The sequence below is a fragment of the Daucus carota genome, chromosome 6, assembly GCF_001625215.2.
Source record: "Daucus carota subsp. sativus chromosome 6, DH1 v3.0, whole genome shotgun sequence".
In the NCBI taxonomy this organism is placed as follows: domain Eukaryota; kingdom Viridiplantae; phylum Streptophyta; class Magnoliopsida; order Apiales; family Apiaceae; genus Daucus; species Daucus carota.
In genome coordinates, this window is record NC_030386.2 from 30,755,196 (window position 1) to 30,874,673 (window position 119,478).

Sequence of the window (119,478 nt, forward strand, 5' to 3'; positions counted from 1 at the left end):
ATGAACGGGTTGAGATTTTTATGCATGCAAATGATATTGTTATTAATGAGGCTGGAGTTAAAAAAAAAATTTGGCTGCTATAGATCTAATACTATAAGAGCATCTTCAAACATTGAAAAACACTTGGCTAAAATGTGAGTTGGCATACTTAAAATAAAAAAAATTAGCCAACAGCTCGAAAAACACAACTCCAACCATATAAATTTAGCCAACCTCATATGGATGGCTAAATTTGTTGAAACTCTACAGGTCTGTAAGAAATCTGTAGGAAGATTGCACATCATTTATTACTATATTGAACTGATATATTCTATTTTAACAATCTAAAATACTAATAACATACTATTTTTAAATTATAGCCAACCAATATAGCCAACATCATTTAAGGAAAATATCTTACAAGTTCAGCAAATTTTACATAATGCCTTAAAGGTCTTATTTAGAGCATCTCCAACCATGAAAAACTCTTAGCTAAAAGTCTAGGTGGCTTACCAAATTTAAGTATTACAGCCAAGGCTCACAAAAAACACCACTCCAACCATAGCAAACCCTTGTTTATAATTATAGCCATCCCCTATGGATGACTATATTTGTCGAACCACTACAGATTTGTAGTGAATTCCACGCCATCTCCCACAGTTTATTTTCCTCCTTCCCGCTGATTACGTATTATTTATTTTCATATTAAACTGATATATTCTATTTAAAACAATCTGAATATTAATAACATACTATTTTTAAATTATAGCCAACCAATATAATCAATACCATTGAAGCATAATATCTTACAGGTTCAGCAAATTTTACAATGGGCTTACAGGTTCAATTTACCCAACGATTATAGCCAACATCTTGGAGATGCTCTTATCCAACGATTATAACCAACTCCGAATGCTCTTTGAAAAGGTGTGAAAGAGTGTTAACTTTGTTATTAATTGAAGATTTGATCCCATCCCCATTATTTGCAGGGGCACTAACACCACATTTATTATAGTAAGTTACTCCCTCCGTCCCATTTTATGTGACTCTTATTCCTTTTTGGGACGTCCCAAAAAGAATGAACCTACCATACTTACTATTTTTGAACACTACTTTTCACTATTACACCCACTACTTTCTTCCACTATCTCCATTCTATAATAATATAAACACTATTACACCCACTATCTTCCTCCACTATCTCAAATCTATTATTAAATATTGGTAGGTCCCACCACTTTACCCACTTTTCAACTAAACTTACTACATTTTCTTAATCTCCATGAAAGTCAAACCAGCTCACTCTTTTTGGGACGGAGGGAGTAATAATTCGTGCTGTCGCTGACTCTCAGTGCTGTGAATCGACTTCATGTCCTGCCCCACACCCCATCACCTATCAGTTGTGGCATCTAACCCCGGGTTCACTTCAGAAGTTCACTTCCATTAAAAATTAAGATTATCACCTGGAAAAAGTCAAAAAACTATTCGGATACTGATAGATTATCTGATCACTGCTTGTTAGTTGTTGCAATAAACTATGATTACGTGTATCTTTAGAGATACTTGTTTGTTTAGTTGTTTTAAATTACGTTTATCTTTGTCTCTGTGCAGTTATGCAAGGCATATTACATTACATATATGCAAAGAAGCAAACACAAATCCCACCTATAACGGCAATCACAAGGAAACAAAATACTTTCCTTAATTATTTCCTCAAAAGCCCAAACAAACTTTCCCTTTCATTTTCTTTATATTCTTTGTTAAACATGAATTCTTGGATCTACCCCATAAGCTGAAACTAGCAGAGATACCAACTTTAGAGCTGTAAAGATTCCACCTTTTCACTTAAGAATTCATATTCCAATAGTTGAGGTTTAAAGGGTTTTCTTGTTTCTTGATCACTTAGTTTTGGAATCATATATGTGCAGGTTAAGATATTTGCTCTGATCATTGCTCTCATATTTGTTACTGTGCATTTGTATTGAAGTTGTGATCTTTAGTGTGTTTGTCATGGGATCATATACCTTTTTCCTTGTTTGTATACTCCATTCTGTGGTTGCCATAACTTGTGGAATTCTCATGATGTTCTATACTAATGAGGTGTTTGTGTTTAGTCATGGAAGAGAAACTGCTGTTAAGTTGATGGGGTCAACACCTCATGATCAGCTGCTGATTCAAACGTCTGATTCGTTTTCGGGCTTGCTTTTGTTTGCGATTGGATTTCTTTTGTTCATGGTGGCATTTGTTAAAGATAGGAATTTTCAGGGTGCTTTTGCAAGAGGGTGTGTGTTTTTACATGTTGCTACGGCTGTTTGGAGAATTTCGTTTGATAGGAAGCTTCTTGAGGATCTTGGTGGGGATTGGGTGAGGCTGGTGGTTGGGGACATGGCCTTGGCGCTTTCGTGGGTGTTTTTTCTTCTTTACACTTGGAGAGAAAAGTATGATTAGTTGTATTTGGAAATAGATGATGGTAATCTAATACTTGAGTGATCCTTCGGCATCAGAATCCGTTTTGATGAGGAAATGAATATTGTGTTTTTTTAATTCTTACAGAAGTGTTATTACAACTATGAGGCAAACCATGTCCTGTGAGCACGCTGCAGTATCGCTTGTTTGGTGTGAATTGAGAGGTAACGAAGCAGAACACAGGTATGATATGTTACTGAGTTACTTTGTTTCCAGGAAGATGGTATTTCCGTTACTGCAAAAAATTATCTTCCATGTAATTTGTTCTTGGAAAACAATGAAATTTGCTATTATTTTTCTGCCTGTCGTACAAGCTCGCATTAGAAAGATTTAGAGAGCGTTTGGAATAAGGTTGGAAACGGGAATAGGGAATGGAGAGTATGAGGATGTGGGTTAACATGAATGGGAATGGTACGGAAACCCCCGGGACGGAAAGGGTTTGATTTAACTATAACCACAATTGGGATTTTCATTCCATACAATCAAATAACTAATCCAAACACTTAGACATAAGATTAAGATTTCGATTCCGCTTAACTGAGCTCGTTAACCATGAACCAAACACTTCCTTAGAACTATAAAACTGGGACAAGATTTGGTCTTGTGATTTGGTAGCCTTGAATATGAACATGTACTGCAATCCCTTTGAAGACCAAATAATTTAAAGACCAAATAATGTTGAGGATTATTGGGAGCTACCTATGTTGTCAACAAAGTCCATGTGAAACTACATATATTAAGGGCAGGTTCATGAACCAATATGATTATATGAGGGCCTCTTTAGACTGTGGTTGATCCAAAAGTTCGGCGAAAAACAGGGCACTTGGAAAATCACAATTTCAAGATATAAATTTTAACAATTGTACAATATTGTCTAAAACAATTTTTTAAGAAAAAATTTGTGTAATACGTGGTGGATCAAAGACCTACTTTAACCATCATAAAACTCGATTTTACTACTTGTAACTCGAGGCCCACCAATCTTTATCCATCATAAAAGTTAATATCACAACTTCTCAGTTGAGTAACACATAAATGTCGCATGTGAGAGTACACTGAAAATATTGGTGTGGGTCTGGCTTATTATTTTTCTTTACAATTTTTCTGATTTAAAAGTTTTTAAACTAATGTATATATTTTCACAGCATAGTGGCCTGCACCATATCTTTTCACTCTTCTCCAGGCAGCAAATGGGTTTGCTCTGGGATGCTCTATAGCCCTTTTAGATTCAGCCTTTCACTTTCCAAAAGACTCTGTTGTTGATCCGGATCAAAGTCTACAATTTCCATCTTTTCTGTTGGTATTGTTTAATTGTGGTTTGCAACAAAATATCAAAGAGCAGTGCTGTGTACAGCTACTTCATAAACTGATGTACTTGTAACATTTCATTAACTGATCACAAATTACAAACACAGATCATATACAGTCACAGTGTTTGTGACTACATATTACACTGCTAATTAGGAGGACAATAGCATAGGCTAGGACACATAGCACACACAAATGAGTTACATGAGAACTCTTTATTGCACTTTTTAGATAGCGTCGAAACACAGGAACTCATCAACCAGACCCATGCAGTCCATGCACAGGTTATTAGTCGACTAGTTCATATCAGGGAATGGGCTTAATGGCAACCGCAAGTGCAGTTGGTGCAGCTTGTCCCGCACTTGCAGTCGTTCTCTGACATGTTCATCACCATGGTCTCCGCGGAGCTGCACCCAAATTAATTTTGCTTCATTAATATATCTAATTCAACCAAGAATACCAATTCAACCAATTGAAGAAGAGCTTACATTTTCTCAGTTACCACGATGTCCATGCCATAGCTGTTTCCCTTCTTCCTGCAATTCATATAACCATACATGTCACCAGATTTTTCTTAAAAACCAAGCAAAAAGATAAATAAATCATTTATCGCGAGTTATTAATCGATATGTACTTACACACACTGGGTCTTGTCAGCGCAGTCACAGTTGCCGCAGGTGCTAGACATGTTGAGTGAAAAAAACTGGAAGCTGGTATGAAAAAAGATTGCTATGTGAGTTAACTCAGAGCTTTGTAATTTGCTATGTGATTTTCCTCTGCTATTTATAGAGGAAGGAAGCGAGTTCACAGGGGTTCAATTGGGACCATAGACAAGTACAGTAGAGTAATGCAAGGCCTCTCTCGAGGCAATAAGGGGCACACCACTCTATGAACAAAATCTCGAGGAATCTTTTACTATTATGCAAATTTTGGGCCTATCCTCTTAATATCTGACAAATTTCAAGTTGATGGTTTGCATTTTTTGTGTATTTAATAATTCATTTCTGGTATAATATCTTCTTTAAGAACAGAAGTAACGTACGTTTCAGCTTTGGAGCATTGATTCCCTTTGTCTTTAATTTCCAATAAATAAAGTGAGCAAATAATACATTCCAATTTTATCAGAGAAGTTACATCTTTGTGTCAAAAAAGTCATAGCATTATTATATTCATAATTTCGATTTTGTTTATTGATAAGGGAAGGATGTGCACGTTACAGCTAACAAAGCCATGCTCAGTCATATTCTAACTTTCTCCTCCATACATGTCTCATTCTATACTTTTGTTCATGCCATAATCTAGAAAGGAAGTTCTGAATTTGATTGCGGTCCACAAAATTTTCAGTCCAGAAAAGATTACTTATCCCATCTGCTTAAAAAGTTATGCTAATGTCGATGAAATTTGAGGTTAAATTGCAAAGAATAGTATTGTTAAAAATCATGTTTGACGATGAAAAACACGTTAAACAATCATCTTTCCAAACATAACTGCAAATGCAAGGTGAATAAAGAAATATGTTGTATCCAAAAACTTTCTCAAATTTCACACAGACGGATTCATGATTTAGTGGGTGTTTGGCAAACTCAATCTATTGCTTATTTGAAATGAGAAGTTGCTTCAACTTATTTATGTAGTGTTTGACAACTTAAAAGAAATACTTAAAATGGCGCCCGGGAAAAAAAAGTTAGGAAATCTAGCTTTTTTTGGGTTTGAAACTTATTATAACAAAATAAGTCACGAGTATCCAAACACTTTTAATAACTTATAAGTTCAAACCAATTTTTCACTTATAAACAACTTCTTTATTTTAAGTAATAAATCACTTCTTTTAAGCTCATGCAAAAGGCCCCTTAATTTTTGCTTGGAGCAAATTTATTTTACATAAATTCAATTAATATGTAAAATAAGTTAAAAATATATTACGGATCGTTTGGTTGGAGTGGGTATATGGGTCTGCCCCGGATATGAAAATCTCGTAGCTCATGCGTTCGATGAAATAAATTTCAACCAAACACTAAACATGATGAGTTTGGATTGGAATCAACAAAACTCATACGTGAAGCCCGAATCAAACTATCCCTAAATTTTATCACGCTGGGCTTAAACACATATACATGTGGACTGGGCTAACTACTGCTCCTGAGTTCCATCTGGGCTGAACTCTACAAAACATATATTCGAATATTGAATAGATTTTATTATTTATATAATAAAAATACTAAATTTACTTAAATTTGATATCAAATGGAGTTTTTTTCGGATTATTCAAATATCGAATATATTGGGTTTTAAAATTTTCAAAACGTATTAAATTTAGAATAATTCAAAAACCGGATCAAATAAAACAAGGCAAATCCCACCGATTACCTAAAATCTCTACCCACCAACAATAAATAAGAGGAGTCCACAGAAAGATTACAATTAGGAGCAGAAACATCGAAGGCCAAAACATCCACGCAGATGTTCGGAACCATCAGATTGACGCATATGACACCGCTCTATTCCTTCGATTAATCCGCTCAAACCCGTTTTTAATGCTCAAAAGCTGCTAATGATTTATAAATAATTTTTTTGAATATCATCAATTTCTTAAGTATAATTTAAATCCCGACTGACTATAATTATTTTTCTAACATAATTTAAGATTTCTATACATTATGTTGGGTTTACGTTAGGAAACTCAAAAATATTTTCAAATATTGCGTCACGACATGATATATGATAGATTTTGATTACATACATGCATGTCATCATGTTGCAAAATTTTTGGGATAAATTTTGATTTCTCTAACAATTTTGTGATCTAAATTAAATTATTATCTTAATATATTCCCTGAAATCTATTTGATTTTTGAAAAATCAATGATAGATTCGATTAAAATGTATTAGACTGTGCATCGATTCTAAAACAAGTAGACAATTCTCTAACTTTCATAAACATATCTTCATCATATGAATCTCATAGAGTTTGAATTACATTTTCCATTTTTTCTCCAATGTGTGCCACTTATGTAATTCGTAACTTTATAAATAATATGATGAATCTTCACAAATTAAATTATGTCATATACAATATTCATGACAAATTTTCATTATCATTACTTTAAATATTTAGTATTATCCTCTATAAAAATATTTTAATAAATTCTTCAAAAAATACCTAATTCACATTAAATACCTTCTACTTTTTTAAAATCTTGACAACATTTCGGATATCTTCTATTAAAGATATTTATATTGAATATATTGAGATTGTAATGGATATCTTTTGTTGAGCGCATCGAGACTATAATAAAATTCTATAATCAAATCAAATATTCCAAATATTCCAATATTGAACCAAAAATCCATCGGATACAAAATAACACTCGCACAAACCATTTTCCACAATTTAATATTCAACAGGAAACGAATCGGTTGACTACGGTGTATATCTGGCGAGATATATTTGCATATTTTGAGTAGCAGCCTAGCAAGCAAAGCAGTCATTTGGGAATTACGATCGGCTGAAGCAAAACCCTAGATTTTTTTTCGTCGTAACATGGACTCGGCATCGACAGCAATTTCCGTGCCAGGGAAGACCAAGTACTCCTCGTTATCTATCGATAAATTTTCATGTGTTATGTGTATCAGTGTATGCGATGTCGAATTATTTCTTTTTAATTATTTGATACGAGTTGATAAGGATTGTTTTTTTTGTAGAAAAAGAGCGTTTTCGGAAGCAAGTTCGGTGGACCTGGATGTAGTCGAAATATCTCCGCCGCCGGTTAATAGGAGTGCAAAGTCGAAAGATCTTAAAATGAAGGGGGTAAAATTTTTGATTTTAAGAAATTATGTTATTAACGCTGATTGTTATGTAGTGAATTGAGCGAAAAATGATATTGCGTATTGAATTAGAGTTGGTTTACAACTTGCATGTAATGATGATAGATGATAGCTTGATCAGTTAGTTTTTCTGTGATATTAACGATTGACTTGAAAATATAGTTGGCCTGAATCCTGATGTTTAGTGGCTTAACTTTGCAATTTGGGATAGCGGAAATGTGCAATTTAATTACTTTTAAATACATGATTCTGTGATGCGCATAGCGCGAGGTTTTGACGCATAATGGGAAGCTAACACATATTACAAAAAATTGTGTGACGTGTGAAAATTTCTCTGATGCGAGGACATCTTCACGATGCATTACCCCTCTCGCGCATTGCGTGGTGGTTTATAAAAGATTTTTAAGCTAACACAATTTGAACATGTGTAGCGTGTATTTGGAGGTCCATAAATTGTGCGCCTAATTTGGTACGAAAAAAGGCCAATATATTTTTAATGGGTTTTTTGAGTACTGATGCTGTTACCATTAGCTCTGAACTAATAACTGATTATTTTAAAAAAATTGCTTGCTCATACCTATCTTCAGTTACATGGAAACATAAGGATATTGTGATAGGGATTTATTTAGAACTTGTTTGATGTGTGTGTGGAATTTTTATTTTTATAAGGTGAAGTTAATTAAGAATGCTGAGTGGTACAGAAAGCATTGATTTTTTGAAAATTACATCGATACAGTGACTCATGCATAATGGAAGCAGTAACAAAAGCACGTTCTTTATGAGTTTATAGCAAGACATGGGTCTTATGCTGTTTAAAGTTAGCTGTACATCTATCTTCTGCTGTTTATATATATATATATATATATCTCAAATGCATGTTTCTGCTAAGTTAGTTAGTTCATGTTTTGGTTAGTGCTGAAATTTGGATTATCTATCTGGAGGTTTATATACTGATATTGTAGTTGTCACTTGTCCCAAGCCCTTTTTCAATTATTATTGAGTTGTATTAATCGTAATATTGTTATGTAGCAAGTTGAATTACTTTTAGATTCTTTACTACTTCTCACCATATAATATTTAGTTTCACAGGTTCGTGATTGTTTTAATTATGTAAGTTCTTATATTAGAAGTACTAATTGATTCTTAAGAGTCAGTAATTACATATTTTTCTATATCCGTGTATACATCATTACTATGCATAACAAGTCCCATTAATCTGATTGACCGCAGGTTCAAAATCAGGAAATAATTGATGTTGATATGGATGAAAATTATGGCAATATATATCCTGAAGGGAAAACTGGTAACAAATACAAAGGAAAGGTAGTTGAGTTTATATCTAAAATGTTTTCTGTGACTCTCTGAAGCATATGTTACTTATTACTAATTAGGCTGCTTGGGTTCAGTTTATTACTCATTCTTCCATTTCTCATAGGGACAGTTTGATGCAATTAGCTAACTCATTCTTCCTGTTGTGGATTTTAGAGAGCTGCAAGGATAAATACTGTGGGGGCTCATAGTACATCAAACAGCGGATCAGTGTATGGCGATTTGTATTCAGTAAAGAGCTCTGCTCCAGGATCACAGAATATTGTTAATTTAGATGATTTTGAGTCAGATCTATCTTATCTCGATGATAATCATCCGGGTATGTACCATTAATGCATGTAGGCATTTGATAGCAGTCAGATGTAAAATGACTAGTACGCGATTTTGCAATCCCATAATAATTATATTATATTTCTATTAGGTGTCGAGGCTCCCGTTTCTTGGTTCCCTGGCCCTACCCAACATAGAAGTACTCTTGCATTTGCAGAGAATTCCAACGAATCAATGTTAAGAATAAAACCCAGCGATAAGGAGTTCCTGCCAATTTTGGAATCATCACATTCCTTGTGGTCTGTAGATCCCCAGCGAAGAAAATCCACTACAAGTAGTTCATTTATGGAAACCCTAGTTCATGGCGTCAGTCAGCCCCACAAGAAAGGTCCATCTTCACTGTGGTCTGCTGCTGAGAATGGTCAAACGAATGGCTGGCCCTTTCATAATGAAGCGATTTTTGGCGATGCAAGTATTCAGGGTCCACACAACCCTCCGGATTTCACAGGGCAGTACTACACGGCAACCTATGGCGGTACTTACTTTCATAGCAATACTAATAAGACAGTTGGTGATGAAGGTTTTGCATCAGGTCCTCATATGCACACTTCTAATGAAGCATACTCCATTAATGCAAACGGGTTTAATCTTAACAGCAGTGTGTTCCCAGAGAATTCCTTGAAAGCAGGATATGAACCATATGTGCAGAGCTTTACAATCCAAAACAGTACCTCCGCTTTAGAATCTCCATTTGGTTCATCTTTCAGAAGCCATAAAATTGCTGCAGATTTAGGGACTCGATCCGGGTCATCCTCCAAAAGGAAAGAGAGTGCTACACCGAAGCAGGTCGATGAAGATAATATTCTCAAGAAGTTCCGAGAATTTAAAAAATTTGACATTGTCGAAGACCCTTCTGATAATCATTATGTAAATAAGAAAACTCCAGTGAAGCAGGTAACGGTTTTTTATATAATCTATTACTTTAATCTCAAAGCCACTCTCCCATAGAATAAATATATATAATCTTTATCACAGCCATCAAGTTGGTCAAAGAAAATACAGCAGGAATGGAAGATTCTAGAGAAGGATTTACCAGGTTAGTTTTTTATTTTGGATTTTGACGCTTTTCTTGTATCTTTCTAATAAAGACATGTTACAGTAATTTGGACCATGTAATTTACGATTATTATGTGTTGTGTGCTTTCTCTTAGATACCATATTCGTCAGGGCCTATGAATCCAGAATGGATTTGTTGAGAGCAGTAATTGTCGGAGCAGAGGGGACTCCTTATCATGATGGCCTCTTCTTCTTTGATGTGTTCTTCCCTCACAATTATCCTAATGTGCCACCGGTATGATTTGTTACTTGTATGTCCTACACTTGAATTAATAAGTTGATGTTCGTAAAATTGAGCTGATCACCAAGAAATTAACTTTTGCCAGCATGTTTACTACAATTCACGTGGTCTTAGACTCAATCCAAATTTGTACGCTAATGGGAAAGTATGCCTGAGTCTTCTCAACACTTGGAGGGGTGGCCAGAAAGAGAGGTGGATCCCTAAGTCATCAACTATGCTCCAAGTTCTGGTTTCCATACAAGGTCTAATATTGAATGCGAAACCCTACTTTAATGAACCTGGGTGGGAACATCAAAGCGGCACACCAGGCGGGGAAGTGAAGTCGCAGCATTATAATGAGACAACTTTTATCTTATCTCTGAAAACTATGGTGTTTACTTTGCGGAAGCAACCAAAGGTAATAATAAGAAGTCTCATTCTTATGAACTAATACAGTAGTGAATACTTTTAACCATTTTATGGTTATGACCTGTGGATGATCAATCCGCAAGCTTCTACTAGTGGTCATGTTTCATAAATTCTCATTTGACTTACAAATTTTTACTTGTCTCTGCATAGGTTCTTTTGATTTACAAATATTTTTGCGCTTCTTTTGAATACGTGGTACTTTGGCTTGCTAACGTCTCATATTGCTTATTGCTTTAGTATTTTGAGGATTTCATTTTGGGGCACTTCTTCAAGCATGCTCGAAAGATTTTGGTGTCTTGTAAAGCATACTTGGAAGGAGCTCAGGTTGGGTGTCTTGTCAGTGGTGTTCAGGATGTTGACGAAGGTGACAAGAGTTGCTCCAGTGACTTTAGGTCAAGTTTGAGGCAGTACATTTATCAGGTTGTAGATGCATTTACTCGAATTGGTGTGAAGGACTGCGCAGATCTTATCCCTCCTGCAAAGTCGGGAAACAGGAAGACATAAACCCAGCAAGTGGGTAATCTGCAAGAATGTCAATATATTTTCATGAAGCAGAAGAAAAGCTGTGATATTTCATGCAATCTGCAAGTCAAAACTTTGTTTCAGTTGTCTTACTGGATAGCAAAAGTCCAAAACCATAAAGTTGGTTAATTGTTAATCAAACATTAGGGAATCGGTAGGTTCACCATCTTGGGATGCTTAATGTTATATTTGAAAATAGGGTTTGGCTAGTGTCTGTTTATGAGCACATGCTAACCGTTAAGCTTGATGTATTAAGTTTGATGTATTTAGCTTGTTATGATTGGTGGAGCCTTTGTATACACAGAGGAAGTAGTAAACCATTCAAAATGAGTCAAATACATGAAATTTGATGCTTAGCCTCGTGGAAAGATAAGCATATCATAGAAAACCCGTTTAAATTATATGATATACAATCCTTATTTACAAATGTGTGTTTTGAAAATTTTCAAATAATATCTTAGAACACAATTTTTGATATTTAGCTAATACATATACACATAGTTTAACTTAATATGATATAATTATTAGAAATAAATATGAAAATTAAAAAAAATTGACATTTCTTAAAATACGTGATTTTTGAAAACGACATGTAAAAAGGGAAGGATCAATTATATTTTTTTAACTATAATATATATATATATATATATATATATATATAATAAATTACAAATCATCACGAGTTATAAATTACTTTAATACAATTTATATTTTCTATTGATAAAAAGAGATACACACTAAAAATTTAGGGAAAAAAATATTAATTTACTTAATAATCTCTCAAAATTTAATTTTTACGGAGATAATCTCAAAAATATAAAAAAAATAAAAAGATAATTTGATAAAATAGCAGAGTATTTTCTTTATAAATCCTTATTATCGACCCTTTAATTAGAAGTCTATAAACCCTAAACCTCTCCGGCCTCCCCCATTCCAAAATCTGTAGTTTCTGAAGCCTTTAAGCCAGAAAGAAATGGGCACAACAATTTCCACCATAAAACCAAGCTGCAACACAAACAATCTCATCAAAACTAAGTCTTTGCTTTCGCTGTCAAGATACAGCACTGCTACTCAATCAAAACCCAGTAACAGCAGCAGGCTATTTCAAAGAATCAATCCTTTAAGAGACCCCAAAGTTAGCATTCTTCCGGTGCTTGATCAATGGATTACAGAAGGGAACAAGTTTAAAGAACCTGATTTTCAACGTTTTGTTCGCGAACTTCGAGCTAGTAAAAGATACTCTCACGCCCTCCAGGTTCCATTTCTAGATTTTATTTCTTTATATTTTGTAATTTGTGCTAGTACAAGAGGCTAATTGATGTGTTTTAACTATGATTGTGAAAATTGAGAATGGGAACTAATCGGTTGACCTATAGATTAGGATTTATCAGGCATTTATTGGAGATTTTTTCGATAAATGGGGGATTTTTAGTAAAATCGTAATCGGTGAATGTGTAAAATATTTTTTAAGGAGTAATCGGTGATTTTTAGAACACTGTTTTTAACTAACAGTGTAGTCATTAGTGAATCTCGATAATAGGATTAAATATCAAAGTGGTCATTGAAGTGGAGGTCATATATCTCACTGATCACTGATCTTAACGGGATATCATTTCAGTCACTAAAGTCATAATAAATAGCAATCAAGTACCTCAAAATTTTAGTTTAAGGAGTAAAAATATTATTTATAGAGTTTGGCACATTATTTTTGAATACTACCATAACCAGGTATAAGGTTATGACTTCTAGTATTTATGATAATATATTTAGATTTTATAAAGTTTATTTACTATTTATTTTTTATTATATATTTATTATTTTTGTTTTAATTAAAAATAAATAGTAAACAAAATTGATAAAATCTAAATATATTGTCATAAATATTAGAAGTCATAACCTTTTACTTGGTTGTTATAGCATTCAAGAACAATGTGTAAAACTCTATAAATAATATTTTAACTCCTTGAACTAAAATTTGAAGGTACTTGATTGATATTTATTGTGACTTTAATGATTGAAATGATACCCCGTTAAAATCAGTGAGTGAAGTAATATATGACCTCCACTTCAGTGACCACTTTGATATTTAACCCCTCGATAATATAGTACTACATTTTGTCATCCATATGTTTGTCACATTAATAAGTTCCAATTGGTGTTAGTTAACTCTGCGTCTGCGGTCACAAGGGTATTTAGAGCATCTCCGAGCTCACTTTATAAAAAGTATAAACATTTGGCTCTAAAAGATTTTGTCTGTGTTCATTGCCAGAATGACTATTAAACTCACTCCTTATTTATTGTTTTGTTGTTGAAAGTGATTTGAAGTTCGAATCCATATATATACAAAAGAAATTGGAGAGAGAAGAGAATGAATGCGGCTTTGTTATTCTCTCTCCTGGAATTCCAAGTTAAGAGCCAACATAGAGAGGCTCTTGAAGATGCTTTTAGTTAATAGTGGTTTTCTGGTACTTGGTATGAGTATGACACTACATGATTGTTCCGGCCTCAAGAAATTATTGTCCTTCAGAAAAATAATTAATTATCTCCTTCAAATGTTTTCTCTTGATACAAAATGATTGTAGTCTATCCATAATTTCTCAAGGCCTGCATATATTCTGAATAAATTAGCTTCTCATTCTTCAATTAATCTCTGCTTGTATAACCTTGTCTGGAACAGCTTTGTGAGTGGGTCAACATCAACAATTTTTACCCAGTTTCTTCTGGGCATCTTGCTTTGCAGTTGGATCTCATTGGTGTAGCCAGGGGACTTGATGCTGCAGAGTGCTTCTTCGATAAATTGAGTGAAAAAGAAAAAGATGAGAGGACATATGGAGCTCTACTTAACTGTTATGTTCGAGAAGGACTTGTTGATAAATCCCTTTTGCATATGCAGAAAATGAAGGAGATTGGCTATGCATCTTCTCCTCTTGTTTACAACAATCTCATGTGTCTCTATTCCCGCACTGGTCAACTAGAAAAGATCCCAGATGTGCTGACACAGATGAAAGAAAATGGCATCTCACCTAATAACTTCAGCTACAGAATCTGCATCAACTCGTATGGAGAAAGATCTGATTTTGACAGTATGCAAAAGACTCTAGAAGAAATGGAGTGCCAACCTCATGTCACTATGGACTGGACCACATATTCTACAGCAGTCAATCATTACATTAGAGCGGAACAAAAGGAGAAAGCACTCGTTGTCTTGAAAAAATTGGAAGCAAAGCTGAATAAAGATGCTCTTGGTTACAATCACTTAATATCGCATTATGCGAATCTTGGTAACAAGAATGAGGTGATGAGATTGTGGGGCCTTCAGAAAGTTGTCTGCAAGAAGCAAGTTAACAGAGATTATATAACAATGCTAGGTATGTTGGGGAAACTTGGGGAAATCGAGGAAAGCGAAATAGTGCTTAAGGAATGGGCATCATCGTGCCAGACTTTTGATTTCCGTGTACCAAATGTTTTCCTTATCGGGTTATGTTCTAAGGGGTTGGTAGAAAAAGCTGAAACTACACTGAAGAACATAATTAACACAGGTAAGACTCCAATACCAAACTCTTGGGCTATCATTTCGTTAGGATACAAGGAGGTGGAGAATATGGAAAAGGCTTTTGAGTGCATGAAGGAAGCTCTGGCTGTTGCGGAAGGAAGTCCAGGTTGGAGACCAAAACCTGCACTGATTTCAAGCATATTGCATTGGCTTGGTGAAAAGGGTGAAATCGCAGAAGTAGAAGCTTTTGTACGTTCACTGAGGTCTGTAATCGCTGTTAACAAAGAAATGTACCATGCTCTAATTAAAGCAAATGTAAGAGGTGGTATAGGAGTGGATGAAATTATAGAAAGCATGCAGTTTGATAATATAGACATCGATGAAGGAACAGAGGAAATCCTTGGCTTGAGAAAGGAGGTCACTGAATGATTCCAACCACTATGTTTTCTTAATTTTGGCCATTTAAGCCATGGTCATATTGGGCACCTGAAGTAGTTAAGTCAGTCTACTGTTACCAGTTGACCAGTTAGCTGAATCTTGTTGCAGCATGAATCCCTGACTGCATAGTCTACTTTAGATTATGGGTCCAAATTAATTTATGTTTCTTCCATAAGTCTATTGTAAGAAAGAGTGCTTCGCAAGTCTGCAAGATTTAGGATCCAAGAAGTTGCACTTTCACGCAAGTAAGCAGACATCTCTGTGCTTGATTTGGAAGATGGTTTTATACTTAGATATTTATAGTTGTCTTATTTGAAGGAAGTACATTACAAGTCTCTCCCTCTAATAAATTATCTTCGGTATAGAAGTCAACTATGATTGAAACGGGAAAATTATTTTATACAATTCTTTTAAATCGTCACCTATATTTAATTTTTTGCACCCATCAAAATACATGAATGGGGAGAGAGGAGATGCCTCTCCTTTATGATAAATTTTTTTAATGTGCGTAGATATTTACAAAATAAGTTGCAAAATAGAATTCCATGTTGAAGTTTATTTGAAAATAAAGTTCTTGTCTCTGAAGTTGTGTGCATTTGTTAGTGTTTGTGTGTGTGTGTGTATTGTGGAGTTGTCTTTCTTGTCCTCTTCATTGCCTTCTGTGCTAGGTTGCTGTTACTAAAGAGGTTGTTATTTGTGCGGTGACAAACTTGCGTGTTGTAACTATCTTGAATTGGAACCACATTACTGGCATGTCCTAACCAGGTTTACCATTAGTCAATCCAAGTGTATCTGTTTATTGGATTGCCCTGTTCCATCAGACTGTGATATTTGTTTTCTGTAGATAGTTAAATCGAACGATACTATCTAATTGTCCTTCCAGGTATGTCAGGCAACTTAACAGCTATCTTGTTCACTTAGTTGTGAAGATATCCTAAATTTCAGTAGCCATCAGAGTGTGACCTGTGGTATTTCAGCTATCCTATATTTCAATTTGTTCTGGCCAGCAGAGTAATACATATTTGTTGCCAATAATGCCAACTTTGATGTAATACCCTCCCTTCATTTAGTCTTTTGGAGCTGCAAGTTTATTGCCCATGCTTCAGATGTACCCTTGCGGTTTTATGGGAGCCCCGTGGCATGAGCATTTTGAAGGATGTTTTAATTGATGGAAGTAGGAAACCAATGACAGGTCTATGAACTCACATTCACCGGTCATAAGTCTGGTAATATTCTTTCTTTATCTTTCATCATGCTTAAAAAAATCATTAGATGCCTGTCGAGAGAACTAATTGGGTTTATTCTTACAGTAGCAAGGATTGGTATCTACTACAGATATCTGATTTAAACCTCCAGGGCATGGTAAATTTTTGAAGCCTTGAGGAAGACCCTGAAGGTGTTATAAGATATAATATTCTTTGTTCATTATCAAATTTTATATCTGTTATCAATGTTATCAAACTAATAGCGCAGTCTGTGCAGAGCAATGAGACAATCTTCCCATTTACGGTGAAGGGGACATGGCGATATTTATCATGATAAAGAAAATGATGCAGGCCAAAACAGGTAGATCAGAGGCAGCTGGTATTTGCCAACTTGGACGAATGAGGCAGTTAGTTAATCTCTTACTATTATCTATGGGCTCAAAACTTGTTTCTCATCTGCTGCCTCATCACCTACTATTTACAAATGCCTCATTCTCTTTGTTTCTTTCCCACCCCTATTTACTTTAGATATATATATATATATATATATATATATATATATATATATATATATATATATGCATGCATCTATATATATATATATATATGCATGCATCTTGTTTTTCCTGAACACTGGCCACGGGATATGGTTTCGCGTCATTTTTAATAATAATATATGCTGAGTAGTTTTTAATTCCGAGAGAATACACTATTTAACTTGAAAAATATTACCTACAGGCTACAACTGTGGGCATGTAATGTTAAGAAGCACATTATAATATTTTTGAAAAATTACGAGACACAGGAGTACTGTCACCACCATCAAACAATAGAGGCTTAGAGGAGGCATTTTGGACTATTATTATTTGGAGGAAAGAGGCTACCCAGCCTTTGTCAGAATGTGACGCCTTAGCTTATCTATATAGTGTATATGTAATATAAAATATTAAAATTACTGTATTGTTTTAATTCTTATAAATAATAAGAATATAGAAAGAAAGAAAATTATGGATCTGAGACGGAACAAAGAGAATAAATAATAATGTAAGATTGTTTAAGATAAAGACGTAATTTATCGAAGTACGAGAAATAAAGAAACCTTATCCACTACACCATTTTCATCAACGTCACGTGCTCTGAATAAAGATAAAATTGCCATCCCACCCAGCACCAGAATTCTCAGTCCAGGGGCCCTCATACTTCCATGCTTGCTAATATAAGTATGAATCCCCCTCACCTCATTCCTACATTATTATTCATTCATTCACTCTGAATCTCCTCAATTATTCACACACACACAGAGAAAAAGAGTACAATGTTGGCTATATTCCACAAGGCGTTTGCTCATCCACCGGAGGAGCTCAACAGTCCGGCATCTCACAAGCAAAAGCCTAAGCTCCCTGAGGAGACCCTCCAGCAATTCCTCTCTGTTCATCCTACCAACACTTTTTCCATGACCTTCGCGCAATCTGCTGTTCTTGCTTATGTTAAACCTGATCATGTCACCATGCTTCGCCATCAGAGGTCTTTTTTTGTATACATATCAAACCACGTTAACATAATTATATGCAGTCTATATCGATATAATCATGTGTTCCTGTGTTTTCCAGGTTGTTTTGCGGGTTTGATGATATATACTGTCTCTTTCTGGGGAGTTTGAACAACCTCTGCTCCCAGATTAAGCAGTATGGGTTGTCCAAAGGGACCAATGAGGCCATGTTTGTGATTGAGGCTTACCGGACGCTTCGCGACCGGGGTCCTTACCCGGCAGATCAAGTTATCAAAGATATGGAAGGGAGTTTCGCTTTTGTTGTCTATGACAGCAAAGCTGGCAAAGTTTTTACTGCGCTGGTAAGTTGAACAGTAGTACTACTAACTTGGACACTTATTGATGGAATTACAGAATGTTGTATGTGTAGTATAGTGGATGAACAATTTTATCATCTTAACTTCAGGGCTCGGATGGGGGAGTGAAGCTATACTGGGGAATTGCTGCGGATGGATCTGTTGTGATATCTGATGATTTGGAGGTGATAAAAGCAGGATGTGCGAAATCATTTGCACCCTTTCCTAAAGGGTGTATGTTCCACAGTGAGGGAGGGCTGATGAATTTTGAGCACCCAATGAACAAGATGAGAGCAATGCCAAGGGTGGATAGTGAAGGGGTAATGTGTGGTGCTAACTTCAAGCTAGATGTCTACTCCAGGGTTAACAGCATTCCTCGAGTCGGAAGTCAGAGCAACTGGACTGAATGGGATACTTCCTACTGAAGGACTCATCAATATTTCTCATCTCGGTCGCCCTAAATGTTTAACAGCATTCCAGTGGTTTTTTTTTCTTTGTTTAGTTGAGAATTTGTGCCCTTGTGGTTGTACTTCTGCAACAGAGTTTGTTGTACCTAAATAATATAGATTAACTTGAATAATTACATGTTGGTTACTTTGGTTACAACTTACAAGCTATTTGATTCAGTTCTTAAAAAAGTTTTGGAGATTAGGGGCACAGAAGCAGTTGAGCAAAAGTGAAGTGATTCATATACCAGCCATTCTAGAGTAACTTGAAAGAGTATTTATCCATCACCAGACATAGTAAATACAAATAAGAGTAAAGAGAACCAGCACTAGTTAAATCTTAAAATTCAGACCAATCAGCTCTACTGATCCTGCCATGTGTCTGCAAATTCATCTTCCTCCATTGGCTTTGACAACTCTTGCATCTTCCTCCTTATCTTAGCTTTCACTTTCTTTGCATATTTGCCTGCCTTTTTCTTTTTATCCAAAGAACGAATCTGAGACAGAAGAAGATAATTCAGATGTACTGGTGTAAATATATGAATTATCAAGGAAACTAGGATAATCTTAGCTTCAGAAACACGTTAGTTAGAGATTTTGGTTTTAGTTATATTCAGTCAAATGAATCAAATTAATCTTTGAAAGATGTAAGTATGTAACAAATTAGTAAAGCTAAATAATTTAGTTCCCAAAGCCTTCTAAACCTTTCCAAGTACGAGAGGCAAATAACTTGAAAAATTAAAACATACTCTAACCTGGTTCGGTGAAACATAAAATGGATTCTCGTATAGTGTCTGGCCTCCAAAACTTCCACCAAACACCTTAATTGGATTTAAACAAAATCTTGGACCAACCTGTCCTTGGATACAATTAAAAAATTACTATGGTATAAATTTGAATATTGACTGGCAACAATATGAACATGTGCACATATGTAGTGCATTACCTCAACGAGGGTCATCTTGTCAAGCCCCTCTCGGTCTATCTTATCTGCTTCGGTATGAGAACAGGAAATCTGATTCAATTAAAGAAACATGCATATAATGAAACCGTATATTAAACTAGTGATAATATACTCCAAGCATCAAGTTAACAATCCACTATGCACCACTTTGTGCAGCCTAATAATATATATTATAGAAATTGTCAAGTACTGCTTCCTTTGTGATTTATTAGAAAAATAGATTTGTGAAAGTAGTTGCTATACACAATTTTTTTCTCACAATCTATTATGAATGAAAATTTAGTTTCATAGTTGTTACTAAATTAATACTAAAAAGTTGTGTGTGTATTTTCCTTAGATCATAGAAAGACTGAAATATGCTAGCAAACTCAAAGTTATATCAAATAAAGGTATTAAAAAGGAGTATAACTTATTAGACAAGAACCTACTCATCTCACTTGTAGCATAAAAAAAGTCATGTCAACTACCGACAACCAGCAGCAATATACTCAATATCATATCTTGTTTGCCTAAAATTATTAGTCAAGTGCACAGCCTCACCCCGCCACTGCCAGGACCCTAACAATTACAATTACAATTTTTTTTAGAAATATTAGTGTTGTATAACATCTTTAACTAGTACTCGTTAGCTCGATACATGCCCACTTCAGAATCTAGTGAAGGATCCACTGCAAGATGGCTACTATCTAATTTTCCAGCTTTTAAATAACTGAAGTATTATACTTCATGAAGTATCATTTACGATACTTTATAAAGTATTTTATTTACGGTTTCAGTAATATACTTCATTAAGTATCGTTTATAATGTTTCACAGACCAAGAACAAATTTCTCATTTAGCAGGAAAAAGACAAACTTCTCCTCTCACTCAGTAGAGCCAAAATAAGTCATATCGAGTATCAATAATATACTCATTGTAATATCTTGTTTGCCTTAAAATCATCATAGTCAAGTACACAGCCTCACCCCACCACCACAGCTAGGACCCTAACATTAAGAGTACGACAAGATATAGGAAATGCCATATGGATTTAGATCGGTTAGTGTTGTATAACACCTTTAAATAAGACCTGTGTGCTCGATACATGCACACTTTAGAATCTAGTGATGGATACCTTCATACTTGAAATTGCGCAGTTGAAACTGCAAATGTGCCTTCAAAACTCAGTAGATGCATGCTCGGATAAGTAATTCATCAATCATTTAAAAAAGAGAGTCTACTCACTTGACCAATACAGATGAACTTGTGAATTCATCCAGTTCTTATTATTTTTTGGGTCATGCAGAAGATAAGAATACTTCCAGTTTGTACATTGTATCAGATATGAGATGACAAATATGTTTGTTTCACACCAACCTGATAATTTCGGAACCAGATGTGGTCATCAACAATTGAGAAAGCAAATACATGGTCATAGTATGGCTTGGTTCTTCTGTAATCCTTGGGAGTTCCAAATATCTGGAAAAAGTAAGGGAAACAAAATAAAAACTTTAGCATAGCTTAGTAAAGAATTCCATATCCAGGTAAAATAAATATTACACCAAGCAAATTAGTTGATGGTCTAATTAGTTTTAGATTCATAGATTATTCATTCTGAAATCACAAATAACAGCAAAAATCAAATAATTGTAACAGCCAGATATTTTGTTCATTTTGTACTTGAGAGCACAGATTAGGCAATGCCTCACATATGCATTTTTTTACAGTATACCTCAATACTTAATGGCCATAGGCATTTTCCTCTCAACCATGAACCATCAACTATTAGTGTTTGTATGAACAATAAAACTCATTTCTGTATCCACACCATGACCTTTAAATTTTAAAATAGTAAGATCCAATTCTTTCCATTATGTACAGTATTCTGTACACACACACGCGCGTCCAAATTTGCAAGGAACTCAAAATTTATAAGGATGGATGAGACCAGAAAACAGGGTTCTGAGCCACTATACAACATCAACTAGAGTATAATAAACTTGAATTTCACTAAAACCTCCGTGCATCACTCTAAAATAATATTGCGGTGTGTACTAGAATAACTAACCCTGCCTATTTTCTAAAGTAAAAACTCTGTAATAAGACAGAAGGCATATTAACTCAGGGAAAGAGATTATGCACTACCTGTGTGATCATCTCTTTTAACAGTCTCCAGTGAGCATCTTTACCAAAACTTGTGGAAAAGGTCAAAAGAGGGCGTGAATTAGTGAGATGATTTCCAGTAAGTTTCAATTCTTCCATAGTATGAACTAGAGAAAAACATAAGATTTCAACAGTCAGATAAAGAATCAGATAACCAAAAATAAAGTCAATAAGCAAACATATAACAAAATGTAAAACGAATTACAAAATACTATCAAACATTTGCAAAAAATAAAAGAATCACCTGCATTAACTATGAACTTGACAGACGGACCAGTAGGACACTTTGCCATCCATAAATAAAGGTCTGTTTCTTTACGTGACTGAAATCAACAAAACAAAACATAAGTACCCCCAAAATAAGAGAACCCCGAGTCCTAATTCAGTTTTTAGTACCCCTTTCTCCGTCAAATATAAATCGCATTCAATAAACTGTAAACCTAACCTCAAAAAAGAGACAAGACGAGCAGCTTCTAAGTTCAACAAGCTCATTAAGAGCCGCCTTGGATTCAACTTTATTTTCTTTCTTACAATGCGGCAACAGCGACACTAAATTCAACATCAAGTGCCTATACCTAAACAGAACAAAAATCATAACCGAACCAATGTAATCAAACAACTAAAATTAAAAAAAATTAAAAAAAAATTATCACCAAACACAAGAATCACATATATATCAAAATTGGGTACCTAAAATTAATGCGACGAGAACAAGTGACCAAGACTTTCTCTTTGTTTCTAAATATGGGCCCAGAATGAGTTTCATTGTTATGCTTGGCTTCTTCTTCTACTACTACTTCTTTGTCTTCTTGTTTAGGTATCTCTGTTACGGTCTCAACGTGCTTTCGCTTCTTCCCCATTTCAATTACGAATTGTACGTATGTATGTGTGTATACAGTATACGCGTCTAGGGTTTTAGATGTTAGGGTTTAAAAGTGACAGAAACTCAGAAAGGAAAAGGAGACGTAAAAAGAGGCCCATTTGCTATCTTGGTCCTGGGGTGCGTAAATGGGTCGGGTTGATCGGGTTTAATTTTTTTTCTTTTTTGTCCATTTAAAAGTTAATTCACCGAGACTTGGGTTTGAACTTTGAAGGAGCTCTGGGAGCGCCATTCAGAATTGAAATATAACTATTTGATTATATTTTTAATATATCAAATATAAATTATTAAGTCCGAAAAATATTGCATGTGTTACCATTTTATGGTTTTCATAATATATATAAAATTAATTGTTTATATTTCATTTCTGAGATAAACATCACCTCGCCTACAGCGACTAAAATTGTATAAGAAATCTTTTAAATAAGAATTACAAACAATATGTAAAAATTTATACCATGATTACATATAATTTATTAACACATTATAATATTATTCTATATTTAACTTATTAAATTTAAAATAATAAAAACATATATATTTAGAATATAATCAAATCATTAGTACTCCCTCTGTTTCTTTATTCTTTTCCCATATGAGATGTCGGCACTGTTCATAACATGAGACAAATTATTAATTTACGCATAATTTATAGGACCAAATATAGTCATGAGTGATCTTGTTAGATTCGTATTTATGAGTACTTTAATACGGTGAAATTTTTATATGTAATAGTAATACGAAATTAAAAATATTAATGATTAAAAATGTGTGTTGGCAAACGTGTCGAAAACAAACTAAGAAAAGTATCGAGAGACAGAGGAAGTACTAATCAACAAATTTACATAATCATTGTGTTACATCAATCTAACCGCGACCATATTGACCATTTCAAATACTCATCCTATATATGCACATTGCACTGAAGATCCGCAATTTTTTTTAATACTAATCTTTAAATTGATCACTTTTCCGGCAAATTCTTATACCAATCTTTAAATTGATCACTTTTTATACTAATCTTTAAATTGATCACTTTCAACAAGTGATAACAATATCGCCTGCATCGGTGCAAATTGTTCAGTATATATGCCATGTTAGGACGTTAGCTAGCTTTCTTCCTTTCCAAGCTATGCAAAAGAAAAAGTGAGTACCTTTCAATAACTCTTTTTACATCGTATTGATATATGATACTAGACAATACACTGTACTATATCAGGCAGGTGTGAGGTGTCTAGACCGAAAGGATAAAAGTTTTATGTATAACCGAAAACTGGATATTAATACAACTGAAAAAATTTATATCTGACCGGTGCATTTACACAGATAGAAAGAAAGCTATAGTGTATATATATGTAATTCCTAACAAATCTACTCTTTTTTTTCTCAATGCCTAGTCAGACTACCTATCATCAATTCGACTGGCAAGAAACACAAATCAAAAAAGAAATGGAACTCACCATTAATAACAAATCTTGTGAAATATTGCTGTACAAATTTGCCAACTTGGATTAATTGGGGTGATGACCTGCGATAGCTATTGCCTCTCCAACAACATATTCGGGACCCTAAATACACACTGGCATTCCAAAATTCTGAAAAGTTCGGATTTCACCTCGAAGACCAGCAGTTACGATCACCATGCCCCAGGCTGATCGTCTCTGGTTAACGCCATTTGAGAAGTCCACACTCACATGTGGGCTACGTTTCTTAGCAGCTAAAAGAAGTTTTTCTTCTGGCCATGTCGCTATTCTATCAAAGAAATAACTGTTTGTTGCACTAGAGATGGTTCCATGGAATGGGCTACTTGTACATCCAGTTGCCAAAGGTGAGCTCTCAATAACGTTAGCATCTTCTACTGGTGTAGGAGGGTTATTCGCTAAGGAGGCTTCTTCAGGATGATCATCAAGTCCGTTGAGTTCTCCAGAACAACCATCTTGAAGTCCCCAAATGTCCCCCATACCTGGCCAAGGGATGGCTGCAGATACATCTTGGCAGTGGAAGTGTTCATATGATCGTGTGACATTCACACCTTTGCTTTTGCTAGGTCGAGAATCAGCTTCATGTTTCCAGATATAGACATGAGAATCCTCACTTGCACACACCACATACTTCCCATTAGCAGTAAGGGAGGCAGATATTTGGCTGTTTGTGTTGCGGAACCCTGTAACGAAAATCATACAATTCACCAACCAAAAATATTGAGGAAAAAACCCCGAAAATGTAATAGCTAATGAATAAAAAAAAATCCAATTCGGATTTGTAATATAGAATTGTAAGCATAACGATTATCATCATCATTTTATTTTTTTTGGTGTGGGTGGGGGGTAGGGAATTGATCCCGTAACAATGGTCATGGGGGAGGACCATGGTGTGTCATGTGTGTTTACCACTAGGCCACAACCTCAAATGTCAAACTATTGTGAATATAGAAACAGTGTCGCCCACAAAATAAAACCCGGCGCACATCACTAATCAAAAGTCAAGTTCTTATTGTCAACCTTTTGGCTGCTGCCTCAATATACACATGCTAAACATAATTTAAGCGGGCCAACTGCAAATTCCAACTACAAACACATACTGTTAGACCTGGCCAATTAAAGGCTAAAGAAAATGGTCCAACTCGAGGAATCAATACAGATAACAACAAATGATGAAAATTAATATATCCGTTATTTGCAATCACATTGAGTTCGAACATTTTACTCTTGACCGAGAGGAAAGTTCTAATAATCTATAAAAGTCTACTTGAAAATGTTTCACTTTCAAGAGGCCATGAATGTGAATGTTGGTTACCTTTGAACTTGTGAACTAGATCAACTCCATCTACTACTCGGATTCGTGAATCTGCAGACGTTATAAGTACTTCTGATTTGCTTCCTGGTGCAAACTGAGCAACTGGATTAATTAGAGACATTATCGAGCAAAAATTTGACCAGCATTAATGTACAAGTATAATCTGCATTTGCGAATGGCTCTTGACAGAAAATACATACAAGTAATACAAATTAAAGACACTTTTACAAAGTTCATAGGTTTCATATCCATAAAACCTAGATAAAAATATGTCCAACAACAGAACTTACCTGAAATCCAGTAATTTTTCTGTGACGCCCTTTTTTCTTTTTGTTGTGCAAATTGATTTGAGTCTTTTGCTGCAATTTATTGTCTGAAACATACACGCATTTCTTTCTTAATTAGAGGGGAGAACAAAATCGATTCAAGGACTAAAGAGAGCTACGACCCATACCAGATGTGTTGTACAAGCGACAGCTTCCCTTGTATGAACCAACTAGTGCAGCCTTCATAATCAACAAAATATCTTGAGGTACAATTGAATATAGGCATATAACAGAATGGCAGCTACTCGCTGTGGCACTTCAAATAATGAGAAGATAGCAGTACATTCAATTAAAACCAACCTGACCATCTGGCGTATAGCATGCAGCAGTGACCATCTCATGCAGATCACTCCAATCAACAACTTGCCGATCAGAAATATTCCATATGCGAACCTTAGCATCTAGTGATCCACTGATGAAGAAATTATCATCAACAGGATTAAACTGGATGCAAGTAACTGTGTTGAGAAAAATGCAGAAGAATCAGAACAATAAGGTTTTAGCCAGTTACTAAAGGAAGAAGGGAGTAAGACGAACAGCATAAAAAGGTAACAAACTAAAGGGGTATAAGCACACAGCTTATACCATGAGTATAAAAATTAAGCTTTTATAAGAAATGCTGAAATGGAAACTTACCATAATCACTGTGTGAGAAAGTCTTTAGACAAGATTTGCTGGTCAGGTGCCAGAGCCGCACAGTTTTATCCATTGAAGAGGAAAGCAAATGCTGAAAACAGTGATCATGACCTTTTAAGATAACAGTCTGAAAAAGAATCGTATTTATGGGAATATGGTAATTACAGAATTTAAGTACAGCAGACTCGATTAAAGTCTAAAAACACACGCATTCTATCAGCTTTGTCAAGGGTATATCTTACAGTATCTAACATAACTTTCTTAGAAAATTTAGGTCATTGTTTCTACAAAATCCCGTGGGACAATTAGATGCATAAAACACCCTTAAACCTCTTTTTGAAAACAAAGACACAGCCAGCTGAATTACGAATATATAAAACATAACAGTCATTTCGTTACGATCAAACCAAGCATAGAGTCAGCACCCAAATAGCTAGTAGCCCGGTACATGTTTTAGATAATAACGTAATCCTTCTGAACCAACTATTTCACCTAAATTACTCCCATCTGCCTTTGCAAATAATCACTATTGTTAAGTCCTCGACAGCTGATCATCAACTAGTCGACAAGTAGACAAATTGCCCGCTTTATTTTAAAGGCAAGTCGGTCGACTGGCCAGTTGATATATTTAATTTATACATTATTCTATTAAATAATATATGTATATTTAACCTCGATTTACGCTCCCTGTTGGCTGATTTTGTCATAATTGTATATATCTATCACTTAATTATACAAGTATTAGTATAAATATAACAGTGCATTAATATAAATAATTTATCTCTGTACAATTAATGTGCAGCCTTGAGAATTTGATTTGATATGTTGATTTTGGGACCAATTAGTTATGTTACCTCAAAATCAAGTGTTTTACATTGTATTGTTTTACGTAAATATTTAATTATTTATTATTCTTAACTTTCAAATAGTGCACACAAATAGTCAACCAGTAGCTCAGTAAGGACCCCATCAACTAACCTTGACAACCGAGGTAACACCCTTGCTAATGCATCTACTTCTAAAGTATGCATATAAAAATCAATCAAACTTAAGTTGATTTATATTCCTTGGGGCTTAGTAGATCAAGCTTAAAGCCTTAAACTAGAGAATCACATGGTTTACTGAGCTAAGAAGCATGGGTGTGGGTGCAGGTGCGGGATCAAAAAATATGGGAATTTGGGTGCGAGGCAATACACCATATATATTAATATTATATTTATATATTTGATGTTATGAATGATAAAATCCAACAATATTAATAACTTCAGAATTGAGTCGAATATGTGATACAAGCATCTAAAATACAAGAATTTAAGTCATATAATTATTTATCGTTGTAAAAATTGTAAAGAATGAAAACTTTAGTTGAGATATTATGCATTTAATTATTTTAACTATCCCAAAGAATCCGAGGGCCCGAAACAGGGGTTTGTGGGGATACAGGGATTTGTCGGTTGCCCAAGAATCGATGCTTCCTAGCTACCGAGTCTCCTTGATCTCCACTATCATCTTAGCATCAATTAGGTACTAAATTTTATGCTGCACCAGTAAATATATAATTTATTACGAATACCGACAGTACCTAGAAGATGAACCCTGGGCTGAGTCGTAGTACAAGTGTATCAAATCACTAGCTACTAATACCAATCAAGCACATCATTTCTAATTAATTCTTAAAATCTAAAAGCAAAAAAACTTGTAAAATGATCAATTTGAAGAGAAAATTTTTCCAATCAATTAGGTTCCACGGGAATCTAATATACTTTCCCAGGAAAAAGAAACCAAGAGGACAGAAACAGATTACTTACTTATTTTCATATTTACAAATTATTTGTGCTTTATAATAAAAATGCATTTATTTCTTCAAGGATATTTGAAACTGCATTACTAAGCATTGCTAAAGGTTAGCATACTATTCGAGAAAACTGCTCTGAAGCATCAACACCATTCCCACATATCACATTATCACTATCAGCTAACAGTATATATCCACATATTATGTTATCTATGTTCAACTAATAATATATATCAATAATCACTGTGCACGTAAACACATTATAATAATATTTAAGCCGACACTTGACAAGATACAAACAAGACCAGCAAAAAATATGCATGTGATGCATAAAAGTATTTAATGATTTTTCTTAATTAGTAACACTAGAATATATTCCACGCGTTGCAACTTCCTACTTTTGGAATCCAAGCCACCGTATCAATGAATGCATACAGATTCACTGGTGACCATACAAGAGATCACTGTTCCTGTCAGGAAGGAGTTCAATGCATATAGTATTTTAAAGATACATACTACTACTAGTTCAGAGACATTTAGCGCCACTTGTCTTGCTACAATTTATCAAGACATATCTCTCTCTACAACCACAAACCTGCTAAAAAAATCTAATAAATTTGTCTCGACTGAAAATGTAAGTTTCCTAACATAGTGCATGATTAAACATATACTGAACAGACATAGCTTTAAAAATTTGAAGCCTCTAATTAACATGAAGAGATGGAAGCAATGTAATAGATATTGGCTGTCACAGGTTGAGCATAAAGCCAGCAAAATGCACACACAAATATATTTTCTAAAGGAATTCATTACTACCTGAGACTTGGACCATGAAAGATCAAGTACATCATCTAAATGTCCTTCAAATGAACAGAAAGGTTTTTCTGAAAGTGCAAATACCGTCTCTGGAACAAAAACATGATCAAGGCTGACAGACTTTCTGCTTATAGATGACCGTCCTCTTCGTTTCTTTTCAAGCTGGCTCCCAAAATTTGGTGATCCTGAATTTGGCTCAGGCGAGTCATTAGTTAAAAGTAGAAGGCTCAGATTCCCATCTTCGCTCTTATCTAACAAAAGATCGCCTTTTCTTTCGGATTCCCCAACCTTCCATATATGAATAACACAGTCCTCACCAGCACTGGCAAGATATTTACCATTTAAACTAAACTTAATTGTCCAAATAGATCCGGTATGAGCCAGAATTTCCTGACTCTTGTAAAGCCCTGTCACCTCTTTACATGACTTGCCATATTGTCTGACCCGTATTCTCTCTGGACCATGAAATGAAACTTCCTGGCTATCATCTGTTGCAGAACTTGACCTCCGCCCACCTCTCTCTGAAGCAGTATCTCTATCATCACTACTCCGTCTCTCCTTACGGCCTGTCACAGAGCTAGCAACGTTCTTTATACTTTTCAACCAACTACCTTTCTTTTTCAGTTTTGCCCCATCACCATTCCCATTATAATCCGAATTGTTCTTATCATTACCATCCTCTACATTCTGTCTCCTCATCAATTCCTGAACAATGGGCGAATGCCCAACACACATCTCAAATTCCTCCATAGTCAACTGCCTTCCCGTAGCAACCTCCTTAACTTTTTCCCACGATCCATCACCTCTGACCTCATTCACCACAAACTCCTTCCCCGTATCAAGATTCTTTATCGTGCAAGCAGGATCGCTAACACTACCAATCAAATCACAATCCAAATCCCCCTCCCCTTCCATTACCCTTGCCCTTTCCCCGCCCCCACTCTCCCTAACAACAAACGAGATACAGTTACCACTCAAACTCTTTCTTGTAGAATCCACTCGACTATGTTTCCCAAGAGGCGGCTTATTAGGCGAAACAGTACTACCATTACCACCCGGCAATGCTACTGATCCACTACAAGACCGATTATGATGTTTATTTACAACCGTCCCATGACAACACCCTAAATCATTACCTACCACCACAGAGGAATCAATACAAAGAATTTCGGGCAAACAACAAACAGAATCATTACAAAAACCATTACCATTACTACTACATTTCCCCGTGTCACCATCGGATTTAGATCGCAACATTTCGGCATTACAACTAGCAGCTACACGAACATCATTTTGATTATCATTATGAATATCATCATTGTTTAATTGAATCTCACCGTGATCCAAAGCGAGCGATCTACTAAACTTAGAATCACGGGCGAGACCTAAGTTACGGAGAAGACGAGAGCGGCGTTCCTGGACAGAAGAAGGCTGGGAGATCCAAACGTCGTAGTTGTGCAAAACGCCCATGGGGAATTTCGATTTTTGAGCATAATTAGGGTTGAAATTAGGGGAATGCGCAACGTCGTGTTCGTCTTCTTCTTCTTCGGAAGAAGAGGGAGAGCAAGAGGAGTTAGTTGAGGAGAGAATGCGATCGAGAGAATCGTGGAAACACTCTTCGTCTTGTTGTTGTTGTTGTTGGATGCTGGCTTTGCTCATCGTTCGGGCATTCCCATCGAAAATGCCCCCACGCTACTACTCTCTCTCTCTATTTACTTGTTTGGATCTGTTTAAGTGTAGGAAAGAACAGTGGAAACAGAGAGAGAGAGAGAGAGAGAGAGAGGGGACGAGAGAGACAGAGAGAGGAGGGAGAGAGAGAGAGAGAGAGAGAGAATTGGGGATCGGATAAGAATGGATCGTGAAACTAGGTGGGAGAGAGTGAGTCGCAGATCGAGTGGAAAATGAATAGGTGATTTGTATGTTTTTTAGAGAGAGAGTAGAAGGGGGAGGAGCGAAGCCCTATGAGAGTTGTGGGAAGAGAAGAGACAGACGGAGAGAGAACGGTGCCGTGTTGGTGTGTCGAGTTGCTCATGTGATATTACGGGTTCTATTATTTACCTCATCAGCCCCTTCGCTACCCTCACTAATTTTCTATTTTTTCACCTTATAAATGTTTTTTTATGTCCAGAGATAATATGCATTTTACACGATTTGATTAACACCTAACTTATGCATAAATGTGTATGCAAAATGAATGTTCCGTCCAGACCCCCTGTTAAAATGCCTGCACGAGGCAACCAAATTTGCCAATAACAATGTACTAGGCTCTCACATTTTGTGCACATTAGTTCCAAACTATCAACGGAGAAGTATGGAAGAAAAGGTAAAATCAATGTACTTGTATAAGAAGCTATGGGCGGTGAGGTGCCACTCTTAAATAGTTCTAGTTCGTTTTTCTAATTTTCTTGATCTTTATAATCTTAAATATAAAAATAAAATGTATATTTTTAAGTTTCAAATATTTTGGAATGAAGTTTGTCATGAATTAAAGAAAGTATTGGAAAATCATAATTATCCTTTTTTGAGTTTCAAATTTATAAGAACAAAATTTTCTAAAATAGTGAGGTATACGATATTGAGATATAAAATTGAAAGAAAATTTTCAAATGATAAGAATAATAATATAAAAAGAGGTCAGAAAAAGTTTCTGCTTCTTCATCCCAAACAGTTCTAAAATACATAATTTTGTTTTAAACCTTCTTCTATTTGGTTTTTCGATTTTACTATAACCAGAGACGCGACAGGTTAAAAGCAGAGCATCATGCCAAGGAGGCCCTCAAAATAAAAATAACACTAGCGCTGTAGCGCATACTTGCTGATAAACTCAAAATCTTACGTATCGATTTCACACTTTGTAGTCATTTTTGGCTTGGCTATGTTGTGGAACACAACATACCATGCTGGTGTTTAAGATAAAACATATCATCGGATGAAATTATCTTTTATCATCCTTATCTGAAACGAAAAATATCTGATATGCATCAAAATTGATAGTCTGCCATCAGCCATGCCAAATTGCCAATCCTGTAATCTATTACTTGTTCCAACTCCTGACGAAAGATATTATATTATAATGTTTATAGGTGTCGATATCGAATTTATTTTATAAAATTATAAACTTTTGTAATTATTAGTAAAATTTAATTTTGAGACTTAGACATGTCCCTGCTATTTTAGTCCCGGTTAAAAAATAAGTATTCCGTCACATTATATGATTTTAGTATCTTTTCCAAAATTCTGCATTTTATTATATTTAGAGATCAAATACGAACCAAACTCGAGTCTTATACAACTATAGTACAAGATATTTAATTCTGGTATTTATATTTTATATACGGTAGCTTGAAGTGAGCACAACATTACAGTCTGTATAGTCATACAGATGGCAAAACTGCTTTAAAAATTGTACTCATTCACTAAATGGCCAAAATATTGAATACTTGCAAATTGCAATGCTAAAAGAGCTGAAACATGCAACCAAGATTACCAAGTACTTGTGCTGCAAAGAGTCCCCCACGCCTTGATTAGAATAAATTCGATGTTTCGTTAACATTCTACAAATTAGTTCCATTTCTGTTTAGTGACAGAAGAAAGTGTAATTAGAAGACATAATTACAATTCGACAAACTGGTTTAAAGCTTGGCATTAATAGAAAAATCGATGTGGTTAGGTACTGGATGGGGGCTTAAATTTAAAGCTGTACGTACACTACACTGGAGACTCCTCTTTCTTTCCACATGCTGTCCATAATGCAAATGGTAGCTCCAGCTACTTGAATTCCAAGCTGACAAACTCTACGAGACAGCCCACAGCCCACAAGCCTCCCCGAGGACCCCAACTTACCTAAGCTCTCATTGCTTATCTATGTACCCTTCATCCTTTGAACAGTAAAAACTAAACTCGTCAGTTGCCGTAGAAATCGGTGATCGAAACTAATTGATTGGTTTATTCATGTAGGATTTATATGAAATTTATCAAAAAAACACTGGATAAATCAGAAATTTTTAATCAGTAAATAAGTGATCTTTAATAATATAAATTCTTAGTTCCGTCACGGACTTACAAGACTTATGTAGTAATAAATCCCGCGAGCATGGTGTTTGCTCGGGAGCAATGCAATGTCTGTATGTAGTTGGAGTACGGTGAATGCGTGGAATTAAATTGACGTGGTCCAGAAAAGGCCAATATTTTTGTTATAACTTACTATTAATTATTATTTCGATCTTCATCTGCTATCACTATAATGAACAAGTGCTGTTAATTCACCACAGTGCAGACATTCCTCTTGGCGTTATGGTAACATAGGAATAACTGTTACAACCCTGCATATATAACCTAGGCCGTCTCATGAAACAAAAAAGCACATTTTTGCTAGTGAATTATCTGGATTTGTAAATCGAAAGATCTGAAATTGAAGAGAAATGGCCAGATTGGATGCTCAAGTTGCACGTACATACAACTCACAACACCAAAATATATTCCTCGGGGACACTAACAAAAGTAATAATGACGGTGGTGCCGGTGGCACATCCGACTGGAAACACATCATAAGCCATTTTTACACTCTAACCGGGCAATTCATACGCATATTTATATAGGATATTTACACGCGCACGCGTACAATATAGAGAGAGACAAAAAAAGAGCATAAGTGTTAAGTTGGATTCATGTTCTTACAGATATATAACTACCCATGCGCCAGCAATCTAAAATGCCTCAATTTTGTTTAATTTAATTTCTCGTCGTTTATATGGGTTACACTCTTCGGAGTTTCTATTTTTTACAGACACGGGATTAGAATTTTGAAATAAAAATCGCTAAAACAGTTTTGAAGGTTAGAGCATTTCCAAGGGTGATTTCTAAACTTGTTAGCTATAGTGATCATGTAAATTGATTATACAAGTTTTTTGCTAACAGTAGAGGAAAACACTCCAATGGGATTATGTATAATTATGTCAAGCTAAAATTATACATAACTGCTTTCCTTGTTCAACAAATTTATTGAATCAAACATGATTATCTATATTTTTTTTGCTAAAAGATGATGGTTGGAGAGTATTTCTTTTTACATGACACATGGGATGACACATAGATATTTTAGCTAACATGTCTCAACCCTTGGAGATGCTCTTCATATCAAGATGTCGCACTTACAATTTTTCAACTAGAATTTATAATTCTTAAACAAATTTTTTATTAATTTTAAAAGTCAACTTTCACTGTAACCTCGCCCGGCCTATCTCAATTCAAATTTCAACATGCATTTGTCAACTTGGTGGTCATCGAATTAATAGAAAATAATGGAGTGAGGACTAATGAGCAGGATAAAAGAATACAAGTTGAAATCGTGTTGCTTGCCGGACCATGATTTAAGATATTCATGCCCGAACGAATAAGAATCAGGTTTATTAAAATTCTGTTATACCTCCGATTGACGGCCTCAAACATACGAGGCTAAATTTATAATGTCACCAGGAGGCAGTAGTAATAATTGTTGCTAATCTGCGTTCTACAATACACGGAACCCTCTTGCCCATTGTCTACTAGAGTGATTCGATTTGCTTTTCCATAATTTGTACCTTATTGATTTAATACTGGTGATTAATGGAGAAAATGCATTTACAAATGCCAAATCCTATCTCTGTAACGTGCTTATCATATAATTGAACAAACAAACCACGTGTCTTGATTCCGCAACAGCTTGTCTCACCACTAACCTCTTGAATTACTTACAAGTAGGATTACACATACGGTTTTGGTAAATATGTTTGTGAGGATTCAATTCCACTTTATAAACTACGCTAATACAATTTCCTTTGCGGGAAAATATTATACTAATATGATATTTTTTTTATTATAATATAATAAACTGTAATCATCAATATACTTATATAAAGGAGAAGCGAGGGGCGTGTAGGTGGCGCCTCTCACGTCGCTCCGTTTTATTTTTCTAATTTTCTGAAATTTTTGGATGAAAAATATCAAAAATTAGAACTACCTTTTTTAGTTTCGGGTATATTAGAAGCAAGTTTCAGAATCTGATTTTGTTTCAGATTATTTATGAAATATAGTAGCTTGAAAATTTTAATCTGATTTTGTTTCAGATTATTCAACTATGGGAAAGACAGATTATTTATGGAATATAGTAGCTTGAAAATTTTAATCTGATTTTGTTCAGATTATTTAATTATGGAAAAGAGTAGCAAACAAGTCTCTCTCCACCTATAAATACCCGTATAGATCGTAGGATTTTGGATCATCTAAACACAACCTCCTCTCTCAATACCACAAACCTACCTAATAGTTCTCTGACTCGATTTTTAAAGGACAAGCGAGGGGCGTGTATGTGGCGCCTCTCACATCGCTCCGTTCTATTTTTTAATTTTCTGAAATTTTTGGATGAAAAATATCAAAAATTAGAAATAACTTTCTCTTGCTCGATTTTTAATTCGGAGGTGTTGTTCTTATGCAACGATAAGTGAAGGCTGTTACAGTAAAGGTTTTGCAAGCAAATGTAGTTATAGACCGTTATATTGGAGGCGACAAATCCAAACACGGGAGAAGAATATAATCTTGACAGGATATTGATGGTTGATGTCAATAAATTAACTATTAATGATGTATGTTTGTTGGTTATTCTTTTATAATATTTGTTTTGTTCATCGGACATGTTTGTTGTTGTTAATTTTTATATTATTTACTTTATATACATGAAAAAATTATTCATGCATTATCTGTTTGCTCCGTTCAAGCAACTTTTAAGAGGGTAGTTATATTTAAGTTAAATGTTTTTGTGCACAATCAATCTAAAAAAATTGGAGAAAGGTGACAATGTAAGAATATGATTACTTTTCTAAAAAAACAAATAAAATTAAGATTCGTCATGTTTTAAATTGTTAATTACGTGTATAAATTTATTTTTATTTTTTCACCATGAATTATAGTCCAATTTTGCAATTTTATATATTAGTATTTGTATTACATCAAGATTTTTATAATATAAATTTATTTTATCCTACAAATATTAACTTGAAACATTAATATATTTTTTATAGACAGTCATAAAATTATTTTATTCTACAAATATTAATATTGGATCATTAATATAATTTTTATAGGCCGCCGCAACGCGCGGATTCTCAACTAGTTTTGTAAATGAGATAAACAATATTACAATTCGTAATCGTTTTTAGTATAATATGGGAAAAACTCAAAATTACAAGATTCTGATTTCTAATTATAATAAAATTTATCATTACTATATTACAAATATATCTGAGAATTTTTTAATAAATAACTGATATTTTTATGACATGTGTCCAAAAAGTATCTGCTATTATTTATCAACAATCACTAATTAAAATTAATATTTCACTCGACGAATATTTGTCATTTTGTCTTGGAATTGTGACTAATAATCCTATTTCCCGTTTAAAAAAAAAAAAAAAGAAGTTGAGCTATTCCGGTCCATACATGCATTTGCATCGTCAACCAATAAAAAGCCAAATAACTGGTTAGGATCCTGTAGAATAGAGGCAGAGGAGATAACTAAGCAGTAAAAATAATAAAGAGAATGAAATTGTCAATGAAACATGTGCTTCGTACTTGCTAACCGAACATGTTAGATCAGTATCTTATAAATTCTGTAAATATAAATATGTTTATATTTATAGGTTTTGACATATTCCATAGATCGCAACTAACATCGCACAATCATGCCTGACATGTTTGCCCCATTTGGTATCATGCACTTCCTGTGCTTTACTATTATATAACCGTCTTGTATCTCAGCTTCCATCTTCTTGTACAATGTACATAAGAAGCTCGTCAAGCTGGGAGATCATGTTTAACAAAAAGAAATTTGTGACAATTTTATATTATTTACACTGGCACGCGATGATATTATAAATGAAAGAGGAGTGGAGTGAATTAATCATCTTTGATTTTTCTGCATCTCAATCATGCAAAAAATAGCAAAAGAATGAACATCATGTTTCAAACTCGAACATCTAAACATGAGATTCAAAAATCTCAAAATAACAATTATATGATACATTTTTTATTATCTCGGGGAACAGATTCAAAGGTATCAAAATAATAATTATATGATATATTTTTTATTATCTCGGAGAAAGAAGAACTGATATATCCGATGATTAAATTGATTGTTTTTATTTAAAATTTGTATTATCGTTAAATTATTTATGTTATATTATTTTGTTTCATATTCGTATAATCATGTTTGCTTTGTATTATTATTTTTCGATATTTATAATTTATTAGATATGAAAATTATTAATATAATAATTAAATATTATAAATATCTTTGAAATGATCAATATAATTTTATAAAATCAAATTTTTATTAATTAATGTAATAATGAAGTATTATAAATTATACTCCATTAATATATTTTTACAAAATCAAATTTCAGAATTAAAGGCAAGTCACTCAGAAATTTGGATTTTCCTTGCATCTTCTTTGCACTGAATCGTCAGAAGCTGTACCAGTAATGGGCCGGCCTAGTTCTTGCAAACAGGAAGCGAGCAACTTTCTCTGTTTCTCTCGATGGTACTCTGACTGACGTGATTATTAGCCCGAAAAGCCTTTTTTCCAAAATTTAAGGAACTTTTTTTTAAATATGTATATGTTATTATATTTTTTTGATATAAATGTTAAGAAAGTGTTATATGAGTATTCGTTATTTAACAAAATTTAAAATCTTATTTAGAAAAATAAAATTTTATGTAGATTTGTCCCTAATCTCTTATTTCAAAAATAAGATTAACTAAACCGCTAGTACTTTCACAAAAAAACTAAACCGCTAGTATTGTCTCATTTTCTTGCCACTTCACACCAAATTCATTTTCATAAATTAACAAATTCAGTTACGCACAACATATTTGTATATATCAGACACATAGTAAAAAAATCCCATTAGTTCACTTCACATGTACGAGCACCCTCAATCAAAATTCATATTTTTGGACATCCTAAATGCATAACTGATTGAACACGTAGGTTTGAATGCTTAATTCTCAAGTACACTTTGTTCGTCCGATTACATATTTAGGATGCTAAAAAATGTGAACTTCTATGTTCGTCCACCTATGTATTTAGGATGCCCAAAAATGTGAACTCAGTTGAGGAAAGTGAACTGATAGGACAGCCAGAAATGAGAACGAGCATGTGTTGTTTCTACTCGCAGGCAGTTGCAGAAGATCGGAATTTGTTAGCACAGAATCTGAATCTCAACATCATAGTACCAATTCAACGTTCATGGATGCTGTTACTTTATCGTTGCACTTTTTCCTTAGCTCTTTACGAGTGTTTTAGTTAGAATTTACAAATATCTTTCACCTTTACTTGAGCACACTAAATTTTGAACGTCAAAAATCCTAATTCAGCAGACTGAGAACATAACAAGGCAATGTTATTGACACAAAACAAAAATCCAGTCATATCCTTATATCTTGACATTATTTTTTCCCAGAAGCATCAAGGACCAAAGATTTGTGACACATCCATAAAAAATAAAAGCTATTTTAACTACGAAATTTCACTTCCAAAAGTTAACTAATCAATGAATCAGCAGTGAAAGGCCTCACTTGTAGCTTCCAAGTCCCACACCAGCTTCCCCAGCGCCATAGGGTGCAAAGCTTCCTCGGGACTTGGAATAGGAAATGTAGTAGAACGGAGTTAGTATGCCAGTGAAGAAAGTGAAGGCTGCGCCAGCTGCAAAGACACCCTTCCTTACTGTCTGGCAAGACGGTGGATTTTCACTGAAAATTGTGGTATACTTGGTGTGATAAGCATTCCTCACTGAACCAGCTAACAGGCATGCCTCAGCAATCAAGAATGTCACCCTATTTAATAAATTAACACGTAAAAATGGTTAAAAGTCAGGCGTGACAGCTCACTTGCCAAGAAAAGAAAAATACTGAACATCAAATGTGATTTTTACTACTCATAGTGTTGATGACAGCATTTTAAAGCATACCAGCAGAATACAAAAAGAAGAAGTGCACAAGCCCTGGAGCCCCCAGGACTCAAAGCCTTTCCACAACAGAAACAACGACTCGCTACCATTATGATTGCCTGACTGGCCATGAGAAACAAGAAAGCTCCAACACCATACCCAGTTGAGATGTCAGAGTCATAGACACAATAATTGTAGTTCTGTTCTGAATCTTTGGTTGTCGTGGCCTGCGGAGAAAGAATATTTGGTATCATTACTTGTTAGTTTCTGTTGATAATGAACTGGGAACTTCAAAGTGTTCTACTATGAATACGGTATTATAAATCCAGGATTTTACAGTTTTCAACTGATAATTAACAGATGAGCACAGTCACTGTCAGTATAGAAATGATTTTGAACACCAAGGACTAATGTTGTGTTTGGTTGGTGAGAATGGAATGGAATGGAATGAAAGGAGTAAAATTACTTGAAACTAATAGAGATAGAAAGAAAGTTTTGAAAATTGAGATAGTGCAAAATTGCTATGATGAGATTTGAGAAGAAATTGAGGATAGAAGAGAATGGAGCATTCCATCTCAAATTGAAGGTGTGATATCTAACACATGATGTAAGGAATGGAATGGAGGAAGGAATGAAATTTCTCAAAAATTGTCCATAAGATAGTTCATTTTTCATTCCATTCCTTCCGGAATCATTCACCCCAACCAAACACAACATAAGAGTTGCACGTTATACAAATATACACTGCAATCAAAACTTCAGCCTGCTTAAAGTGTAAAACGAAGAATATTGATTATTGATATTTGTTTGCAAGGATCCGCAAAACCAACGGAAGTACATTGGGAAAAAAATAATTCAAAACTAGCCAAAGTTTATAATCAGGGAGGGCCAACTATGGTGATTTTTTTTTGCCATAGCTGAAAAAAAAATTCAGCCAGGGAGGGCCAAAATATGTTGAAAAAATATGGGAAAAAATAACTACATAAAGAATCAAACATAATCTTTTAAGAAATTATACTATGACTAGTACCACTTGATCTACCTATCACATGTGATTATATATTATACAACAATACTTATAAAATTTCAAGGGGGTCAGGCAGGTCATGGGCCCAATGTAGCTCCGCCACTGGTTATAGAAAATCATGCGCGATTAACATATCACAAGCCCCTAAAAGGGCGAATAACGTGAAATTACTCGACGATCTAGTACCTAGCTACATCTCTTCTCAAATTTTAAGAACTTGAGAATTTGGTGTATGCAGTAGTATTTTCTTTAATGTGAGGATTCTGCTGATATTGGTTATGGTAGCTACTATGTTTATTCTGATTCCGGATTTAAACCTGGTAAAATCAAAAGAAATTTAATACTAATAGCAAGACCAAAACTATAAACTACAATGCCTCCTGCTAATAGTCCTGCAGAATCAAAAAATCCTCTCTAACTAAACAGAGGAAAATCAAGGGGTTTCGTTCATGAAGCATTGGGACAAATATACATTCACACACATAACAGATATTCACAGCACCTAATAAAAGAGAGAAATGCAAAGACATACAGTGCTTCTACGCTGCTCAGCAGCAACCGCCAAGCCAAAAGCAATAATGTCGAAAACGACGACGACGATCATCACCAATTTGGACGCCATGGATTCGATGTGCTTCAAAAACTAAACACGAATGCAAATTAATTCCGATCTATGATGCTTCTACCTTTTAAACACTACAAGTAATAATTTGTACAAGAAGAAAAGAGAAGAGAAGTAACTCCTAAGCAGACAGAGAAAAACAATAAATGTTCCACCTGCTAGTTATTACTAAGACCTCACCAGCAAGGTGATAAAGACACGGGAACTATTAAAGTTAGTAGAAACGGAAGGTGCATGGATACTTATATATCGATATGGAGTCGTTTGGCTTAGTTTATCCGAAAAATAGGTATTTATTTATCTAGCACTCAAAGACGGTTGCGGTTCGTACGTTAAAAAAAAAATGTAACAATTCTTTTTTTTTTTTTGAGAGAAAATGTAACAATTCTTAAATACATTTTTGAGTAAACACTTATTTTTTCGAATACGCACTGCATAGCATTGTATAACAGCTAATAATTCTATAAATCTCCCTCCTTTTCGATACAATCGTGTCGGTGAAGAATAAATACAATATTTTTTAAGTGTCACGCAGGGAATTACATTCTACGCAAACCCCGTGCAGCGGGATATGGTTCTGTTCTCCTCATCATCTTTATGGTGGGAAGTCTTTTTCTTCCACCTAAAAGTGTAAGACCAAGTATGTAACTGACCCGTCTAACAGGTTGAGGCCCGTTTGTCAGCTTAATTGACAAGGAGCCTTCCTTGCAACAAGAACCGCTATTTAATTAAAAAAAATAAAATTGTATAGCCATTTTTCATAACATGGGACTAAAGGAAGCTTTTTAAGCTGGGTGATTGGTGAAGTTCAATTAAAATCGATGGAGGTTCAATATACAAAATGGTGGTGTTTGGCAGGCAAATATAAGCCGACTTCTGGGCTTATAAGTTATTAGCACTTATTTGTACCGTTTGTGTAAAAAGTAGAGAAGCACTTAAAAAAAGTTAGGATTACTAACTTTTGTTTCAGGACTTCTGCTTATTTGCCAAACAGTTTAATCACTTATAAGTCTCAACTTGCTTCTGACTTCTACTTCACTTTTTTATTTTAAGCAAAAAGCACTTATTTTAAGCTAACCCAAACGACCCCAATATATAGTATAAACTTATAAGTATGAAGTTATCTTTAAAAAATCGAGTGCTTATTGCACTTTGTAACCTCACACTTTGGCTGATTAGCAAATCAGACCCCACACTTTGAAACGTGACAGTTTGTAACCCTAAGTTTCATTTAGCTTTCGATTTGTAACTCTGGCCCACACATCCGTTAAAAACAATCGTTAACTTTAACTGTTTGAGAGGTAACAATGTATATATTAGTTTCTAACATCTACTTTACCCCTTGTGACCTCTCAAAATTTATGTATGATATTCTAAAATTATTTCTGAACACACAAAACAATATATATCAAACTACAAATTTTAGAAATATTTTCCAAATATGATACATAAATTTTGAGGAGTCGCGTGGAGTAAAGTAGCTGTTAGAAATTAATATACACATGGTTACTTTTCAAACAGTTAATGTAATGACTATTTTTAACGGATGTGTGGGCCAGGGTTACAAATCGAAAGCTAAATGAAACTTAGGGTTACAAACTGTCACGTTTCAAAGTGTGGAGTCTGATTTACTAATCAGCCAAAGTGTGGGGTTACAAAATGTAATAAGCTCAAAAATCGATTTATCTTTGCTTAATAATCTTATACTGATAAGACCATCTCCAACCCATAACACCATTTTGGTGTGAAAAATACACCAATTTGGTGTGAAAACTACACCAAATCAAAATTTCACTCCAACCCATCAACACCATATCTTACACCAAAAAGAATCTTTTACACATTAAATGGAATATTCTCTCTTTTTAAGTTATTTATATCATTATTGAATTTGTACTTAAATTTTAACATGTTCAATAAACAAGGACCTAAAATAATTATAAATTTATTAATAAATTCAAGAGGACAACTTAAATATATGAATTCCCATGCTCTTCCCATATGTGCTCGATCAAGGCGTTGCGAAGTTCAAAATGAGCTTCCTTATATTTAATTTGTCGATATCTACTAAGAAAATCTTGAAATTCGTCATCTCCATTTCTTTCCATTTCGACAGCAGCAGAAGATGTTTCCACATAATCATGTACATGCAAATTCAAGTCTCGTTCATCCTCAACTATCAAGTTGTGCATGATAATACATATGTGAGGTAAATTTAATCACTTTGTATTTTATTTTTAATCAAATCTATTTAAAAAACATATCTTCTATATAAGAATATAAATTTATTGATATTTGGAAATAAATAAAAAATTGAGTAAAATAGTAAAGAAGGAAAATTTAAAACAATTATGATTAAAGAATAAATAATAAAACATAAGACAACTTTAATGGGACATAGATAGAATAATTTTGTTTTCATTAACATATGTGAGGGTATAGTAGGTATTTTTGAAAACTCCAAATTTGGTGTAAAAGTTGCACCAAATCAATACTTGACACCAAATTTGGTGTCAACCAATTCATTTGGTGTCAACTTTACACCAATTTGATGTTGGGTTGGAGTGAATTTGACACCAAATTTGACATCAAAATGGTGATTTGGTGTTGGGTTGGAGTTGCCCTAATGCAAAATATAATTGACGTTTTCAACAAGCACAAGATCATCGAGTTATAAAAACTTCATTTTCCTCCCAAATTGTCCCGAGCCATCCTTGTAGCCCTCGAGCATCTCCACCCAACTCCTAGATCAATTTTTTTTAAAATAATATAATAAATATATTAAATATTAAATATCATAATCATTTTGATATTTCTTTCATTTTTACTGTGTATTTATAATTTTATTATTATTTAAGGAAAATTTTAAAATATTAATAAAATTATCCCTTTCCCTCCCAGAGGCTTGGAAGAGTCCATTTCACTCCCATAAAAAGATAAATAGTATATTTAATAATAATAAATTAATATACGTGAATACTTAGGTTATTAAATTTTAAAAAAAAATCACTTGAGGCCGTTGGAGAGGCGGGAGCTTGTCTGAAGAGTGCACCGCTTTTCAACATTGAGCTCCTTAAAAACAGTAACTGGTCGAATAACATGGCGCAACCCCTCTACCAGAGCGAATATGTGTTTTAAGGTATGCTATTTGCAAACAGGTTTCTATCTATAGTTGTAGTTTTTTATTTTGCTGTGCACGCTGTTGAGCAGCTCAGAGGATGGCTGATAAGCAGCTAAGGTATTTGACATATGGTCTGCGAGAACGCAAAGTTTCTCTTAGCTAGTTTATTAAGTTGTATATATATCAACGACCCAAGCCCTCTACTTTATATCCCATTGAGTAATTCACACTCGTAGAACCAACATGAATTTATCAACTAATTAAAACGAGTAAGCCCGTTAAATTGCACTCAAGTCTGTTCCGTTTTGTTATTAGTCTCCTTCTTGCTTTTGTGCTTGCTGTCATCTGTCTTTGACCTAGCCTTGTCACAGTGCACATTGGTTCCCTTTTGTATCCAGTTCTGTACAATAGTTGTACGAACAACCAATTGGACCTCAACGTCAAAGCAAGCATAACAATCATCAACAGAACTATATATATGTTCACCTTTTTATGAAGCTACTCGAATGAGAGTCATTGGTCGAACACAACTTTGTAACCCACGAAAAGGGATGTGGTCGGAGGGAAAAGGATCACTAAGAAAATATTCATTATTCTAGTGCAGTAATGCAACCTTATGGTAGAAACCAATAGCCATTTGAAACCATTCAAATTTAAAACAAGCATAACTAGATATACCTCCCAGTGCAGAAAACAAACTTGCGCTTCTGTTACCCGAAATTGCCACCCCTACTTCTGTATATAGATGATCAGGATTTCAGTTTTTTTGTGAGAAATGACATATTAGTTTGACTTAATTTGTTGATAAAACTGGAATTATTTTTGTTCGCTTTGAATGAAAATTTTAATATGTTCATGTTCAGTTGTCTAAAATTAATTTGATTTCATTTTTAAGAATAATAAGTACCAGATACTTTAATATTTAGAGAGTCCCGAAGGGCTTAAGCCATACGTGAGAATGATACAGCGGTTTGTTATGATTAAGTTATGAGGTCAAACTCAAACCTACATGGTACATTCCTTTAGCAAGTTATTGCAAAAGAAAGCAGTGGATATAACAATCTATCAGAATAACAGTGGCTTCTCTTCTCTAATTATATTCTGAATACTCACCACTAATTTCTTAGCAACCCCGGAACTCTCCGCATACTCATACACCAGAAGTTGAGCTTTCTCTTTGATGGACTCCAAGTAATATAAGGACTTTTGAGAACTACTACTTCTGTTCAATATATTCCCTTATTTTGCAGCAATAAAGAGTTAAAGACCCTGTACTCATACAAATTATTATTTAGTTTGTAAAAATACATTTATACATTAACACACACAATACAATTTTAACAAACTACATGCCGTGCTTACTGCAAGAAACTCCAACTAGCATACTACGACTATTACAACTCTCCAGTACTAAGCTCTAGACAGGTTTATGTGTGCACCAATGCATATATAAACTTATTTATATTCACTAACGGTGTAACATTACTAGATTATGAGATGCTACTGCTGGTGCAAGCATGTTGAACTTGGAGGCATCCATATCATCCACTAACAAACTTCTTATGCTGACGTGTCACTCCTTCCGCCAGTGGAGCTAGTACTGGTGGCTCGTTCAGGAATGCTGAGTTACTTCTCATCCACCTGAAACCATCAATCACCACAAGCATAAAGGTTTTTCAGATACAGGTTCACTTTGTGTCAATATTATTTTAAATTTATGGGTTTTATTTTTTGACTTTAAATAATACTAGTACCTAATTTATAAACTATGTCCTTGCAGAGAAATCATATGAAAATAAATTTTTTAGAAAAATTATATACCAGCCGGACCAATGACTGCTTGCTTAAATATAAAATTAGCTACAATGATATGTACTTAAACATAAACTATGTTTTTGCAAAGAAATTATATGAGAATGATTTCTTCGATATGTTCCAACTATACCAATGACGGTTCATTTAAATATGAAAGTTAGCTACAATGATAAGCACTTACCACTCCGTTTTGAGGATTAGTTTCTCTAAGCTACCTTCTCTATTATCACTTGCTTTGGTGACAGAGAGTGGGACTGAACTTGATAGTTGATAAATTTTCTCAACTCTATCAGTTTCCTGTGAAGAGAGGGTAGAAAAGTAAGTACTTCATTATGATTCAAATTAATATCAAGTTGCAGTTTTAAAATGAAATTAATTGAGTACTTCAGTTTAAAACAATATATATGCGTCATGCAGCATAAAAATTAAGCTTGAATCCATGAATCGGCTTGTTAAATTTAATATAGATAGCTTTGAACACATATATAATCACCTCAGAAACAATTTCATTATGTTCCTCCTCTTTTTGCTTCTTGGACTTCCAGTAAGTATCAATTTCGTCCCTTGTCAGTGAATGATTCCTTTGGTATTTTACTGTATATAGTTTCATAAAGTTTCATGGCAAATCGAATATATATTGATACCAAACGAACAGGAGATTAAATTTGCAAATTACATGTATATATATTATCCAAAAATAGTACCAATATGCTTACCTGCCGCGGGATCTTGAACATTAGAGCCCCAACCAGCCATTAGAGAACCCATGATGTGAATATCCTTGTTTTGGCTTAACTCAAGTGTGTGCTAGTGTAAAAATTAGACATTAATACTGTTTCCTATTTATAAGGTGAAAGGCTTAGTAAATTTGGTCGGTGGGCCTAAGCTATTGCCAATCTTATCTGATGTAGATAGTTGTGAAAGATAGGCTTGAATATTTGATGTCATACATATGGCATACTTCATATTTTAGCTGTAATACTAACTGATTATTGTCATTTTATACTTCTTTTGTATTGTCTGTGTAAGCCATGCCAAGCCAAGACAAATTCTCCTAACAACCTGCTGTGTTACATGAAATTATGCATGCTATAAAGATAATTATGGTCACAGGTACTTCCCTCCTCCTCTCTCTCTCTCTATATATATATGTGGTCAGTATTAAATGAGCAGTGAAGGAGAATAGTGAGAACTAAAAAAATTGTTTTAAAGTTGAACACAGTGTAGAACTAAACATAAAAATATAAAGAAAAAGTGCGAAATATTTGGTTCACCGCTTATCATTTTGAACATAGTTTATTTTGTGTGAGGTCCTGTATGTGTGTGTGTACTACTCTTTTTTCTAAAGACTTGTTCCTCTTGTAATGTGACTGAAATTGTGGAAGCGGGCATGGAGAATAGAGATAGCAATAAAACTTTGAAGTTTCTTACATTGACAAATGATTGTATGTTACTTATGTAGGTATCTACGTTCAAGTCTGAGTCTGCAATGAGCAGCCCATCTCAAATTGTTAGGAGTAAAGATTATTTCTAGTTTAAGTAGAAGAAAGGAAAGCCTGTTTAGAGCAAGTCCAATGGTGCTCAACAAATTCACTTTCACTCTTTTAGTCAGAATATCAGCTAATTGCAACTCCGATGGTACTCGGTATATGGTATAGCTATTTTCTACAACTGGCTACTTGATCATTTAATTGTTATCTCTCCTCTCCACCAATTGCTATGCATGCTCACATGTGTTAATTTGATTCTTTTTCTTTATTATATCTTGTATTTTACGATAAAATAATTATACAACTAGTCAATTTGGCTAGCATAATGGAGCAAAACATGAAATTTGACTAGTCAAGTTTTAGCGACTTAGTATTTTACAATTATTTAGCTTGCACAAATGGATAGGAGCATCGGAGTTGCTCTAATAGCTAGTCATATTGCATTTCTTTTCCTCCAACAGGCTAAGGTGGCTCGTAAAAAATGTGCTAAGCCCAAGAATCATCAACAGACTTGGCGACATTTTCTCATTGGCTATCTGTTTATTTTATCATATTTATACAGTTTTTCTCTTTACCTATATCTATGTGCATGTATATCCAGTAGTCTATCTATGCAGTCTAATTAAAATTTATTGAATAAATAGCCAACATAACTGGTATGGTTGGAGTAAAACAAATAACTGGCCAGCCTGGTTTTAACTAATACATATTTATAGTAATTTAACAGTATTTTAGCTATTTATATGAATAGCAAGGTCGGAGATGTTCTAACATCAAATGGCTTTCTTAACAAAACCACCTGGCTGATCATAGGCAGGGTCAGAGCTACCGTGCGGGCAACGAGGGTATTTGCCCCCACTTATTTCTATATATCTTCTATCATTTTGAACATATTAGCTTTTGCCTCTATGGTGAATGACCCGGGGATTGTCACCAGAGAGCATGGGCATTCTTGTTCTTTAAAATACTTATCATTTTGCTTTGTACAGTCATTTCTTCCCTATAATATGTTCAAACTGGTTTAAAATCCCATCACTTGTATGTTTAAATTCTTTTTGCCCTCACAACCACCAATTTCTCTGTCCCTGATTTATAGATAGAAATGTACTTGAAGCTAGCATGAAGTTTGTCCCTGAGACCCTGACTACCAAAGTAGTCAATCATGATCTATGTGGTACGCTTAGTCCCTTATGCATCATTAGAATCTGAACAATTCGTAAATTTGGTGTGACTCAAAGAAAAATCTGAGAGAAGTAAATTTCTAATTAGCACATAATAACAAAAATGATATCCTGATCACAGAGCAATTTTCAAATCTGCATCACAGCAGACTTTAATCTTATGAATTAAACAGAAACATTGTCTTCTTGCAGGTTTATTATACTCACACAAGTTTCAAAGTTGCAGTCCTGTAGATACTAGTAGGATTGATCAATAATTGATGCAGGGATATAAACTATAGTACTAATAAATCATGTCTGGTGAAAGGGGGTGTTTGGATGTGGAAGGAATGATTTACTAACCAAGAGGAAATGAGGTCCCATTCCAAACAACAAAATTTTCAATCCACACACAAGTAGTACACGGTTATGAGTATGAGGTTCCGAATCCCATTAACAAGGCTCGTTAGTTATTAACCAAGTGCCCCCAAAGTCTTTATTAGAACTTGCCATTAGGTAAGGATTAGCCATAACCAGTGGCATCTTACAAGTGATGCTGATGTCCTGCACAACTTAATCATCCTGCACATTTTACAAGATATTCATATTATACTTTCTATTTGGTGGATGTAGATACAGAGTAAATGTAGCCAGCTTTCTCAAATCTTAGGAAATAATCATGAAGTCCATATTATTCAGGTTAAGATACATGCTAGAATGAAGATTGGCTTTAGTTCCATAAATATATACATTGCAAGAGAGCAGTACATGTAGAAGTAGAGTCCACAAGTTTAATGCAGAAAACCCATAGGACTCTTATTTCCATAAATAACTCATAGGACTCTTATGCTGCTGTTTTGGTATTTGATTGTTTCTTCTTCTTTTTCAGATAGGTAGTGTCATATTTGATAATTGATGGTTGGCATTTGTAGATGCAAGAGCAGTAATTTGTTTTTAACCTTGTGTATATAATATCTTCTAGAAATACAGCTTATAAAATTACAAAGTACATGTCATTTTGTAAATATGAAACTTTAAAATGTATAAAGATAGATAAATTAATGATAGAAAAAAGTCAATTAAATGAGTTTGTGTGTATGTATGATATAATATATATTTGAAGGAGGTGAATAACAATATTATTATTAAAAATTGCAATGAATGAAAAGGAAGATTTTATTAGGAGGTGAAGAGTGAGCAGTGAGTCACACTCAGAAGAATAACGCGATGTTAACAAGTGCCAGGTGGGTAGTGAGCCGCACTCGACGAACAATGATATTATGATATAAACATCATTTTGATAATATGGATTAAGCAGAAGGAGAAAACAAACATACTGGTAAATGACAGAGGAAAGAATCATCAAGAACGAGTCATGAAATCATAAAATCACTGTATATGGTATGCTATCCCTACAAGAAAATTATAATTCTGCAGTTTGTCTTCATTGTTTTGTATTCTTTCATTTTGCCGACTAGCACTCTTAAGTTATCTATCATATTCATCAGCTATGCTCTGGATAGCCCATTTAACTTTTTGATAATATTCAAAATAGTCATGACTACAACACAGATCTTTGAAACTAGTCCAGATACTTGCTCGGAACATTGTATTCACCATTACCACTTACCAGTTTTATATTTAAGAGAGAAGCATCTTCCTTTTAAATTTATAGAAACTATCTAAATTCCAAGTTTGAAATATACGGGCTTTACGATAATTATAGACACTTTCATTTCCAAAATGCCAAGTTTCGTGTAGAAGTGATTACTTTTTCAGCTTGGCGACCGAAACTGAAAAAATAACTTAAAATCGGATTTTGTTTTTCTTAACTGAATTAGACCGAATATATTCCATGAACCGAGTCAGACTGAACTTTACTTCATGAAAACCAAAAATTATTTATATACATGTATTAAAATATATTGTTGGTATATATCAATAATAACATAATTAATTAATATATATAACATAATATAATATCAATTAGTTATTTGAGTATGAATCGATCTCTGAACCCGCTAACTATAAAACATCAAAATTATACTCCCTCCATCCCAAAATGTATTAGCCAGTCCCAAAATGTATGAGCCAGTATGACTAGCACGATTTTTAAGAAATGAATGTTTGACTTAATCTTAGGCACATAAAAAGAGGCCGTGGGTATTTAAATGACGGTAGTTTATGAATATCTGGTTGTAATAATCTTAAATAGATGCCATAAATTGAAGATTTATTCTTTTTGGGACATCCAAAAAAGAAAAATAGCTCACATAAAATGGGAAGAGGGAGTATAATTAGTCAAACCTTTTAACAGGACTCTGGAACTTCCGAATAGGTTAATATTAAATCATAAAAAGGCGGGGCAGGTGTGTTGTTGCCTATTAATGGAGCCGTAGAGGTGATCCATTACATTTTAATCGTAATTACCTAGAACTATTAAGCATGCATGTTTTTTCATAATATAACATGATAGCTCATGCATTTTTTAATTTAGTGGAGGAAAAATTCTTGATTAAGTTTGTAGGCTGTGGAAACTATAATTGTCAATTGAGTAGTGTCACAACAGATCGACTCCATCTCAAGTTTACTCAAATCTAATGTTAAAATCTCAAACAAATATTACAGACCCTTCAATATTTCTCTCTTTGAGCCCGAAAATATCCGGCAAGTATGCATGAGTATTTAAATTTTGAAAATTTAAAATTTGTCCTCCTTTCCGCTTAAAATCCTAAACTTGTCAAGAACATTATGCAGGAATAACACTCTAGTTGAAGCAAATAATTGTAGCATGCAACTAGTGTCTAAGAAATACTAGATTTGTATAGATATGTCACGGGCGCGGCGGTGTTCCACGGTGGTTGTAACAGCTAGGATGGTGGTTGGTGCAGCAGCCACGCCAATGTTCACCTAGTGTTTGGTAATGCTCAAAACAAAACAAATTTTGTTTCTGAAGAGTCACCACCCTACCCTCTTTTGTTTTATCCAACACATTGGAACAAACTCTTCTCATTACCTGCAATATACAATTAGCTCTTTTTGTTTAGGGAGGAGGCTACATTGAATATGTCGAAGTGAGTTGGGCTTATAAGTTTGATTGCGAGACATCAAAATCCTGTAAGCTTCCTGAATAAATAAGTTTCTGTCTATTTCGAGTTGTTTGTTAATACATCTTGTAATACATTAATCTCAGGTTGAGCACCAAGGTTTCCTAAAAATGCCGTATAGATGTTTATTGCGCAGTTTTCAGAGGATCCATGGGGATTCAGAGAGAAGTTCAAGGAGGCTAGCTGAGCGTAAGTGTGGGACTGGGCGTGGGAGGTCTTATGTAGCCCCTGAAAGGTCTTTATCTCCATCTACGACAGTTGATGAGAGCAGATGGGCAAATTTACCCCCTGAGTTGCTTTTAGACATTATGCGTAAAATAGAAGTGCACTCAACATGGCCTGCACGGAGAGATGTAGTTTGTTGTGCTGCAGTTTGCAAATCTTGGAGGAGTATCACGAAAGAGATTGTTAAGACACCAGAGCAATGTGGGTTGCTAACGTTCCCAATTTCATTGAAGCAGGTACCTTCATTCATCCTTTTAACCCTTTCTGTTTTTTCATATTTCAATGTTTAAAATTTTAGCTTATTTGGTATTTGTAATTGATTTATTTTAACAGCCTGGACCAAGGGACTTGCCGCTTCAATGCTTTATAAAGAGGGATAGAGCAGCATCAACATATCGGTTATATCTTGGTCTCAGTCCAGGTAATCAGCTCCATTGGTTTGCCAGCAACTTGATTAGAACTGTAGCGACATAATCTTTGACATAAAAGTAACTATTGTATATTTGCAAGTGATCTCATTTGTTTTCAATATTTAGAATCACTACTGCTTTAATGATTTAGAATCCAATCACAGCTCTGGCAGGGGACGCTAGTAAATTGTTGTTGACAGCAAAAAAGATTAGAAGGTCCATGAAAAACGAATTTATAATATCCTTGCTTGCTAATGATTTTTCTCAAGCCAGTGATGCTTATGCTGGGAAGTTAAGGTTAGCTTATGTTGCATCACATCTTTGGTTTAATAGCTCTTGAATCAAGAGGGAATTTATAACTTCGTCTACATACTATGTGGTAGTAATGAAATTATGCTAAAATTTATAAACAGGTCCAATTTTCTTGGCACCAAGTTTATGGTTTACAACTGTCAGCCTCGATGTGCATATCCACTTGAATCTGATCTCTGTTTGTATCAGAAAGTATTTAAAACGAAGGTTTCTCCAACTGTAGCAGTTGATGATCTTAAATTGGCCACCATCATATACGAGCTTAATGTTCTGCGCACAAGAGGACCTAGAAGAATGCAATGTACTATGCATGCAATACCGTTTGCTTCAATTCAGGATGGCGGGACTGCTCCTACTCCATCAACTTTTGGGAATGGTATTGATGACAGATCTTGTTCCTCTTCAGCCATGCGAGATGAGTACCCAGATTCTATCTCCACAGGCCTCTGTGAAAAAACAGAACTGACTCGCAGTACACAAGTTCCATTAAATTTGAAAAACAAGTCTCCTAGATGGCATGAGCAATTGCAGTGTTGGTGTCTCAATTTCAAAGGTCGTGTCACTGTTGCTTCTGTCAAGAACTTCCAGCTTGTGGCAGCTGTTGATCCATCACAGAGTATTCCATCTGCAGAACAAGAGAAAGTGATACTACAATTTGGAAAAATTTCTAAGGACATCTTTACTATGGACTATCGCTACCCTCTTTCTGCCTTTCAAGCCTTTGCTATCTGTTTAAGCAGTTTTAAACCAGCCTGTGAATAAGCATACTGTATACGGTCTCCAGGAATTGATGTCCAAATCACCGCCAAAATCTCTCTAAGCCCTATCCTTCTAATTAGTGAGAAAGTTAAAGAGCATCCATTGTTGTATGAGATGTTATTTTCGATGATCAGATGATCATATCTAACTGTCAGATTGTATATGATCCTTCAGTCAGAAAGGTTTGTAATGTCCACTGTATTGTATTATCTTTCATGTTTTTAAGTTAGAGCAGATTCCTTATAAGTTGTGCATATGTAAATTTTATTTAGTCATCAAATTTGAATGAACTTTACTTTACATGACATAAAATGACATTGTTATCAATTAATAAGCAAATCCGAAAGCCATGTAACTCCAAAATACAATAAAAATGCATTTTACAGTATGTCATGTGGATCATGTAGATCCTTATTACTACTGATTGCTTATGATATAAGCTCTGGCCCTGTTAGAGACTTGTTAAGTTTTGTTCTAATCACTGTCACCATAACTGCATGAAGCTGAAGCACTGCATGATCTTTAAATGATCCAGCATGATTTCCGCAAGGGACTGCTCTCTCAGCCTCAGGGATCTCCCTCTGGTGGTAGGCTCATAGGGCTTTTGGGAAGTGGTAGAGTTGACGTTCCCTTACGTGCCTCGGGGGACCCTTCTTTATCATAAGACGTGATGAGCTCTGTTGCATCGTAATGGAGAGCTAGGTGAACACCAGGACTCCTTTCAGCGATGAAACTGTTCATCAGAATCGAGTTATTGATATCTTGGACATTGTTATTAATAACTGCTTCTGTCATTTGGTCTTCTTTGCTGTTTCCATCGTCTATTTTGAGCTCCTTTCCTCTTCTTACCAAATCAAAACCTAGTTTCATGGATGCTCCTTTGTTTTTACCAACCAAGGTTACAAGGCTTCCCTTTTCATCTTTAAAATTCTCTGGATTAGCTGTAGCCATCTTATCAACTAGCTTAGAAATGTCACTTCTGATCTCTTCTTGGAAGGAAGCTCGATCTCCACTTGACAATTGCATGGATGCTCCTTTGTTGTTTGTTGGTTTCATGCTTTTAGTTTGTTTTCCAACCAGGTTGCCATGTTTTGAAGTTGTTGCCTCATTCATTGTCTTCTGCTTAGGTTCTTCATGTGCCATTAAAGTTTCGTCTGATCTGATTTTATGCGGAGGCATCTCTTTAACTATTCCGGGAGGTCCTGCATTAGCTGCTAAAGGACCTGATGATTCCGGAGGCTTTGCAGCATTGCTAGTCTGTTGAGCGGTTGCTTCCATCGAGGATTTTGATGTTACACTTGGTGTAATTTCTTTGTTGGACAGATCCTCTGGTAATTGTGGCTTCGAGATATGTACATTTGGGAGACGAGTTTCTGAACTTGCTGTTGGTTGTACATTTGTGGATGTTAATGAGGTTTGAGAGGGTTCTCTCACTTGAGTAGACGACGGCTCAGGGGAGGAGATAGGTGATGAGGGCTGAGGGGAGGACATCGGTGGTGAGTGCTGAGGGGAAGATATAGGTGATGAGGGCCGAGGGGCGGATTTAGGTGATGGGAGCTGGGAATTATCTTGTTCTTGAGAAGTGGCAGTACTGCTCTGAGGTGATGGGAGTTGAGAAGCAGAACTGAAGAGAGGTGTAGTGAATGATGGTGATGGGAGCTGAGAAGTGGCGCTATACTGAGGCGATGACAAGGCCGGTGAAGGGAGCTGAGAATCAATTTGTGTATGCATTTTAGAGGGCCATGTTGGCTGATAAGAATATTGGGATTGAGTCTTGGTTTCTGGTGCTGCAGATATCTTTGGTGGCGCCTGAGGAGATGGTTGTGCCGGGGCTACACTTTGAAGCCTGAAAGGTCTTTGGGCAGGCTCCATGGGCTTGACATTTGGCTCTGTGGTTGAAGGGGCTTCATTGTGGGGAGGGCTAGGAGTTGCGCCTGCAGTAGGAGGGGCTGAAGCAATCATCCAAGGGAGGCGAAATCGGAACATTGGCCTTTGTTCCGCCATTCATAGAATTGGTGCAGAAATAAAAGAAAGGTTTTGATGTTGTTGATATACATATACAACTGAATCAACTGATACTGGATGAATAAGCAATAGGATTGCTTTTGGTACCTAGCTTCACACTTTTGTATTAGTATATTTCTTTCATTTATTTGCACGCTTGTTGAAACAAGTATTGTGATCCAGACACAGATTCTTTTGTTCTTGCTTCAGGATTAACTTTGTGATCCACACAGCGATCTTTCTTTCAATTGGTCTCTTGATTAAGAACAGAACTAGATTAATGACTACTTCTTCTACTCGAACAATCATGAATTAGTTTCCTGAAAGATCGCTAATTGTTGCTCACCCTACTTGGTGCGAAGGGAAATCTCTTCCAGTAAATAAACTCGTTATTGTACAAATTCCATCAGTAATAGCCATGACAAATTAACATGGACATAGTTGTTTTAAATTAAAAAATTATTATATTTGATGTTAATTAAAAATAAAATAAAATAATTTGATTAATCTGTTGCAATGTTGGATATTGATGACTAACGGTAGGTATCTCAAAATTTTCATATATATTATTTTGATACGTGGATGAATGTGTATATAATATCATATTATTATCAACGAGGGTAGAACCAATTGTATATTAGTAATTACTAATTACGATTTATTTTTTCATCGTATCTAACATTTTAATTTATTTAAAACTGCATAAAATCGTATGTTTCCAAAAATAAAATAAAAAAATCTTACTAACATATATTCTCCTATATACAGCACAGACCGTGGGAACTAAAAACAACTCGGCGAGATCTGTGTACGCGTGGCGTACTGTGGCGTGTACATCTGAGTAACGTGTCAGTTCATCCAGCTGAGTTGTGCTATAGACCAAGGGTCCGTTTGGGTTAGCTTAAAAGAAGTGACTTCTGGCTTATAATAAAGAAGTGGAGTAGAAGTGAGAAGTAAATAAGTTAATAAAGTGTTTGGAAAAGAAGCAGAAGCTGTGAGACAGAAGCTAGCATTCTCAGCTTCTTAAAAGTGCTTCTACTTCTTTACACAAACGGGTCAAGAGAAGCAGAAGACAGAAGCACCTTCTGCTTCTCTTGGCCAAACAGGCCCCAAGTTTACCTGTTTCTTTGAGTTCACACGTTTGGTGGAAATAAGATTTATTTTTTATTTAATATTTTTCAAGTTATAATTTAGAAGAAAGGCTACCACTTGTGCATAGAGCAAATCACTTTAAATACGTTATGAGATTGATCATTGATATATAAATTCAATAATAAAAGGAATAATACAACAAAATATGATATGTATCAGTTTTATTTATTATTTACTCATTTCACCCCCCTCATCCTTATATCATCCAAAAACAAACAGTTTCTTTTTTTGGATAAACCTGACTTATTACAAATGAACATGTCCCTTAAGATATTCGACATAAGTTAAGTTGGAACCAAAATCTGGAATGGATAAGCTCTTAATCAGTTTCTTGAAATCAAATTTAATCGGATATTTTCCAAAACCGATAGGAACGGATTCTCAAAAAAAAAGTTGTTTTTCTAAACATCTCTCGTTCAGACCATATCCACAAGCCGAGATGTTGAAGTATATAAATCTTAAAACAACATATGTCTGAAACTGACAGACTGTTGTCCTGATACTGACAAAAAACTATAATTGCCAACCTTGAGTCTTCCAGTTTCAAAAAATCCTCACCTTCTTCTTAATCCTTGCTCATTTTAATCTCAATCATTTCGATTATCAAGCAAAACCACAAATTGGCCTCACCAGTTAATTGTCTGAATTCAAGAAAATGAGTTTTCGAGACGAGAGTGATGATGGGCATCTGCGAAAGCCGCTTTTACACACAGGGAGTTGGTATCGTATGGGGTCCAGACAATCAAGCATGATGGGCTCTTCTCAGGCGATTCGAGATAGCTCTATCTCTGTTCTTGCTTGTGTTTTGATCGTTGCTCTTGGTCCTATTCAATTTGGCTTCACTGTATGTTTAGTTAAAGTTTAACCCCACTGTTTTATTGTGTGTGTTTTCTGTTAGATGTGCAATCAATGATTTGTGCTGCTGTATTGTGTTAGAATAACAAGAAGCTGAGCTGTTGTATTGAAAATTGGTTTAAAGATACTATTGAAACTGTATTGTGTTATTTATCTACTGCAGTGTGGTTATTCTTCTCCTACTCAAGCTGCTATTTCCAATGATCTCCAGCTTACTGTATCGGAGGTTCGATACATATAATATTTGTTGCCTTGTTAATATGTTGTTAATTGTTTGGAAATGCCTACTGACTAGAAGTATTGGGTTAGTTTTCTTTGTTTGGTTCATTGTCGAATGTAGGTGCTATGGTTGGGGCAATAGCAAGCGGTCAGATTGCTGAGTACATTGGACGAAAAGGGGTAAACTTGTTGTATATTTTTGTTCTAGAGAACATATGTTTGCTTAATTGTTGTCCTGTCTCTGTAGTTGGAGTGTATTGGTTTTGTTAAGAGTTGTTTTTATCCTTTTTCCTGCAGTCTTTGATGATAGCAGCCATTCCTAATATTATCGGGTGGCTTGCTATATCGTTTGCGAAAGTAAGACTCCTACTGGCCCATGATCCACTATTCCACTACCTTAATTTGTCTGTACTACTTCTGTAAGAAAATTACCTGATAGTTGTGTTCTTGTCCCTTCAGGATTCTTCATTTTTGTATATGGGAAGGTTGCTGGAGGGATTCGGTGTTGGAATTATTTCCTACACGGTAACTTATCTAAATATTATGAGTGTGTTTTGCAGCATACGGGACTTAGTACAATTTATAATTTTTTTAATCATAGGTTCCTGTATATATAGCTGAGATATCTCCTCAAAATATGCGAGGAGGACTGGGGTCAGTGAATCAGGTACCCTAAATTTTAGCACAAATTCAGTCAAACATTTAATCTGTGCTTGCTTATGAACTTGTTTCATGGTTATTCTTTTTATTTCTTTTTCTTTGTCATGTAGCTCGCAGTCACAATTGGAATAATGCTGTCCTATTTGCTCGGACTGTTTGTTAATTGGAGGGTACTAGCAGTTTTAGGTATTTTTTTGGAGTCTCTTTTGTGTTTGTTGTCCTCGTATATGTATTAGTATATATGTATTTTGTCATATGCACCATAGTTGCTAGCTATTAATCACCCCAGGGAGAATGCATGTGAACAAAGTAGTAATATTCTATCTTAAAAACTTATTGTTTTATAGTTACTAGGACTGCATGTTCATAATCTTTGCTATGCCAAATTCTTGTTCAGTTGTTTGAGTAGAAGGCACCTGCAGAGTTAAGTAGAAATGATTTGTTTGAGAGAAAAACTTTGAAGTAATAAAAAACTGGAAGTGCACAGGTGCACGTGAGTACGTGTCAAGTACAAGTCGAACCACAGAGAACGCAAATCAAGTTTTTCAATTCTAAGAATCAAGCTGAACTTAAACTGAAAACTGAAAACTGATAAATTAATAATTAAACAAGCCCAAGGAACAGATTTCATCGGCTAAAGAAGAAAATCATGGTGTGACATATATTAGTCTTCACTAACAACTAAAGACATAAGCATTCGAAATAAAGACAACCAGTGGGTTCAAATCAAATATTATTTGAAACTTGCAAATATTATTTTGTATAAATTTTACGGCTCAAGTCGGTTCTCAACATATTATGGACACTAACTATACAAAATCCCAACTCTACTTGTGAGACTCATTTGAAAATACTCACATAATTATGATATTGAAAATAAATAGCAAAAGCAAAACACAACATTATGCACATACACCTTGACACTGGTGTGAGGTCTCTTTAGTTGTCTACATCCGCCCCTTGGAAAGTGCTTTTATCTGTGCATCATCGAGACCGTCATGGCAGTAATATAAGAAAAAACATACTAAGGGCTTTTATCTGTGCATCATTGAGACCTTCATGATAGGTATATAAGAAATATACATACTAAGAGTCAACGATGCACATACACTATGACACTTGGGTCTCTTTAGTTGACTACATCCACCCCTTAAGAAGGGCTTTTATTCGTGCATCATTGAGACCATCATGGTAGTAATATAAGAAACATACTTGAAGATGAAGATGACTTTTATTGATAAATAGATCTCGAGTACATGGGAGAAAATATTGTGCATTAAGCCGGGGTCTTCACGAAAACGGCCTCTCTACTTTAAGGGTAGGGGCATGGTCTGCGTGCATCTTACCCTCCTCAGACCCTGGTTTAAGCGGGATATACTGGGTATGTTTGGTTTCGTTTGGTAATCATTGTGACTAACTGCATGACTATTTCTTGCTTGTTTGATAAATCACTACAAACACAAAAAAGGAAAATAGACTACTAATTAATTAATCATTACTCTAAGTTATATGAATAAAATAGCCTATCATAGCTCTTCACCCTCCAATTTGGGTCCAAACTTGTCTAACCAAGACCTGGTTTAATGTTGCTAGTATATATAATGTAGTGTTATCACATATTCTAGTGTTCTTGAAGAGGCGAGTGAAAGTGAAACTAGGGGTGTACAGGGTTCGGGTTGGGCGGGTTGACGGAATTTATTAACCCAACCGAATTAAATCGGGATTTCAAAATTTCAACCCAACCCGAACCGTATAAATTTGTAACCCAAACCAATTTGTAGTACTTCGGTTTGGATCGGTTTCACTCTAAAAAAACACATGAGGAAGGAAACATTGAAAAAACAATTCAGAAGAATATTCAAAATTTGCATCAATAGGAGGTCCATGGCCCTCAATTAGGCCAAAACAGAATCGTAAACAATAGAGATAACCCTGCCTAGTAAGAACCACTGGACTCCTTGAGTATCCCTACCCAGCAAGAACATTGGACTAAATGTATTGGACAACTGGCTGTCTAACTAGCTATACTAGTTACCATTTACATATACATTCCAGACGTAATTTTTCTCACGTAGTGAGTCAGTCTATTTATCTACTATTTCTTCTGCTGGCAGGGACATTGCCTTGTCTTGTGTTGATTCCAGGCCTTTTTTTCATCCCAGAATCACCTCGTTGGTTGGTAAGTTTTGTAAAGGGTCTCTGTTTGCCATGCTTTTATATCTGATCACATTGATTAAAGTAGTTCTTTGTTGAACATAGGCAAAAATGGGCATGACAGAAGATTTTGAAGTTTCCTTGCAAGTTCTTCGGGGATTTGAGACTGATATCTCAGTTGAAGTAAATGATATCAAGGTAGAATGCACTTTGCATTAAACTAGGCTGTGGTTTCTTATGGTAGATGAAACAAAACAATCGTTGCAATAGTTTTCAATATTTGACACACTTACGTAACTAAAAATTTAGAATTAGCAAACTAAACTATCGAACATATATTTTATTTTATTGAAATAATCATTATCTATTGCTATCTACTGTTTAGAGGTCCGTGGCATCAACAAGTAGAACGACGGCCATTCGTTTTCGGGATTTGAAACACCGAAGATATTGGTTTCCTTTGATGGTAAGATCAGAGACTTTTTAGTGCTCTTTTATACAGTTACTTTTATAGCTCTATGTGGGGGGGGTTTTGTGGGGGGGGGAGGTTCCTACTGCATAATACCTGAGAAATGATACAAATAAATCATGCACCGCCTCTTATAATACATTTAATCTGCAGATAGGAATTGGATTGCTTGTCCTTCAACAGCTGTCCGGAACTAATGGTGTCCTCTTCTATTCGAGTACCATTTTTGAATCTGCTGGTGAGTTGTTGTGTCGATGTTGGTAATCATCTTAGTAGAATGACTTAAATATTGAATCTTCTTCACAGAAAATTCAGTTGGTTTATATTTAAGTAGTATGCCTAAATATAGTGTTGATATTATATTTCTATATGGTTAGGATGGGGTATTTAATTCTATTAGATACTTTGGGAAATAATTAATTAATCAAACCTTTCTGAATTTTTTGAAGCTATATTGTTCCCATGCTTATGTGTGTGTGATTCCCCTGTCACCTCTTCTAAAAGTGATTGTGGTTACACAAAAGTTATTTTTATTAACTATCAGTTACAGAGTTTTCCCTCTATTGTATAGGCATTTCATCAAGTAATGCTGCAACTTTTGGACTCGGGGCTGTTCAGGTACACAAAAGGACTGACTGGAAGATAGTTTTCATATATTCATGTGTCAATTTCATTTCTATACAGATTCATGACATCCATGATGGATTTTCTACTTGTAGGTGATAGCCACTGCAGTTTCTACATGGTTGGTGGACAAAACTGGTCGAAGGATTCTACTCATAGTAAGTTGAAATATATTACGTAGTTATTTACTACACAATCTGTTACTTGGTATAACAGTCAATTCAATGAAGCATGGTTGTTTGTTGCAGATCTCCTCCACAGGGATGACTTTCAGTCTTTTTGTTGTTGCAGTTTCTTTCTTTGTAAAGGTAGTGAATTTATGTTTTTTCTTTGTTTTAGACTTAATTCTTTCGAGGCTATGAAACATAAAAATCAACATCACTTGTGTATGTTTTTTGCACTTAGCTATGCAGCTCCTTCCATTTTTGTTTATTACATTTGCAAGTAATTACAGGGTTTTGTGGCTGATGATTCTACTCTCTATAGCATTTCGGGCATCCTGTCATTAGTTGGAGTTGTGGTATGTTTGCGGACTGTTTTGCACTAACGAGCTTAGTTTTGTGTACATATTTATTTTTTTAAAATACATTCCTTTTTAGGGAATGATCATTGCCTTTTCTCTTGGAATGGGGCCCATACCGTGGATTATAATGTCAGAGGTAACAATCTGTATGACCATTATTCTGTGTTTTTTGTTACTTATTTTATTCGACTTCATTGAATTTATTTACTGGGATATGAACTCATATAATCATATTCACAAGTTTTCATATATTTTAGAGCTATGTAAGAATTGTTTTTGTCATCTAATTCTTATCTTGCTTGCCGATGCCATGCGGCAACATTTTGTCAATATCTATGTTTACTAGCTCGTTATTATTAAATTGTGTTCTCTATTTCCCTTTCTATATATGCAGCTTATAATGTATATACTTCTCAACAGATTCTGCCGATCAAAATCAAAGGCCTTGCTGGAAGTGTTGCAACACTGGCAAACTGGTTCATTGCCTGGGTGGTCACCATGACTGCACCTTTGTTGTTGTCTTGGAGTAGTGGAGGTTCCCACTATCCCTTCTCTTTCTATGTACACATAAATATATGTTTAGATATGCATGCACAAGCTTATGTGCTTGCTTGTACACAGCACATAGCTATATATCCAATTTCATGCAGTTTCCTATTGGCAGGCTTTCTAACATAAGTATGTGCTGCTTGCGATATTATCTGTGTTTGTATTCCACTAACCGCTTTCTTTATTTTGCTTATTGTACAGGAACCTTTACTCTGTACATGCTTATGTGCGCTCTCACCTTGGCATTTGCAGCAATTTTAGTCCCCGAAACCAAAGGGAAAACTCTTGAGGAGATTCAGTTGTCTTTCAGATGATTTCGTTTTTATGTTCCTAGTTAATGTCTCCCTCCTGGTCCAGCATGCTTGTTTTAGTAAATTGCCTCTGAGCAAAACATACATGTTGAGTTCATGCTAGCAAGAAGAGGACAATGCACAGCTCTTTAGAACTCCCCGTCAGAATGTTAAGCATATCTACCTTGACAAGGGATTTCTTGAAAACATTAAGAAACTTATATAAAAGCAATTTATTTATCAGTTTTTGTTTATTATTTATATGTTTGGTAATGTACGTACTATTACATAGGAGTATACAAATATGGCTACTATCAGGCCAAAATCACTTTGTTTTTATTATACTCCACATGTAAACAGTAAACACCATCACACCCGAATGTGATTAAAGCAAAATAGATTCTACATTTTTGGTTAACGTAATTTTCTTTTCACAGTACTTTGAACTAGGCTGCTTCTCGCCGGAGAAGTTTTGCTGCAGAATGGTGTATATTTAAACCAAAAATGCATTTCCCACCGTTCTCCAAATCCGCCAGTGTCCTATGAACAGTTAGACAAAAATAATTAGTTAGTAATTTCTTTCTTTCCCTTTTAATCCTTTTTCTTTAATTAAGAAAAAGAAGATAACAAAAATGTACTCTTCAAAATTCCAAATTTCTGGCCCTCAATGTTTTGAAGGCTGCCCCCTCCCTTACCCTGGCAACACATTCTTAAGGTAGTGTTGGAGAAGCTAAAGAATGTAACAGCTTAATAAAACAGATCATTAGTCCATAAAAGCTGAAGGGATTATGAGAATTCTGATTGTTTAATCAGATGTATTTCATTCCTTCAAATCAGAAGATTAATCACTTCATGATATCCCCCATAATATTTCAGATGTATACATGAAAATGTCAAAATTCAAAAAAAATAAGTCGTCTTTTGCACAAATCATCAATCCCCCAGGAAAGCCAACAAGAATGTCTGTCAGAAAATAGAGGAAACAGATCAAACACCAAGATTCGTTATAGAAAATATAAAAATACAACACCTCAGACATACAAGTTCAATAAACCAATCTGGTTAAATTAACATGAACTGCCAAGGCCATTATTAGCCAGTAGCCAAGCCATCGCAATCACTTATTGAGAGGCAATAGTGTGGGAGATATGGCACATTCTTCAGTGCACTGTAATCAATGGACAAAGTAAACATACTTGTATTCTTCAGCTACATCTACAAGGTAAATATACATATATGTACCATACACTAGAAATTTTCACCCCAGCATGCAGCATTATAATCAGTAGCGTCGGGACTCTTACTTCTAGCTTCTAGGATTAACTACTTGGACATGGTATTTATCAAGAATCCATCGTACGCATAAAGGAATCTAAACTACAAATACTCCCCAGTAACATCATTAAAAATGTACTGTGATTAGCATGATTTGCATCATAAGTTTGCCAAATCAAGAAAATGGGTAACTTGCTCCTAAGGCCATGTATGTTTCCCGGCATTAACATCCCGGGACCAGACTTAAGTTATCTCTATCAATATTCATTTCATTTCGGGGTTAATGGTTTCCTAAAATGAGCTAGAAAGTGACTAAAATATTAGTAGGGACTCTGATGCTTGAAAACAAAGACAGCATAGATGTCAGGAGACTTACTATGAATAACGAGAACCTTTAAGCGTGTCTTCCACCCGTTCATACAGGAAGGTCACCAAAAAAATATGCAATCTTTTTTTATTGGTCATTTTCCTGGATCAGAACAATTGCTTGTATCTGATATTAGTTACCTGATCATCACAAATCTAAAGTATCTGTATTATGCAAGAACCAACAATTAAATAACATAGCAACTTGATCTACTTGAAATAATCACTGAAGTACCAAAAATTTATTAGTAAAAAGTAAAAACAAGGACATCCAGCTTTATAATTATCTCAGCTTATGCAGCATAAAAATTCTGTAAATTACAACACGAGCAGTCACAAAGATATAGAAAATTTAGAGTACATGAAACACAAATTAGCCAATTATCAAAACAAGCTAAGAATTTCACATTAAACCAAAATAGACTAGTAGGAAATAAAATTTAGAGACAAGAAAATGTCTACAATACAGATTGTTAATATCATATGAAGAGTCCACTGTCTTCTTACAATGCTAGGAGACTACTGTCACCGGGTACTTATCAATGCAATCATCCCAGGGACTATTACTGGATGCTTTGACATGTCGCAGAGCTTGCCATACTGCACTATTACATTTGAAACCACTTCCAAAAGCAATCTGCCAGACCCTATGACCCTTGCGTATTCTTCCCTTCGCCTCAGTATATGCCAGTTCATACCAGATAGAGCTTGCTGAAGTGTTCCCAAACCGGTGGAGAGCCATTCTAGAAGCCTCCACATGTATTGGTAGCAACTGCAGATTCTTCTCCAGCTCGTCAATCACTGCCCTTCCCCCAGCATGTATGCAAAAATGATCAAATGCCAGCTTAAAATCTGGGATATAAGGCTTCACATGAGGATTAAAAAACTTTTTAACCAGCAGAGTAGCAAAAAAGAGAAGCTGCTCGCTGATTGGGAGAACAATAGGACCTAATGTGGTGATATTAGTTTTAAGAGCCCCGCCAGCAATTGCCATGAGATCTTTCGACAAAGACACACCAATTTTCCCAGCACCATCCTCCTCTTGATAAACGCAACGGAATGCCTTGTCATCCGCCCCACGATGTGTCCTCACAACATGAACAAGCTTATACTTTGCTCGCCTCTTATCTGCAGACTTATTAGATAACAAAACAGCCGCACCACCAACCCTAAACAAACAATTAGGTATCAACATAGCTTTATTATTCCCAAAATACCAATTCTGCGTAATGTTCTCTGTACTCACCACAACAGCGTACGTATTCCTATGCACTTGCAACAAATCCTTCGCCATATCAATGGCAATAACCCCCGCACTACACCCCATCCCTCCCAAATTAAAACTCCTAACATTCCCCCTCAACTTATACTTATTAATAATCATCGCGGACAACGATGGCGTTGGATTAAACAAACTACAATTTACAACCAAAATCCCAATATCCTTCGCCTTGATCCCCGTATTCGCAAACAAATTATCCAACGCGCCGTACATAACCTCCTCGGCCTCCGCCCTGGCAGCAGCCATCGACGGCTGAGGAGGAATAACATGCATTGCTTCCGGAACATAGGTCTCCTCCCCTAACCCCGATCTCTCCAAAATTCTCCTCTGAAACTCCAACGACGAGTCATCAAAATCCCCAGTCAACCTAGAATGCCTCATAAACCGCTCATTCGACGCCTTTAAATGATCAGGCGCACGATAACACGCGTAATCAACCAAATAAACAGACCTAGGTCTAGTCATAATATACGCAGTAAATCCGAAAACCAGAACAGCAAAACAAACAACAACAAACACGAGATTATACTGAAGATGCAGCCACAATTGACGAATATCATCGAAATTCATTTGCGAAGCTTCGATTAGAATGATGATAATAACAGGAATCAAACAAAGAGTGAAAAGATTAGAGATGAGATAGTGATAACCTAATTTGACGTACTTGAGTTTAACGGTTTGGAGGAAATCAGGGAGACGGCGGGAGTGGATCTGAATTCCGATGGCCGGAAGTCCATCGCCACCACCACGAGCGGTGGCGCCAGAGTTGACTCGTGCATTCCCGCCTCCGTCCATGGTGGTGGCCGCCCTCAATTATTAGATTATTATTAAGCTGGAGTGAGCGAGTTAGTGGAGAGGATGAGATAAATTATTTTTTCTAGTGATTTGGATTTAATGTGTGCTGTGTTATTCAAAAATAGGCCATGTGAAAATTTTATTATTTGCATTACCGGGAGGAGGAATCTTCAATATTTTACTTCATACATGAGCTGTATTGAAGTTTTCTTTTAGTTTCATGAGATTTGAAATATGGACGTGGAAGATAAATTAATCAATAAAAATTACTAATGTGTAATAAACATTTCTTTTAAATTAAGCAAAAGGTCTCAATATACTCCCTCCGTCTTATTCACGGTGTATATAAAATGTTGTTTTATATATTATTACAAAATTTTAAATATTAATTTTTTTTATTCACAACAGAAAAACAAAAAAAAATTATGAAATTATACTTTAAAAGAGTATGATAATCCTTGTAAAAAACAGAACTTATGACTTATTGCAAAAAATATAATTTATTTGAATGAATATAAAATAATTATTCACACCATCATTGTTGCAGTAAATAAAAATTAGAAACCAATTCAGTTTAATGATATTCTCAGTACAATTTAGTGATATTCTTTTTAGTGATATGTGTTGCAGAAATTAGTGAAAACTTGCCGAAACTGCCCAGAATCTCCAGATTTGTCCAAAAACTGCTCAGAATCTTCAGACCTGTTCTAGTTGCCGATTCAGGTGGCGGTTTGCAGTGGTGGAGATAGTGGAGATGAAGGTGTTGGGCATGGAAGGAGCCTTTAGCTCTATCTGACAGTTTTTGTCAAAGAATTGAAATTGAAATCGGCATAAGCTGGGCAGACGGTATTAGAGGTGACGAAGATCAAGGTGGAGGTGAGGACGAAAGTGCAGGCGGAGATGGAGGTGGGGGTGCAATCGAATGGGCGGTAGAGTGGGTTGGATTTGGTGGTGATGTATACAATGGAGGCCGACATGGAGATGGTGGTTATGGAGGTTCGGACAGGACGGAGGTGGAGATAGCAGTAGAGACTTGGCGGGGGTGGCTGGGTGAAGCTGCTGGAGGTGGGTGGAGGCACATGCTGGGTTGGAGAAGAAGAAAGAGAAAGTGGGGTTGTTTAAGAATTTAGTGATATTTTCTTTGGAATTTAGTGATAGTTTCTAGTTTGTAGAATGAGGAGGTTTGTATTGGAGTAAGACTCTGTATAATAAACCGTTTTCAAATAATAATAAATTTGAAAGATTTATTTGGATGATGATGCTTTTATCGTATGAAATGAGAAAAATTAAATAATTTGTTGGTAAAGATATCTCATACTAATTTCTTGCGTTTTTGATTTATCATTAACTTTAAATTAATTTATAATTTATCATACAAAAATATATATATTTATAATTTAGAGTCCAAAATAACTTTAAGCTAGAGGCTTAAAGTGAAGGCAAACATGATTACATGATCATAATGACGGTGGATGATTAACCATGCATGATACCAGGCTAACCAGCATACATTCATTTTCCGCAGTTTCCTCATTATTCTCATTTCAAATGTGATAATTGATATGCACCAAGTGAACAATACTCTTGCCCTCAAAGTCTTGTTAATTCTGACTGATGGAGCTTGTTTATATTCCTAAGACAAGAAATTTATATAAAATATTAAATCTGATATTGGAATAACTTTGAAGACAAAACAAAAGGTATCTAAAAAGGCGCAGATGAAAATTCTGGCCAAAGATCAGAGGGTGGCTATGAATCCATGTTTTGAGTGAACCAGTGAAGTTTCTGTGGAATATGCTAGCTGCTACGCGTAACATGAGAAAGGCATACACGGTTTTTCATTTCCACATGGAAAACGATTCTATGGATTGTGAAGTGATGGACTATTTATATGACAGATGAATTACTTTCAAAATAATTGGGCTGAAACAATTAAATTTCATATGTGTGACTGTGTCAGTTCATGATACTAATAAAGTTGGAGGAGATTAGATGATGATTTAGTTATATTCATGCCACAACTTTTGATTTCGGTTGCCGATTAAAATCAAATCTCTCTTAGTAACTTCTATAAAGTAAAATGCAGATAAAAATAAAATTTTGGTTACAAATATCGAGTTATAAAATTCGAGTATCCATCCTAACTCGATATATATCAGACAACTGATCGAAAACATACAGAAAACATACGGATGATGATATACGCCCAACAAAAATTAAGGCAAAAAATTGAAGAGGAGATCATTTTTCGCTAAATGATATTATGACACTCTTGTATAGACACATTGTGTGGGATTTAAGTTTATAAGAGTAACTCCAATGCAATGCTATATTTGGTTCTATTGCTATATTATAACATCAAAAGTAAAAAAACTCAACTTCAAAAGGGTGCTATATTTGGATGCATCCATGCATAGATGCATCCTTGGTTCTATATTTGAAACCAAAGATGGATCCATCCATGTTGCCACATCAACTTCAAATGGAAGAATTTGTTGAGATATTTAATAAAATTTATAGAAGGTAGGTAAAAGTTAATGAGTTGGTTAAATTTGAAACTAGTTATAAAACTTAGCATTGGAGTGAAGTTTTATTTTAACACCAAAAAACACATTTTGATATTATATTATAGCAATAGCAATAGATATATAGCATTTAGCATTGGACTTGGTGTGTGTATATCTTATGTAGACAGAATCCAAACTTCTTAAACTCGTTATAAGAACAGCTACGTTCATGAATGTGTTTTCACGGTGCGAGACCGAGTTAATTGACATGACCTACTGTTTTTCTTTGTTCCCACCTCTTTTCTCTCGCAACTCTGTTTCTTTCCCTCTCCCTCTACACAGGCACACAAAACACACTAAAACAACTATAATTGTCTTACTAATGTGAAGAAAAAATGATCCACATTCCTTTGAATAAACACGACAGGCTTAAACGTGAAGAAGACTAACCACGCTCTAATAATAATCAACACGTTAATAGGGTACTTAGTATATTCTGTCTATGAACAAGCTATTATGCATCCTTATTTTTCTAAAACTTATGTATTGATATCATATACCTCTGATTTTATAAATGAAAAAAATTCTTTAAAATTCTAATTGTAAAAATCAAAACAAAAAACATTAGCATTCTACTTATTCATTGTGAAGTTATAATTTTTAGTTTAAACTTCAATAATATGCAGGTTTTTGGCAAAATGATCGATTAAATTATGACGTGGCAAAATCGGAGCAGATGCCCATACCTATGTGGCAAGCAGGGTCTGGCAGTATGAGGAGGCAGAGGATGCCCATAACTAGCTGACAGGTAGGAACTATCAAATGGTCCATGCTCACTCTCACACTCTCACTCTGTTTATTTCTACATTTATGAAAAACTCAGGGGAGGGGCTATGATCTTGGTATCAACTCGAGCCTTTACTGAGTCCACCCAGCTCAATTATTGGTCCAGCTTATTACTCTAACAAAATTCAAGTGTCTCACTGTTTACTCACCCTGTGGCAGTTGAAATTCAGCTCAGCTCATTAATTCTTTTCCAAAACTCGACAGCATTCATAACATTGTAGAAAGACACACACAAGCCCTTTCATTTCACAGTCAATGCTCGTGACACTGGTAATGGCCTCTACACCATCTCGTACGGTTGTAAAAATCGGAACTCGGAGTATTTCATTTTATTTTAGAATTCCAATACTCGTCCAACTGAGTTAACCGATTTTTAGAACGTTGCTCCACGTACATTTATTATTCACATTATTTATTGTTCACTAACATACGTAAAATACTTGTTGCAGGAACGTGAAATTTGGAGTAATGGAATGCACGGGGATCATCATAATATTTCAGCGTTATAAACAACTACTGTAACAATAGAACAGAGTATCATCTTTTTAATATGAAGAAAAGAAGTACAGCTCTGTTTCACTCTCTTTTAGTTATGGAACTCAATGTACTTCTTTTATTGTTCTTCTTTAACTCGGTGATGACTCAGTCACTGAGTTCCCACTCAGAGCACTCTGCATTGTTCCAGCTCAGGTCATCTTTAGGTATCAAAGCCAAGTATTGGCCTAGAAAAACTGACCCATGTTCCCGTTGGGTTGGAATTCACTGCCAAAATGGCCGAGTCACTGGAATTAACTTGTCCGAGTTGAAGCGAACTCGGGCGAGTCAACTCAGTCCTCAATTTGCTGTTGATGCTTTGTCAAGTTTTAGTCATCTGGTGTTGTTAAATACTACAGGGTTTAAGTTACCTGGGTCAATACCTGAATGGTTTGGGTTTAATCTTACTACAATTGAAGTTCTTGATCTTAGGTTTAGTTCAATTGTTGGGAGTATTCCACAGTCATTTGGTAGTTTGTATAGGCTTAGTTTTATCTGTTTGTCTGGAAATTCTTTGACCGGAAATATACCTGCTTCATTAGGCCAATTGTCGGAATTGTTAGTGATGGATCTTTCGGATAATTTGTTGACAGGAACAATTCCTTTTGGTGCACCATCTTTTAATAAGATTACTAAGATAGATCTTTCTTCGAATTTCTTATCCGGGCCTATTCCGCCTGGTTTTGGTTCTCTCTCGGGTCTAGAATCCTTGAAATTGTCTAATAATAGTTTTACTGGTTCTATTCCTGCCCAGTTGGGCAATTTGTCCAAGTTGGTTGAACTTGATCTTGGGTTCAATTTTTTGTCCGGGTTGTTACCGAGGAGTTTTGGGAGGTTAGAAAGTTTGCGGAAGTTGGTGATTGCGAATAATGGACTGGATGGTCAGTTGCCTGGTAATCTGTTTGCTAATCTTACTCAACTGCAGTATGTGGTTCTGAGTCAGAATCATTTTGATGGCATTGTTCCCAGATTTTCCATGCCTAGTCAGTTGCGTCATTTTGATGTATCAGGCAATAATTTCACTGGTTATTTGGTAAATGTTACAGCAATCTTCGGCATCCCTGATCGTTTGTTCAACTTATCTAACAATCATATATATGGAAATCTTACTTCTTCAATTGGAAAGTTTGGAATACTAGATCTTTCCAATAATTATCTTCAGGGTGCAGCTCCAAATGAGTCTGGAAGCAACATTATAGTTTCCGGGAATTGCTTTTTGAGTTTGCCAGGCCAGAGAAGTTCAAAGGATTGTAAAATGTTTTATGCACACAGGGGTCTATATGCTAGTAATGATATTGGCTTGCATCCAGTTGGACTTTCATTGCACAGAACTCCAAGAAGGAAACATCGGCTGACATATGTATTGGTGGGAGTTTTTGGTGGACTTGGTTTCATCGTAGTCTTAGCGTTGGTGTTGGTTGTGCTTCTAAAAGTATGTGGCAAAAGAAATATTGAACAGAGAGGCACTTCTAATGTTAGTCCAGCTCCTGAAGTTGGCAACGTTCAACCTCCTAAAGCTTCTACGTTTTCTTGTCCTGGGGAATTATTTACGTACAAGCAGATCCTCCAAGCCACAAAAGACTTCAGTGATACAAATTTTATTAAGCACGGCCACTCAGGAGACCTGTTCCGAGGAACATTAGAAGGCGGTTTTGCTGTAGTAATTAAGAAAGTTGATGTGTGTTCCTTTCCTAAAGAATCTTATACACTGGAGTTGGAATTTTTTAATAAATTCTCCCACACAAGATTGGTCCCTCTTTTAGGGTACTGCTTGGAGCAAGAGGATGAAAAATTCTTTGTTTACAAACATATGCCAAATGGAGATCTGTCTAAGTGCTTGTATAGACCAATAGGTTTAAAAGATGCAAGTATCCATTCTTTAGATTGGATCACTAGATTGAAAATTGCGATAGGAGCTGCTGAAGGTTTATCTTACCTACATCATGAGTGTAACCCTCCTCTGGTTCACAGGTATTCAACTTTCTTATAATTTCTAGTTCTTCGGATAGTGATAAAACTGTTTTCTTTTGTCATCTGAAGTAATTATAAGGCTACGCTCCTATAATGCATGATCTATGCAGTGGTCATTGCAGCTCAAGTAGCGTTTTTGGACTTATGAGAAACAAAGAAAATTTCAAGCCAGAAGTATAATTAAGATGGATAATAGATTCATCATAGAAAACACATCATTATACAAGTATTTTTGTTATCATGCATTTTATAATTTTACCAAGCAAAATTTCTTTATTTCAAAGTATATGATCACATTACACACATCAAGATGCCTAAAAAAGTACAATCCTTCATTTATGTTCAAGGTGCTCTTAGTATTTGCAGTATATTGTTGTAATCTTTAAGCTCTGAGTGCAATATAGGGTATATGAAGGTGTAAAACTTACTGGAAAACTGTATGTAAACTAAAAGAGGCTACATTATATAGGTTTATGCCTGAGAAAAGTTCTTGTAAGGTTCACTATAAATCTTTCTTAATACAGTGCATAATGTGATATCATGTTTCTGTGGTCGTAGGAATGTCAAAGCAACCAGTATCCTTCTTGATGACAAATATGAAGTTCGACTTGGTAGCTTGAGTGAAGTTCGTTCTCAAGGAGGGGAGAATCATCATAACATGATCACACGATTGCTGCGGATACAGTAAGTATTTATCATTAAGTTGATCGTGCATATTAATCCATGCATTTCTGCCACCATGCTGATTATAATATAGTATCTGATATTCTGATGTATGTAATCTAGCAACAGAAATATTATAGGGGTTAATTTTAGATTAAAAAATTTCTCTACTAGAGTTTCAATTTTGTTTATATTTTTCTGGGCGTTTGTAAACCTTATTCTCCTTTTGGCTTGCAGGAGCGGTGAGCAAGGAGCTTCTGGTATGAATAATGCTCTTAATTACAGAACATTGTTTTCACTGTTATTTATTTTATATAAAAAAAAATTAAATTCGGTGGAATTTAGTTTCTTACAAAGTTGGAAGTATATCATTTTCACTGTAGTTTGTACTAATGTTCTTAAAGTAGTTTAGTACAGAGCTGGAAGGTTGCCTTTTCTGATAACATAGAAAATTCGCAAGTTTTGAGCTCTAATGTAGCCATGTAGGCAACAGGGACATACTGCTTGCAGCAGCTATCAAATGTTTAGCTCAGGAGAATTTATTAGTTTCTTAAATCATTTTGTTACTGTCTATAGCCCTTTTTACCATGAGTACTCAATGTCCTGGCAGAAGTTTAGAAAACATAACTGATTTTCAAAAGAAAGACTATAAACTTAGCTTATCAAGTGAATATATGTTCTGATTAACTCTATAATCCGCTAGATTCAGAGATGAATAATTAAATATAAATATGTGCAGGGCCCTGTACTACCAGTGCTTGTGATGTATACTGTTTTGGAAAGGTCTTGCTTGAGCTGGTGACGGGTAAACATGGCATCAGTGAGACAGATGATGCCTCAACAAAGGAATGGTTAGAGCACAATCTGTCATATATCAGCATATACGACAAGGACCAGGTGGCTAAGATCATTGATCCCTCACTGATCATAGACGACGACCTCCTGGAAGAAGTATGGGCAGTGGCAATAGTAGCCAAGTCATGCCTCAATCCCAAAGCTTCCAGACGGCCTCTGATGCGACATATCCTCAGAGCACTGGAAAACCCTTTCAAGGTGGTACGGGAAGAACATTTCAGCTCTGCAAGAACGACTTCGTCAAGGAGGTCCTGGAGTGCCACTTTCTTTGGTAGTTGGCGCCACAGCTCATCAGGAAGTAACCAAGCAAATAGAGATATTATATCTGCACTCAAACAGTCCGGAAGAGTAGGGTCTCAGAGTAGTGGTATGCATGAGTCATCGTCTTCTCGTAAAAGATTATCTAGTGAAATCTTTCCTGAACCAATGGAAATGCAAGATGTAGAGAGGCAAGACAATGTTCATCGATAATTATGGTCACTTGTATGAAACTTATTAGATGCAATTAGACAGACAATATTTATTAAATCTGTGTATAGCATTTGTTGTTTCTCAGAAGTTCTGGAAGGAGTTTTATGAAACTGTGTGATGGCTATATATCTATATATACATGTTTCAGGTGCCACTTTTAAATTAACTCAGGAGCCTAGTTTTGTTTCTTTGTTGATTGTGTGATGCAACATCTGTCACTTTGCTCCTAGAGTACTTGTTGGTTGTCATCTAAATTCAGGACAAAGGTCTTTAATTTGTTCAGATTTATTGGGATATACTATGAATATTTTGTTACTTATCAACAAATCAGAGTGGCGCAGCGGAAGCGTGGTGGGCCCATAACCCACAGGTCCGAGGATAGAAACCTCGCTCTGATAAAACTTTTTCTTATTATATTTTTAATAATATATGTACGGTGAAATAGCTTCTTGTCAATGAGTGGGGATGTAGCTCAAATGGTAGAGCGCTCGCTTTGCATGCGAGAGGCACGGGGTTCGATCCCCCGCATCTCCAGTTTTTTTCTCCCCTCCAGAACGGCAGAACCCCGCTTTGATCTATTATTTCCGTCTCTTCATCAAGTCAATCTGTAACCTTACTCTCTTCTGAAACATAACAAATCTCCTCCCAAACTCTTTTTATTCCACAAAAGGGCAAAGCCCAGAAAATTAAATTCCAACCATGTCCCCTCCATCAACACTCACCATCACAACACACCTCACTCTCCTCACACTCCTCACCGCCGCCACCTCGTACCTGTTCTACAAGTCTCGCCGCCTTAAACTCCTCAAACTCCAATCCTTAAACCCTAATTTCTCGCCTCGAAAACCCAAACTCATCTACGTCTCCCAAACAGGCACTTGTAAAACCCTAGCTCACCGTCTCCACGCTCTATTAGCTTCCAGTAATCTGTTATTTGATTTAGTTGATTCGAAAGATTACGAGCCGGAGGAGTTGCATAAGGAGAGTGTTGTTTTGGTTGTTGTGTCTACTTGGGAGAATGGGAGTGCTCCTAGTAGTGGGAGGTTTTTGGCTGATTGGCTTTCGGAGAGTGTGAGTGATTTTCGGGTGGGGAATTTGTTGCTTAGTGGTGTTAAGTTTGCGGTTTTTGGCGTTGGGAGTAGAATGTATGATGAGACGTATAATGTGGTTGGGAGGGAGTTTTCCAAGGGGATGAGGGCGTTGGGAGGGGCCGAGGTTTTGGGGTTTTGTGAAGGGGATGTGGATGGGGAGTTGGATGAGGTTTTTGATGCGTGGAGTAGGGATGTGGTTGGGGTTTTGAAAGGGGGTGTTGAGGGGAATGGGGGGTTTGTTTGTGATGCGAGTGATGACGAGGTAGTTGATGAGGATGAGGATGATTATGACGAGGAGGAGGATGTGGAGGGGGGTGAGGAGGGGATTGTGGATTTGGAAGATCTTGCGGGAAGAGGACCTTCGCGGAACTTTGTTGTAGAGGTCAAGAAAGTTAATGGCAAAGTGAACGGGGAAAAAGAGATGGTAACACCGGTGATTAGAGCAAGCTTGGTGAAGCAGGTAATCTTTACAAAAATTACGTCATTTTTTTAGTATTTGTCCTATTGCATTTCTCAGTACAGTACAGTTAAGTTATTGTGTTGTTATTTATTAATTCCATAGGTATCGTCGCCTTCTACTACTCGAAAGCGCATTCATTTAATCAGTAATCGTAGACGAAGCAAAATTTTGAATTTAAGTTAGCTTAGCAATGTAGAACCATAGTTAACACTTTCCACATTCATTTACTTTACATTGCTACCATATTTGAGTCTAGTAAGGGGTTTCTATTCTGCCTTTGCTCTAGTTAAGTTCTGAATACAGTACTTTGATGATACTATATATATTATTTATCTTTGCAACAGTTTCATTTGTTAACTTTTCCATATAAAGTTTTTATATTTGGTTTCCTTTTAATTTCATGCATATCCATTATATCTCATCAGGAAGACTAAGAAACGATGGGTGAGGTTATGAAAAGATTTGCTTAGGAAATTAGGATGTTAAACTGTATCAGTAACTGCTTTAATGGATGCAGCCATCTCATGGTTAATTCAATAAGAGCAAGTCCAATGGTAATGCCATAATATTTATAGCTCTTTTATTTATATTTGATATTTAATGCAGTTAATTTTTTTTCAACTTAACTGATTTTTACATGATGCACATGATCTTATTTTGAAAGAGCCCAATTTTTTAAGCTAATATGACATGTTAACTCCAGTAATTTTAAGTTGCTCATATTTGCAGAGTATCTCTTTTGACGTAATTATCTCTTTTACACATTAAAGGACCCTATTTTACAGTCTTTTGTAATCTTATTATATATAGCCAGAGACATAATACCTCATTTTGGTTCAATAATTTTTTAATTTTCACAACACAATTGGTTTTTTGTGTACTATTAAATAGCCTGTTTTTGACAATTTTAAACCTTCTTTTAACCTAATTATATATTTTAAATTAATTAGCACTATAAAAACTCATGGGTGAACTTATAAAGGTCTTCGTTAATAGTATAGTATCCCAAATTAGGTGTAGTTATTGTTACATTTAATTGTAGCTGATGTACCAAGTACAGGTATGCATTGGACTTGTTCGTACCTTGTGCGAACATGGTTTATTATTTTGAAGTGCAGAGTATGAATTGGATCTGTATTAGAATTAAGTGTATTGTACACGATTATTTTTATTAAAAATATAATTGATTCTTTATGTGGACATCATTCCTACTTAGTCAGAGACTCTATTGCATATAGTTTGCGAGGGGTTAGCTTAGCACTTTTAGTTCATTGTAAGACGATTTTGTTCAAGAGATCGTAACTCTGAAAATTGACATTTTGACAGACTTATGAGTGTGTTATCCTCTGATTATTTTTTTTTGACAAATCTTCCAGGGGTATAAAATCATCGGTTCGCATAGTGGTGTTAAACTTTGTAGATGGACTAAATCACAACTGAGAGGACGTGGAGGTTGCTACAAACATTCATTTTATGGCATCGAGAGTCACAGGTATGTGTCCATCATTTCCTTTTTGTTGACGGGAACAACTGCAAGTAGCTTAAATCACTTGTTTTATTCACTCTGTTTAATGGGTTTCACCATGCGTGTATTGTTACTCTCTTTTGATGCTGGTTCATGTTACAGCTACCTTCTCCGGATATATATAACTTTCATTATGATGTTCTTATTTTTATTTGATTTTCTAGTTTGTCGAATAGATTTACCATACCAAAATGTCCAGATTTAGCTATCCAATTAAGTATTACAGTATATTTTATTGACAGACTAAATATTTGTGTGTATATTGGTAGCAGCTTAGTTTTTTGGGTTTTTGTTACACACTGAATCAGTTTGATAATTTAAATTGTCTAGGGGCCTAGTTCACCCGTGCTTATGATTGTGGCTCACTTTTATGGGTTAATTGAATTATAATTTTACTTCAACCCTAGCACACCTTTTTCATATGTAATTTACAATTTTACATGCCCTTTCTTCAACACAAGATTTTTCTGCAAAAAATATCAGGTTTGGGATTTCCATTTTATCTTTTAAATTCTTTGAAAATTTTTGTTGTGCTCATGTAATGCTTTATGTGTATTAATTTTCCATAATGGTAAGGATTGAAATTAAAAAGGAACTTTGATATATAGTATTTCATACTTACATGATACTAGTGTAGTGAAATTAGTTTAGTGGGGGGTCTAGCTACAAATGTATCTATTATAATGTTTATTTGAATTATATGTCTCAGGACACTTTTATGGGCTCTTGTCCAGCACGTTCTCTTTTTTTTTTTTGTTATATTTTACTTCATGAGAGATGATTATTTTAATAGCTTCTTTCTTCTGCGGCTGGGAACTGTAGGGGTAGTGGTTCTTCTTGGTTAATTCACCCTAGTTCTTATCTTGGAAAAGCAGATTTTGTGTTATATTCACCAAATAGTCTGTTTTCTACTGTGTTTATTCTGAAACTGCTTCTTTCACCATTATGTCCTGCATCAGTAATGAACTTGAAAGTACTTGTGAAATTATACAGATGTATGGAGGCAACCCCGAGTTTGGCATGCGCCAACAAATGTGTGTTCTGCTGGAGACACCATACAAACCCTGTAGGAAAGAGTTGGCAGTGGAAGATGGACGATCCATTAGATATTGTAAATACTGCAATTGATCTGCATACAAAAATGATTAAGCAAATGAAAGGAGTGCCAGGTAGGCATTATGTTATCATAGTTTTATACTTATATGGTAGTTTGATGATCCTTTTATTAGATTGTATTGGTGATGGCTTCATTCCCACAAATGGTCTGGTAGGATAATATAGAACAAATAATCATTCTAATTAGCCTCATGTATATCCCTCCTGTGTTCTTCATTAATTTAGGGAAATGTAAATACTCTACAATTTACTAATTAAGCTCCAATGCACAATAATATGGGAATGATATACTCATATACAGCATTATTTATGAGTTATATTGTACAACATAATAATGATTGATTCACTTCTTCAGTATGCACAAATGGAGCTTATGTGTCAATTACCTTAGATTATTTTAAATTCTAGAATGGTCTTATTAATTTAATCGTTCAAACAAACTCCAAGTAAAATTTCTCAAAGCGACGGTCGTTGATGATTGTGAATTTTGACATTTTTAGCTAAAATTTGTTAAATTTTTGTAGGTGTCAAGGCTGAGCGCTTATTAGAAGGCCTTTCCCCTAGGCACTGTGCCTTGTCACTTGTTGGGGAACCTATAATGTATCCTGAGATCAACTCGCTTGTGGATGAACTGCATCAACGGCGAATATCTACTTTTCTTGTAACAAATGCACAATTCCCTGAAAAAATTAAAGCACTGCGACCAATAACTCAGGTAATTGCTTTATTCACATTTTCAAGTGATTATGTTATTAATAGAGTCTGATGTCTCTAGACATTTATGTTGTGACTCACCAGTTTGGCTCCTTGAATGATGCAGTTATATGTAAGCGTAGATGCTGCAACGAAGGAGAGCCTGAAAGCAGTTGATAGGCCGCTCTTTGGAGACTTTTGGGAGCGTTTCCTTGTATGTATCTTTCATTACCATACTAGTTCTGATACGGGTTTTCTCCTTTCGAAAATTTTGTTCGACTTTCTTCTAAAAAAATGTGTCCTAAGGTTATAAATAAATCCCAAACCATTATATATTAAGGTGTAATGACAGTACTCTTGAAGCAATATTTTTATGGGTACCCTGCTGTCACTTATTGTGGACTTTCTGTTGTTACATTTACACTATAGGCCTATAGGTTGCTTGAAGGAATTCGCGTCCTAAAAGAAGTGTAAATGTTCCCACTTAGTTACTTCCCAGCAATTTGCCTGATCTTATATTTTTGTTGAGCTACTTATCCAGTTACCTGGATAGAAGTTAATTATATCCCTAATCTGGTGCTCCATGGGCACATTTCAAAATAATATACATCTATAATATGAGAGTATTTAACATATAAGATATTGCTAATGGTCTCTCTTAAAGAAGCATTGCAAAGAATTAAACTGAACAATTGGCTCTGGATCGTATCACGGCAGCAAATATATCTTTTCATGTTAACAGGATTGGAACGTTCAGTTTCCTCAAAGAGGGTGATACCACTGGGTCACGCTACCCACTTGGTCACAGCAGCAACTTTTATGTGATTAAACCAAAAAAAAAAAAAAAAAAACTATTGGAAACTTACAAGAGTAGCTTTCACGGAAGAGGTCATATCTTTTGTAGAATTATAATTTGCCTCTTGCCTTTCATCACCTGGGATACTTGTGTTTTCTAGTTATTACAACTATGCATGCACAGTTATTTTGAAATCAATATTTTTATTGGATATATGCCAGGATTCCCTTAAATCTTTGAGGGAGAAGAAACAGCGAACCGTGTACCGCTTAACGCTAGTAAAAGGATGGAATACTGAGGAGATAGATGCATATTACAGCCTCTTCGATGTTGGCGATCCTGACTTCATCGAAATCAAAGGCGTCACCTACTGTGGATCGTAAGTTTTCCTTGTAGATTAATTGTTTTCTGTTCATTATTTGTATAATTAAGTCTGATCCAAATCTGGTACCAGGTCTGCTACATCAAAGTTGACTATGGAGAATGTTCCATGGCACGCTGATGTAAAATCTTTTTCAGAGGCCTTAGCTGAAAAGAGCAAAGGAGTTTATGAGGTTGCTTGTGAGCATGTACACTCATGTTGTGTTCTTCTGGCAAAAGTAGACAAGTTTAAGATCAATGGCCAATGGTATACATGGATAGACTATGAGAAGTTCCACGACCTGGTAAGTTATTTATAGCATCTTTGGTACTAAAAGTAATTTGGAGCTTTGTTTATATCAAATATTTATCCTGCTGATCAAAAATTCAGGTGGCTGCGGGAAAACCTTTTGACAGCAAGGATTATATGGCCCCCACACCTTCTTGGGCTGCATATGGAGCTGAGGAAGGAGGATTTGATCCGAAGCAAATCAGATTCAAGAAGGAACGGCATCACAAGGCAAAATAAATTAACTCCGGTAGTTTTGTAAGAAACAAGATCAAATGGTTATACGATGTTAGTATCGGTTGCTAGATAGTTTCTATTTTCTATTTTCCGTCAGATATAGCCATATAGGCTTTGTAGTTTGTACCTTACAAGAGTATCTTGGTTAATTCGAAAGAAACAATTTTGCATATTTTGTCTCTGTCAAGTTAACTCCCAAAACTGTATTTCAATTCTCTATACCTTTGCCATTCTGTGGAGAGTCTAGTCTTGCTATAAGTTATCCAGATTCTGGAATGGGTTAAATGGCTAATTCATAATTGAACTCAGCTCTAACATGGAACTGGTACTTGAACTCAAAAACCTTGCCGTTATTGTTAAAAGCTTGCGAGTCATTTAGAATAGAATACGAAAAACTTACACAGTCGTTAACCTCTGTTTTGACTTTTAATGGAATCAAAATTCAAAGTCCATCCTTTCATTTTTCTCATTCTCAGGAAGAAAAGTGAACACGATCCAATATATCATTATATCAATATAAACTTTTCATATATACGATCAAGACAAACTAAAGCTTTCAGAGCAGCTGAGATTTTGAGATTCAAGTAACAAAGACACAAACCTAAACCATAAGATATCAAAACTCCAACACCAAATAAATCTAACATTGAACATATGTTCCAACCGACAAAGCAAACCCATTTCACAAATAAAATACAACTCAAGATCGAACAAGCAAATCACTTCCAAGATCATTTCTAAATATGTAGTTTGTCTAAATGCAAATTTTATATAGTTCACTGAGATGCAAAATTTTTGAAGTTGATGACTCAAATTACAAAACCGGATCGCGAGTTTAATTATATTTTAGCCCATTATCCCGAAATTAATTCCAAAATTAATCGGTACAATGATATATACGTGTACATTATCCGTTTGCAAGTATAATACACATAGATTTGAGTGACTTGACCTGTGAGAGGCGGCCTGGCCAGGACTATTACAAGTTTGCAACACTTTGAACCTTGAACAGTATAGAGTTTGAAGCAGTCGGGGTATATGCAGACATGTTACCACAAACCACGGGTCAAGCTTCTCTTGGGTCGTTTGGGTGAACTTAAAATAAGTGCTTCTTGTTTAAAATAAATAAGTTGAGTAGAAGTTAGAACCAAGATGAAACTTATAAGTGATTAAAGTGTTTGGGATATAAGTAGAAGCCCTGAAACAAAAGCTAGCATTCCTAAATTTTTATAAGTGCTTCTTGACTTATTACACCAACGGTACGAATAAGTGCTCATAACTTATAATTCAGAAGCTGGACTTATAATTACGAAACAAACACCCACTCTATAAACAAACTTAAAATAGATGAAATTTTTAATCTTAAAATGAAACTTGTAATTCAATCCTAATGCTAATAAGTAGCTATAGTAGACTAGTAGTAGTGTTTCTTTAAGTTGATTAATTTGAAGTGTAGTGGAGTATGTTTTGTCAAACTATACAAGCAATAGGAGGGCTCCCTTACAAAACTAACAAGTTTGAACGCAAAATTTTCAAAACTAATCAGCCTACGTTCAATTTTTCAAAACTAAACAGCCTAAATATAAGAACTCGGGCGACCCAAGTTAATTTCTTTTGACAGTAAAGGTCGCCCCTGCCAAAGACGACCTCCATTGTAACATTTCCTTGAATACAGATCGCCCCTACCAAGGGCGACCCATGTCCCAGGCCCCAGCTTGTTTAGCATCAAAGTCATCAACTTAGTTATTCGAATTAGTACTCTCTCCCTTGCATGAATGTGACACGCACTGATCCTCCTCCTATCACTTTTTTTTTAAGATTTTAAAATAAAAATTTAACTATCAATATTTTGTTCAAAAAATAATAATTTAAAATAGGTTATAATTATATTTTATAAAATATTAAAACACATGTCACCAAATAATAAACGTATAGAATTAAATAGGAGTAACTTATTTCATAGGAAATTAGAGTAAAGTATAGAATATTTGTAAATTTCGATTACTATAACAATATTATTTTACAAATATTTTTTTTACAAATATTTTCTCTTTTTTATCGATTTCGTTTATTATTATTTTTACACTATATGTAAATATAATTTGAATATTTAATATTTGTAAATATTAAACAATAATATTTGTAAAAAAAGAATTCAAATATTTGTAAATTCCGATTATAACAATAATATTTGTATATTCCGATCATAACAATATTATTTTGCAAATATTTTCTTTTTTTACAAATATTATTTTTTCAATTTTGTTTATTATGTTTACTCTATTTCCATTAGCTCGGACTCCTATATACTAATATACATATAAAGTTATCCAAATTAAAAATCAGTTATTAGTGAAGCATATCATTCTTAAAAAAGATTTAAGGCAAAATCTTGGATACATTGATATTTGTCCCCATGTACTACACCTAACAAACCCATTCAATGTGATCTATTTACGTGAATCTGTTTAAAGCTGCAAATCAACTCGGGTCGTCCGAGCAGGGGCGACCCTAGCCCCTCACCACTACACAGCATGGGTCGCCTTTGGTAGAGGCGACCATCACTTCCACAAACAAACCAACTCGGGTCGCCCGAGTTTTGTTGAATTAGGCTGGTTAGTTTTGAAAAGTTGAACGTGGGTTGGTTAGTTTTGAAAACTTTACGTTCAAACTGGTTAGTTTTGCAAGGGAGCCGCAATAGGAGTATATACTAATGGAAGGCCCTTATTATTAGGAGCAAAACAAGTGCCATATCTGGAAACTGCAAGAGGATAAGAAACCACCATAAATATACATTTAAATTGCCAGCTTCTTACAAAAATCCTCAATCCTTATCAACTTGATTTTGACCTAACTAACAAAAAGTTGAGGAGTCTGTAATTAAATGAAAGCAAACCATATTAGTAACAGGTTAAAGATTAGTAGTGAATTTTTTTGTTGATGCTTAGATTTCAAGTTTTTGTTTTGATAGGCTGTTGATGATTACATATAAACAAATAAAGAGCTACACGCAATCAACTCCCAATCTATACTCAAACAAACAAAATCTAGAGCAGCCATACAAGAGAAGTAGAAGAAGCAAGAATCAACTGCTGCTCTTTCTTGGTTTGCTTTTTCTTCTAGCTCTGCTACTTCTGGGCTTAGGCTGCTGCTTTTGTTCTTGTTTAGTCTTCTTCTGATTATGCTGCTCTTCTTCTTCTTCTTCATCAACATCTTCTTGGTCACTTCCTGTCTTGGTTTCTTTATGTTTAGATTCATCTGCTGTTTCAGCAGCTGAGGCTGAGGCTGCTGATGTTTCTTGTTCAGTTTCATTGATGATTTTGCGAGGTCTTCCTCTCTTTCTTGGAGTAATAACCATCTGCTGTGCTTCTTGCTCATCAGCCATGGATGATGATCCTCCTTGTACAGCTACTGCGAGCTCCTTTGTAACCACCTTCTTCTTCCCCATCCAACTTTTAATCCACTTTTATATATATATGCTGCTTATATTGTTTTGAATGAAATCAACTAGCAAATATTCATTCATGAAATAGAAAAAATAAAAAAATTAATACCTAACAAGTTTGTAAAATAGGCCCTTTCTCCCTCATCATTCCACTCTCTCTAGTACACTTGATATGGAGTAAGTTATTATCCACCTCAACACAGATTATACAAAAATAAACAAAAAGCAAAGCTAAGTAGACCCCTTGTAACTAATCTTTGACCACATACCCAGCGTATTTATATGACATAGAAAAAATGCAGGGAAAGGAGAGGATCAATTTAGTCAAAATATAAAAATGGGGAATCGAAATTAATATTAAAAAAAATCATATTTTAGTCTGTTGATTAACGGATTTATAATTTATCAAAGAATTTTGATTGAATTAAAATAATAAATTGGTAGATATTTAAATAAATTATTCAATTTTTTATGGAAATCGAGAATTTTTGGAAGCCAATTATTAAGCAAACTACTTCTACTTCAAATAATAAATACTCCCTCTCTGTCCAATAGATTCGTTACATCATAAAACGTAATTTCAACACATATTTTAAGGATCTTGTTCAGTATAATTATATAATTTATTTTTAAAATATTTTTTTTCTAAATTAAAATTTAGAGATTGAATTTTTATTCATAAAAAAATTATACCACAATATTTAACAAAAAAAATTTGAAATAGCTGTCCAGCCCGCTTAAACAGCGTGGTGGGACTATGGAGTAGCAGAGTAGAGTGTAATTGTGAATGGATGGAAAGGCTGTGTGCTCAGCTGTACGACACAAATTGCAGTGTCTCAGTCTGTCTATTTTCGTCATCATCGGTCTTTTGTTCCTCTGCTTTTCTTCTCACCCCTTTGATTCTTCCGCTTTGACTCATCCCACGGCTGTGGATGCTCCTTATGCATTATGCATTTTCCCCCTCACGTGTTTGCTTCCACTTTTTCGATTATTACATCTTTCTTTTTTGTCAACAGATCATGCTCTTTACTTTAACTAATCAAAATACTGAATTTTGTGAGGAAAAATATGTAAAAAAAGACAAATACTTACTTGTTGTCACAGTAGTCTCTCTGTATTTTTCAACTTATTTAATAATTACTTCAATAATTTATACTGTAGGTTCTTTACATACAGTAGGTTCAATAATAATTTCTCGTTTAATAAATTTTATTTATGTGAATATTATTGTTGGCAAAAAAATAATTAAAATTTATTAAAAGAGAAAACATTTCAATATTATTCAAAAATAATTATAATCTAATAAAAAACATAAAAGTTAATCTTAATTGTTTAGTTAATTATATATTAAAATTTAGTTCGATACGTTTATTGAGATAATTGTATCTTAAAATCAATTTAATAAAAAGTTTGCATACTTTATTTCCATATAATTTCAAATTATGTGGTATTTCTATTTTCTACTTTTTTTATTTTCTTTCATTTGTTTTTCTTCAGTCTTTTTTATTAATGTGTCATGTCAACCGCCAATCTGTCACTCCGTCAAACCTCCGTTATTTTTTTTAACGGCAGTGATGAATTTGATACCATTAAACGAGTTTAGTGAGTAATTTGAGACCCCGTGGAGATCAGTGATGAAGTTGATACCATTTGTCAGTGATGAGTTTGATAATTAACGCATATTTGATCATTAATTAAAATCCAACTAACCTTTTATTAATATAAAAGAAATAAAATTTATATATTAAAATAGAATTAGATCTAATTTTTCTTATATTCTCTAATTACGATATGTATATCTTAATTTTGATTAAACTTAAAATCGAACTGAACAACTACTTACCAACTACTATTAAACTTTTTTAAAATAATAACATTGAGATCTAGAAAAAATACCTTATCGACTTCATCGAGAATTGAGAATAAAAGTATATTGCCAAATATAAAAAGAATATTGCTCAACAGTATATTATCGTGTAATTTCGGCACAATTTAGATTACCTTTTGTTTCTTAATATAAGTACTGCACTTAAGTGCCCATGCTAACTTGCTAAGGCCTAGTTTTCTGTTACCCAATCCGCATGTCATTCTCATTTGGTATTTTTAACACTTTCGTGTCTGTATATTGAAAATCATACATATATGCAGTGAGGAAAACTGAAGAAACTGCTTATTGTTGTCAAAATGTGATATCACAGTTTCAGAAGGAGAAGGAACTCGAGTTCAATGAGTTCTTAGTTATGCACTGAATGTGCAAGTGTTGGTAACAGATGATTACTTTGCAGCCAGCCATCCAACTTTATTGTTGATAGAGCAAGACCGAAGTGCAGTTACATGTTTGGTAGATGAGTAGAAGGATCTGCTGGGACATCTTTACTTGCCTGCCAATATGGTAAGGTCAGTACATTTTCCGCTCAAGTATGCGCAATAAAGATCCAGGTAAATAAACTCGGGAAATTAGTGATATCAACAGAACTCTTAGTCAATTGACCAAAATAAGCAAAACATCCCTCATATTCATCGAATGAACATGAGAAGCTCACATGGCAGGTTTATATGATGGTGGGATTTTTTGTTCTAGATGCAATAGTTTTATAAAATTCAGTTCCTCGTACGAACATAGAATGCACCTTCTCATTACACGATACCTGTAATGTACAACAAAATTTTATGTACTTGCTGATGAACCTAAGATACTACTGGAAAATAGGAGTATTCTTTTATTCCTGCCAATCCTATTCTCACAAACTGAAGTCAGCTATAGGTGCACTAGCATAACTATGTTTCCATCCTGCAAACATACTCTGTGTTGGGCATGTTCCTCGTCTAAATTGCATAGAGAGCAGTCAAATGTTACAAACAGTATGCAAGAGAACATGTGATTCCATACCTCTAAATATTTTGTCAACATTGTTGTGGTACTGAAATTGAAGCCTTCAACTGGTTCTTTCTTCTTACGTGATGCGTGGAGTTGCTTTCTAACTTGAGAAGCCAGTGACTGCAATTTGGATATTCTCCGCCCGTTAGTAATTTGACAAATGCAATGCATGGTAGGCAGTGAATTTTAGTCTTGTAGAATTAGCTAGTACAATTTTTAACAATTGATTCTTATTTTTGGGAGATCCTCTTGAGAAATGTATACCTTTCCCAACTCAACTCCCCATTGGTCAAAAGAATTAATTCCCCAAATGAAGCCTTCTACAGCAACTCGGTGTTCATATATTGCCAACAGCTAGAGCAAAGAAAACAACAATCAATAGGTGAACCAAGTTGAAAAGCAAGTTTAACCACTTCATTTTATCGGACAGCAATACTGATAAAATTGTGATATATCAGCTGACGGCTTCATTGATCTAGTAATCATGAGAATCAAAGCATACCCAAAAAAGAACCAGAGAAAGGAAAAAAGAAAGATAACGCCATGCAGTACTACTCAAACAAAACAGTGAACTGTCTAAAATGACCTAATCTAGTGAAAGTTAATTAAATATGTATAAGTATAACTAAAAAGGGACTGAGGGAGTATAAATCATTTATAAACACGTACATGTAGATAAACATACATTGTTATTCGGAATTACATTATTGAACTAGCGCTCCTTCCTAACAAGTGAATACAATTAATGTAGTACAGATGAACAGCGTTACACTAAATCACTTTAGATTTATCTTCTATAATGTAGGTGCTGAACTTTAGGCATATATCTTAAAGTGTGGACAGTTTGCTAGTCTAGTAGAATCAATATTTGCAAATCTGTACATATTGTGAAGCTTATGACGTCGCAAGTAGAATATACAACAGCAAGGCTTTAGAGTAAAACAAAGAAAAATCAGTTTGGTCAGGTCCTATTACACCAACAGTCCAGCTAGCCTAATCTTATAACTAGACATGGCACGAGTAACTTCGACTTGCTGTAGAGCATGTACAAACATCTTCACTTTTTAACTAAAGGAATTTACGGGTTTTAAAAGAGTAAACCTGGCCGACATTATATGCACTTAGAGATGGAAGAAGAAGACTGAGAGAAGGGCGGTTCCCAGAGAATGTCTGTAAAATAGAAGGCAATTGTCAGCCCATACATACGATCGGAATCAGCAGTGGCGCATTAAAAGCTGAAAGTGAAAGTGTTACATCACCTTATGACTGATAAGGTGCTGCGCAACATTTTCATTAAGCAACTGTTCTGCAGTCTGGAAAAAAAAAAGCAGTTGCATTAACCAAATGCCGCAAGCAGGTGCAAGTGCACACGCTTAATGGCAGCATCATCAACCAAATTTAACTCACACACAACCATATGTTTCAAACCCACAGCCTACTGCAGAGGGCAGAAAGTGGCCAAAGGCATATTAATATGTACTGTGAATATGATAACCGACCAGAAACCAAAAGCCCGGCCGAAATATCAACGGGTCAAACTGACAATATTTCAGCTTTGATAATATAGTATAGACGGGTCACGGGTCATTTACTATTTTTAAGGGTCTAATATTAATATAATAATATATACACAATATTAACATTGTTACTTATGGGCCTAATATTAAGGAGTAGCAAAATGCCCTTGCATCCTTGAGACGGTCTTGCCCAAGAAGTTGAGGATAATGCTATCCAGACAGTAGGTGATGCTTCAATAAAAGCATTGAGTTCTAACACTCAGATCACAGATTTGAGTAGCAAATGAACTATTAAATATTCAAATATCTGTACAATAAACCTCATAGTGAATGGTATACAGTAACATAATGTAATCAAAAAGAAAAAATCACAATATTCTAACTCAAGTTATGTAAATGTTAAGTACTGGATCATTAAGAGCAGCTCCAAGGGCCTCTTGGTGCATCCCTTACAAATAATATACATAATTAGGCTTTTAGTTATTTAGGATATTATAAGGTATTGCAGCTCCAACAAAATTCCTTATATACTCCTTACTAATATAATATTATTAAATTCAAAAGAAAGGAAAAGTAATGAAGATTAAAAACTGGAAGGAAATGAATATTTTATTCACAAAAATGATATAAGGGATGACTAGGAGGCTCTTTAAATAAGGACGGAGGGAGTTCCTAACTTTTTTAAGGTATCACTACAAGGCTATTGGAGCAAGTTTTTGTTCCAAATTTTTATATATTTCAATTTAGGAGCCCATTTAGCTAGTCTCTTGGAGTTGTTCTCAAATGTTCCAACTTGACTTCATATAGTCAAAATATGACTACCATGAACAGAGAGAATACAAATGAGGTTGTCCATCCTTTATGCCACTAGTCCATTTTCTGTTATTTTCAAACTTTAATGCCTGTTTTTATCCTTTACAAAAAACTCGGATCAAATGAAAGATATTGAACTCTACAAGCGGAAACTAATGTACCTTCCCATAAGCAAGGGCATCTGGTTGTGCAAAAAAGTTAGACATGAGCTCATCATGATTGTTAACCACTTCCCCTGCAATTCAAACATATAGTAGTGTGAAATCAAAAGTAACAATCTTGCCAACGAGAAGGGCTGTGAAAGGAAAAATGGATAAACTGTCAAAAACCAGTAAAAAAGGTATAACATAATAAAGTACCTTTAAGGTAAACAGGTTGCTGGCTCTTCACCACTCCAATAAAGTCGCAAGGAATAACACGTCCCTGTAAAATTCAAGCTTGTCAGTAGGAATAGAATGCATGCTTCAGGATTATTTAAAACAAACATGAGCTAAATAATGTTGATAGAACAATCACCAGAAACCTGAAACATAACCTTATATTTTCAATAGAAATGTTTTCAATGAGATTCTTTAACACTATACAGCAAGTAATAATATAATTCTAAGTTTTATCTGTTCTAGAAAGGTCTTGTGCTGAGCCTTAAAGAGATCCAGATTGCTAAAACTATTAAATCTTGTGTAACGACAAGTATAACACAGACATTGAGTCACAGGTATTTAAAAGTAACAGAATCAAACATCTACAGAGCTTTATTCCTCTGCACATAACCCATGTTCAAAACATTCATTGTAAGATCCAACAAATTACTATAAACATATTACCTGGTGAATTAATTGGTAAAAGCTGTGCTGACCGTTAGTTCCAGGTTCACCAAAATCAATTTCACCAGCCTCAAAAGGAAGGGGAACACCTTCAATTGAAACCCCTTTCCCATTGCTCTCCATGCTGACCTGAATTGGTAAAAAAAAATGTATAGTGTATAAGAACATCATGAAGCCTTTGCAAACAGTTTACGAAAGAAACGCGTTGTAGCTTCACCTGTTGAATATGTGGCGCAAATTTTTCCAGGGCTTGAGAATAAGGTAAAATGGCCTGAAACAATTTAACCTCACATATGACAAACTGTCCTTGAATTATTTTCAATGTGAAAAACATTACTGGCTTTGAGTGTGACTCAAATCATGTACATATTCACAAAAATGATGACAAATACATACACAACGCAGGGATTATATGCAGAGTGAAAATTAGTACAAACAGAACAGAAATTGTCCACTCAAATAGATTTTCTCAGATGATTGACTCACTCTTGCCGGATACCCCAGGAATGAAACATTCCATACGCTTAACAAGCCCAAAAGCACCTGAAACAATTATGACATGCCACTCATTAATATAAAAAAACAAATAAGCAATCTTAATAACTGAACTTGAGAAGGAAAAAACATTACTTGATCTATTAAAGATGCACTCCTCCCATAGTAAATCCAAATAAATTAAAATTAAATACTACAAATAACTGATTATAAAACACTTGAAATTTTAGACTTTTTCTTACGAGTTACGATGTGTACTAATATTAAAATGTCAAATATAAAACTAATGAATAAGCACAAGGAGAGAAGATTCTCATTTTTAAATCAAATTGAAGTTATGTATTTTTGAGGTGGGAAGGGTATAATGAGGATCAAAATGAAGCAACGTGTGATCCCAGGGTATCTTTTGAAAATAAGTTTAAATTGTAAGATGCATGTAAAGAAACATTATCCACGCGTATTTTATAGCATGTCAATTTTATGCCTAAATAAAATATCAAGTCAAGAGGAGTGGTACAGGTATGTTTTTTTCAAAAGGCGCAGAGGAGAAATGTTGATCAATGCTTGAAGCCCCCTTCAGGAACCTGGAAAATAAGAATTGCCATCAGCTAGGAGCTCACTAATATAGCAAAAAAAAAAAAAAAGGATAGAAAAACTAGAATAGAATCCACAAAGTTCTGTCAAAATCACTACAATTAAATGTAAAAAGCTTCAGACACTTCAAAGTAGATAAACGGATAAAAACAACAGCACTTGTTTATGTCTTAAAAAACAATGATACCTACTTCTACAGGTGAGATGTCATTTAGGCTACCCAACTGTAGTCCAATATATATTGCCATTTACCAAAGTCACATTCTTGCTATCAACTCTTAGTATCCATTTCTTTTTACATCACACAAACAAACAATACTTCTTACATGTACTTTGACTAAAGGAATTACAATGTCTTTATCATGAAATACAATTACTTGAACAAACATAATGGAATGTGACACAAAGCAAGTCAGCTGTCCTAAATTCTCCAGAAGATTAAAAACATTAGGAGATCTAACTGTATAAAATTTTAATTATTACATGAGATATACAATATATAATGATAAAGAACCCAAAAAATAGTTGGATCAAGATGTGATTCACTAGTGATGGCATCAGAGGCCTTTCTATATTAATTGAATGCATCAAAGAAGAGTAACATTGTTATATATTTAAATGTAAAAATTCTAGGATTCCCGCAAACAGGCTACTAGGTGAAAAAAAGGAGAAGAGTATCCACAGATGATGTGCATATGAAAGAGCAGGACCTCGGGTCAAATCTATTGCAAAATATTGTTAAAATGTTGACATTCTTGTTGGCAGCAGAATAATACAATTTTATTTAGAAAACGATAACTGCAACATATTACTTTCATAAACAAACTATACAATAAGTAATAATAACTCCAAATGATTAAATTTTCTGGGTTACCATACTTTTCAACAACAGGGAAACCATATTGGAGCGACAACGGCAATACACCAACAGCACTGCAAACTGAAAAAGCATTTCAGAAGAACTAATTAAACAGCGAATTAACAATAATACACTCGGACGAACTGGACAGCAGATTATATTTACCACTGTATCGACCACCGACCCAGTCCCAGAATGCAAACGCATTTTCTGGATCAATCCCAAACTTCTCGACAAGCTGAATGAAGGCATTAAATATGTCACTACACTAGTCATTCCAAATTAGCAAATTAAAGCCTTGAACATAACATGCACATAAGTATTTTGTTTCTTCTTAATACTGGATGCCTTTAAAAGTATATTGACAAAAAAACATAGGTAAGGTGAAACTGTCAACAATAATTTAGGACCAACAAAGCAAGTTATCAAATAAACAAAATAATAATAAAAAAAAAATTGTTTGATGAATTTATATAATTATTACTGCTACATAATATTGTCAACTTTCAATATAATGCTTAATTTGAAAGATATAGAAAAAATGACTACAATAAGTCCCATATATAATAATTTCCCCCGATTGTCCCTGCACACTTCAATGTCCATACTTCCTTCTTTATCATGCAAATAGGTACCACATTCATATAAGCCAATAATGCTTTTAACTTTTAAGTAAGCACGTGCACAAAAAACTGAAAATTTGATACAAGCAGAGCAAAATTAAAAGAATTATTAAACTTGTAACATTCAGATAAATATGAGGAAAATTGAAAAATAGATACGTGTGCCCGAAAGACTAATGTGACTTAAAAACATACTTTATATTTTACATCTGCATTAAATCATGAAGAGAGATGAAAGGTTAACGAATTATGAAAATAATGGCTACTAATCCTCAAAGATGATTGTATTCTGCTAGTGTGGCAGTAAGACTGGAATATTTACGGTATACCTAATTTAAATAACTAAGCATGCTACACCTTATAACATACGTTAAAGTCATATTAATAGCAATTTCAGCTTGCCTAGTGTCAAAATGTCAGAACTCTGAGTAATATAGCCTGTTACCAGCAATATTGCTAGTAGTAAGGTGTAATGGTACTTAGGTCATCTCTCTCTCTCTCTCCCAAGCTGTCTCTCTATTCTGTCTCCCTCTCTCCAAACTCAATATCTCTAATTCTCTCTGAATTCTATCTCTTAATTATTTACTTAATGTTATTTATATAAACCACAAAATATCAACAAAAAATACATAAAAACACTAATAGAGTATATGATTGCACAAAAATCAGATCTGGACAGGTACAGATCTGAGCCAAAGAATATGGCGACCAACACTTTTTAGTGCCAGAACACTATATCTTCGCCTTAAACCCGTAACAATGCCACAGCCACACCATAATAACAATGTTTTTAAGCATGCAAAGTGCAAACATATTTCTTGTATCATACTTCTGTTCACTCAAGGGAAGAATTAATGCTAAAAAAAGGCACCAAACCATAAATCAACTCTAGCACATCTGTACACAGAACATATGTATAGTCTTTCTATGAATGGTATATAATTAACTTTAGAAATTAAGATAAGAAAGTGATCATACTGTGAGATTAGTACTGACAGCAACCATATGCTTCGCAACAGCCTCAGGCCTGGTGAGTATGTAGTCAGTTGTAAAGAGAGAAAAAGATCATATATCATGTGAACACAATAACTTCTCAAACACATAAACAGATATCATACAAATCTAAGACTCCGCCGGATTGTCACAAGACTATTTGCAAGTATTAAGCATACACAATATAGTTAAAGAGATCAGTTTATCTGCCTACTTCCAAAATTCAAAAGAATGATCAAAACTTTATTTAACTAACCCTAAAGAAGACGAGATCCATTCTCTCAGTGTGCGAGCATTTAACATAGTTTCAGCAGTTGTAAAAGTCTTTGAGACCACAACAACTGCAATCAAAACAAGAGAATGCAAATTACAATACAACTTATTTAGGTATTTATAAATTTAGATGATATTATATGATAAGAAATACATATTTACAAGATGCATAAATGTTACCTAAGGTGGTTTCAGGGCTCAAGCCTGTGATATTTCTAGCAACATCTATAGGATCTACATTCGCTAGACTAAAATAGGAAAACAATAGATTAGTCATACACCATTAAGAACATGTTTATATGCTCAAGTGCTAACATGAACTGCAACAGTATCCAACCACAAGACCCGACTTATTATGATAACACTAAACACTTCCATTGCTCGTCTAATCAAAAGAAACACATTCCATCAAGGAAAAACATAAGGCTCTTGCAAGTTAACAGAACTTTAATGTGTAAGAACCTACTAGATTTGGATAATGTGGAGTCTACAAACATATATTATCACACAGATATTAATGTACTAATTTTTTTTAAAAAAAAAAGAAATTACACTACCATTATATTTATTTATTTATTTATTTTTGCTAATTACAGTACCATCATATTCCACACCAAAAGCTAACCATCTCAATGTATGAAGGGTAAACCTTGATCTTTTATTATAGGGCTTTTTACATAAATACCAAATCTTTTTTATGAAAAATCAAAAAATAAGGATTGTCAAAAGTTTTTTCTTTCAGAATATACATTTTTAAACTCACATGCAAAAACACAGTTTCGCAAACTTAAAAAATAAATTATGTATTAATAAACAGTTGCTACAGGTTCCAAATTACATACGAAACAAATAGGGGGAGTTAAAGTTGAGTGTTTCTCCAATACGTTTTTGGGAAGGTAAGGGAAGAAAGATGCCTATTATGTTAACGGCAGTCTGAGCTACATCAGTAATATTGACAGTGCCTTCAAGTTAAAATTATTTGACATAGTTTCAGTGTTGAAATACACATACACACACTTACAAGCGTAAATTTCTTCCTGCTGCAGATTCAATAGCTTCAGCATCTGCAAGTAGTCAAATGTTAATTTGAAGTAGTACACTACTGTACTAAATACAACTAAGAGAAAATATTGTTCATAAACATCACATGAATGTTTATTGAACCACAAAATCCACCTGTTTGAAGAGCAGTATGCACAAACAGAGGACCTAAAAAGCTCCCACCAATACCAACTGCGATGACATTTGTCAGTGCTTTTCCTGTAGCTCCAACCTACCGATGCTTGCCTATCAGGAAACAATAGTTGCAAATGCATCTAAATAAGATCATCTACAATATTAAGAACCTACCCAAGCACCAGTCCGGACCCTCTCAGAGAAATCCCGAATTTTATCCAAAACTTTCCACACCTCAGGGACAACATTAGTGCCATCACTTTGAATAACTGCATCCCTTGAAGCACGGAGAGCTACATGAAGAACAGGCCTATTCTCTGTGCTGTTAATCTACAAAATGAAACCAATTTAACTTTTACAAAAAAAATAGAGGTCCCGTGGTGTATTAGTACCTCATGCCATCACACAGATATGCCAGAACTTAATGTCCATCATAAGGGTAAGGTTAATTGTAGCTTCTGTAATATTAGAATATATACTAAAATCTAAAGCAATGCACAATACTTCGGGAGCTATTATAATCAAGGAGACCGATATGCCCTTATCTCACAAACAAAATAAAAAATTGCCAGATTAATAAACACCGCAAAAAAACATAATTAAGCAATAAGATTATGTCAGATAAGCAAAAGGCTTACGCGCTCTCCATTAAACATACTGGTGATCTTTTCCTTGAGACGAGCTGCCTGCGTGTTGACACAGTCCAGAACCATTACAATTTACATATATAATCACAATATCTTAATTATTCTCGACAAAAGTTATAAGAAACACACCTCAGCCAGCTTCAAGAGCTTATCAATAGTGTCAGTAGTGGCACACTGCCTCGAGTAATCCAGGAACAAATTATCGAATTCGCTACAATTTCACCACTATTTCAATAACTAGATGAACCGCAACAGATTTTCAAAATAACAAATTAAAAAAAAAAACATACAGCATCATTGACTTGCAACGGTCAGTATCAGACATGAGATTACGCAAATGTGTGTTTTTAATATCATCCAGATGAGCCTGAGAATCGAATTTAAACACATTTTAGCTCTCATATCAATCAAAATAGCTATATGCTAATAAACAAAGGATTTAATATAAATATATACGTGTATATAATTGATTACCTTCAAATCTTTCCACGGCTGTGTTTCGCATATTAAAGTTGACGAAGCCATCTTCTTCTTCTATTGATTTCGAATCGAAACAATATGTATGTATGTTTGTAATACGAACGAAAACGAAGTTGAGGATTGAAGCGACGCTGTGGATTGAGGAATTGTGATGTTCAAGTAAAGTGATTAGAAAACAAGAATTAAAAAAGATGATGGCCGCAAATAATTGAAAAGAAAATAATAAAAAAGTTTGATAGTGGATGAGTATTGGCGTATTGCCCGTGCGAACGACTTCGTTTTGCTGGAGTCTTGTTACTACCTTTTTTTATTTTTGACAAAGTTGGCAAACGGTGTGAAAGGGGTCAGAAACATGCGTTTCTAAAACTATGGGCCGCTCACTGGTTGTCCGTGACTAACCCAACCATTTCTTTTTCTAAAAAGCCTCTCGGCAGAGATAGAATTCAACTCGATCGGATGGATATTCAACCCGTACTGACCTGTTTGAGTTCCACCGAACACGAATTTTCGGGTTTCGAGTTTGAGTTTAGATTTATTTTTAAAGCCCAAACTAGTTTTGGATTGAATTTGTTTCTTGATCGTACCGTCCCGAATTTGACTCGAAACTCGTTCCAAACCGGATTCAAACCCGATTCCGATTTGAAACCCAAATATATGTCTACACTCTATTACTTCATACACACACGTATATATTATATGTAATAATTCAAATTATAAATAGCAAACCTAAAACACCTCACCGACTCTCTCTCGCTTCTCATCTCAAATGGTTTACTGATACTGGTGTGAAATGTTGTATTCCCTTGTTAATCTTGGCAGGAAATCCTAGGGAAGCTACACCTTCTTTTCGACCATCAACTCATTAGAGCATCTCCAAGGGCAATATGTATAATGGTTGGCTATATGAATTATGTAAATTTTTTGCTAAGGGGACATGTATATGCACCAACGGCGTTATCTATAGTATTGCTTGTATGAAATTATACCTAAGGGCTCACTTGATTCGACAAATATAGCCAACAAAACATGGTTGGCTATATTTTTTTGCTAAGGGATGGAGGGTTGGAGTTGTATAATTTATAGATAATCTCTACATGTGCCATCTGGATGCCACCTAAATGCCACTATATAATTTTAGCTAATGTTTTTGGGGTTGGAGATGCACACTTGCATCTACTTCTGGTAAGAAATAGGGTACATACTCTATCGAGAAGCACTGAAACACAAAATAAGTTACCAAGAAACTGATACATAAAAATCCTACGAATGAGAGTCAGACCGCCATCCATAATTTTCATCCATCCGTCATCGCCCCATCCTTCCTTCAAACTACATCCGCCCAAACCATCCTCCCATCTCATTTCATCCGTTTTTGAATCTTTAATTTTTATTTATTAGTTTTTAATAAAATCGAGATCTAATTTTTTTTTTGGGAGTGATCTCATTACCGTACTCATCTTTTTGGGTTGTTGATTGTCCCCAAATTTTGGGGGTATGTTTTTGTGTTTTTTTTAATTTTTCGTCATGCTGCGTTAAGAATGATTTATGTGGTGTATTGGGAGATCCGGGCAACCCGCTTCAAATCCGGAATAGTGGTGATTATCGCGAGAGCTCACCTTGAACAAGAAAGGTTTGTTCAATATATTGGACATCTGTACCCCCAACCTCAACTGGTGTAACTGACGGACAAGGACACTGGACTATTCTCGGTTTTTTATATGCACATGTCAATTGTGATTCTATTATTTTTCAGGGATGCTGGTGTCGACCGGATTGTTTGAGAAACCATCGTTATCATTTTTATTATTAAGAATATTTATATTCAATCTATTAATCAATCTGAAAACAAAACGATTATTTGCTTAGTTTTTTTTTTTTTTTTCACTATCAGATTATAATTGTCAATTTGGAGATTTGTCCCATCTAGGGGTGAGCATAAAAATCCGAAATTCGGATTATTCAATTTTCCGATCCGGTATCCGATTTAAAATATCCGGTAATTTGGATATCCGATCCGAATAAACCGGACCGGATATCCGGACCGGTTTTTTTCTTTAAATTCGGATTCGGATCCGGATCATATATATAAGTTCTATGGAGTACACAAAAACATTGGAGTATTGGAGTACAAGTCATAAATTTTTAGTTTAATCAAAAAAAATATCTTTGATTATTCAAATTTATACCTAATTTATCATTTATAAGTTGTCTTAAACGTAATTATCAATCAATCATTCATATCTTTCAATTTTAACAAATATTAAGATTATTGTTCTGCTTATTAGTTATATTGCAGAACATAATGTCCTCTGATTTATAAAAGTAATTGTTATATGTTTTGATTATAATGTTTATGTTGTAGAACATAATCTGCGGTTTATTGAATGTTTATAAATATTGTAGAACAGAAAAAATGAAGTTTAGATGACTAAATTATATTTTATTATATTTTGTACTCCAATACTCCAATTTTTTTTGTACTCCATAGAACTTAACTCTATATATATATATATATATATATATATAAGAAAGCGGATATCCGGATCCGATCCGGTTTATTAATTTTAATTAAAATATATTTTTATAAATATTATATTATACCTTTTTTATTTATAAATAAAGTGTTAAGACTCTGCTATTAACTTATTATTAGTCTCTTATAGTAGCAGTATTAGTTAAGGTCTTCTAAACTTCTGGTATTTCACAATTTCACTTTCAATTGATCACAACCACTCAGAACTGACTCACTGATCACGTAGCAATTTTATTACCAACTACATTAAGACTTAAGAAGTAAGAAGCCTAAAAGTTGTGAAGGCAAATGATATATCTGAAATTGTTATTATTTTACATGCATGAACGAATGGAGCCATGGACGTAGTCTTCCTGGAATATAGTTGAGATGTTAATGGAGGTAGTCCATTGCATTTTTCAGAAAATAATACATTGAAACAGGATCCGGATAATCCGTTTTTCGATCCGATTTAAGCGGATATCCGAATATCCGGTTAAACCGGAACCGGAATGAAAATTTGGTGATCCGAAAAACCGGATATCCGGTTTATAATTCATAACCGGACCGGATATCCGTTTTTGCTCACCCCTAATTCCCGCTGTATTTCAGTATTTTATTTTTAATAAAATCTTATTACTCGTCGAAAAAAAGTTACATATTCCGTTGTAGCGTCGTATTCGCTGCTTTATGACAGCAAATACACACGTGGAAAGAAAAGTATACGGGGTTGGATTAATTTAAAATTCGATGTCTTCTTATGCTAAAAGTCAAAATAAGCGATGATACCCACTCACCTTCCTAATAAACCCCAACGCTCATTCTCATCCTCACCGTTCATTGACAAACCCTATCTTCATTCCCAGCCGTAGGATCACTATTTCCCCTCCATAAAATATCGCAATCGTCCTCATTTCATTTCTGCATCTCATTTCTCTAACATTTCACATCTTTCTCCTCAAAGCCTCTCTTCTCAGATCTAGTTGCTGGTGCTTCTGATACGTCCAAATAAACGTCAGATCCTTCCTGTTCGGTCTCCGATCTACGTTTCGCCTATGACTTTATGGTGTTTCACGCCGGCGATTTTGAGTTTTTCCGGTCAGATGTGTCGCCAGAAAGCTTGGTCTCCGGAGATAAGTTGAGGATGTACAGATTGATGAGGTACGCACACGAAATTTGATTTAAGGTCTGTTTTTTGCTGATTCGTATTAGATCTGCTTTTATATGCGCTAATATATGTGAATATCTTTCAGATCTGACGATTGATGACCATACAAGCCCAGGCGTTGACCGAGGGAGAGATATTGGAAAGCTTTTTGTGCCTGTTTGGTTGGAACTCTTTGCCAGAGACTGAATCTTTAGAAAAGGCTGAGAGCGCTGATTCGGAGGCGATGAAGATGATTAAAATTGGTATATGCTCATGTTAATTTGTTGTTATCATAAAAAGATAAGTCTATGTACTAGTTGAGAGAGAAAAGTAGAGGGGAGATAATTATATTGTTGTGTGTGTTGATAATAGTGTTCGAGTCTGGCCTTTGCCATGTCAGGTGCGCTTGCTTGGCAGGTCAAAAGTATATACCTAATAAAAATATAGTCTTTTTTTGTCTCGGAAGGGAGATGGCACGAGGTTTTGCTCGGCTCTCTCTTCCTCCTCTGTGTTGCCTTCTGTCTCGTCTTTCTTTTTCTTTTTTCGTTTTGGTTTCGATTTTGAGTTTGCTGCACCGCTTTATACTATACTTAATTATCTATCACTGCACCAGTATGACAATGTTATCTCCGTAACAAGATCGAAAGGATCTAGATAATTCTTAAAATCTCCATTCCATTCAAGAGAATTTGCAACTCCTGGTGTCCAACTAACATGCTTGAGCTTCCAATTCAAGGATTGATCACTGAATCATGCACATCTCTACAAGACAACACGGCCAAGGTACACGCAAATCAGTATTTTTCATTTAAATTCAGCCCCGCAAGTTTCTTTGCAATTTAATTTCCTCTTTGAGGTCTGCTATAATGATACTCATCATCATCAATCAGTTACTTGAAATGTCCATTCGCACACCATAACAGTATCTCATTATGGTTGTTAATTAACAGATGTGTTCTTACCTTTTAATTCTCTTATCTAGTAGCTAACCAATCTCAATTATTTAAATTAATTTAACCATAATTTTATTTAACAAATGTGTGATCTTACCTCTCCAGTGAAAAGTAATTTTTTTTAATGAATTACAACTCGGCTCCTGGCACACTCATTATTACTTTTGAGTTATAGATGAAGTTGACAATATTTTGTTTGGTTTTGAATGTTCTATTATTGTGTACTGTAGTCATTGATAAGAGTGTTATTTTTCAGTTGTACTATTGACAGTAAAATTCATTTAACTTGTAAAAGCTTGAATGTCATGTAGTAAAGTTATTTCAATAGCTGTAGTTTTGGAGCATCACTACTGGTTTCAGGATTCTGGACTCTGCAAATTGTTTAATTAATTCGGGGAAGCAAACACCTCTGTTGGCTGAAATTACTGTCAGGCGTGGATGCAGCTTTTGTAGTGGTTATGCCTATGCTTGTGCATTTTCTTGGCAGAATATTCTTGTGTTTATATTCACTTTCAATTGCCCAGTTAATTTCTGAATTTTATTTCTTATTACATTGAACTATTTAAGGGATTTTTTATAGTGGTGTCTTAAGATAATGGAATAATAATTGTGATTTTTAAGTAGAATCTCTGTTGTGTAATTATAAAGGATAAAGTAATGTACAGAAGAGCTGTCAGGTTTAACCAAAGGATCAAGACCATCTGCTTGGAGTTGATGCTGCTTCTAGAGATTCATTACTCATCTAATTGGTAATGTGTTTTTTATGTTTATGCTATTTTATTTGATTGATTCTTAGTTTGGGAGTCTTGTGGTTTCATCCATTTTAATCTTCTACCTTTGTATGTCTTGATGTTTAGAATTTTATGAGTAATTTTTTTAAACATGAAAAAGTGTCAGTTGCAGTAGTTGCTGTTCAAAAGAATTAATACTTGGACGTTGAAAATGTTTTCAATCCTTTTCTTAGGGTTAATTATTAGTCATCTCTTGTTTGGTTTGTTATTACATTTTTGCCCCTCAATTTGGGTTACAAAATTGAAATTTTTTATATGATTCTGTATTGATTAAAGTCCATTTGGAAATTAGTTACTAATTTGAGGTTTAATATTTATTATGTTTTTTGAACTCTGAAGTTTCTGGATTTTAAATGAGGCAACTAACCACCTAGCTAAAAAAATTTGATAGGTCTTGCTAATTTTTTTTTTGAGCTGAGTATAGTCATTACTAAAGAAGCATGGTGCTTTTAAATTGTCGTAAAAGCTCGTTGAGCATGTCAAACAAGATCTCATTGGCTGTTTAGCCAGATTTTGAGGAGTTTGAATAATTATGCTATATAAAGAAGAGCTTCGTATCTTCTCCCCAATATTGAGGAGCATTACTCCCTTACTAATTTTGTTTAATACTAGTAAATTTTCAATATTTCTTTTGTTTTAGTTATGCATTATATTATAAATACATATAAAATTTGCTTAGATTTTCGAGTGCTCTTGAAGGTTATGTAATAGTCTGTTTATTAAACCGAGGAATTAGTATCTAAATACTCAGCATTTTGCAAATATTCAAGTATTCTTTCCATCCCAAATTAGATGAGCACGTTGACTTCGGATACGCACTTTAAAGTCGATTGACTGTCTAGCTACGTTACTTATTTTTAAAATTTTATTTTTGCAAATAAAACTTTAAATATGAAATAAAACTACAGTACTGTATATATTGAATATTCGTTTAATAGAAGGCCTTATATTCATACTTGGGTTTGGGAATTTTATTATATTTTTTTTAATAAAGGAAGGAAGCGTATTCAAAATGTTTTTTAATTATTGTATTTAAATTTAAATTGTTAACTGTTTTAGGTTTGGATCCCATTGTGATATGTCGCTGAACTTCCTGATTAAGAAGATTTTAGTACAATTAACGTGTCTAAAACGTTTGAATAGATCAAATTTTTTTTTTTGTTAGTTTTGATAATCAGGGACCTGATGTTATGTTGAATTTTAAGTGCTTTTATTATTAACCGGTAAACAAATCTCGACTGTGATGAACCCATAAGCTCAAAATGGCAAGAGCGCTCAGATTTAACTATTTGAGAGGTTGGTGGTTCGACTCCACCTGGGTTGCTCGTTTGTTATATACTCTCTCCGTCTCTATAAATTGTATACAACTTTTTTTTTGAGACGTATAGTGTATATTGTATATGTTCTAAAAGTAGTAAACTTTTATAATATAAAACATCATTACATCAATTACTTTATTTCACTATCTTCATTCTATAATAATATAAACACTATTACACCCACTACTTTCCTTTACTATCTCAAATTTATTATTAAATATAAATGGCTCCTACAACTATATCCATTTTTCATTCAAATTTATTATTAAATATAAATGGGTCCCACAACTATATCCATTTTTCATTCAACTTTACTCATTTTTTACACTACGTGTCCCAACCATTTGTATGCAAATGGCTGGGATGGAGTGAATACTATTATGCTCTATGTTGTATCGTAAAACCCCTGACCGTGTGGTGGTTCAGGTTTTCTTCTTTCTTTTTTTTTTTTTTTTCACTTGTCACGGGATATGTATGCAACTGACATGCTCTGTTGACCGAAAAATATAATGTACAAAATTAAACATTTTTAATGTTGTCATGCGTCTATTCAATACTCCCTCTGTTTAGAAATATAAATTGTTTGACTTTTTTGCACGTGTTTCTAAGTTTTTTGACCGCATGTTAAAATCATTATTTTTGAAAAAAATAAATGATTGATATTATTATCAAAAAAAGAAAATTTCAAAATTAATGATTTTAAGCATGCGGTCAAAAGACTTAAAAATACACCTATATTTTAAAATGGAGGGAGTATATGTGTTAGAAGTTAGAACCATAACATACACAATATGATAATTTTATTTAATATATTTTATAGCAGCAAGAGTGCATTAGTGCAAGACCATCAAAAAGTATCTGACGTCAAAAAGTTCTTTTAGCTTGTCATCAGATATTTGAAGGGTTAATAATCTAGTTAGTCACTCAAATGGGCTCAATATATCAAATTGATTACTGAACTCAAAACGGTCATTAAAGTCAGTTATAGATATCTTCAAATATGAGTTTAAGGAATAAAAATATTATCTATAAAGATTTAAACATTATTATTGAATGTTAACCCAACCAAGAACAAGATTATGATTTCTAGTATTTATGATAAGTATATTTAGATTTTATTAAGTTTATTTATTATTTATTTTTTATTATAGATTACTTTCTTTGTTTTAATTTAAATTAAATAATAAATAAATTTGATAAAATCTAAATATACTATCGTAAATACTAGAAGTCATTACGTAGTACTTAGTTATGGTAACATCGAAGAATAATGTGTAAATCTTTGTAAATAATATTTTTAATTCTTGAATTATAACTGACTTTAGTGACCAATTTGAGACCGTTTGAAATCCGGTGACCAATTTAATATACTCGGCCCGCCTTGATGACTCACTTGATTATTAACCCAATATTTAAATGGTTACTTCAAACTTCAAGTCAGTAAGAAAATTAATTATAGGGAAATTCCTACTGGTACCATTGTAGAATTGGCTTTTCCAAATGGTACCAATGACTATTTTGGGCTTCCAAGTGGTAACACCCAACTTTTGACTTCATCCAGCACATACCACTCCGTTTAGTTAACGTTAATAAAACGTTAATCCATTATGATTTAATTTCAAAAAGTAATTAAAATAAAATGAATTAAAAGTAAAAAAACAGCTATTTGGGTCATTAGTCGGGTCCGAGGGTTTAATGTCACAGAATCAAACACGCACAGAGGATTAGGGTTCTACTGCACGGAGGGGATTGATCAAGAAACAGAACAATACAGTCACTCGCTACTTATTTCAACACTGATCAAAGTATAAGGTATGCATTTCACCTTCAATTACTCTATATAATCGATACATATATATCTTTCGCGGCTTAATTCATTGTTTTAGAGTTTATCTGTGTATATGTGCGAGTTTATCTGTGTATATGTGTTTATGTATGATAGTTAACTGTTAACTGGTGCATTGGGTGTAATATGATTGTATAATACTCATAATGCATTGGGTGCATTGGGTGTAATATGTGCAGATGGAGAAAGTATTAATTTTTCACTGGATGGGTACTGAGGTAGAGGTTAAGGTTGATGTAGATAAAACCTCATTGCTGAACATTATTGTTGAGTATGAAGAGTTAGGGAAAAAACAGAGGTTGAGGTTAGATTATGCTTATCCAACATTTGATTATGCATATATGATGAAGCATCACAAGTTAGAGTCAGATAAGGATTTAATGAAAATGTTTGAAAGGTTTTCTGATGCAAGTGAAATTCCTATTTGGGTTGGAACTGTGCTGAAACCAACTCCATTCTACAAATTGGTTATGCATTTTAAGAGGGCAGAAGAAAGAAAAAAGAGGACTGATGTCCATGAAGATGAGCAAGATGAGCATGAAGTTGAGGACAGTTCATCGGAAGACCTTCAGGACAATTCTGTGAATGTAAGGCAACAAGGCAAAAAAAATTGTGGAGATCACAGCTAGTGAAGAAGCAACTACAGCAAAAAAGAAGCCTCCTCCAAAAAAGAAACCTCCTCCAAAGAAGAAAACAGCAACCACAGCCTTCAAACCACCAGCCCCCATATCACCTAAAACAGCATTCAAATCTTTGCCTATTAGAAGAAGCCCCAGATTTTCTCCTCTTCCAAACACTACCTCATCTGAACCCACCAATCACCCTCCTTCTGAGATAATGTTTGCTATAAAAGTACCTAGAACCACAGCCATCAGGAAAGGCATAAGTTTGACACAAGCTACTGTGACACAAGCTACTTTTACTCCAGAAGTGACTAAGAAACCAAAGGCTGCTGCTCCAAAAGAGAAAGTAAAGGCTAAGAGAAAAATGACATTTGATGAGGAAGCTTGTGATGAAAATGAGGAGTCTGATAATTAGTTTGATAATGGTGCAGAGTCAGATAATGATGTCATGGCTGAGGGGGATATCCCATCTGATGAAAGAGAGGAGATAAACTCAATGCCAAAAATCAAGGACACTTGGAAATCTAGTCAGTGGCATGATTTTGTTGATGAACAGGATGCTGATGACTACTATCAAAAGCTATACAAGAATGGAGAGCTGTATACAGATGAGGAGTTTGGTAAAATAAAGTTGAAACCATGGATGATTTTTCTGGATAAAGATCATTTTAAAGAGAAATTGAAAGACTACTGTGTGCAAGAAGGCTTTGCAATCAATGTGTTATGGGCTGACAACACTAGATATACAGCTACATGTTATGCTGAATGTTGCAAGTGGAGGATACATAGTAGCAGGCTTCCTGATGGCATTACCTGGGCTATTAAGAAAATTGAGCCTAATGTGCACACTTGTAGGGGTTTGGAGACATATAATCCACTGTGTGATGTGAAATGGGTTGCATCAAAGTTGATGGAAGATATAAGAGCCAATCCAGACATTCCAGGAAGTGCTCTAAATGAGTTGTTGTTCCAGAGGTATGGGGTTTACATGAAAAAATCATCCTTGTATAATATGAAAAAGTTGGCAATAGAGAAATTATATGGTGGACATGATCAATCATATGCTGACCTACCTGCTTATACCAAGGTTATTTGTGAGTCAAATCCACAATCAAAGGCATTTTTTTCAACTGTGGAGAGTGAAAGCATCACAAGACAGCTCTTGTTTAATAACATTTTCATTTCTTTCACTGCTATGTGGAAAGAGTTTCTAGGAGGGTGCAGGCCTTTAATAGGTGTTGATGGAACACACCTCAAGGGAGATTATGGAGGTGTTCTACTGTCAGCAGTGGCTCTGGATGCTAACAATGAGATTTTTCCACTTGCTTATGCTATAGTCAGTGCTGAGGACAAGGAAACTTGGTCATGGTTTTTCTGGAATCTCTACAACCTTCTCAAAGAATCAAGTAGAAAGGATTGGACAGTGATCTCTGATCGACAAAAGGTACCTTCAAACTATATTTATTTTAGACATTCATTTTAGTAATATCTCCTCTTTAGATGATAATCATGTGTACACTTGCAGGGGATTGATATTGCTTTATTGGATGTATGGCCAACTGTAAAGAGGAGATATTGTTGTAGACACATCTCCAGAAATTACAAAAAACAATTTTCTGGTCCCTTGCTCTATATTCTGTTTTGGAGGGCTTGTAATGCCACATCACAGTTCACATATAGGAAGGCAATGGAAAAGCTGAAAGAAGTGGGTGGTGATAGTGTCATGAAATTTTTTGCAGAGCTAGGAGATCCTGCTGGTTGGAGCAAACACAAATTTGATCCGAATGTATGTAATGATTCCAACACTTCAAACTTTGTGGAGAGTTTCAATTCCACTCTTGGAATTGATAGATGCAGACCAGTCTTGACTTTACTTGAAGTTATATAAATGTTTGTATTCTTCATGTCATATTTTTGCATTGATATTCCTAATTATATAATTTGCTTCAAACAGGTATTAGAAGAGTGTGCATGGTAAGAATTGCCACAAGAAGTCAAGCTGCCATGACTTGAAGGATGATGACCTTTGTCCAAAGATAAAGAAGGTGTTGAAAGCTATTAGCAAGGACACTATAAGCTGCAAAGCATATATGTCTAGTCCAGGAGAGTATGAAATTCATGAGGGTAAATCTCATTTTCCTTTATCTTTAAATAACAAGATCTGTTCTTGTGGAGCTTGGCAGATTAGTGGCATCCCATGTAGGCATGCCATAAGGGCTATGGTTCATGCCAAGATTGATCCTCACAATGTTGTCAGTGCATGGTACTCTGTTAGGACATACAAGCTTTCTTATAGTTTTAGCATTAACCCCATACCTGACCAAAGCCAATGGCCTGCATATGATGATCTACCTATTGTCATGCCACCTGCAATGAAGAGAGGGGTTGGGAGACCAAGCAGAAACAGGAGAAGGGAAGAAGGAGAAAACCAGAAAGGGAAGAGAGCAAAAACAGTGAAATGCACTAAGTGTGACTGCCTTGGCCACAATTCAAGAATTTGCAAGGGAGGTTTGACTGCAAAAGAAAAGAAGGCAGCAGGGAGTGGACCAATAGTGGTTAGACATCCAAGAATTAGGGATCAATCCAAGGCAGGGAAAGCAGCTGCAGCTCTGAAAAAGAAAGCTTCAGATCAGACTAAAGAGGGCAACACATCACAGTCCACTGAAATCAACATGTCTCAATGTCCACCATCTCAATCCCAGCCTTAAATCAGACCTCTTTTATTATGCTTATTATGCTTTAAATGGTTAAAACATATTTTGGGACATTTGTGAAACATCTGTAGTTCATTATTGATTCAGACTTGTTGGTTGTTTTGGATATTGTATTAACTTGCTGGTAACAGTATTTTGGAGGGAAATATGGTTTTAGTTACTATTTAACAGCTTGATTAACGTTTGATTAACAGAGTGGTATGTGCTGGATGAAGTCAAAAGTTGGGTGTTACCACTTGGAAGCCCAAAATAGTCATTGGTACCATTTGGAAAAGCCAATTCTACAATGGTACCAGTAGGAATTTCCCTTAATTATAATTAATCACCTAAAAATATTTAAATTAGATATACTCATTCCAGCACTTAACCAAACACATGATATTAAAAATGATACCTCAACCTCATACCACCTTAATCCGATTCCTCATTCCAACCCTTTACCCTCCCTCCAACCAAACGACCCCTTGGTGACTGTTGGCTTCTATGGTGAAACAAATGCGGTCTACAACAAATCAGATGATACTGATACAGATGATCAATATTCCTTTTTTTTTTCTACGAGGATGTGCACATCTTTTGCTGGACTCTCACTCTGACATACTTTCTCAGTAGCCAGGCAACCTCCTCCTAATTTGATTTTAAACCAGAATAAACTTTCAGACATCTCTTCCGAGATTAATTCTCACTCTGGCACACACTCTCACTAGTAGCGAGGCAACTTGCTAACCCGACCTTTCCCTTTGTTTAGTGTAAAATAAACTTAAAGGCTAAACCCTTGGTATGAACTGTTGGAAGTTTGTCATTTTGAGCACCAATTTGAGTGAGACTCGGCCACGTGCTCGTGGCGGGTTATGCTTGGATTATGTTCTCCTCCGAGAGAGCTTTCCAATGCATGTTTATTCACTCAAAACGACTAAGGAATGGATGAGTTATGATGATCCAAAGTTGCTTCCTTGGTAGTGGAAATTTGGTGAGAAAAACTTGAGTCCCACATTGATTCTATAAAGAGCATTTAAAGGCTTTATATAATAGAACACTATGAAGAATTGTGAAGCGTAGCGCACAAGTCTTGCATTGTCTATATATACTCATTATAGATTAGGGTTTATTCATACGAAAAACACACAGCCTCTCGCACCCAAAACCCTAGCCGCGTCGGTGATAGTTTCAGTCCTTGTTCTCGTTCGTCGAAGGTGCTTCTCGCATCGTCAGTCCGTTTTATCCTGGGAGGCGATCGTTCATCACATACGGTGAGGGCGAAATACGCTTTAAGGAGACAGTTGCGCACTGGACTCGGATTCTTTTACATATATCCTTCGTTTCAATTCTGTCTCCTACGTTTTGCACACACAAACACTGTTTCAATTTTGCACAGATTGTATAACATGAACAATTCAAATACTTATAGAGCAAGTACTAAGCATGATTTTGCTACAAATCAATTTACTGAAGTTGTCGAAACACAACAGAACTAATATCTGATGTACTTCCCTAACTTACTACATACTTTTCACTGGTTTAGAAAGGATAGCATTTGCGAATCTGGGGATTATTAATTTATTATAATCAATGTAATCCCATGTCCTCCTTACAGCATCAGATCGTATCGATGAAGTTTCAACAGTACCCATAAACTTCACCAGAGCATCTGAAAGTAAATTGATCGGGTCCTCTGTATCACAACTCATCTGGCGCTTCTCCTTTCTCTTTGGTACGTCTGGATCAAAAATAATCATAATGAAAAGTTTCATGAAATAAAGACCTGAAAGAATGAAGCCTGTTTAGCTGTTACTTTTTGAAATAAAAAGAACATTACTTGAGGTAACAGGTTGCCAGATAATGTCACCAGATTTTTCGTTGCAAGGAAGATATGAAGCTACACTTAACATGGCCAAGACTTCTAAGACTAGCAAAGGCTCATCACGTTGCAGGCAAGTTATGTAGACAGCAGAAAAATTTACTCGAGTTTTTGACCTCAATTAATTGAAGCAAACAAATTTATTGCCTTTAACCTTATCTCTCATGCTTAAGCTGCTTCTCCTTTGGTGTAGAATTGAACGAAGCTGCATCGACAAGAACTAGGTGCATATCTAATATTATTCCCAGATACAAAGTTACTGTAGGATAAAGCAGTATTCATTAATTAGATATGTTAAATAACATGTTAATCATCTCATAATGTCTGTATAAAGCACAAATATGAACTGGCTATGTACTAAGGTGCATTATAGTGTGATTATGTACTTTTGCTATAAATCCACTCATAACAAGCTAAACATGTTACATAATTAGTATGAATGTGTGACTACAGAGCATCTGCTTTGCAGGGACTAAAGAGCATAACTAGTAAAATGTACTAGTGTTTTGATAGATTACCTTGGCATGCTGACATTTCAGATATCAGGAATCACCAGCTATAATTCATTGCAAACGAGGCAAGGTTTGTGTAGTCTGGTATTTGCATTGCTTCACCCAAAATGAATTTTAAAGAGTTAACAATTTTAAGCGGTGTTTCCAGTGACTCCCTTCTTCAGCACCGAACAGGTTGTGCGGTGGGGTGTCTGAGAAAATTGCAGAGATGGGGCTTGACCTCAATCTTTTATGAATATCAGCGCTTTGCAGCTGTCAAAGCTAGAGTTTCTGATCAGAGGTTTATGGAGCTCTTTGACGTGTCAACTTTCAAGCATATACCAAAGGAGTTTTAAAAGAGGTAAAGAACTATGTATTATGAACGACTTTGTTTCTTTTAATTATTAGAAACCATATCCTTGTCATTATATTAGGTTGCAGTACCCGACTCAAGTTGCTTTCTCTTGGAGTATCAAGTTGACACAGATATTATTAAATTATAGCAGATGCTTTGTTTTGTATTGTTTCATTCTAGTCATTGGTGACACAGCCTGACTAGAAGGTCTGTAACAAGCATATATTAGCCTTGAATTCTACCTTATTGGTGCCTCTCAGGATATAATGTAGTGAAATTATTAGGAATTGAAAAATTCAAGCTTATTATGTCATTGACAGAAACACATATAAGACTGTTACTCACACACCTGGGAATAGGAAATAGTATCACAAAGCTCCACCAGGAAATTTACGAAGCACCGAGCTGTTCCAATTCATTTCATTGCTATGGTCTGCAACTGTAAAAAAAAAAACTAAACACAAACTTGAAAGGGGGAGAAGGAAAAGACATGCCGCTCAAACTGCTTGCAACAACAACCAATCTTGGTAACAGATACAGGAATTTAATTACCAGGAAAACGCTGCTTATGTGCAGAATCACCAGTCCTCTTTGTCTTCCTTCTTTCATTGATTCTCACTGGAAAATCAAATAGTGTTAAACATCAATAAAACTAAAAAACATATAATGTAATGTAATGAAAGAGATAAAAAACATAACAAATTAATAAATTAATGTAAACCTTGTCTAAGAAATCGTCTGCGTAGCACATCACTAAACCTCCACTCGGAGTTATCAGCTGAGTTCTTAGGTAAAAAAAGATCTGAGCAGCTAGCAAAACAATATTTCTAACAGGTCTGTCCGTGATGGCAAGAATGTGCAATAAGAAGGCTGCGCAGGAATCATGGGTGTCAACAGCAATGCGCCAATGCCTATGTTCCAGTGAAAAATAGCTCGAAGAACATAACTCGAGTAATTGCAAGATAGGAACAAATGACGAAGAGATCCTCTTTAAGCCTGGGAAACATCATTTTCTGCTCCTCTGCCTGCGCTCAAATTTCTCCTCCCATGGTTTACATAAGCTCAAGACTTACAACCCAATAATAATAGTCACATAACGGACTGCAGAATGCAGACATTAAGGTTTATCAGGATGGGTACTTGGGCATGTACTCTTCTTTTTTCCTTTGTGAAACTTATGATAAAACAGATTAGCAGGCCTACCAAGATTATCCAATGTGTGCATAAAATTATTCAGCGAGTTATTAGTAGGATGATAAAATATCACATTCTGCTCAGGGAAGTAAAGAATTCATCTCAAATAAGTAGTTGTGACAATCAAGTTCTTTATGGGATGTCCACACGAGGATGTCCACACGAGGACCAATGTTAGGAAAAACAGGTGCAGATTTGTTGTATTTGGTAAGTGAACAAATTTTCAGATACGAGAACACTACATAATTGGCTGGTTGTATTTTAAATTCTGCATAAGCATGAATTTTTATCAAGATTAAAGATATTCATCAATCATATGTAGATAAAAGCATAGCGAGGTCTGATGTTCGACACTAGCTAAAAAGCTCTCAAAATTATCTTAATCAGCAGTCGTTTAGATTAAATGTTGTGTCAAGTCAGCAGAGCATGCAAGGCTGATTTTAAATACTAGAAAAATATATAGACAATGTGATCAAAAATCTAATTAATCGCTGAGAAACAGATGACCTGGTGTCCTTTAACCGCGACTCTTTGAGCTCTCAAAATTTGCAACTTTCATAAGCATTAGGCAGCCCCGGTAATTAATATGTGTTGCCTGAGTACTGCTTGAGATAGATCCAGAGTACAGGACAGGGCTCTTCGGGACCTGGAATTGTAAGCACAAAACAACTGCAGATTCTAGGCTAACGTCGTATCATTTGTCTGCAGATACTTGAGACTAAACAGGTATGACACTGTCCCAGTCGGTTAGAAAATGATAGTATGTTATATTAACATCAACAAATTAGCTGAGGCTTGAAGGTGCTTGAAGCAAATAAGAATAGTGAATGTGTATTAAAATGACCACCATTAAAATCTTAGAATGTTGCAGCTGCGATCAAGCGATCATAAAATATATCATGACATTTTAGAGTGAGTAATGGAAAGTGTTTTCAAGGGTTAAGAAATGACAATGTGAAAATTAATATAGCAAAATATAGGATAATCCATATGTACTTATCAGAATGTCAACTAAGTACATGAGCATAGTGTCATACAAGGTGCTAGGCAATTAATCAGAATATTGTGATGCCACTTTAAAATCAATAATGCAGACAATGTGATTTATCATTTTGGGTATATCATGTGATTTGTAAATTTTGAGATAAAACATATTAGCAGGCCTTTCCCAAGCATGTCCAATTTCTGTGAAACACTTCTGGATTTTAATCTCTGCACTATAATTCTTCCTTATTCTAATGTAAAATCATTGATAAAGAATAATCTGACATGTCTAGTGGCATGGGGATATTAAGACTCTGGGAGACAAGTTTGGCCTCTTGTCCTCTGTGAAAACAGATTACTAAAAATCTGGAGCCTGAAAGCACTCTAAATTGTATACTTCTCTGCAGCTTTGTATCATTAAATTACAAATCTCGTGTCTTTACTCTATATACTCTGTTAAGTCAGCATTCCAACAGATAAAGTTAAGCTCAGTAGCATAGACAATTTAAGAATATAAAACAGATAAGTATTCCTAATATGTCATATTTGTTAAGGCTTAGCACAATATTTTGAAGTATATAAATCTCCAGGGTAATCAAATATAGTGACATGTGACTAATTATGAATATTAGTGAAATGGAAAAAAAAAAAAAAAAAAAAAAAAGAACAGTAGTGCTCCTAGTTGTGTTATCATTGCAGGTGTGAGTTCAAAGCACATAGACCAATGCCCACGGGCTCACAAAGTATGTAGTCCACGGCGAAGGGTTTGTATCTTGACAGATGATACACCAAATTTAAGAGCTCAAAAGCTAATTTAGATAAGATATTGTGTGAAAATGCTAATAATATCAAAAAGGCACCGACAGTGAGAGTTTCCCGGTTGAAATTGAACATGAGCCATGTACATGATCCTTACACGGTAATAGTAATTGACTTTCATCTGATTGAGCTACAACTAGGTGAAGCACAATTTCATATTTCCCATTGGTGATAACCTATATTTCAGATGGATAATTAACACCTCATTAAAAAATTAGATAAATTAGTGAAACTATATGAAGCAGTTTGTCCTCTACTGATCACCATCCAAATTGGAATATTTTTAACACTTCTCAACTAGATAATCAGTACTGAAATTTTAATAGCACCAAACCAGTTTTTGGGATATACCACTAAAAATGGGATGAACACATTCATCAACATGACAATTCAGATAGGTAGACAACAAAACGCATGATCCAGGTAACCACATATATTAGATATTTTCAGAACCCTTGCATAAGTATTTGCAACACGGACAAGGTGTTTGACAACCTAAACAAAACATAAAAAGCATACGAAACATCCTAACTAGTAATAGTTACTAAACACCAGTAGAACCAAAACCACCAGCACCTCTCACAGTCAAGTCAAGATCATCAACCTCGGTAACTTCAGGTGTCACAATCTGCTCAATGATCAGCTGAGCAATCCTGTCACCAGCCTTCACCTCAAAATCAACATCTGAGTAGTTAAACAGGATCACTCCAACAGGACCTCTGTAGTCAGCATCAATTACACCAGCACCAACATCAATTGAATGCTTCCATGCCAAACCAGATCGCGGTGCTACAGATCAAAATAGTTTAGACACAAAACTAAAGCAGTCCATATTGTCATCAACCAAATGAAAGCCCATTCAAACATAGCTCAACAAATATTTTTTTTTTGTGAAATTATCTATTATACAGGTACTAACTTATTAACCCAGTAAAAATATACTTTTGGATAGTCAAAAGAGACCGGAGTACATCATAACATCATTTTATCAACTCCTGAATAGAGGACATGGTTATCTTTTTTATGTAAACAAGCTATTAAACAAGCTGATATGTCTGGACATCTTAACACAAATAGCATCTCTTTTAGCATAAGCACCTGAATACACTCAAATGACATAAAGATCTATCTTCATATACCTATGAGTATCAATTTACAAGTGCTTCATATACAATTCACATACATAACCTTCATATTAAGGGTTCTCGGGTTTTCCAGTTCAAATATTCACAACTTCAACCATATCACTACTCAGCTGGTGCACACCAAGCACATTATTTACGCTCACTAATTACTCGTAAATAAAACACCCTAACAAAAGGGGGTTTAATTTTAGAATAACTGGGTGGGACTTTTATCAAACAGTTAACACACTATCATAAAAAAACATGCTCAACAGTTAACACCCACCAAATACCAAATAGCGTGGACTAACAAATAATTATTCACTACCCATCATCAACTAACAGTAGATAATTTAATTAAACGAATCAATTAAAAAAAATATCATATTACCTATACGAGCATAAGTTCCCTCAGGTACTGCAATGCTGAGATCTGTAGGAACCAGCGCTTTGCCTCTAGCCGGCACTTTCACATCCGATGCACTAAATTTCACACACAACAAAAACTATTACATACACGCATATATACATACACAATATCAATAAATACTACACTGAATATAAATAAAAGAGCACCTAGAGAGATCATAGCCAGCAGAAAGAGGGGAGCCTCGGGAGGGCAAGATGGCCTTCTCGGATAGCTTTTTGATCCGGAAAAAGTGGGCGGGTCGAGTTGGGTGGACCCCTCCTCCATTTTCGTCGATCTTCTGGATTTTGGTGGTGGGCTCTTTGGTTTCGGGGGAATTGTCGTGGGGCTGTGCTTGGGCCATTTTGATTGAATTTAGGGCAGCTGGAGAAATGGGTTGCAATGTGAAGGAACAATAATGTGGAGATGAGCGTGAGGGGTTGGATATATAGCACTCGGAATGCCCGCGAAACAGAGATTTATGGGTATATTTTGGCGCCAAAGCTACCGCCATTTTATCTTACTGCACAAATAGATCTAAGCATCTCCAATGGGGTTCTTAAATTACTCTTTAAAATATAATATAATATTAGCGTAAAAGTCCGTGCGAGGCACGATCCTATTAATTATAAATTATATTTTTTATTATTTTTTTTAAATAATAGTTTAATTTGAATTTTTTATAGTATATAAATTTTATTAAATTTTTAAATATAAATTTTCTTTTAAAATAAACTAATAATATCTATGATAACTGATTCAGCATATCAAACAAATTTTCATATAAGTGGGACTGACACAATAAATTTCGCATGTGAGAGATTTCTACATAACTGCTTTTCAGTGTGTTATTCAATCAAAACATAATCGAATGTGTCTATAAATGATAAAATATTATTGGAATGATTCGTGTGAATTATATAGTCAACCGATGAGATGATAATATAGTTAAAATTGAATTAATATGTTCATAAAAAAGAGATAAGATCAAATACCGAGAGATATGCAATTATTATAAAAACATATTTATATGAGTCGGTCATATAGTAAAGATGCACATAATGCCTGTTATCTCTCGGGCCCCCTCTCTCTTTTTCCCACTCCCGCACGTAATACTTGTTATCTCTCCGTCCCCCCTCCCCTCTTTCCCACTCCCGATCTTTCTTTCGTAAATCTCAGCATATATATGTATCTTACTCATTAGTGTACTTTACAAATTATGCATCAAATATTGGATAATATATTGATTATCAGTCATCAATAGATTGGTTAGTGCTCTATTTTTAAATTATCATAGAAGTTTATCTATATTTAACAGACTGGTTTAATTTTTTAACAATTCATATGTGATTATTTGTTTAATAGTTAATTTTTATATTATATTCTTAAATTCGACTGACTTGACTCGTAACTCAGTCGAGTACCTGCACTTCGAGTTAAATATATTAGTTGGATATAACTCCTTTTTGAGCCTAACTCTAATAAAACTCGACATAACTCGAGGCAAAATCGAGACAACTTGGATTATACATCAAAAAATTGAAAGTTGGAAAATCATGTTAAAAAAGAAAAAGATCTTTAATTCGAGGTATCCACACATGCAAAAAAAAAATGAAAATAATTCAAAATATCCGTGCATGTAAAAAAAATTATATTTTTTTAAAATAAATGGGAACTGGGAGATTTTAGTTTAGTATTATGATTATTGAATTTACATGAGATTTAATTAAATGTCACAAGTTCAATTCAAACAAAATTATTTTGTGTAAATTAACTAACTTCATTAGCATTTAATATTTTAGTTTTCTTGTAATGAGTGATCATAAATGAGTGATAGGTGTGATTAAAATGGCTAATTATTATGTCATACATTAATTATTGATGTTTAATATTTTAATAATTTTGTAATAACATGTTCCTTATTCATATTTTATTCATATAAATGAGAGAGAAAAGTAAAAAGAGAGAAATATTGGTGGTAAAGTTGGAAGGAAAGTAATATTATATTCATGATAAAAATTTTAAGAGCTCCTACATGCTCCTTAAAAGAGAGTAGAGATGATGAGCTCTTAAATTTTTAAAGAGTTTCAAGGAGCCCATTGGAGCTCTAATTCTTGGCTTGCTCTTTAAATTTGAAATTAAGAGTTCATTTAAGGAGCCCCTTGAAGATGCTCTTAGAGCATCTCCAACGGTACTCCTAAATCATTCCTCAAACAATAATATAAAATGTGGATTTTAGTAAGTTAATACACTAGAAAACGTGAGAACTCCAGCTACTCTTTATACTTGGCTCCTTATTCAGATTTTATATTTATTTTATGTAAATGATGGGAAAAAGTTAACAAAAAGAGAGAGAAGATTGGAGGGAAATTAATATAATATTGAGTTAAAAGCTACTAGATGCTCTTAAAAAAAAAGAGTAGGCTCCTAAATTTTTAAAGAGCATTTAGGAACCATTGAAGCACTATATTTTAATTTGCTCCTAAAATTTAGACTTAAAAACTTGTTTAGAGAGCCATTTAGAGTTGCTCTTAGTACAACAAGACCTGGCTAGTGGGGTGTGCCGTGTGCAAACAGCACCGGTCTCCAAAACTTTTGAGAGCCTAAAGTTTATTTTGTTCATATTCGATACCTAGTTGTTTCCATCATATTCTCTCCGTCCCAATTTATTTGTCTTAGATTTTTAATGGACAAATGTAATAACATGTATTAAATAATTATAAAATATTATAAGAAACATATTCTTAGAGGGTCATGTTCAAGAAAGAACCATTAGAAAGAGAGCTCACATGACTCTTTCCCTTTTTCAAGTATTACGGAGGTGTATTCGATTGGAATTTTAACGGATTGTTTTTAGTCCATGGATTTTAATGGATTGTATGCGATTTTGATTTTGTGCTGATTCTTGATAAAATGTCGTAGAGTTGATAGGATTTAAGCACAATGCTTCAAAATCTCATTGATTTTGGTGGGATTTCAAAATTTTAAAATACATTCAAGAATGCCACAAACATCCACCATTTTATGAAATCCAAAAAAATCCATCAGCATTTGAATACCATTAGATTTTAATGGATTTTAAACAATCTCAATTGAATACCATCGGATTTTAAAGCATAATTTAAAATCTCAATTGAATACCACTAGATTTTGTAGCATAATTTAAAAATACCAATTGAATACCTCAAGATTTTAATGGATTTCAAACAATTTCATTTGAACACCCTTGAATTTCATGAATGAAAAAAATGCTTTAAAATCCCAGTACAATACACCCCTCTTAGTTAGGGTTCTGCAGCAGAACTTCACATGCAAAAAATGTCAAAATCTATGTATTATATTTTAAAATTATATTTGAACACACATAGCAATGAAAAAAACATGTATTTGGATTTAGATCCTAAAAATTTATTTAAAATTTAGGGTTCTACAGCAGAATCTTGGTGGTTCTATAATTCTATTTTAAAGTCTGATTCTCTTTTGAGCGCGACCCTATTACCAGAATCTATTTCTATTCTACTTTAAAATATATCTTTTCGGTTTTAATGATCATGCAAGAATAATCACTAATTATCAATTAAAGTTTAGTCAATATAACCACAAAAGGTCAAACAAGACAAATGAATTGGGACGGAGGGGCCATTATTTTACAAGATTGTGTTATTTCTTTCTCTTATCACTAATAATTATTTAATATTTTTATTAAATTAATATACCCATTCATTTAATTTTAAAAAAAAAAAACTACTCTTTTTTGTAGTCAAGAAATCTACTCTTTTTTAGCTAGCCAGACGAACACTTTCACACTCAATACAAATTT

General features: G+C 34.7%; 17 protein-coding genes, 1 long non-coding RNA gene and 1 other non-coding gene across 38 annotated transcripts; 11 read left to right on the top strand and 8 right to left on the bottom strand.

Moving 5' to 3' along the window:
* Positions 1-1,470: 1,470 nt before the first annotated feature.
* On the top strand, positions 1,471-3,868 carry LOC108224670 (uncharacterized). Of its 4 annotated transcripts, XR_010284731.1 has the most exons (3): positions 1,471-2,449; positions 2,533-2,628; positions 3,591-3,868. XR_010284731.1 is itself a non-coding variant. In XM_017399355.2 (2 exons), the coding sequence occupies exon 1, from the start codon at positions 1,990-1,992 to the stop codon at positions 2,425-2,427; it is 438 nt and encodes a 145-aa protein (XP_017254844.1). In that variant the 5' UTR covers positions 1,471-1,989; the 3' UTR covers positions 2,428-2,449; positions 2,533-3,868. The 4 variants fall into 4 exon arrangements, 1 of the variants encoding a protein (XP_017254844.1); XM_017399355.2 differs by having other exon boundaries at positions 2,533-3,868; XR_001807436.2 differs by having other exon boundaries at positions 1,476-2,628.
* Positions 3,869-7,058: 3,190 nt separating this feature from the next.
* LOC108227122 (probable ubiquitin-conjugating enzyme E2 26) lies at positions 7,059-11,810 on the top strand. Its single transcript, XM_017402114.2, has 9 exons — positions 7,059-7,338; positions 7,456-7,561; positions 8,809-8,901; positions 9,064-9,226; positions 9,329-10,131; positions 10,213-10,273; positions 10,389-10,528; positions 10,620-10,931; positions 11,180-11,810. The coding sequence occupies exons 1-9, from the start codon at positions 7,295-7,297 to the stop codon at positions 11,444-11,446; spliced, it is 1,989 nt and encodes a 662-aa protein (XP_017257603.1). The 5' UTR covers positions 7,059-7,294; the 3' UTR covers positions 11,447-11,810.
* Positions 11,811-12,350: 540 nt separating this feature from the next.
* On the top strand, positions 12,351-17,007 carry LOC108224327 (pentatricopeptide repeat-containing protein At4g21705, mitochondrial). Of its 8 annotated transcripts, XM_064078938.1 has the most exons (6): positions 12,351-12,719; positions 14,142-15,640; positions 16,279-16,363; positions 16,466-16,621; positions 16,706-16,791; positions 16,878-17,007. In XM_064078938.1, exons 1-2 carry the CDS (start codon positions 12,438-12,440, stop codon positions 15,384-15,386), a joined length of 1,527 nt encoding a protein of 508 aa, XP_063935008.1. In that variant the 5' UTR covers positions 12,351-12,437; the 3' UTR covers positions 15,387-15,640; positions 16,279-16,363; positions 16,466-16,621; positions 16,706-16,791; positions 16,878-17,007. The 8 variants fall into 8 exon arrangements, with proteins under 8 accessions (XP_063935008.1, XP_017254380.1, XP_017254383.1 ...); XM_017398891.1 differs by having other exon boundaries at positions 16,279-16,621; XM_017398894.1 differs by lacking the exon at positions 16,279-16,363.
* A 735-nt stretch (positions 17,008-17,742) lies between these two features.
* Positions 17,743-19,051, top strand: LOC108228035 (stem-specific protein TSJT1). The gene is made up of 3 exons (XM_017403494.2): positions 17,743-18,124; positions 18,211-18,451; positions 18,556-19,051. The coding sequence occupies exons 1-3, from the start codon at positions 17,916-17,918 to the stop codon at positions 18,868-18,870; spliced, it is 765 nt and encodes a 254-aa protein (XP_017258983.1). The 5' UTR covers positions 17,743-17,915; the 3' UTR covers positions 18,871-19,051.
* Positions 19,052-19,111: 60 nt separating this feature from the next.
* Positions 19,112-23,018, bottom strand: LOC108228033 (ribosome biogenesis protein BRX1 homolog 1). 2 transcript variants are annotated; one of them, XM_017403493.2, is made up of 8 exons: positions 22,688-23,018; positions 22,443-22,572; positions 22,242-22,320; positions 21,980-22,104; positions 21,212-21,313; positions 19,838-19,906; positions 19,647-19,745; positions 19,112-19,388 (listed from the first exon to the last, which is right to left on the bottom strand). In XM_017403493.2, exons 1-8 carry the CDS (start codon positions 22,855-22,857, stop codon positions 19,254-19,256), a joined length of 909 nt encoding a protein of 302 aa, XP_017258982.1. In that variant the 5' UTR covers positions 22,858-23,018; the 3' UTR covers positions 19,112-19,253. The 2 variants fall into 2 exon arrangements, with proteins under 2 accessions (XP_017258982.1, XP_063935009.1); XM_064078939.1 differs by having other exon boundaries at positions 19,641-19,745; positions 22,688-22,988.
* A 1,104-nt stretch (positions 23,019-24,122) lies between these two features.
* Positions 24,123-31,327, bottom strand: LOC108227684 (uncharacterized). The gene is made up of 7 exons (XM_017402963.2): positions 29,247-31,327; positions 26,636-26,726; positions 26,300-26,457; positions 26,128-26,179; positions 25,964-26,046; positions 25,674-25,767; positions 24,123-25,041 (listed from the first exon to the last, which is right to left on the bottom strand). The coding sequence occupies exons 1-7, from the start codon at positions 30,903-30,905 to the stop codon at positions 24,446-24,448; spliced, it is 2,733 nt and encodes a 910-aa protein (XP_017258452.1). The 5' UTR covers positions 30,906-31,327; the 3' UTR covers positions 24,123-24,445.
* A 7,332-nt stretch (positions 31,328-38,659) lies between these two features.
* Positions 38,660-41,074, bottom strand: LOC108225598 (uncharacterized). 2 transcript variants are annotated; one of them, XM_017400510.2, is made up of 4 exons: positions 41,031-41,074; positions 40,786-40,896; positions 39,248-39,453; positions 38,660-39,113 (listed from the first exon to the last, which is right to left on the bottom strand). In XM_017400510.2, the coding sequence occupies exons 2-4, from the start codon at positions 40,873-40,875 to the stop codon at positions 38,852-38,854; spliced, it is 558 nt and encodes a 185-aa protein (XP_017255999.1). In that variant the 5' UTR covers positions 40,876-40,896; positions 41,031-41,074; the 3' UTR covers positions 38,660-38,851. The 2 variants fall into 2 exon arrangements, with proteins under 2 accessions (XP_017255999.1, XP_017255998.1); XM_017400509.2 differs by lacking the exon at positions 41,031-41,074 and having other exon boundaries at positions 40,786-41,024.
* Positions 41,075-43,569: 2,495 nt separating this feature from the next.
* On the top strand, positions 43,570-53,566 carry LOC108192888 (tubby-like F-box protein 5). Of its 6 annotated transcripts, none has more exons than XM_064080370.1 (8): positions 46,787-46,924; positions 47,274-47,463; positions 51,219-51,381; positions 51,495-51,578; positions 51,655-52,029; positions 52,127-52,214; positions 52,368-52,500; positions 52,617-53,566. In XM_064080370.1, exons 5-8 carry the CDS (start codon positions 51,679-51,681, stop codon positions 53,275-53,277), a joined length of 1,233 nt encoding a protein of 410 aa, XP_063936440.1. In that variant the 5' UTR covers positions 46,787-46,924; positions 47,274-47,463; positions 51,219-51,381; positions 51,495-51,578; positions 51,655-51,678; the 3' UTR covers positions 53,278-53,566. The 6 variants fall into 6 exon arrangements, 5 of the variants coding, with proteins under 5 accessions (XP_063936438.1, XP_063936437.1, XP_063936436.1 ...); XM_064080369.1 differs by having other exon boundaries at positions 51,509-51,578; XM_064080368.1 differs by lacking the exons at positions 51,219-51,381; positions 51,495-51,578 and adding an exon at positions 43,570-44,014 and having other exon boundaries at positions 46,841-46,924.
* LOC108192889 (uncharacterized) lies at positions 45,194-46,610 on the bottom strand. Its single transcript, XM_017359413.2, has 4 exons — positions 46,528-46,610; positions 46,305-46,405; positions 45,993-46,108; positions 45,194-45,637 (listed from the first exon to the last, which is right to left on the bottom strand). Exons 1-4 carry the CDS (start codon positions 46,577-46,579, stop codon positions 45,538-45,540), a joined length of 369 nt encoding a protein of 122 aa, XP_017214902.1. The 5' UTR covers positions 46,580-46,610; the 3' UTR covers positions 45,194-45,537.
* A 51-nt stretch (positions 53,567-53,617) lies between the features above and the next one.
* LOC108192887 (uncharacterized) lies at positions 53,618-55,633 on the bottom strand. Its single transcript, XM_017359408.2, has one exon. It carries the CDS (start codon positions 55,276-55,278, stop codon positions 53,842-53,844), a length of 1,437 nt encoding a protein of 478 aa, XP_017214897.1. The 5' UTR covers positions 55,279-55,633; the 3' UTR covers positions 53,618-53,841.
* Positions 55,634-56,907: 1,274 nt separating this feature from the next.
* On the top strand, positions 56,908-63,016 carry LOC108227095 (sugar transporter ERD6-like 6). The gene is made up of 18 exons (XM_017402091.2): positions 56,908-57,274; positions 57,449-57,511; positions 57,595-57,684; positions 57,802-57,861; positions 57,964-58,029; positions 58,106-58,171; positions 58,275-58,350; positions 60,279-60,343; positions 60,424-60,516; positions 60,704-60,784; positions 60,941-61,025; positions 61,359-61,405; positions 61,507-61,569; positions 61,660-61,719; positions 61,866-61,931; positions 62,011-62,070; positions 62,355-62,469; positions 62,685-63,016. Exons 1-18 carry the CDS (start codon positions 57,086-57,088, stop codon positions 62,795-62,797), a joined length of 1,458 nt encoding a protein of 485 aa, XP_017257580.1. The 5' UTR covers positions 56,908-57,085; the 3' UTR covers positions 62,798-63,016.
* A 1,779-nt stretch (positions 63,017-64,795) lies between these two features.
* Positions 64,796-66,623, bottom strand: LOC108227094 (3-ketoacyl-CoA synthase 4). Its single transcript, XM_017402090.2, has one exon. The coding sequence runs from the start codon at positions 66,489-66,491 to the stop codon at positions 64,926-64,928; it is 1,566 nt and encodes a 521-aa protein (XP_017257579.1). The 5' UTR covers positions 66,492-66,623; the 3' UTR covers positions 64,796-64,925.
* A 3,045-nt stretch (positions 66,624-69,668) lies between these two features.
* On the top strand, positions 69,669-74,505 carry LOC108227092 (probable LRR receptor-like serine/threonine-protein kinase At2g16250). The gene is made up of 6 exons (XM_017402087.2): positions 69,669-69,806; positions 70,004-70,114; positions 70,294-72,349; positions 72,908-73,033; positions 73,250-73,272; positions 73,752-74,505. The coding sequence occupies exons 3-6, from the start codon at positions 70,395-70,397 to the stop codon at positions 74,336-74,338; spliced, it is 2,691 nt and encodes an 896-aa protein (XP_017257576.1). The 5' UTR covers positions 69,669-69,806; positions 70,004-70,114; positions 70,294-70,394; the 3' UTR covers positions 74,339-74,505.
* A 294-nt stretch (positions 74,506-74,799) lies between these two features.
* TRNAA-UGC (transfer RNA alanine (anticodon UGC)) lies at positions 74,800-74,872 on the top strand. The gene has a single exon. It is a non-coding gene; the product is annotated as a tRNA-Ala (tRNA).
* On the top strand, positions 74,820-81,077 carry LOC108227093 (S-adenosyl-L-methionine-dependent tRNA 4-demethylwyosine synthase). The gene is made up of 8 exons (XM_017402089.2): positions 74,820-75,889; positions 77,266-77,381; positions 78,408-78,583; positions 79,055-79,245; positions 79,351-79,437; positions 80,241-80,398; positions 80,474-80,684; positions 80,771-81,077. Exons 1-8 carry the CDS (start codon positions 75,038-75,040, stop codon positions 80,906-80,908), a joined length of 1,929 nt encoding a protein of 642 aa, XP_017257578.1. The 5' UTR covers positions 74,820-75,037; the 3' UTR covers positions 80,909-81,077.
* Positions 81,078-86,498: 5,421 nt separating this feature from the next.
* Positions 86,499-96,856, bottom strand: LOC108227561 (glucose-6-phosphate isomerase, cytosolic 2B). Of its 2 annotated transcripts, XM_017402774.2 has the most exons (23): positions 96,517-96,856; positions 96,333-96,409; positions 96,172-96,253; positions 96,034-96,081; positions 95,570-95,725; positions 95,396-95,492; positions 95,241-95,283; positions 94,400-94,467; positions 94,203-94,287; positions 93,932-93,980; positions 92,496-92,568; positions 92,351-92,411; positions 91,395-91,461; positions 90,869-90,925; positions 90,600-90,653; positions 90,383-90,511; positions 89,918-89,981; positions 89,720-89,793; positions 88,488-88,541; positions 88,330-88,398; positions 87,493-87,582; positions 87,241-87,348; positions 86,499-86,731 (listed from the first exon to the last, which is right to left on the bottom strand). In XM_017402774.2, the coding sequence occupies exons 1-23, from the start codon at positions 96,565-96,567 to the stop codon at positions 86,681-86,683; spliced, it is 1,707 nt and encodes a 568-aa protein (XP_017258263.1). In that variant the 5' UTR covers positions 96,568-96,856; the 3' UTR covers positions 86,499-86,680. The 2 variants fall into 2 exon arrangements, with proteins under 2 accessions (XP_017258263.1, XP_063935340.1); XM_064079270.1 differs by lacking the exons at positions 94,203-94,287; positions 94,400-94,467 and having other exon boundaries at positions 96,517-96,710.
* A 3,101-nt stretch (positions 96,857-99,957) lies between these two features.
* On the top strand, positions 99,958-100,636 carry LOC108227675 (uncharacterized). The gene is made up of 2 exons (XR_001808038.2): positions 99,958-100,195; positions 100,288-100,636. It is a non-coding gene; the product is annotated as an uncharacterized LOC108227675 (long non-coding RNA).
* Positions 100,637-104,370: 3,734 nt separating this feature from the next.
* On the top strand, positions 104,371-108,572 carry LOC108226826 (uncharacterized). 2 transcript variants are annotated; one of them, XM_017401820.2, is made up of 3 exons: positions 104,371-107,157; positions 107,239-107,499; positions 107,668-108,572. In XM_017401820.2, exons 1-3 carry the CDS (start codon positions 106,162-106,164, stop codon positions 107,689-107,691), a joined length of 1,281 nt encoding a protein of 426 aa, XP_017257309.2. In that variant the 5' UTR covers positions 104,371-106,161; the 3' UTR covers positions 107,692-108,572. The 2 variants fall into 2 exon arrangements, with proteins under 2 accessions (XP_017257309.2, XP_063935333.1); XM_064079263.1 differs by lacking the exon at positions 107,668-108,572 and having other exon boundaries at positions 107,239-107,659.
* Positions 108,573-114,543: 5,971 nt separating this feature from the next.
* LOC108226482 (deoxyuridine 5'-triphosphate nucleotidohydrolase) lies at positions 114,544-116,212 on the bottom strand. The gene is made up of 3 exons (XM_017401448.2): positions 115,829-116,212; positions 115,644-115,735; positions 114,544-114,917 (listed from the first exon to the last, which is right to left on the bottom strand). The coding sequence occupies exons 1-3, from the start codon at positions 116,170-116,172 to the stop codon at positions 114,673-114,675; spliced, it is 681 nt and encodes a 226-aa protein (XP_017256937.1). The 5' UTR covers positions 116,173-116,212; the 3' UTR covers positions 114,544-114,672.
* Positions 116,213-119,478: the final 3,266 nt, after the last annotated feature.

Coding starts and splice junctions, on each gene's coding strand:
- LOC108224670 (XM_017399355.2), top strand. CDS start 1,990: ATGGGATCATATACCTTTTTCCTTGTTTGTATACTCCATTCTGTGGTT.
- LOC108227122 (XM_017402114.2), top strand. CDS start 7,295: ATGGACTCGGCATCGACAGCAATTTCCGTGCCAGGGAAGACCAA. Junction 8,902..9,063: donor GTAACAAATACAAAGGAAAG/GTAGTTGAGTTT, acceptor TGTGGATTTTAG/AGAGCTGCAAGGATAAATAC. Junction 10,132..10,212: donor AGAAAACTCCAGTGAAGCAG/GTAACGGTTTTT, acceptor TCTTTATCACAG/CCATCAAGTTGGTCAAAGAA.
- LOC108224327 (XM_017398891.1), top strand. CDS start 12,438: ATGGGCACAACAATTTCCACCATAAAACCAAGCTGCAACACAAACAAT. Junction 12,720..14,141: donor GATACTCTCACGCCCTCCAG/GTTCCATTTCTA, acceptor TGTCTGGAACAG/CTTTGTGAGTGGGTCAACAT.
- LOC108228035 (XM_017403494.2), top strand. CDS start 17,916: ATGTTGGCTATATTCCACAAGGCGTTTGCTCATCCACCGGAGGAGCTC. Junction 18,125..18,210: donor ACCATGCTTCGCCATCAGAG/GTCTTTTTTTGT, acceptor TGTGTTTTCCAG/GTTGTTTTGCGGGTTTGATG. Junction 18,452..18,555: donor GCAAAGTTTTTACTGCGCTG/GTAAGTTGAACA, acceptor TCTTAACTTCAG/GGCTCGGATGGGGGAGTGAA.
- LOC108228033 (XM_064078939.1), bottom strand. CDS start 22,857: ATGGGGAAGAAGCGAAAGCACGTTGAGACCGTAACAGAGATACCTAAA. Junction 22,573..22,687: donor TCTCGTCGCATTAATTTTAG/GTACCCAATTTT, acceptor TGTTCTGTTTAG/GTATAGGCACTTGATGTTGA. Junction 22,105..22,241: donor CAAGTTCATAGTTAATGCAG/GTGATTCTTTTA, acceptor GTTTTTCTCTAG/TTCATACTATGGAAGAATTG.
- LOC108227684 (XM_017402963.2), bottom strand. CDS start 30,905: ATGAGCAAAGCCAGCATCCAACAACAACAACAACAAGACGAAGAGTGT. Junction 26,047..26,127: donor TCGCTTGTACAACACATCTG/GTATGGGTCGTA, acceptor TGTATGTTTCAG/ACAATAAATTGCAGCAAAAG. Junction 25,042..25,673: donor TCTAGTTCACAAGTTCAAAG/GTAACCAACATT, acceptor TTTTCGTTACAG/GGTTCCGCAACACAAACAGC.
- LOC108225598 (XM_017400510.2), bottom strand. CDS start 40,875: ATGGCGTCCAAATTGGTGATGATCGTCGTCGTCGTTTTCGACATTATT. Junction 39,454..40,785: donor CTGAGCAGCGTAGAAGCACT/GTATGTCTTTGC, acceptor CTTTCTCCGCAG/GCCACGACAACCAAAGATTC. Junction 39,114..39,247: donor CTTCTTTTTGTATTCTGCTG/GTATGCTTTAAA, acceptor TTTATTAAATAG/GGTGACATTCTTGATTGCTG.
- LOC108192889 (XM_017359413.2), bottom strand. CDS start 46,579: ATGGGTTCTCTAATGGCTGGTTGGGGCTCTAATGTTCAAGATCCCGCG. Junction 46,406..46,527: donor TGTTCAAGATCCCGCGGCAG/GTAAGCATATTG, acceptor AACTATATACAG/TAAAATACCAAAGGAATCAT. Junction 46,109..46,304: donor ATAATGAAATTGTTTCTGAG/GTGATTATATAT, acceptor CTCTCTTCACAG/GAAACTGATAGAGTTGAGAA.
- LOC108192888 (XM_064080368.1), top strand. CDS start 47,386: ATGGTGCTCAACAAATTCACTTTCACTCTTTTAGTCAGAATATCAGCT. Junction 52,030..52,126: donor TCCCAATTTCATTGAAGCAG/GTACCTTCATTC, acceptor TTATTTTAACAG/CCTGGACCAAGGGACTTGCC. Junction 52,501..52,616: donor GCTTATGCTGGGAAGTTAAG/GTTAGCTTATGT, acceptor ATTTATAAACAG/GTCCAATTTTCTTGGCACCA.
- LOC108192887 (XM_017359408.2), bottom strand. CDS start 55,278: ATGGCGGAACAAAGGCCAATGTTCCGATTTCGCCTCCCTTGGATGATT.
- LOC108227095 (XM_017402091.2), top strand. CDS start 57,086: ATGAGTTTTCGAGACGAGAGTGATGATGGGCATCTGCGAAAGCCGCTT. Junction 58,030..58,105: donor TTGGAATTATTTCCTACACG/GTAACTTATCTA, acceptor TTTTAATCATAG/GTTCCTGTATATATAGCTGA. Junction 61,720..61,865: donor CAGTTTCTTTCTTTGTAAAG/GTAGTGAATTTA, acceptor AAGTAATTACAG/GGTTTTGTGGCTGATGATTC.
- LOC108227094 (XM_017402090.2), bottom strand. CDS start 66,491: ATGGACGGAGGCGGGAATGCACGAGTCAACTCTGGCGCCACCGCTCGT.
- LOC108227092 (XM_017402087.2), top strand. CDS start 70,395: ATGAAGAAAAGAAGTACAGCTCTGTTTCACTCTCTTTTAGTTATGGAA. Junction 73,034..73,249: donor ACACGATTGCTGCGGATACA/GTAAGTATTTAT, acceptor TTTGGCTTGCAG/GAGCGGTGAGCAAGGAGCTT. Junction 73,273..73,751: donor CGGTGAGCAAGGAGCTTCTG/GTATGAATAATG, acceptor AAATATGTGCAG/GGCCCTGTACTACCAGTGCT.
- LOC108227093 (XM_017402089.2), top strand. CDS start 75,038: ATGTCCCCTCCATCAACACTCACCATCACAACACACCTCACTCTCCTC. Junction 77,382..78,407: donor TATGGCATCGAGAGTCACAG/GTATGTGTCCAT, acceptor GAAATTATACAG/ATGTATGGAGGCAACCCCGA. Junction 79,246..79,350: donor CACTGCGACCAATAACTCAG/GTAATTGCTTTA, acceptor TGAATGATGCAG/TTATATGTAAGCGTAGATGC.
- LOC108227561 (XM_017402774.2), bottom strand. CDS start 96,567: ATGGCTTCGTCAACTTTAATATGCGAAACACAGCCGTGGAAAGATTTG. Junction 94,468..95,240: donor GCAGGAAGAAATTTACGCTT/GTAAGTGTGTGT, acceptor TTCCTATTTTAG/TCTAGCGAATGTAGATCCTA. Junction 89,794..89,917: donor GCAACCTGTTTACCTTAAAG/GTACTTTATTAT, acceptor TTTGAATTGCAG/GGGAAGTGGTTAACAATCAT.
- LOC108226826 (XM_064079263.1), top strand. CDS start 106,162: ATGGCTGAGGGGGATATCCCATCTGATGAAAGAGAGGAGATAAACTCA. Junction 107,158..107,238: donor TGATCTCTGATCGACAAAAG/GTACCTTCAAAC, acceptor GTACACTTGCAG/GGGATTGATATTGCTTTATT.
- LOC108226482 (XM_017401448.2), bottom strand. CDS start 116,172: ATGGCGGTAGCTTTGGCGCCAAAATATACCCATAAATCTCTGTTTCGC. Junction 115,736..115,828: donor GCTGGCTATGATCTCTCTAG/GTGCTCTTTTAT, acceptor TGTGAAATTTAG/TGCATCGGATGTGAAAGTGC. Junction 114,918..115,643: donor GGGAACTTATGCTCGTATAG/GTAATATGATAT, acceptor TTTGATCTGTAG/CACCGCGATCTGGTTTGGCA.